Source organism: Halichondria panicea, chromosome 1 (assembly GCF_963675165.1).
Source record: "Halichondria panicea chromosome 1, odHalPani1.1, whole genome shotgun sequence".
Taxonomy (NCBI): Eukaryota; Metazoa; Porifera; class Demospongiae; order Suberitida; family Halichondriidae; genus Halichondria; species Halichondria panicea.
Window position 1 is genome coordinate 11,037,038 of NC_087377.1, and position 141,132 is coordinate 11,178,169.

At 40.2% G+C, this 141,132-nt stretch overlaps 14 protein-coding genes and 2 long non-coding RNA genes across 25 annotated transcripts in view; 10 read left to right on the forward strand and 6 right to left on the reverse strand.

The window, feature by feature from the left end:
• The first annotated feature begins 431 nt into the window (after positions 1-431).
• Positions 432-2,995, forward strand: LOC135346770 (uncharacterized protein K02A2.6-like). The gene has a single exon (XM_064544507.1). The coding sequence runs from the start codon at positions 1,013-1,015 to the stop codon at positions 1,661-1,663; it is 651 nt and encodes a 216-aa protein (XP_064400577.1). The 5' UTR covers positions 432-1,012; the 3' UTR covers positions 1,664-2,995.
• A 1,824-nt stretch (positions 2,996-4,819) lies between these two features.
• On the reverse strand, positions 4,820-5,482 carry LOC135345486 (uncharacterized). The gene is made up of 3 exons (XM_064543220.1): positions 5,344-5,482; positions 5,014-5,279; positions 4,820-4,912 (listed from the first exon to the last, which is right to left on the reverse strand). The coding sequence occupies exons 1-3, from the start codon at positions 5,441-5,443 to the stop codon at positions 4,820-4,822; spliced, it is 459 nt and encodes a 152-aa protein (XP_064399290.1). The 5' UTR covers positions 5,444-5,482.
• Positions 5,483-17,152: 11,670 nt separating this feature from the next.
• On the forward strand, positions 17,153-23,173 carry LOC135346649 (uncharacterized). 3 transcript variants are annotated; one of them, XM_064544346.1, is made up of 9 exons: positions 17,153-17,290; positions 17,387-17,671; positions 19,218-19,319; positions 19,429-19,701; positions 19,759-19,859; positions 19,979-20,068; positions 20,126-20,191; positions 21,219-21,309; positions 22,881-23,173. In XM_064544346.1, exons 1-8 carry the CDS (start codon positions 17,209-17,211, stop codon positions 21,303-21,305), a joined length of 1,086 nt encoding a protein of 361 aa, XP_064400416.1. In that variant the 5' UTR covers positions 17,153-17,208; the 3' UTR covers positions 21,306-21,309; positions 22,881-23,173. The 3 variants fall into 3 exon arrangements, with proteins under 3 accessions (XP_064400416.1, XP_064400431.1, XP_064400424.1); XM_064544361.1 differs by having other exon boundaries at positions 19,218-19,274; XM_064544354.1 differs by lacking the exon at positions 22,881-23,173 and adding an exon at positions 22,648-22,829.
• Positions 23,174-26,453: 3,280 nt separating this feature from the next.
• Positions 26,454-28,886, forward strand: LOC135346182 (uncharacterized). Its single transcript, XM_064543734.1, has 7 exons — positions 26,454-26,591; positions 26,668-27,288; positions 27,349-27,431; positions 27,507-27,717; positions 27,816-28,202; positions 28,254-28,298; positions 28,447-28,886. The coding sequence occupies exons 1-7, from the start codon at positions 26,516-26,518 to the stop codon at positions 28,752-28,754; spliced, it is 1,731 nt and encodes a 576-aa protein (XP_064399804.1). The 5' UTR covers positions 26,454-26,515; the 3' UTR covers positions 28,755-28,886.
• A 4,067-nt stretch (positions 28,887-32,953) lies between these two features.
• On the forward strand, positions 32,954-54,051 carry LOC135345946 (fibronectin-like). Its single transcript, XM_064543406.1, has 18 exons — positions 32,954-33,752; positions 33,836-33,927; positions 35,295-35,517; positions 36,721-37,041; positions 37,183-37,455; positions 37,530-37,621; positions 38,512-38,734; positions 42,023-42,346; positions 42,457-42,738; positions 42,842-42,933; positions 44,079-44,301; positions 48,157-48,477; positions 48,615-48,893; positions 48,952-49,043; positions 51,948-52,170; positions 53,150-53,515; positions 53,620-53,658; positions 53,725-54,051. Exons 1-18 carry the CDS (start codon positions 33,098-33,100, stop codon positions 53,886-53,888), a joined length of 4,284 nt encoding a protein of 1,427 aa, XP_064399476.1. The 5' UTR covers positions 32,954-33,097; the 3' UTR covers positions 53,889-54,051.
• Positions 54,052-56,048: 1,997 nt separating this feature from the next.
• LOC135346114 (uncharacterized) lies at positions 56,049-82,282 on the forward strand. 2 transcript variants are annotated; one of them, XM_064543639.1, is made up of 13 exons: positions 56,049-56,794; positions 56,876-56,967; positions 57,052-57,274; positions 57,751-58,113; positions 58,288-58,335; positions 58,799-58,903; positions 59,279-59,396; positions 59,875-60,004; positions 60,715-60,858; positions 61,502-61,603; positions 61,792-61,884; positions 62,353-62,404; positions 82,113-82,282. In XM_064543639.1, exons 1-13 carry the CDS (start codon positions 56,125-56,127, stop codon positions 82,154-82,156), a joined length of 2,184 nt encoding a protein of 727 aa, XP_064399709.1. In that variant the 5' UTR covers positions 56,049-56,124; the 3' UTR covers positions 82,157-82,282. The 2 variants fall into 2 exon arrangements, with proteins under 2 accessions (XP_064399709.1, XP_064399701.1); XM_064543631.1 differs by lacking the exon at positions 82,113-82,282 and adding an exon at positions 63,342-63,593 and having other exon boundaries at positions 56,050-56,794.
• On the reverse strand, positions 68,937-69,425 carry LOC135346995 (uncharacterized). Its single transcript, XR_010398176.1, has 3 exons — positions 69,349-69,425; positions 69,133-69,265; positions 68,937-69,077 (listed from the first exon to the last, which is right to left on the reverse strand). It is a non-coding gene; the product is annotated as an uncharacterized LOC135346995 (long non-coding RNA).
• On the forward strand, positions 69,464-72,954 carry LOC135346697 (E-selectin-like). 3 transcript variants are annotated; one of them, XM_064544420.1, is made up of 8 exons: positions 69,464-69,599; positions 69,772-69,890; positions 71,534-71,695; positions 71,749-71,931; positions 71,977-72,159; positions 72,213-72,388; positions 72,459-72,629; positions 72,732-72,954. In XM_064544420.1, the coding sequence occupies exons 1-7, from the start codon at positions 69,517-69,519 to the stop codon at positions 72,474-72,476; spliced, it is 924 nt and encodes a 307-aa protein (XP_064400490.1). In that variant the 5' UTR covers positions 69,464-69,516; the 3' UTR covers positions 72,477-72,629; positions 72,732-72,954. The 3 variants fall into 3 exon arrangements, with proteins under 3 accessions (XP_064400490.1, XP_064400481.1, XP_064400499.1); XM_064544411.1 differs by having other exon boundaries at positions 71,749-72,159; XM_064544429.1 differs by lacking the exon at positions 71,749-71,931.
• Positions 74,617-76,121, reverse strand: LOC135346590 (uncharacterized). Its single transcript, XM_064544274.1, has one exon. The coding sequence runs from the start codon at positions 75,921-75,923 to the stop codon at positions 74,760-74,762; it is 1,164 nt and encodes a 387-aa protein (XP_064400344.1). The 5' UTR covers positions 75,924-76,121; the 3' UTR covers positions 74,617-74,759.
• Positions 82,283-85,119: 2,837 nt separating the features above from the next.
• Positions 85,120-86,454, reverse strand: LOC135346641 (uncharacterized). The gene has a single exon (XM_064544335.1). The coding sequence runs from the start codon at positions 86,311-86,313 to the stop codon at positions 85,219-85,221; it is 1,095 nt and encodes a 364-aa protein (XP_064400405.1). The 5' UTR covers positions 86,314-86,454; the 3' UTR covers positions 85,120-85,218.
• Positions 86,455-89,441: 2,987 nt separating this feature from the next.
• Positions 89,442-90,702, reverse strand: LOC135346678 (uncharacterized). Its single transcript, XM_064544377.1, has one exon. It carries the CDS (start codon positions 90,656-90,658, stop codon positions 89,591-89,593), a length of 1,068 nt encoding a protein of 355 aa, XP_064400447.1. The 5' UTR covers positions 90,659-90,702; the 3' UTR covers positions 89,442-89,590.
• A 3,051-nt stretch (positions 90,703-93,753) lies between these two features.
• Positions 93,754-103,115, forward strand: LOC135346131 (neural cell adhesion molecule L1.1-like). Of its 2 annotated transcripts, XM_064543651.1 has the most exons (14): positions 93,754-93,967; positions 94,090-94,289; positions 95,059-95,319; positions 95,643-95,966; positions 96,254-96,402; positions 96,787-96,919; positions 97,055-97,288; positions 98,133-98,420; positions 98,992-99,147; positions 100,448-100,490; positions 101,321-101,570; positions 101,822-102,169; positions 102,454-102,505; positions 102,935-103,115. In XM_064543651.1, the coding sequence occupies exons 2-12, from the start codon at positions 94,100-94,102 to the stop codon at positions 101,912-101,914; spliced, it is 2,121 nt and encodes a 706-aa protein (XP_064399721.1). In that variant the 5' UTR covers positions 93,754-93,967; positions 94,090-94,099; the 3' UTR covers positions 101,915-102,169; positions 102,454-102,505; positions 102,935-103,115. The 2 variants fall into 2 exon arrangements, with proteins under 2 accessions (XP_064399721.1, XP_064399728.1); XM_064543658.1 differs by lacking the exons at positions 93,754-93,967; positions 94,090-94,289 and adding an exon at positions 95,487-95,538 and having other exon boundaries at positions 95,182-95,319.
• Positions 103,116-104,358: 1,243 nt separating this feature from the next.
• LOC135346909 (uncharacterized) lies at positions 104,359-105,182 on the reverse strand. Its single transcript, XR_010398132.1, has 2 exons — positions 104,902-105,182; positions 104,359-104,541 (listed from the first exon to the last, which is right to left on the reverse strand). It is a non-coding gene; the product is annotated as an uncharacterized LOC135346909 (long non-coding RNA).
• A 3,870-nt stretch (positions 105,183-109,052) lies between these two features.
• LOC135346599 (sushi, von Willebrand factor type A, EGF and pentraxin domain-containing protein 1-like) lies at positions 109,053-111,339 on the forward strand. Its single transcript, XM_064544286.1, has 8 exons — positions 109,053-109,176; positions 109,361-109,482; positions 110,035-110,196; positions 110,242-110,421; positions 110,470-110,652; positions 110,702-110,878; positions 110,929-111,099; positions 111,180-111,339. The coding sequence occupies exons 1-8, from the start codon at positions 109,088-109,090 to the stop codon at positions 111,239-111,241; spliced, it is 1,146 nt and encodes a 381-aa protein (XP_064400356.1). The 5' UTR covers positions 109,053-109,087; the 3' UTR covers positions 111,242-111,339.
• Positions 111,340-118,031: 6,692 nt separating this feature from the next.
• On the forward strand, positions 118,032-126,786 carry LOC135345936 (CUB and sushi domain-containing protein 3-like). 2 transcript variants are annotated; one of them, XM_064543387.1, is made up of 23 exons: positions 118,032-118,157; positions 118,299-118,451; positions 118,516-118,616; positions 120,152-120,322; positions 120,383-120,553; positions 120,604-120,777; positions 120,837-121,007; positions 121,067-121,237; positions 121,299-121,469; positions 121,529-121,699; positions 121,761-121,931; positions 121,991-122,161; positions 122,223-122,393; positions 122,453-122,623; positions 122,685-122,855; positions 122,914-123,084; positions 123,138-123,308; positions 123,360-123,530; positions 123,663-124,442; positions 124,642-125,403; positions 125,651-126,201; positions 126,285-126,423; positions 126,606-126,786. In XM_064543387.1, the coding sequence occupies exons 1-22, from the start codon at positions 118,084-118,086 to the stop codon at positions 126,420-126,422; spliced, it is 5,127 nt and encodes a 1,708-aa protein (XP_064399457.1). In that variant the 5' UTR covers positions 118,032-118,083; the 3' UTR covers position 126,423; positions 126,606-126,786. The 2 variants fall into 2 exon arrangements, with proteins under 2 accessions (XP_064399457.1, XP_064399465.1); XM_064543395.1 differs by lacking the exon at positions 122,453-122,623.
• A 368-nt stretch (positions 126,787-127,154) lies between these two features.
• The window catches only part of LOC135346147 (uncharacterized), an 18,480-nt gene continuing 4,502 nt past the window's right edge, over positions 127,155-141,132 (forward strand). Inside the window, exons 1-10 of one of the 3 annotated variants that reach the window (XM_064543669.1) lie at positions 127,155-127,374; positions 131,836-131,914; positions 134,064-134,266; positions 134,550-134,810; positions 135,054-135,377; positions 135,671-135,819; positions 137,297-137,429; positions 137,498-137,785; positions 139,442-139,729; positions 140,689-141,132. The exon at positions 140,689-141,132 is cut by the window's right edge and continues 112 nt beyond it. In XM_064543669.1, the coding sequence (XP_064399739.1) occupies positions 127,290-127,374; positions 131,836-131,914; positions 134,064-134,266; positions 134,550-134,810; positions 135,054-135,377; positions 135,671-135,819; positions 137,297-137,429; positions 137,498-137,785; positions 139,442-139,729; positions 140,689-140,738 (1,860 nt within the window). In that variant the 5' untranslated portion in view covers positions 127,155-127,289 and the 3' untranslated portion in view covers positions 140,739-141,132. Of the gene's footprint in view, positions 127,375-131,835; positions 131,915-134,063; positions 134,267-134,549; positions 134,811-135,053; positions 135,378-135,670; positions 135,820-137,296; positions 137,430-137,497; positions 137,861-139,441; positions 139,730-140,688 lie in introns of those variants that run through there. The other 2 variants (XM_064543678.1, XM_064543686.1) reach the window with 2 other exon arrangements.

Sequence of the window (141,132 nt, forward strand, 5' to 3'; positions counted from 1 at the left end):
GACAGTGAAAAACCATTTTCAACCGAAACCATCGCCTATCATCAAACGCTTCGAGTTTAACACAAGGTGTCAAAATGAAGGAAAATCTGTGGTTAGCTTTGTGACGGCTTTGCGAAAATTTGCCGAGTATTGTGATTATGGTGCCGTATTGAATGATATGCTTCGAGATAGAATTGTGTGTGGCATACGCAGCAAACGAGTGCAACAAAGGCTACTGCAGGAGGCTGGGTTGACCTTCGAAAGAGCTTTGGAGATTGCCCAAGCTACAGAGACAGCAGAGAATGACTCCAAGCGGCTACAAGTAAAGGATAAACCTATTTCAGAAGGAGACGAGAAGCCAGTCTACAAGGTACAGCAGCATCCTCGACAAGGCCGGAGACCACAAGAAAGGGGAAGACAAGTATTCGAGAAGACTTGTTACTGATGTGGAGGCAAGCACTCAGCAGCTCAGTGCAAGTTCAAAGAATATGAGTGCCATTTCTGTCACAAGAAGGGGCACCTTGCCTCAGTTTGTCGAAAAAGAAAAGACAATGTATCTGAAGAAAGCGCAAAAACAGTTTTAATTGACAGTGAGGACAGTGGTGACAAATATTATTTACACAGTGTTGGTGGAGGAAGTACAGACCCAATATTAGTGGAGATTTCATTGAATGGGACTGATGTCCAGAGGGAAGTCGATACAGGAGCATCTGTCTCGCTCATTAGCGAAGAAACTTTGAGCTTAATAAAGAATGAAAACACGTGTATCACTAAGGTGAAAGACAAACTTCTCACCTATACGGGGGAACGAATTGCCGTACTGGGTACCGTCAATGTTGAAGTCCAACACAGAGGTGAAACGCACACCCTGCCCCTTTATGTCACAAAGGGAGCGCACCAACCTTTGCTAGGAAGGAACTGGCTGTCAAAAGTGCAACTTGAGTGGCAACACATTCTAACGATTCGAACTGAACGTAGACTCCAAGACATTCTAGACGAGCATCAAGATGTATTCAGGCCAGGACTGGGGAAGATGAAGGGTGTCAAAGCCAAGATCCATAATATGGAGGCAGAAGAAACGCCCAAGTTCTTTAAGGCCAGAACTGTGCCGTATTCAATGCGGGCTAAACTGGAAAAGGAGTTGGACCAGCTACAGTCTCTGGGAGTGATCAAACCAGTCCAATTTTCAGAGTGGGCAACGCCCGTAGTTCCCGTCAACAAGGACGATGGACGAGTACGACTATGTGGAGACTACAAAGTCACACTAAATCGAAGCTGCAAGGTGGATAAGTATCCCCTACCGAGAATTGAGGATCTTTTTGCTTCTCTTTCTGGCAGAAAGAAGTTCACAAAGCTAGACCTGAAACATGCGTACCAGCAGATTGAACTGGACGAGGAGTCGAAACCGTTAACAACCATTAACACGCACAAAGGTCTATTTCAGTACGATTGCTTACCTTTTGGAGTTTCGTCCGCACCATCAATTTTTCAACGAGTGATGGAAAACCTATTGCAAGGGATACCTGGAGTGTGTATCTACATAGACGACATATTGATCACAGGTCACACGGAAGAGGAGCACTTGGAGCACCTGACAGAAGTCCTTACCAGATTGTCGAAAGCTGGGCTCACCCTCAAGAAGGTAAAATGCTCATTCTTTTTGGATTCGGTGGAGTACCTCTGACACATAATCAGCAAGGATGGACTGCACACATCGGAGTCGAAGGTCAAGGCTGTTCTAGAGGCACCCTCTCCGAAGAATGTGCCAGAGCTGAGGTCGTTTTTAGGTCTTATGAACTATTACGGCAAGTTTCTGCCCGACCTGGCCTCTGTTCTGGCTCCACTGTATACCCTACTCCAGAAGAAGAAGAAGTGGAAATGGGGTTTAAAACAACAACAAGCCTTTGACCATGTGAAGAACCTCCTGAATTCTTCAAGAGTACGAGTTCATTTCGATGACAAGCTACCGTTGGTTCTGTCGTGCGACGCCTCACCATATGGAGTAGGGGCTGTCTTGTCACATGTAATGGCCAATGGAGACGAGCGACCAATCTGCTATGCCTCGAGAACACTATCAGAAACTGAAAAGAAATATTCACAGCTTGACAAGGAGGCTTTGGCCATAGTGTTTGGTGTAAAGAAGTACCATCAGTATCTCTATGGGAGACAGTTTGAACTTAAAACTGACCACAAACCTCTAACTTACATTTTCAGTGAAACAAAAGCCACCCCAACAATGGCTTCAGGACGGATTCAGAGATGGGCACTTATCCTAGGTGCTTACTCCTATACCATCAGCTACAAGCCTGGGAAGGAGAACGCAAATGCGAATGCCTTGAGTCGTCTGCCGCTCCCAAACACCAGGAAGGAAATACCCGAAGTTCCAGAAGTGGTCCATCTCATGGAGTTTCTAGACTCTACACCAGTGACCAGCACACAAATTGGAGAGTGGACTCGTCGTGATCCGGTGCTGGCTAAAGTGAAAGATTGGATCTTAACGGGTTGGCCAGCTGAATGCCCCGAACAGGAAGAGACATGACCTTATTGGAGAAGAAGGTATGAACTAAGTGTTGGACAAAACTGTGTGTTGTGGGGTAGTCGAGTAGTTGTACCCCCTAAATGTCGAAGCCGAGTAAAAACGATGTTGCATGAGGCCCACCCAGGCATTGTACGAATGAAATCCTTGGCTAGAGGATATGTGTGGTGGCCGAAAATTGATGCAGAATTAGAGGGAGTATGCAAATCTTGTGTGATATGCCAGACTCAACAGAAAACACCCCCTGTTGTACCCTTGCATCCATGGGCATGGCCAAACAAACTATGGTCACGAGTCCATGTGGACTATGCCGGTCCTTTTATGGGCAAAATGTTTTTGATTATGTCTGACGCACATTTGAAATGGCTGGAAGTACACATGACTACCACTACGACGAGTGCTGTTACGATCGAACTCATGAGGAAGTCATTTGCCTCACTGGGATTACCAGAAGTGATTGTCTCAGACAATGCTACAACGTTCACAAGCAGTGAATTTGCCGAGTTTCTCAAGAGCAACGGAGTGAGACACGTTAGGACTCCGCCATACCACCCAGCTTCGAATGGGTTGGCTGAGAGATCGGTACAAACGTTTAAGGCTGGAATGAAGAAGTTACAAGAAGGTTCTTTGGAAACAAAAATCTCACGATTCCTATTCCGTTATCGTTTGACTCCACACAGCAGTACTGGAGTTTCTCCTGCTGAGCTGATGTTTGGGAGGAAGTTACGATCGCTCCTGGACTGCCTTCAACCTCATCTACAGACCAAAGCTGATACATGCAGAGATAATCAGACGAGAGGACATGACAGTCATGCCAAGCTACGGAATTTCAGTGTTGGTGATTTCATATATGCTAAGAACTATGTGAAGGGCTACCTGGAACAATCACCGAGCGACTAGGATCGGTAATGTATGGGTTGCTCCTGGAGAGAATGGCCAGAGAGTTAGGAAACATGCTGATCAATTGAAACTACGAATAGAAACTAACAATGATGCTCATCCAACAGAAGATAGTAATCCGCTCGATTCTGGAATGGAACCAGATGGAAACGAGACAGACTTGCCAACTGAACAACCAGAACAACCGGAACAACCTGAACAACCGGAACAACCTGACCAACCGGAACCACCTGAACCACCGTTGATTCCTACTCGAACATCATCCCGAATTCGAAAGGAACCTGATAGGTACGGATATAGAACTGATTGACGTTTATTTTATGTTCCTCATTAAGGAGGGAGAATTGTAATGTTTTGGACTTATTCCTAACCTGGTATTTACGTTATTGATTTTTGTAGTCATATCCGGTTGGGCATTGCGCTCTGCGCAGCCGGCTGTATTGTTCAACTTATTAGGCATTGTTTTGTAATCACCTGAGTCTCGATAATATATGATCTTTTAACCAAGATAATAAAGATAGCCGTGTGCACAGCAATAGTGTAGCAGTAATTCTAGCTACTACATAACAGGTTATAACCCTTAATTGTTCTGTTTGAAGTAATAGTCTTGAAAATCAATGCAGTCCAAGACTCCAAACCATTGATTTGGACTGAGTATTAAGCTAACACATTCACTTGACGAATTTTTATTTTGGCGACCCTCATCTTGATAGCTAAAATTAATCCGTCGCCATGCAAGTTTACCCGCTATAATTATGGTATATATAATTATACCAAGCCAATAATTATTTATGCCAAGAAGAAATCATCGATGCACCAATCAATAAAAAATTTACCTATATAATTATACTACATGTAGTAACTTATATATACATGTGCACTTATATTGTCCGCAGTAAAGTAGTGGGTACATGCATGGCTAGCTCATATGGCATGATAATTACTTGCAATTTAACCATGCGTGCATGGAGGGAATTATTTAAAGGGCATAATTGGTTGATGTGATTATTATACATGGTGCATGCATATAATATTATAAATTATATAAGTCCCTATAGCCTGCAATGCAAAATTAATTATGTAATGTATTATTATCAAGATACAGTATGGGTAATTTTCGAGGGGGGCGAATATTTTCATGGATTTCGTGCTTCATGTTCAAACATACAACTCAGCTGCTATCTTAGAAAATAATAATTATTAGCAAGCACAATCCACAAAAATGACCAATTCATAGATTCTCGAAAACTACAATTGAGGAGCATGCATGCAGTTGTATAATTTTTATATATGAAATAAAATAAGCAATGGCTGTATAATGCTGTGCTAAACTGATGGCTAATCCTATAATTATAGTCATGATTTTTGTACAATTATATTATGTCCTGTCGGCAGTTCCATGAGCTATAGTGTAGTGGACTGAGTCAGCAAATCACGGATGTCAACCGTGACCAGATCGAACTCTAATTCTTGCCTGAGGAAAGGATTGTGCTGGGCCTGTATAAAATAGAAATTAAAACGAATCATCGGTATATAGCTATTCTTCATAAATGCACATGCAGAGACTATAATAATATATAATGATATAGATGGTTTACATTATCGACGTAGGTCTGACAGACGAGCTCAACATTGCTGCTCTGAGCTATGTTGACCCTCAGGTAGTATCTGTTTTCACTGTCGTCCTTCACAAACAGTTTCACACCCACACTAGAATTAGGGGTTACATGAACCATGGATCCACTGGGGTTCGTGGTCAGGCTTTGGGAACAGCCTCCAGCTGGAACGTGAGATATCTTCTTGTTGCTGTCACTGAACACTTGCAGTCTGCGAAGAGGTCCATCGTCATAGAGATGGAAGTTGTCTGCAGTAAAATACACAATTAACACAAGATAAACACAAAACTATTTGCAATCAATGTATCTTACTTGGATGGTTCTTCAAATGATGAACTGCCACAGAGCTTCCGTTATGAGTAAGGTACTGTCCGGTCAGTACATTTCTGATGAGATTTACAGTGGTGGCCATTTCAATAAGCTTGGAGTTCTTTTGCTTGAAGATTTGAAAAAGAAGATTTGGTTGATGAACTAAACCCAGACACCTCATTAATTTATAGTCTGCAGTAACTTATAATTATATATTGATGTTTTCAGCTGAATTATTTGTTACACTTTCTATAAGGAGGGGGGGGGGGTAATTGAAAGGAAATTAAACAATAATATTATTGATGAAAAGGATTCTATAATTATGCATGCACCTAACAACATGTCATTGAAGTTCCCGTTTACTTATTCATGTTATTCCTGTTTACCTATTCATAGGAGTTCATAACATGTCATAACAGGATTTATATAATTATATTGATTTGGATAAACAACTGCAAATATTATATATCACAATAGGGTGCATTGAAAATCCCACAAGCACCCCGGTGTCACAGAGCCTCCGGGCAATTATTATTTCCTCCCCGCAGAGCCTGCGGTCTTAGAACAACTCATGCCTCGATCCCCGTCATTTAATCCTGCCCCGAAGCATATTTTGCGTCCATAAAATGTTGAGCTTAAGAAGTCTAATGGCTAGTTCAAGCTGCATGTTTGCCTCCCATTTTTATAAGGGAACAAAGAGTAGAGGGGTATTCGCTGTTTGTTGTTTGGATCTGCAATGAAGTCTGAGTTTGCAATGCGGGCTGCTTGGTATATGGTACAGGACCAAACACCAAGTTCTATCTCATCCCTACAACAACTTGGTGGCATTTTCTCCAGTCTGGCACCTTCGCAAGCACAACCTATGCATGCACTTGTCAGCTTCATCACAATTCTTACAATCATCTCTGCCGACTGGAGCCTCTAATCCAAACACACCACTCTTAAGCTCACTCGTACAAACTCTATCCTCCGTCGCTGGTATACGACCACTTCTCCGTCCACTCCTGTACCGAAATCCTCCATGCTGTCACAAGCCAACAACAATGGCGGCGGTGGTGGTGGTGGTCTCTCTGCCGCGGCTGCTGCTAGTCTGTTCAATACTCTGATTCTGGCTCAGAATGTGCTCACAAGCAACTATTATGCAAACTGATAGACATGCATGTGTATAGGGTCTAAAAAAACCCCAGTTAACTTTTTTTTGGAAGTTCTACATGTAGAACTGCCACTATAATTATACTCAGAGTACATGCACTATTAAACTATCATGCACTCTGAGTATAATAAGTCCTCCATTTATATCATGCGAGTTTATGATAAATACATGCATATAGATCTCTATTGCTTCAAAATTCTGGTTAGAATGCTTTGCAGTATATTTACTGGGCCTTTTTGTTTGAGGAGGTCTTCTGAGTTACTCATTAGCCTCGAGACCAGCCGTTCGACCTATGACATCAGGTATTTGTTTTGAGGCTAAGGGAGTCTAGGCGGAGGCCCGCGCTTCCACCCAACTAGCTAGAGATCAAGCTAGACTAGCTATTCTATCATTATCACATTAGAAATTCTCCAAGCAGCTAAATGCTTTAAAACTCTCTGTTCATCCGATGGATATGGAATACATGTATCAATGGAGCAAGAAATCGCTATATCTTATCACAACTTGCAATTGTAAAGAGCAACTCTGAGGCTAGAAACCTAGCCTCGAATCCAGGCCGATTAAAATACGTTTTAATCTGCCTGGTCTTAGGACCGATTATTCCAGCAACTGCAACTAGTCTAATGCAAACGGAATTTATGCTCAGTGCATGGCAATTCTATTCCTATCAGCCTGAGCCACTGCATTCGTGGTTAGCAACGAATCCAAAGATACTCTGGCTGGACACTTTAAAGTATACCAGGTTAGTTAAATCAACACAGATTCATAATTATGCATTGCGTAATGATTAGCTACTTTGATTTTAATGTAGGATGTTAATTGTTGAGCAGGTTCAGTCCGCGATGTGTCAAGTCTACAGAATCTTTACTCTGGATATCACCAATATTGAACCGGAATTTACATCCTTCGCTGCTCGATTTCAGTGAAAATGTGAGAATACTGTTATCACTGAAAATATTCTGTAAGCATTTTTGAATTGATTTGCATGATGTCTGGAAATGTGGGAATCCATTATGTCATTTTTTCTTTGAACTGTCTGAAACAGTGTCTTTATTCTTTGATGAGTTTTCGTTTAAGTTTTCGTTCATTGATTCTGGGTTGTTCCGCAAAATGTCTGAAAATGTGTCATTTTCATTTCTTTGAACTGTCTGAAACAGTGTCTTTGTTTTCTGATAAACTGTTTGAGTTTGAGTTTGAGTTCAGTTCAGATACTGGATTAGAATTTTTGTACAAAAATGTCTGAAATGATGTCATTTTCACCGCTAGGATTCTTGGTGTAGCCGCATATCTTGGGGTGTAAAAAATATGTGCTGGTCAATACTTTACAGTCTTCCAGACCTCATTAACGCTCACGGCAAACAGAAATAGACAAACAAAAAACTGTACAGTTGCTGCGATTTAATAGGTCACATTTTAGTCACTATTTATTTATGAGGTCACCTGTTGTACATGCATGGCAATTGAATTTAGTCACTACTAAATGTGTGATTGGAACTGATACCATTGTGTAGGTTGTGTGTAGGTGAATGAATAAGCTGAAACATATCCAAAAATGTTTTCATGACAACTGGTGGGTTGTATAGTGATTACGGGACTTGCTTTTTGCCTCGGCTGCGCATGCGCAGGGTTTTAACTTGTTCATGGGGCAACTATGTCTGGAAATGGTAGAAAGATACCAGCATGCTCATGCACCTAATTGAACTGAGTTCGCAACTTATTCTGCATGGTCGATATGGCATTAACAAAGTATATAGGAGTATCTAAATGCATGCTTGATTGAAGATTATGTGAGTTTGATCTGAGGTTATAACCCTTAATTGTTCTGTTTGAAGTAATAGTCTTGAAAATCAATGCAGTCCAAGACTCCAAACCATTGATTTGGACTGAGTATTAAGCTAACACATTCACTTGACGAATTTTTATTTTGGCGACCCTCATCTTGATAGCTAAAATTAATCCGTCGCCATGAAAGTTTACCCGCTTATAATTATGGTATATATAATTATACCAAGCCAATAATTATTTTTGCCAAGAAGAAATCATCGATGCACCAATCAATAAAAAATTTACCTATATAATTATACTGCATGTACCGTATAGCGGGTATATTTCGAGGGTATAAATGTTCGCGGTTTTCGCGGATTGAGCCTGTACCGCGAACATTTATACCCACGAAAATTTATAATAGTAGGCGTGTTCAGTATTATGGATTCGAGGCTAACGGTGTGGAGGTACAGCTGCATGTTGATGTGCGCATGCGCCAAAAGGCTGGAACTCAGACCACGAAAATAAAATCCGCGAAATCCTTTGCAATGGTCCATCCGCGAAATTTATACCCTTGAAATATACCCGCTATATACGGTAGTTATATACATGTGCACTTATATTGTCCGCAGTAAAGTAGTGGGTACATGCATGGCTAGCTCATATGGCATGATATTTGCAATTTAACCATGCGTGCATGGAGGGAATTATTGAAAGGACATAATTGGTTGATGTGATTTTTATACATGGTGCATGCATATATATTATAAGTCCCTATAGCCTGCAATGCAAAATTAATTATGTAATGCATTATACAATAATTATATTATATTATTATCAAGATACAGTATGGGTAATTTTCGAGGGCTAATATTTTCACGGATTTCGTGGTTCATGTTCAAACATACAACTCAGCTGCTATCTTAGAAAATAATAATTAATAGCAAGCACAATCCACAAAAATGACTAATTCATAGATTCTCGAAAACTACAATTGAGGAGCATGCACGCATTGCAGTTGTATAATTTTTATATATGAAATAAAATAAGCAATGTGGCTGTATAATGCTGTGCTAAACTGATGGCTAATCATATAATTATAGTCATGATTTTTGTACAATTATATTATGTCCTGTCGGCAGTTCCATGCATGCGCTATAGTGTAGTGGACTGAGTCTGCAATTCACGGATGTCAACCGTGACCAGATCAAACTCTAATTCTTGCCTGAGGAAAGGATTGTGCTGGACCTGTATAAAATAGAAATTAAAATGAATCATCGGTATATAGCTATACTTCATAAATGCACATGCAGAGACTATAATAATATATAATGATATAGATGGTTTACATTATCGACGTAGCTCTGACAGACGAGCTCAACATTGCTGCTCTGAGCTATGTTGACCCTCAGGTAGTATCTGTTTTCACTGTCGTCCATCACAAACAGTTTCACACCCACACTAGAATTAGGGGTTACATGAACCATGGATCCACTGGGGTTTGTGGTCAGGCTTTGGGAACAGCCTCCAGCTGGAACGTGAGATATCTTCTTGTTGCTGTCACTGAACACTTGCAGTCTGCGAAGAGGTCCATCGTCATAGAGATGGAAGTTGTCTGCAGTAAAAACACAAAACTATTTGCAATCAATGTATCTTACTTGGATGCTTCTTCAAACGATGAACTGCCACAGAGCTTTCGTTATGAGTAAGGTACTGGCTGGTCAGTACATTCCTGATGAGATTTACAGTGGTGACCATTTCAATAAGCTTGGAGTTCTTTTGCTTGAAGATTTGAAAAAGAAGATTTGGTTGATGAACTAAACCCGTGCATGCAGACACCTCATTAATTTATAGTCTGCAGTAACTTATAATTATTTATTGATGTTTTCAGCTGAATTACTTGTTACACTTTCTATAAGGGGGGGGGGGTAATTGAAAGGAAATTAAACAATAATATTATTGATGAAAAGGATTCTATAATTATACGTGCACCTAACAACATGTCATTGAAGTTCCCGTTTACTTATTCATGTTATATTCCTGTTTACTTATTCATAGGAGGTCATAACAGAACTTTATACATTGATTTGGATAAACAACTGCAAATAATTTACAATAGGGGTGCATTAAAAATCCCGCAAGTACCCCGGTGTCATAGAGCCTCCGGGCAATAATTATAAATAAACAACTGAAAATATTAATATCACAATAAAAATTCCACAAGCACCCCAGTGTCACAGAGCCTCCGGGCAATAATTATTTCCTCCCCAGAGCCTGCATAATTATGCGGTCTTAAAGCGGTCTTATACAACAGTGCCTCGATCTCGACCCCTCACTTAATCCGTAATACCCCGAAGCATGTTTTGCGTCTATGAAACTGACTTGGTTTACTTCCGGTTGAAAGATCTTTCTACTGTAGGGGTGTGTGATTTGAACCACTATCCTTAAAAATATAATCCGCAAAATGTTTAGTTAGCAATCTGCGAAAATTTAGCGCTTCGAAAGTAATCCACTATATACGGTATAAGCAGTCTCATGAATCAGCCTAGTGATATATATGATTCACTTTATATCTAACGCTTTACTGCATGGCATCCAAAAAACAACCGGAAGACATCTGAACTGCTGTGCAGGTATTTGGAGACTACATTCTTGAGCACTCCAGTACATAAATCTGTGGAGAATCCTGTTTGAAGCCAAATTGGAGATCTGATCGGCTAGACCTTGTTGATTTTCTCAGTTATAATTATATCGAACACATGGCCAACTGACCTTTGCACAAATCAGGCTATTTATATACAGCATACATATAGATACAAAAAAATATATAGTTAGTGACATAACATAATAATTATTAGTCTGAATGACAAAACCACAGTCTAATAATAATAATAGTAAGAAATCACAGTCTAATTACTTTCAACAGAGTGACCTGCATGTATAGTTGATGAAAATGCAACGTTCCACGGCATTACTGAGATTTGTAGCTAGGGCAATGGGCCTACATATGTCCGAGTTCGAGGGGTCTTTAAGAGGCTTTGGAATCAGTACAAGTACGCAATCTCTCACCGCAGCAGGTATATGCCCATGACGGAGGACAGCAGAAAATAAATCTGCAAGGAATGGCGCAATGACCGATGATGCAAGCACAAAATGGTTAGATATTAAATTGGTATCGTCAGACTTATTATGCATGTATGACCCAAGCAGTGTTCCAAACTCCACAGAAATATATATCTACATCGTCAATGTCAGCAACTGTGATGAACACATCCAGAAGAACATTTCTAAGAGTAGTATCACTGGAATTCAAGAGGCTAAAGAGCTTCAAACGGAAACAGTTGCTGATCTCTTTATCATCACTATATGGGGATCGAGGTACTCTGCTTCACATCAGATTCTTTTGACTTCTTTTCAGAACACAGAGTTGTTTATAGACAAAAGTGCCTCACTAAGTTTATCCCTAACAATGTGTTTATGTCTCCTTTTGATGCGCCTGACAGCATACTTGTATGCAGCTTTATAGACTTCTTTCGCAGGTCAAACAAAACACCCGTCAAAGGACAGTCAGCCTCAACCCAAATCTTAGTATGGCAGAGTCTCTAACAGGACGAACATGGTCCTTCCAGCCAGGCATTTCTTTTGGTCTATTGCGTTTAACGAGAAAACAGAGCAGAGCATGCAGCATTTGAAAGACAAGCAAGAAACTGCATGCATGAGTACAGAACATATCGATTTCCTTGTTGTGCGATACACAACTTGGTGAACGACAATTTACTAAGGAGGTCCTGCGACAAAGAAGGCAGACTGGAAGCAATTGTTAGCTTGTACTTCTCAACATCACTTACAGTAAGTAACGACCAATCAAATGTGTTGATGATGACAATTTTGTGAGGATACTAGCTACTTTGCAAGGTCCAACATCTACAAATGTGCATGGTCAGAGTAGTTGCAAGGAGAGTGCAAGCTATGCATATACGTCACAAATAGTATCACAGTGATGCTGTAGCGTGAGGATGTGATCCGGCCACGATCTGACTGATCCACCGTCCCTCTCATAGGTGAATTTGACAGTAAATTGAAACTCATCATGCGAATGTCAGTACTCATGAGTTCAAATGAATACTTTGTCAGGATATTTTCGTAAAAAAGAAGACATTTTGCGGGGTAAAAACATCCAATAATTTCGCACATGCGCAAGCAGTCAGAATGTAGCGGCGGTGTTTCACTGTTTAGTTGGTGGCGGCTATTATGATCTATATGAGCAAAGGAGATCAGAGCACCATTAATCTCTCTAGCCCTTACTGGGCCATTAATACTGGCATAGCCTCGATCCCAGGCCGAGATCGAGGCTAATACTGGCACTGATACGCTTTTACATTCTCACCTTTGACCTCAAAAGAATTCTATAAAGGTCTGTAATTATCACATGACTGAACGCGTCATGATGATGCATGTCCAACCTCTTCTGCCTCCCCCCCAGAGGAGGTCCGCAGGCGCAGAAATCGGAAAAGGTGGAAGTGAAAGGTAAATGAGTGGGCGTAGCTTCACTTCCGCTTTTTTCGATTTGTCATTTTTCGGCCTCGGACCATGGGCTATATCCGATTTCTGGCTTTCTGGTCCTACACACGCGTGTTAGGCCACGTGAGGCTAATTGCCTCTGCAATAACCTTGAGCGTGGGCTGCCCAATAGCTGTATATAGAAATTTCAGCACCACTATACGATTATACAGTATACTGGTAGTTAGTATACTGGTAGTTAGGCCACGTGGTAGTTAGGCCACGTGAGGCTAATTGCCTCTGCAATAACCTTAAGCGTGGGGCTGCCCATGCTCAACGTTATTGCAGAGGCAATTAGCCTAATCGAGGCCTCTGCCCATGCCCATGCAGAGGAGGTTGTATAGCTGTATATAGAAATTTCAACACCACTATACAACTAGAGCACTAAAGTGCAAACCCTCGGCTGATGACATGAGTATAAAGAACTAGAATATAAAGAAACCAGAAATATAATGCAGTGCATATAGTGATGTTGTTATCACGTATGACTTGCACAGCAACTAAGGAACAATAAAACTAAACCAGACTGGAGGCATGCTGAAACATTTGACAACAGGTAGTGGTACTATATGCACTGTGGATTAGGATCACAGCAAAGAAGCCTGGAGTCTCAGAGAAGTATGACTCCAGGTCCTTGTAGATATATCCTAGCCTCTAGCCTCTACACAGGCTCTCCTTTTTCTGTTCTTTATCACAATCGTTCAATAAGATAAAATACTGTATTAATCGTTCAATGAGATAAAATACGGTGTTAATTGGAGGAATAAAGAAAAAAATTGATGTAGAGTTAGGAAAAAGGAGAGCCTGTATCGGGAAGTCGTGGTAGAAGGGTGAAAATGAGCGTGGGCATGCTGAGCTAGAGATGTTGGACTGCCCACGCAGAAATCTATTACTAATAAAGCAGCAAGCTGGACATGGACTTGGAACTGGAAGTTTGCAAGCACTATAGCTAGCTATACCTTAGGCTTAGCTAGATGATCTACTAGTCTAGATTGAATTTGCAATTGTGTGTTCAGATTCTATCAGACTATCACCTTTTCTTGTGTCTTTCTACATGCTATAGTCTATAGTATAGATCAAGAATAGCTTAGTCATCATTATCATATAGCAGGTAGCTACTGCCACCAGAGCTGGCCACGCTGGTTCTCTGATCTGACTTGCAGCACAGCTTGGTGGTTGTCTCAGTACAGTCTTATTAAAACTTTGAATGCGTGGGAGAATACCTTACGTCACGATTGTGGGCTACATATCGCCCACGTTCATAAAAATCATTGTGGATCACGCGATTTCCCAAACCAGGCCTTACTTTTTCTTAACTGTACGCCCATTTCTTTCTTTGCTGCCTCACTATGTCTTTCTTATGATTTGTGGATGAACAGTGACAACAGCAAGAAAAAGTAAGGCCTGGGAACGAGGCTAGATATATCCCAGTCAGCTCAAAGCAGGAGCTGTAATTCAAGCTTTCTGCTTTAGTGACCCTGTTCCATTGTTCCTGGTATATACAGCTTTCTACTTTAGTGACCCTGTTCCATCGTTCTTGGTAAAGGATCACTTCAGTTATAAGTAACGCATGTGCAAGTTCTGTTCAAGCTACATTTTGCTCGCTTTTATTAGACAAAGAAGCTTTAACACCGAAAGCTGCCACTATCCAAAGTACTAACTTGTTGTGTGAAGGCTACTCATGCTGTAAACGCAGTGCTAGAACATCCAGGTAAGCAGACCTAGTCACAAGCTTGTTCAAGCTTCTTAGCTTTTGCTCGACAAAGAAGCTTTAACATCAAAATCTGCCACTATTTAAATCAAGTATTGTTGTGTAAAGGCTATCCATGCTGTAAACGCAGTGCTGTGGCATCCAGGTGAGTAGAAAAGCCAATCACAAACAAACAAACTAGAGCACTAAAGTGCAAACCCTCGGCTGGTGACGTGATAATAAAGAAACCAGAAGAGTGAAGGGTGATAATGCAGTGCATGTAGCATGTATGACTAAGCATGCGCTAGCACAGCAACTCAAGAGCAATAAAACTAAACTAACTAGAGCACTAAAGTGCAAACCCCTCGGCTGGTGACATGATTAAAAAGAAACCAGAAATATAATGCAGTGCATATAGTGATGTTGTTATCATGTATGACTTACACAGCAACTCAGGAGCAATAAAACTAAACCAGACTGGAGGAATGCTGAAACATTTGAGAACAGGTAGTGGTACTATATCTAAGATTGATATATGCACTGTGGATTAGGATCACAGTAAAGAAGCCTGGAGTCTCAGAGAAGTATGGCTCCAGGTTCTGCATGTGGAGTAGCCTCGATCCCAGGCCGAGTTTTCGCTTTTATAACGGTTAGGCGAAGGTACTAGTTGTCTGCGCATGTGTCAGTCGTTTGTCAGATTCTGACGAATGGATATTCTCGTTCACTTTCGTGACATTTATATTCGTGTACTATCGTGTACTAGAAGTCAGTTCCCGTTTTATCATTATTTCTTAGCTAAAGCTTCTCTCTTCTCTGAAGCTTATTCTGAAGACTGAACAACAAGGGAAGAGGTATAAAGCTTTGTCAAGGTCAGATATTTTTGTGTGGGCCCTATGGCTATGCTATTCATGTTTGGCAAGATCTACCGGTATGTAGGTAGACTACAGTTTCATCACTAATATGGTGGATCAAGTGAAGAGTGTGAGCTAGAAAACTTGGTGCTGCCATTATCAGCTCGTCGACAATGACACTAACCTGTTTAATACGAGAAATTTAATATGTATAGATCTACACGTATATAAAATGTCTACTTCTCTGTACAGGAGCAATGGCTAATATCCAGCTATCCCAACAGTGCTCCTCTTGGCTATACTAACGGACGAGACTGGACAGTTTGAGGTAAGGGTTTAACCGTCTTTGGTTTCTTTTAATATTGTCCTATACTCACAGGACTGGAGTATGACCTGCTCATTCGAGTGTTGCTGGGTAGCTCAGAGACATCAAGAGAATCTACGTTTTCTCAAGCAAAATTTAACTGAGTTACGAGTTGGGGCCTAGAATCAGAGAAGTCTAGCAGCCTGCTAAATCTTTTTGAAACGTAATTTGAAGGCATTCAATCATCCTGAGTTGCCCTGGGTCACTGTAATTGTGCTGCAGCACAACTGGCAACTCCCAAGGCCTTTGTGAAGCAGCTCCCTATGTGCATCTTTTGTGTACTCACTCTGTGCATTTTCTGTGTACAAATTTCTATTATTGATTTATTAAATATTTTTGCCGACCACAAATATACAATGAAAATTTGACGCATGCGCAGACAACTAGTACCAGGCCCAGTTGTTCGCCTAACCGTTATAAAAGCGAAAACTCGGCCTGGGATCGAGGCTAATTGGTCACCTGAGATGTTTCCAATCCCTTCCCTCTACTATCTATGACCAGCCCATGCTATTGACCTAGCGTTCAAATAGAAAACATCCGGGGCTGGCTGTGCGAGACCAGAGGAGGAATGCCAGTGTCAAAAGGTCACTAATTAAAACACCACGTGGCCCTATGTTTTACATGTAAAACTGAGTTTACCCTCGCGCCCCTGAGTTTATACACCATCAATAGATTGATCCTCTTTATAATCACAACAGAAATCGGTTGAGCTATCGTGCCCCAGAGGAATCAGCTTGAGAGAGGAGATCCTGGATTTAATTGCAACCTTTGACCTTTTATTGCATTCTTCAAACCCACAATATATGGAAATTAGCTTTCCGTGGCTAGGGTATAAATTTTGATGTACTGGCTTGCTGCACTGGATAGATCTAGGTATAGTAAGCTTTCCAAGCAGGCAAATAAAGAACAGAAGCGCTAAGCTGCTATATGCAGCAAAGGTCAAGAACCCAGAACAAGAAGGTTTAATCCTTCATTAAACGTGACCCTATTGACCCTGGCGTTCCTCCTCTGGTGCGAGACTAGTTCGATGGTGCATGGGGGTTAAACACCCTGACATCTGTCACATCTATGAAGGTCTCTCCAGTCTTCCTCCCTAGAAACCATTTGCCTCAATGTCTAGTCTGGTGTTATTTATAGTGGTAATGGCAGTGTGTCTTGACATGGTCTCGGAGGAGAGTGCTTGAAGATCCGGTTCCAATTGATTCCACACACACATCGTTGCAGACACTGTCGTCAGGGTGGCAGTTAGCCTCGAGACTAGGCCGATTAAAATACGTATTTTAATCGGCCTGGTCTCGAGGATAGGTGGCAGTTACTAGTCTTGTGAGCAGACTTGTCTCCAGGAGCGCTATAATAGGAAATATATGGAGTGTTACCGCCCACTAAAGATTGGCACACTTGCCGGCTTGGTTTCGAGGCTAGGGCCAGACTTTAGGACAAGTGAGTGGGTCATGTGACTTTCCTTCAGCGAATCAGTCATCAAGCAATGAAGTTCTGTGTGTATCTAGCTGTATTTATTCTAGGCCTTCCTGTGACCTATCACATGCCCATGCTAGCATCGGTTACTGGTAAGAGATTGTATTGCATACTGCGCTTGTGTAGTCTGGTCATAATTATTTATACTATACTGATACTGATATGTATTAAATCTCTTGCCGCTACAGTTGATGTGAATGAAAATGAAGTCACTTGCACCTATCTTAACAGAGACGATAATTCTCGATTGAGTTATTTGATAATTAAATTTGACAACATGACTTGTGACGTCCTCAACTCAGCCAATGATTGCCTAGAAACACTTAAAGCTAAAGGAGTTATTCAAATCACAGATAGTTATCCCTGTACAAGAGTTTCTGGTAGTGATCAGGTACATTGCTTGATTGATCTCGCTCGTGTTAAAAAAGTCTGCTGCCGACTGGATTCTCAAATAATATGCTCCCCTACCCCTAGTGAGTTGACTGAGTCTCTTAAGCAAGTAAGACTCATTCGAGTTACGGCTAATTTTGCTTACGTGGATGGCGTCTTTAGATTTGTGTGTAGCAACATTTGTTGCTATTCTACAAGTTGTCTCTGCAGAGAGCGCAGCTATTTTTATTTGCCATGAGTACTGTAAAAAGTTCCATTGTCACCGCAGCATCAATGAGCAGCGATTGTATCAACTAGGTATACGCACACGCATGAACAGCCTTCCGCAGAGTTGTATTCAAGTACAATTTTAGGAGAAAGAAGGAGAGTAGACTTGCTAGAGAGTATAGAGAATGAGATTGGCTAATAAAGAATGCGTATAAAATAGCAATTACGTTATATGTGTATAGAACTATGTCTAGAACTCTGCTTTTTCTTTCCATGAGTAGTAGTGTCATTGTTGGCTTCGTTCATGTGAGACTCACTCTTATATAGCTACATCCAAGGGCATATGAGAGAAGAGGGCACGCAACTCACTATTAGTCCAACGTTTAAGCAAAAACTTTATTCGATCTATTTATAGCTATTTACTACATGTATTTTACAAAATCAGACAAGCCTACAATCTATTTTTAGATGTTAAACGTAGTTAACGAGAAAGTACCCTAACCGCGGCGTTACCTCGGGTACACTCTATGATAACTAAGGCTTGGCCCTCTGGCCTTACTGCGCGTGCGCAGTATCTGCCACACACGTGTCAGTAGCCAGAGTTTTGCAAAAGACTCGTCAAACTCTTTGCCTCCCACCCTCCCATTCAATACTCCATATCGGTTAGAGCCCTAACCACCTTTTCCATCCGACGATGTTGATTTACCGGTTTGGGGGGCTGAATGAGGACCCCAACACTTACGTGCTTAAGGCTAATCGCGGGGGCCCCTCTCTCAGTACTCCCCCAAAAACCTAACCGCAGTCACGTGACCTCCAACCTCTAGCGAAACAGAGACATGGGGGCACGTGACATACGCTTAGACCCGGTACTGCCAAAATATGCTCGCGCCGGATATGACGCCTTTGCTATATACCACAATCTGTACAACCATAGTTACCTGTCAGTAAATTCCACCGCCCACTTACAGTTTTTTCTCGCAAGCTGTTGCATGCCCTCTTCTCTCATACGCCCTTGCTACAGCATAGATCAGGAACTATGGCTACAGCCAGCCTATAATAATTATATAGTTAGCTCTTCCAGCTAGTACGTAGCTTTATTCTTTGCGTATCTAATGCATATTAATTATGCCAATAGTAGATCAGTTTGGAGGTATTAAAAGATTAACGAACGTAGCCACACCCAATTCTAAAGCGTAACATACCTGCATACATGCATAGGTTTTCTGAGATATAATGCAGTATTAGTTCCTCGCGCTAAGGCGCTCGGCAATTATTGCACACCCTTCTTTAGTCTACCACGTTATTTTGAACTTTTGGCATCCTTTTTAGTAACAATCATGGTCAATATTTCTTACTTTTTGGCATCATTCCTTCTATCAGCACTCGTGGTGCTTTCATTTTATTTGTTATTCCCCATAACAGTGTTGTCACCAGCAACTACGCTATTACCAGCTGGCTCAACCTCAACAACAGACACAGGCGAAACAATCACTAAATCTACTAATGAATGGTCTTCTGGGAAAGGTGTATTAATTGCATTTATTTATGTTCTTGTATCAGCGTGAAATGTCTCTCTCTACCCCATTACTTTGTACAGTACACATCATATCCTATGCAATTTTCCTAAATACAGTGGCTGGCGTAGTGATTGCCCTGGTTGTCCCAGGGCTAGTTCTGATCCTGATTACTGTCGTTTGCTGCTGGCAAAGATTTAGGAACAGTTGTACAGCAGCCTGCCAGACAGTTTGCCGGCGAAGATTTGGAAACAGTCGTACAGCAGCAGTTGTAGTGAACCAAGACGGACAAGTACCCACCCCTGTAGCGAACCAAGATGAACAAGTACCCCCCCAACCTAATGATGGCACCATTACTGAGCAAGGCACCGAGGAAACTCCTTCACGCATAGGTGAGTTGATTGATTGTGTGTTGTTTGAACATTGCTTTGTTTTGTGTCTGTTTATAGGTCCGCCATCGACAGCAATTTATCGTGAATTAAACGAAGGCAATAGTGACGAAGGCAATAGTGAAACCATACAACAAACAGTACCCTTTCATGAAAATACGGTATTTTAGAGCTATTGTAACCAAACAGAGAGATCATGATATATGTAATACTCACTCAATTTTAAACAGTAAACTTCCATGTTTTGCAGCCATAATTGATAATTATTACATTCTCTCAGTCTGCAGTCAGTCAGTCAGTCATGTTTGAGCCTGAAGGGAATGACAGTAAGCCCGAAATACGCAAGGAAGAAAACAACGCGTTGACGGAGGTAAATTACTGTCAATGTACATGCAGCATGCTATTATGCAAGTCTATACCACTAAAGGATATACAAGAAACCAATGCTGCTGCACCCGACCAATTGTTTATTTACAACCAACCACATAAGAAGGTACATTGTATGTAATAGTTATACCATAATTATATCAAGGGTGTATTGGATTTGTACTATGAGGGCAGTTCTATGTAGTCCCCAAGAGAGTACATACACAGCAGACAGATATCCACATACAGGTATCTTGTACTATGAACACATAATTATTGCAATTAGAAGCTGTTATCCAACCCATTTACAACTGAGTATAGTAGTAAACACTCTTTGATCTCTGCTGTGCATGCACTGTGCACATTTTGTGTGGTGTGCTTGCACTTGACAAACCACATTTACAACTTCAAATAACCCAGTTCCAATGTGGTCAGGTAGTTTTGATCTTCACAATGTGGCCAAGTGTGTCACAGTAGTGTTCTATAAAAGAGAGGCTCCTTTGGATGGAGGGTGGGCTTTAGGCTGACCACAGCCAACGTACCCTAGGGTATGTGGGATTTGTACCCTAGAGTATCCTGAGAGTTTCAATGGATATTCCTTAGTGTCAGAGCACATCATGGTACAAGTGCATTTACATGTTGATACAAATACAGTACTGTCCTTTTGATGCTAATTAAATGGCTTTATAACTAACATACAGTACTTTATAGCCTCCGGGCTACGCCCTCGGCATTAGTTGGTTATAAGCAGGGTTTCATACAGAGGGGGGGCGCCCTAGGATTTCCCACCCCCAGCCAAAATCCCCCCCCCTAGAAATCTGAACATTAATGATGTCATAATAAAATTGTATGACTTTTCTCCTATATAGACTAGTAAAATGTATGGTTTAAAGCACCTCAGATAACCGTTCCTCAAAAAATTTTCCGGGAGAGGACCCCCAGACCCCCCTCAATTAAACGGATCCCCCTCCCAGCTAAAAATCCTGTATGAAACCCTGATACGCCATAATTACTAGTCAATACAGGTTCTTTTGTTGATTATTTCATAAGAATGGTACTCATAATTATATACTGGCGGGCCTAATATTTCGTTTAGTGTCTGGTAATTAAACACCCATTTACTTTACCCTGCACTGGTTGATTTTTATCCACAGGAAGAGGAAGAGAGCATATTAATTAATAGTTCATGCCTGGTACTTTTGAAAGAACCAGAACAATGTGAACAAGAATCAGAAGCTTAAGGATGTGAGTGTACACGTACATGCATGTGCATAATTATTATCTATACATGCATGTACCGTATTTACTTGATTAAACGCCCTCCTTGATTAAACGCCCATCTCGTTTAAACGCTCATGGTAAAAGCACTGTCTTTGTCAATAAACGCCCATCTTAAATGAACACACCGCAGGTGCTGATGACTCGGTGGAGATGCCAAAGCTACATAACATAAAGCTACTAATAGCTTAATTTTATACACATGATGAACTTTTTTTTTATTTGCATGCTGCATGCAACTCAAATAGTGGGTAATGATCGACCATGATTGTTGTTAAAAACGATCGATGCCAAAGTTCAAGTCTAAAATTAATGGCTGCCATCAGCAAAGCCTTGCAGCTCTCTTCTCACTCTTGCAGCTACCAATAGCTAGCGTTCTAGTGCAGAGCTAACTACTAGCAACACTCGGTAAACAAGTTTGGCTACGTGCTCTTCTGAAAAGGCTGCAATGGCATTCCAAGTAGGCATAACTCGTGAACGAAGCATTATTTTGCAAATCCACAAATTAAAATCGAAACATGACTAGAAGCCTGTAGAAACTCTTACTTGCATTTCATTGATCCTTGAGCAGCTGTAGCAGTCTACACACACACATGCACACAAACACACTACCGTATATCTCGCTTGCGCATGCGTACCGAGGCATAATAATCGCCCATGTATGGGCGTGGCACTGTGGGTGGAGCTGAATTAGCACGTGTAACCAGTTGCAAGCATGGCAGTATAGAATAATAGACATTTTTATGATGGCAGAGAGAGAGATACCAACACAGAGGTAGAAACACCACTCCTATGACTTAAGATTTAAGCTGAGAGCTGTGGCAGCAGCCAAAAAGAGCATAATAACTGCTGCTGTGCAAGAGTTCAGAGTAGACATAACAATAAACGCCTATTTCGAATAAGCGCCCATCTCATTTAACGCCCCCTTTACAGACTTTGATATAAAATAAACGCCCAGGCGTTTAGTCAAGTAAATACGGTACTTGAATTTACCACTAATGTAATTATATAGCTGCTATATAGGTAAACCGGCCATGGCATATACCACAGTGGTCACAGTAATATTCATGGGGTAGCTATAGAAACAGCGACATTATGCCGCCCACTGCATGTATCCTATATCTATTAGAACTGCATGAGCATACTTTTTTCGATTACTTTACGTGCAAGTTTTTACGAGATCTAGAGCCCCATCCTCTACAAAAACTAGGAGATTTTTTTGTTACTTTGGGATCGTAGCAGCTAGGCACGTAGTAATTTAAAAGCAACCTTTCAATAATTGTTACTATTGGCATCCTCATATAGATAACAGGATACAGTGGGCGGTTATGCGTTGCTCAAGATCATTGTACAATACTCTCTGGAATGCCAGTTGTGACTATCACAACGACGCGGCTGCATTCCAGCTTCGAACGTTTTGATCCCCGGAAATTATATACAGTATTAGTTGTATAGGACTATTATTGTACAATGCATGCATGCCTATACCAGTCATGACTCTGTGATTTCAGATATTGCATTTTCATGTATCCTTACAGGAGACTGCAATTGGAATGGAATCAATTAATATCTGTCGACTATAGCATCCATTATTTGTATTTAGTTACTAGTAGCCCAGAATCAAGCAATCTGATTGGTCAGTACAGGGTTTATATTTCCCATATTAACCTGTAAATTCTCATATAAACCTGTAATTTTCATGTTCACAACAACCATTCATTATTAATTTTTGTGTTTTTCAAACATGTTTTTTGTAGATTGTATTATAAAAAACAATGAGAAGTAACTGTTCTGTTTTTGGTAATGACAAAAAATTATAATGTTCAGTCGCTGTTAATACGTTGGTTGTTGGATGTAGGCATAGAGAGATTGATGGTATAACGTTGCAGGCACTAAAGTTAAAGTTTGGAGGCATAAATTGACAGCAGTTGGTTTGTGAGTTCTGTTGCACTGCCATCTGTGAGTGATCAGTGTGTGCCAGTATGTTAATTGGCTTTACGTTGAGGATGTCTGAAACTGACTTCTTTTGACACTCAGAAGTTCTCTTGTAGCTGCGAACTCCTTCCAAGCTTCGGTGTCCAGTTGTTTCCATTATCATTTGTTCGTCCACTCCAGCGTTGTAGAGTCTAGTAGCAGCAGTTGCACGGAGTATGTATTAGAGGTTCAGCTTTCTTTTGTGACCCTAGTCCAGCTCTCTGCAAGCGCTTCATTTCGGAGTCTAGGCACACTCGAAAGTCAGCAAAACAAGCATCCTTGAACAGGTCAATCCCGGGATTTCCATTCTAATTATTCACCTTATGCAGATATCACTATCCAAACTGTACACTGCACCTGCCGTGATAAGAGGCCTGCAGACACTTTGCTTCATTCGCTTTGAGTTAGGTAGAGAAGATTGTGCAGGTTCTGTTGGCTTGTCCAGCTCCTCCTCCTTTCTTTGTTCTGAGTAGCCAGCTCCGCCTCCACATTTATGTCGTAGAGGGAGGGGTCTATGGGCTTGGTCATTATTATGCCGAGTACTTCTTCAGAAAAGAGCTTGTCTAGGCCTAGGTCTTTGTCAGCGTCCATTCTTTCGGTTAGTTTTTGAAATGAACCTAGCAACTAAACTCGTTAGATACTGTTTAGTCGGTATCTATGGGAATTATAAGCCCGCAGGCACTCGTAGTACCCTCGCTTTGCTCGGGATACTACAGCAGGCCTTTGGGCTTATAATTCCCATAGATACCTCCTAAACAGTATCTAACTATTATACATGACATTCTAATAAAGAACTCAACTGTAGTTAGCCCAGAGCTTATTATTTATTCAACATTGCCTAGAATTATTTAACTGCACATTTTTTTTATTATTCATTCCCAACTATACCAGTGCTATAATAATTAGTCCAAAAAGTAGAAGAATGGATTGAAGAATGGATTGAATATGCGTGGGAGTTGGATACTGAATTCCTATAGCTATAGTATAATGAAAGCACTGCGTGCATGCATGTGCTGATGCCTCGATGCCAGTCGGTGGAGGTGTCAAAGCTACATAACATAAAGCTACTAGTTATTATGGTAACTCCATAAAACGGATACCATTGGGGAACAGCCTTTTGGCCGTTATAGAGAGGTGGTCTTACTTGGGAGGTTCCGATTCCCAGCTATGTATGGTCTATGAGGTCATTTCTTGCTGAAAATGAATCTTGGAGCTTTGCTAACTGCTTCTTTAGCTCATACAAGCTTTGAAAAAGCTGTAGAGACAAGCTTACAGCTAGGTTTTCACGATTGTGCAAAATAATGCTATCTCAGCAATAATTTTCTGCTAATTCTGGGTGTGGCTGTCCGTTCTGGGAGGTTATTTTCCATTGCTAAAGCTGGTTGGGGACTAGAAAGCTGCTCAGGTGGTCGCTCCTGAGAGGTTGCTTTACATTGAAGTCATTGTAGTTTCAATCCGGACCTGAGCTCTTGGCCGTTATATAGCGTGTGGTTGCTCTTCGGAGGTGCTCGTTAATGGAGTTTCCACTGTATATAGCATTATATCATTATTCTCGCGCACCAGCCCTGAATGTTTTCTATTTGAACGCTAGGTCGATAGCATGGGTCTGGGGAACTTCCTATCAACGAGTTGTGTTCACACGTGGGGATTTCTTGGCATGTTAACTACTGCGGTCAATTGGAGGCAAAAAGAAGGAAACCAAAGCAGCCTCTTGTTGCGCAACTTGCTACAGTTTCCATGCGGCTAGATGCAACCATAATATAAAGTAGAGAGGGATTGGAAATAGAAGTATACCCTCGATAGGCCTGACAGTGTGCCAATATTTCAAATTTATTTACCTATTATTTATTTATTTATGTATTTATTTCAAATTTTTATTCGCACTGGATCCGCCTATTATTAAACTTCATCAGCCTATATATATTATTCAAATTGATGACACCTATTATTCATACACAGCAGCGAAATAAAACACCTAAAAATTATGTAGCACAAAAAAGGGATTAAGTCATTTCAGCAGCAAAATAACAAACTTTAGCATACAAAATGTGGTTTCAACATTGATTGATGCCACGTAAATGTGGGTGTGTTCCGAGCTACTGCGCATGTGCAACTCAATTAAACTATTTTCACACCTATTACTCAAATTGTATATCCAAAAAATTATTCCGGAATATTTGGCACAGGTCTAACCTTCGAAGTACTATCCGTGTATCTGCATGCACGGTTTTAATCTCACTTTTTAACACAAGGGCTATAAAAACATGATGAATAATTCATGAGAATTGTTTTGCTCTCTGCATGTAAGAAGTCCACAAGCAGTTCTGCTGCTAAACATCTCATACTTGAGGCCATTTGGGACACAAAACACTATTTAGTTACACAGCAGCCTTAGCTATTATCGTATTATATACTATAATAGGAACACAAGCATGAAAAAGCGCTCTGTGGACTGACCTCTATATATAGCTACTTCATGACTGTATTTTCTTAGTTTCCAATTGATATCTACCATCAGGGAGCATGTGGTTCAGTAATGGGGGTAGCTTTGAGATGTATGCATTGGACACAATATGTTTCCTGGCTTTTTGTGGGAGATATACAAGAATGCATGGTCCCAGCTAGCCTCGATCCCAGGCCGAGTTTTCTTCATTTTGTAAAACATCACGTGAATCACTTCCGTTTCCATGCAATCCCTCTCTACTTTATAATTATTATATCTATGATGCAACTGATATAATTTTATTTATGCTGTAAGACTATCACAGAAAGAGAGGCCATGGGTAGTAGCACAAACGTGTTGTAGATATTTAGCTTCAATGATGTCTCCTGCTTCTCTCTACAGATCTATATAATTATACCTAATTCAAGTGGCAGCGCAGTATTTATTAAGTCTTTCTGGAAGCTCTTGTTTGAGATCTTCGCTTCTAAACACCTGCATTTATTATTGACGCAGTACTGCTGTGTGCAGTACACTCTGTATTTTTAGCCAACTGACCAGTTCCGGTCACGCCCAGTACCTAGAGTTCAATTGGAGACGGATCGGCCTGGGATCGAGCCTAGTGCGAGACTAACATCTTGCAGAGCATCCTCAATTGGCATGCGCATGCGCAAACAGGACATAATTATAGCCTTGATTCCCAGACCCCACAAGAAAGACTAAAAGGGGCTGGAGTCGACTGCTACAGTATAAACCAAAATGGTTTTCAGACTCTTTTTCATTTTACTGTTCAGTGAAAATTGCAGCAAATTTTCTTCAGCACAACTTCAAGCAAGTGAGTAGATCTATTGTTGTATCATGTTTATGTATGCAACTATAAATTATTATTATTATATCTGTTGTCTGTACAGCTGTTTTGCCACCCTTGATATATAATGCATACCAAGATTCTACTGAGTTCGGATCATTTACATGTGTCACCAGAAACAGTGATGACATTCGCTGGATAGTAGACGGCTATGCTCATAACGATCCTTCTCTTAGAGACAAGATATTCGTGTACACTGAATCCTATGCTAACAGGTCCCAACATTCAGTCATAAGGATACCAGCTATTCCAGCTAACAATCGTATTGCTGAAATTGAGTGCAGGGCATATAGCGATGAACCATGGGAGGTGGCCTATTCTGCTCATACGGCTCAATTCAACATCCAAGGGTTACTCGATATGCCACCCAACGCAACATACAGCAGCTACAATGCAACGCATTACTTAGTAGAATGGATGCAGCCACAAACTTTAGACATTTCTAATGTGGAGCCAGACATAGAAAATTACACAGTGTGCACCTACAAAAATAACGTTGACCCCGAGTGTGCTAATGCAACAACAGCTCGACTTTTTCTCCCAAAGTATTTCTTTGACCAGTTTGTATTCATAACTGTCTGGAATATTGTTGGAGAGAGCAACAGCTCAGCTCAACTTGTGATTGAAAGGTGTAACATTAACGACGAATTCTCAATGGCAGGCAGTATGTCCGCTTCAAACTAGTTGAATTTATGATCAGATGCATGGTTACCTTTCTTATTAGGTGAAAGACGACCACTAAGTCTCGAATTTGACAATGACAACACAACGGTTATCAAAATCTCCTTCACAGAATATGATAACAAGGTATTATTATAATTATGTAAAACATGCATTTAATCAGAATCATGCTGTTAATTTCTCACATGCATTTAAATGCAGTCCAATGTATCAACGATTGACGATTGTCTATACCTATATGAAATGAATGTAACCCAACGACTCTCAATGGAAGTACTCGCAACTGTAAAGCAATATGGTTACAACCATTCCATTGTATTGAAGCTGCCACTTCCGAAGAATGAAGCTTATACACTCAACATCATTCGCACTACACATTCTAGGCAGTTACTACTGAACCCCATCAATTTCAGTAATTTATTTTATATACTGTATATATAATTATTGTCTATAATACATGGCTGCATGCACGCATGCATAATTATAATTGTTTATTATACTCACATGCAGGTACTTATGATCTTCAGGATGTGAGCGTATCAAAAGTAGGAAACTTGTTAAAGGTGACCTGCCGTTTTGCCAGAGGAGCAACTGCTCACCGTTGTATGTTGGTTCTGGAATCTGAAAACGGAGTTGTATCACTGGAACAACATTTAAGCCTCTCTAATAACACTGGATGCAGAACTACACAATGTTCCGTACACACTACTTTCAACCTGTCGACACTTTTCATCGTTGGAAACGTATCTCTTATCGTTTCTGGTTTTGAAGAAAGTGTTTTGAATAATGTGCACATCCGAGAGTTTAGGATAGAATTATCTGATCTCAGAACAGAGGTTATGAATAGCACACCATCAAACAACACAACAGAGAATCTGATAACACTGACAACACCAGGCAAGTGCATGCATAAAGGATGCTTCTAAGCTCAAAATGTTTTCATCACAGGAAACAGCACAGACACAAGAATAACGCTTGTGATGATGCTGTCAGGTAATAAGGTGCCATGCACTCAACACAATTAAGAAGTTTGGATAGCAAGCTGAAGTTTACTTGGCACTTGCAATGCTCTATAATAACTTTTAGTCACGTATACGTTATGTCTTATACTCTTAATTATGTATTGTACTCTGCTGCACAGCTGGAGTTTTTGGAGGAGCCATAGGTGCTGTTTGCCTTGTCGGCATATCCATAGTGACTATCAGGGTTCTTCTAAGAAGATTATCTACCAAAACAAGCGCGGAAGAAGTGTATAATGACAATAAACATTTAAGACTTCATGCCAATGAAGCCTATTCTTTTGTAATTCAGTTAAGAAGAAATGAAGCATATGAGACGACAGGAAAACCTTCTGTATCTCAAGAGGACACTGGCCCTCATCTGTATGATGAGATCCCCCTGCCAGCACAGGCAAAGGAGCCAGTGTATGCTGAAATAGGAGGAAATTGATCAACAATTATGTGTACAGTAATATATTTAGCTTACATGCATGCACTTATTATCTTTTGTGTGAATGGTGTTCACATGCACTGTGTGTACATGCATGTTTAATATTAACACCCCAGGTGGCTGTCCTGTCAGTCGTGTTACTGTATCTAATGGAGCACCCCCTGGCCTCCCAGATAATCATGTCGCGCATGCATGCGGCCCCATGAATTTCCAGTATTTGAGTATACCCCCTATAGCTGCTTCAATTTTTAGAAACACCCTTGACCCATGTTTCCAAAGCCTGCCTATTATTCTCTTAATATAGGTGCCCATTATGCCTGTGATGTCTTAAACGTCTATACCTTCAAATTAGCAACAGCACATCTACAAAGACGCGCCCTGCTGTCAATATAATTATTATTACGTTCAAGCCTACCGAATCTCACAGCAATGCAGTTGGACTCTCAAGATTTTCACTAGCAGTTCTCGAGTCAGAGGAGAAGCTGTCAGTCTTTCTAATTAATGTGTCTCTGCATGGTGCAGTCTCATCCTGTAACGTTTGAGATGTGTGAGGGAAGGCTGGCCAATTCCAGATAAGTACAATGCATGAAATCACGATAGACACGGATGCCTATATGCCTGTGGGAGTCAGAGTGACTCTCCAAGTCTGCGACAGCAACTGCAGGAGCTCTTCTTGAGGGTATTCGTGGGGGTCATTATGCATTGTGTCATGTGGATGAAGGTTGTTGCCATGCAGAAACTGTATTATATACTGTATGCATGCATGGTGGTGGAGGATGTTGAAAACCAAGCCTTATAAAAAAAGTCGAATCCTCCACTGGAGTGTGTGAGTGACCTCTTCAGTGAGTCTTCACATTGCCAACAACTTCATGGAAAATAATCCGTAACCATGGAAATGCCAGTCCCTTAGCTTCCTTGGAACAATGTTGATGCCCATGCATGGCCAGAAGTTTAATATCATGATGTCAACTACTGCATACACCTCGACAAAAACCATTGAAGCACTTAAAGCAATAATTATTTGCAAGATATGACCACGGAACAGTTGGTGTCTGATATAATGGACCGCAATTTTCACATCTCAAGAATTCGAGCAATTTGTACAACAGAGTGGAACCAAGCAATGCACCATGCATATATACCACCCATCAACTAACAGATTGGCGAAACAGTTTCACAAGAAGAGTATCAATGAGAACGATGCACAAAGTTTAAGCTTCCTATATAGTGTCGCACCAAAATAATTTTTTCTCCAGAGGAAAGTCCGTACCAAATTCGACATGCTTAAGCCTGACGTTTAGAAGACACATAAATGGATAATATAATTATGTACGCCATACTTATACATTAGTAGCCCTATATCAAGGGGGTATATCGACCGCTGAACACATGTATACAACAAATTTGTAATCAATGAAACTTAATGATACTGACACTGTCTGTCTGAATTATTCGTTACCTTCAGAATGATCTTCACAATGTTTTTGGGTGGATCACATCTTCTTCTATACTCAACCCTAGCAATCGAAACTGTTTTTTCAACAAAGAGTATAAAGCCTTTTGATTGCACAAGATGAACACCACAATTACCTTCGCTTTACGTGATCGATGATCACACTGAATGCATGAGAGTTTTGTATGGTCTCCAAGAGTGAAAATAACTGCACAAGATTTTCTAAGCATGCCCATAAAAATAATCAAGATTATACTTACCATCACCAATTACAGTGGAATCCCTCTATAACGGACACCTTTGGGGAACAATGTTTTAATTGGCCTTTATACAGAGGTGGTCTTTGTTGAGAGGTTGTTTTGTACAAAAACTGTTCATTTGGGACCTGAGTGCCTGGCCGTTATATAGCAACTGGCCTTTATTCGGGGGTGGTTGTTAACAGAGGTTCCACTGTACCATTTTGAGGCGAGCCTGAGCTGCTTGAGTAAGACATTCGCAAGGTATTGCGCAGCTTTAGGTTTTATGTCGAGTGGGCACCTTTTCTCAGCTACGAAATTCTGAAGTGGGTGTTAACCAATTTTACCTTTTTGCTTTGACACTGACCAAGTCAAAAATACTGTGATCTGATTGGGCTGAGCCAGATGTTATCCTTTTGATATAGGGAGTTGTCCAAGCATCTGGGGTTTTAAATAACTCCTGACTTACCGTACAGAGGATAATTTTTGTTAGTGCAACATTTTCATATGAACTGCCCATTAAATATTTTGTATTTTAAATATTCGTACAGCTCAGGATAGTTACGGTGAATGTGTTGCGGTAGAAAAATTTCGTCATTAGGTCTACAGGATATCTTAGGAAGCATCCCGGGTGCAAGCGTGCTCCCCTGATGCAGCGAATTGATGATCTCAACAAGGAGAAAGTGAGGCGACATCTCAGCCAGGATAATTTTTATGGTTCAATTATATGGATCATTTCTCTTGGAAGCCAGGAGACAGGCGAGGCGCTTTTAAAAGGTAATTGTCTCAGTTCCGAGTCCATCTGTTGCCGAGAAAACCAGTTAACGAGGCATGCTCTACCTCCCTGACTCTTTGTTCGTAGGCGTTCTTCTTCAGTCTTTCGTGTTTCCGATAGCAAGAGGTGAGATTAGTGTTTCTGTTTGAGCGAGCATGTGCATGGGTTGAACACTCTCACGTCACAAAAGGTTCTTTCTGCCTACCTCCCCAGAATCCGCTCATGGCGACGTCTAGTCTTGCCCCATCTTGTGTGATGGCAGAGGCTCCCTGAAACGTTTCTCCTGTGACCGGTTGCAAATCTGGCTCGATGCTGACTTCATGGCACACTTCTGTTAGTAAATTTGCCGTAAGGTCCCTGTCTGGTCCCTGTCTGCATTATGATTTAGCAAACACCGGAGTGCATGATGCTAGGATTTGTGCAAGATGAATTGTTAGTTTTAGAATAGTGGCATTCCGATTGTTTCATTTCGAAAATAAAGATGGTGTTGTCTTTTTCACTAGTCTCATGAATCATAGATAAACGAAAGAAAGGGATAGGCAACGCCCAGCACTTCCGTTGGATGAGGCGAGTTGCTAAAAAGGGGCGTGTAATGAGCAAAAGGGGTGTGTGCACTCAAAATGTCAGTAAAGATTTTATAGTTTGTAGTATTATAGCAAGCTGTGCTCTTGAGGAGACACCAGATACACTTAGACATAAGCTATTAATCTTTTAGAGGTGCTAATGCAAAGTGATGAGGAAGTGAGCTCCAAAGGGGGTGTCAGTACTCTCTACAAACCATAACAGGTCTGTTCCCAAGTCCTTCAAATACCATCTCTTCGATCACACAATACAGATAAAGATACTTGTGTTCCACTTTCTAATACCTAAACTGTGTCTTAGAGCACTTCAAACTAGATTTCCATGTACAGTAAGAGCAGGAGAGGTACGCAAACTTTCTGGACTTTGGACAAACGTTTCATGGTGCTGCCACTACTTCACTGCATTGAGAGCTGAAAAATATGCTTTGTTCCATGCAGATAAACACACTTTAATTTAATTTGTGAAACGTACATGTTATAAAATTATTTCATATTGGAGATAGAGGTACACAAACTGACAATTCGGTGTTTTTTCACACAAATCAAGCTGAATAAAAGAAAGCTCGGCACTAACATAGCAGCTGTAGCTATCAGTAGTGCTGGGTGTGTGTGTGCATGATGCCTGATTGCTTTGAATTTCTCTTTTAGGCCCCCAACGAGAAAAATAAGCAGATATAGGGATCATCATGTACTCTCTTGAGCGCAACTCGCCTACAACCAGAGGGTGTGACGTCACACACTGCATTTACCTAGCATCACGTGGGGCGTTGCCTATCCCTTTCTTATGAAAGTGCTTCCAAGTGCGGCTGATTCATGAGACTAGTCTTTCACATGCACACTGAAATTATCGGATGGTAGGGATCGTCGATCGTGAATATTTTTGTTGGAAGTTGGGCGGAGTCTTGCCCACACAGTTGGTTGGACTCCGCCCAACTAGATTGGAACTAAGCGGATTTTCTTTATAGAATGAATTTCATAACGTTATTTTAGAGACAAATCGGCCTGGGAACGCCAACTGTTTTCAAACAAAAGACACTGCTGGAAATGTTCAGTTGCTAGGACAGTGGTTGACTGTTGCTAAGTACTGTTAAAGTTGCTGGGAGCCTGGGGCAAGTGCATTGTAATAGCCAATAAGGTTTTGGGATCTAAAATCAGTGACGGCAAAAAAATTAATAAGCAATTCATCAAGTTCTTTGTTGGCTTCCTGTAATGCGGTTTAGCACAGCCACATGTAGAGCTGACAGAAAGCGGTGTCTATCGGTGTAGAGAGTCTAGCAACTATCAGGCGTTCAAACACAATGAAGTTAAGACTTCTTCTCCTATGGACTGTGCTTTCCTTCTCTGGAAATAGTGCACTAGCACAGACAGTTCCTACTGCTGTCCTCAGCCCAGAAGGCTTCAATGCAAGTCTAGGATCCACTGTCACCTTCACTTGCATCATTAATGGCACAGAGGATGTTCTGTGGATAGTAGACGGAATCTCAGATCCCACAGTGCAACGTCAGAGGGGGATTACTCAAAACAGTACAGTTGGACAACCTGACGGAAGTTTTATCTCTCGCATTCATATTTCATCCACAATGGAGAATAATGGTATTGAGATTTTATGCCGTGCAATAGGGATGTTCAATGGACAAAGCGAAACAGTCACTCTATTGATCCAAGGACCGCTGAGCTCACCAACACCTCTCAATATTTTGGACTCAGGGGGATCTACGCAGAGATTGAGCTGGACACCACAACCAACAATAGACCTCACCGATATCCATCCAGACGTCAGCTACAATGTTTGCTCTTCAATCTTGAATGAGGTGTCTTGCAATGATTTCCAAGGAACAGAATTGTTATTTGTAAACGTCAGAATTGGGATTGAGTTTTCTGTTGCCGCAGTTAATGTGCTTGGTGAAAGCAATGCTAGCACTATCAATCATGAGCCTTGTGACTCTACAACAGGTGAGTGCGTGTATGTGCAAACAGTTCATCTTCTATAATTATATAATTATGATGAATGTTCGTTGACCTCTCAATGTGTATAGCACCTACTCAAGTTGATGGAGATGTTGTTACAAGTGATACGTCTCTGCAATCTAGTGGGACTACTCCTTCTGTTACTTTCTCCTTTGAAAAAGTGAGTCATTACTATTTACTACCGTATATACCCCTTTACTGGTCAAATTGTTACAACAACAAGCTGGGAGGGAGCGTGCTATCAACTTGTGTCACTGAATGTTGCATGATATTGGATTCTGTGGTAGATTGGATAGTATCATGAATGCGATTATTTTAAAGTTTTGCTGAGCTGTTCAATTAGGTTTAAAACCAGCTATACAGCATGTATATAGGACTGAGTAGTATCCATTGGTAAGACCCTCGGAATATCTTGGTAGCCATAGAATATTTTCAAAGAGGAAGGCACTTCGCAAGTGGACACAAGCACTACAATAGTTTATACATGCTTGCTAAGCAGCTTAGTTGACCAGAGTGCAGCTTTTAAAGTTAAAGGCCACATATGCTTCCATCGAGGCAGCAGCAAGGCATAAAATCGTTAGTTTGTGCTAAGCCATAGCCACTTCATTGGGGGCGGCGATAAAATCAAGCTAATTATTTTGGTGGGTTGGGCTCAGATGCAAACTAAAGTGATGGAACTGTTTCATATTGTGCAATTGACCTGGAAAAGGGATACCCTCACGAAAACACACCCACCATTTTCTGCAGGCTTAATAGGGAACTGCATGGGCGTATAATTATGAACGGCAAGTTTCACTCGAATATACGCCCACCCGTGGCCTCAAATCGAGACTTACACTTTTGGCTATGATAATTGCTTATTGTGTTACATACCATGTGACACTGCACAGAGGAGGTACGACAGGCACGGTGCATGCAGCTCTAGTAATTATATATTCTCTGATTGTAGTGGCGGATCCAGTGGGGGCTTGAGCACCCCCTGGCTTTGATGACAAGCCTGGAATCTAGAGCTATATATAGCTATTTACTCACTGCAACACGGTTACATTATATCACGACCCATGGAGGAGGTACGATAGGCGCTGTGCAGCTCAAGCAATTAACCTTTGATTGAGCAATAATTGTCCACCCACGTCGTATTTTTTTGCTGAGAGTAATCAAAGGCTAATTACTTGAGCTGCACCGCACCTGTCGGACCTCCTCTGATCACGATCCAATTATTGATGAGTCAACAAAATTAATTACCTTTTTAGCTCCCCCCCTTTCAAGATTCCTGGATCTGCAATAATTATCCGCATTTAAATACTTAGTACATGATTGTAGATCTGCAGTTGCTTCTATCCTTGAAGATCATTATTCATCAAGCCATCAGATAAGGCGTCTGTTTCTATTAAGCTCCTTTGTAACATTATAATACTAATAGTTTTGAGCGAAAGCAAAACATGCATGGCGAGAGGCATTAGCACAGCGCAGCTTGCAGCACTCGCTATAGATAATTATAGTGAAATTATGATAATGTGTGTGCAGGGAAGTGGAGATTCCAACTGTTATAACCTGTATCGGATTGAAGCATCACCGTCCAATCAAGGCACTCCCCTCACCCAGGGACCAATGTTCCCAACAGTGAGTGGAGGGGGGGACATTTCTGTTAGTGTGACTTCTGGCCTTGTGAGAAACACGGTCTACAGCGTCAACATTGTATCAGTGAACGTCAATGGAGAAAATTCCTCAATGGGAGACATACAATTCAGTAAGTCAAGTCAGAGTCATCTGCTCACGCTATATAAGTGAATTATTTATTGACACAATTGGTGTACCGTATTTACTTGATTAAACACCCTCCTTGAATAAACGCCCATCTCGTTTAAACGCCTAGGGTAAAAGCTCTGTCTTTGTCAATAAACGCCCATCTTAAATAATCGCCCATATATGGGGCGTGGCACTGTGGGTGGAGCTGAAATAGCACATGGAACCCAGTTGCAAGCATGGCAGCATAGAATAATAATACTTTTTATGATGCATCGATGGCAGAGAGGGAGATACCGACACAGAGGGCACTCCTATGACTTAATTTTTAAGCTGAGAAATAGATTTAAGCTGAGACAGCAACCCAAGAAGAGCACAATAACTGCTGCTGTGCAAGAGTTTTGGAGTAGACATAACAATAAACGCCCTCCTCGTTTAAACGCCCCCTCTAAAGACTTTGATCTGAAATAAACGCCCGGGCGTTTAATCAAGTAAATACAGTATATATAGATTACTGCATGCATGTAAATGTACATTTGTCACATGTGCATGTATATAATCAGTACTTGAACAACAGCTATAGGAAGCATGCATGCATGCATGGTTGCACGTGTACCTTTCAAAATCATTGCATGACACTACAGTCTATATTGTCCACTACATCAGAATTTATGGCAGTAAATCTCTGAGGACGAGGACGAAGCCCCGAGGCCAAGGATGCATGGTTTTTACGTTTGCCATAAATTCGACGATAAGTGTAATACTATATATATACACTTCAATGAAAAGTACTTGCTACCTAAGCTACCTCATGTACCTTGGATACAATTAACTAGCTAACAGTCTCAAAAACTGAACAAAGTTTGTCTGTACAGCTTGTAGCCAGTGCTAAGTTTCTAGCTCTACAATGTCCAAGCAGTGAGCTCCCTTCCTCCAGCCTTTCTGGTGTTTAGCGAGCCCCACCCATCTGTCCTGCCCTTGTCAACAAGTGTCTAACTTCTTTTTGGCTGTGTATATCTAGTATATATAAAATCAGCGCGCCCTCAAGGCAAGGGAGTTATGAGGAATGCAGGAGTTTACGGTAGTTAAACCCCACCCAGTTGCTATGATACAGACCCCATGCAAGTGGGGAATATATATATATATAAAGTATACCGTGTGCATGCGAATGCCATTTCATACTAGCCTCAATGATTTTACTACACAGGTGCCTATGATGTCCAGTCTATTCAGGGTTCTACTCGCCCTGGGGCGATAGCCGTCACATGTAGTTTCACAATTGGCTCAGTAGCAAGTAGTTGTATTGTGAGGATATGTGAGGTTGTCAATGGAAACGTATCACCGATGTGTCAAAATCTCTCTGTTCCGAGAAATCTTTCCGCTCCTGAAACAACTCAAGAGCTTAATAATATACAGCCAGGTATCTATGCGATTATAGGTGTCACAGTGAATAGTGGTGGAGAAATGATTCCTTTCACTAGTGGAGATTTGAGGTTCCTTCAGCTTCAGAACATAAACATTACAGTTGGTAAGTTGTACTTGCATGCATGCATGTTCACTTTAATTGTGAGTGTTAGTTGTGTGCGCTATATACAATACGTGAGGGGGCATCGTGAATAAGATAATTGCTATGTACATGTAAGTGAAATGGTCATTCTATTTATTCAAGGACTGCTGAGTTCTCCAACACCTCTCAATATTTCCGACTCAGAGGGACCTACTCGGAGATTGAGCTGGACACCACCACCAACACTAGAAGTCATCAGCCACTACAATGTTTGCTCTTCAATCTTGAATGAGGTGTCTTGCAATGATGTCCAAGGAACAGAATTATCATTTTTAAACATCAGAATGGAGATTGAGTTTTCTGTTGCCGCAGTTAATGTGGTTGGTGAAGGCAATGCTAGCACTATCAATCATGAGCCTTGTGACTCTACAACAGGTGAGTTCAAGACATGATTATTTCATTCATCTTCTATGGACTTTTGATGAATGTTCGTTAACCTCTCAATGTAGCACCTACTCAAGTTGATGGAGATTTTGTTACAAGTGAAATCTCTCTGCAATCTAATGGGACTACTCCCTCTGTTACTTTCTCCTTTAGAAAAGTAAGTCGTTACTATTTTACTGCACGAAAAAAACGCCCACAGAACTTTAGGCTTAATAGGGGACTGCATGGGTGCATGTATAATCGTAAATGGCGAGTACACCCATCCGCGGCCTCATATACATTCGAGAGCATTGTGGGCAAACAGATCCACATAGAGAAGCTTACATATCTGATCTTGGTCCAGCAAAGGGCCGGGTATAATTATACTTTTTTTATGTATAAGTGTGAACGTGCATGTATGTGACATTTAGCTATACTGCGCATAATATGCAGCAAACTATAATGGTCACTTTGTGGGTGTGGAAAGGTTGTGAGTGTGGACAATTCTGTGGGTGTATTATAGATCTCGTCTGTATATATTAACATAACTATATAATTATACATGTATATGCTCCTCACTCCTCAGAGACCAGTTAAATTACAGTATAGACTCTCGTTAATTCCACCCTTGGGACAGAATTAAGCTTAGCCGGAATAGCCGGAAGAGTGAGTTGGCCGCATTTCAGGAAATAACCGCGGCTATAAAAAGCGGTCCTACCTCGAATCTAATGACTAATTTTGCGGTTCTGTCTCAAGGATAAATGAATCATTTTGCTTTTGCTTTTTATTTAAGTGGTAATTATTTTATCTGCCAAAACACACCCAAAACGTATATCCGGCCGTACAATCTTACAGTTTGAGGGAGCCATACAGTACTAGCCAGTATACGGAATAGCAAGTGGCCGCATTTCAGGGCGAGTTGTGTACAGAAAACATCTATAGCTAGCAATCCGCTCCAAACCAAATGGCCGATATATTGAGGTGGCTGTATTTTAGAGAACCGGAATAGCGAGAGTCTATACTGTATAGTCTATAATGTTACTATATATACTTTACTTGTATATGCAGGGAGATGTAGATTCCAACTGTTTTAACCTGTATCGGATTGAAGCATCACCATCCAATCAAGGCACTCCCCTAACCCAGGGAACAATGATCCCAACAGTGAGTGGAGGGGAGGACATTTCTGTTAGTGTGACTTCTGGCCTTGTGAGAAACACGGTCTACAGTGTCAACATTGTATCAGTGAACGTCAATGGAGAGAATTCCTCAATGAGAGACATACAATTCAGTAAGTCAAGTCAAAGTCAGTCAGAATAAAGATATTGCCACAGTATAATATTAACGAGCGATATGCAAGCTGCGCTGAATGCTAATGCCTCTCGCTATATTTTGCTTTTGCTCAAAAAGTATTGGAGTGTTATATAAAAGAGGTAATGTGTAATTTTATGTTGTTTGCAATGAACGCACGCAGTGGAAACAGAAGTCTATTGCTATCTGATGGCTTGACGAATGATCGGAGAAGCTTTTCCTCCTTGTACAAGCATCCTCGTGATATTCTGCAATCAGTTTCCAAACAACTTCAGTCTTGGCCATGGGCATTTTTCTCAGATTCGTGATCGCGAGTACAAACGTAGACATAAACTGAGCTTATGCTCAGCTACTCCATCCTCCAAGCTATTGTCTTCCCGATTCTCATTAAGTATGTTGCAATCAGGCCTGTGTTCCAAGTTATTATCGATAATCATGCAGAAAGACTTTCTGATTCTCATAATTATGTCACACTCTCTGTCCACTTCCAATTGCAAATTATTGTCTTCCAAGATTCTCCTAGCTGATCCTCTAGCTGTTGCTCTCAGTTCTCAGTTACTCGGTCTTCATCTGTTATTATTATGCAAATTATACTAGTGTTTAAATTCATATAGAAGTATATAGCTAGCTAACACTGCAGCAATATCTAGTGCTCAACTGGATAATCAGATACATTTCTCTGTACTTGACTCAGACTAGATAGGAGTGCTCGAGCCCCCCCCCCCTCAGTATGCCATACGCTCCTGCGAAACCACAGTTTACTCAAGAACACTTAACAGTTTACTCAACATGCAGCACTCATTAATCGAATAGTGACGACAGTGATGACACATTACTTTTAGGCAAATGCAGTTCCACGTTTACCACAGCAGTGTTTTAGCCTCTACACAGGCTCTCCTTTTTCTATTCTTTATCATAATCGTTTAATCATGAAATACGGTATTAATTGTAGGAATAAAGAAATAAATAGAGGAGTTATACAGTGGTGGATCTAAGATTTTTGAAAGGGGGGTTCCAGTGGCATAGCCAGGATTTTGTTGAGCGGGACAAGCACTCTGAATTTACGTAAAAAAAGGTCGTCACAAGAAACAGTCAGCATGCGCATCAGGACATTAAAAAGGTCAGTGCTTTTTCAAACGGTCAGCATGAGAGTTTTTAGCCTTTTAGTTCATAAAACTGCACAAACAAAGCTTCGCAGGACTTACAAGAACTATGATAAGTGAATGTGAAAGCTAGTAATAAAGGAAAACCTTGTTGCTTAAGCCTCCCACTCACTTATACTCAGAGGAGGGTTCAATTGAACCCAAAGAACCCGAGCCTGTATCGAGAAGTTGCGTGTGGATAGAAGGGTGAAAATGAGCGTGGGCATGCAGAGCTAGAGATGTTAGACTGCCCATGTATGGAGATCTGTGATTAATAAAAAAAATTTGCCTGCAGCCTAGCCTGCATGCATTGCCCATATACAAGCTAGCTATATAGCTATAGCTATATATACCTTAGCTAGTCTATAGATTGTGTCACTGCATGCATGTGTATATACCATATAGGATATCTTGTGTCTTTCTAGCTATAGATCTGCTAAACCATAATATTATAGGTAGTAGAGGAAGAGGGATTGCAAACGCCTACGAATACGTCAAACAACCGCATTGCGCTTGCTCCGTAAATTATCGTATAATACTACTAAGCAGTTAGAGCAGCCGTATATAGCCAACTATTCTGGAGGACGAGGAATTCCTATTGTCTTCCTATTGGACACTTTAACGTTGTGAAAGATCGAAAGAAACTGAGGAGAAGATGAAGAAAACGATATAGATACTATAGTTTACTAATAGCTGTTTATATTCATACAATGTTTCAATCATCTAGTTCATCATTCAGTTCATATTTCACATGCATGTAAAGGCCAACAGATATATAAACTGAAAATAAAGCTATCTATAGTGTCTTGGGTGAGATCAATTAAGAAAGGGTTTTCTGTCTTCGTCTTTCTTACTCTTCCCAGTCGAAACTTTCGCGGTATATACATATGTACAAAGAGGAGGTTGAGATGAAGGAAAGTAGTTCAAGACACAATATAAACCCTAAGTAATGAGTACCACAAACAATTAAATGCACATATTCATCCAATACCATGAAATAATTACACAAAATGTGCGCATCAAACGTAAAAAAAGATAAATGTTCCAGCCATTCAGATGAATGAGTATAGGCCTATAACTTGGTCTGAGGACAAGGATTCATGATAGCCTGGAAATTACTCTACAAAGTGATATTTTACCAATAGTTGTACAAAAAACTGTTTATTCCTTACTTTACTGCATCTTCACACCAGTAAGTATATATCACCTCTTACATTGTACTTACTATGACTTTGATGTGGCTACTGTGTCGACTAAGCAGAGTTTCACTAAGAAGTGTACTGTTTATTTCCTTTGTTTATCAACAATTAGCAGTACGCATGCATGGTCAGCAGAAGTGACATTTTCACTAGTAGCAGTCATGTATAAGCGTTTCCAATCCCTCCAGTCCTCCTCTACTATCTATGGCTAAACTTATAGTCATCTTTATCCTCTAGCAGGTAGCTATTATATACTGCCACCGGCCATTCCCTGACTTGCAGTAGTTGTATCTTGGCAGTGTCTTAGTCTGAATGCGTTGGAGAATACCTTATACATCATGGATTGTGGGCTACATATCACCCACGACGTTCATGAAAATCCTAACGCGATTTCCCAAACCAGGCCTTCCTTTTCTTAACTATATGCGCCCATTTCTTTCTCTGCTGCCTCATTTGTCTATTCGTTTTTGCTACCTTCTATTTATGTTGAGATTATAGACTACCGTATAGCGAGTAATTTCGGGGGGCAAAATATTCACGGTTGAGCAATATATTTAGTCATTTCGTGGTTGCTGCTTGCACTGCAGATAAAGGTAGGCAAGGTCGCTTCAGTTGTGGGTAAAATATTCGTGGTCAGACCTTCAACCACGAAAACCACGAAAATTACCCGCTATATACGGTAATACAGCTTCTATAATTATTAGATGTATATTATTGACAACAGCAAGGAAGGCCTTGGAACGAGGCAGCAGTTCACCACCCTTACTCTTATCTACTCTATTATGGTCTTAAAGCAGCAGGAGTATATAATTATAGGATGCATGGTTGTATCAATCACAAAGCCATGCATGCACTGACACTATAACGTGTGCATGAATGCCATTTCATACTTAGGGCCGGTTACTCAGTGATTCTATTATCATGCAGGTACCTATGATATTCAGTCTATTCAGAGTTCTACTCGCCCTGGGACAATAGCCGTCACATGCAGTTTCACAACTGGCTCAGTAGAAAGTAGCTGTATTGTGAGGATATGTGAGGTCATCAATGGAAACATATCGATGATGTGCCAAGATCTCTCTGTTCCAAGAAGCCCTTCCGTTTCTGAAACAACTCAAGAGCTCAATAATCTACAGCCAGGTGTCTATGCGATTGTAGGTGTCACAGTGAATAGTAGTGGTGGGGAAATGATTCCTTTCACTAGTGGAGATTTGAGGTTCCTTCAACTTCAGAACATTGAAATTGCAATTGGTAAGTTATATACATTTTGTGGGAGTGTATTGTAGGTGTGCATGCATGTGTATGAGGAGAATGAGATAATTATTATGCTAAGTGAAACAGTCCCTCTGTATTTATTTAAGGACTACTGAGCTCTCCAACAACTCTCAATATTTCTAACTCTGAGGAATCTACTCAGAGATTGAGCTGGACACCACCGCCAACGCTATACCTCACCGATGTCATCAGCCACTACAATGTTTGCTCCTCAATTTTGAATGAGGTGTCTTGCAATGATGTCCAAGGAACAGAATTATCATTTTTAAACATCAGAATTAGGATTGAGTTTTCTGTTGCCGCAGTTAATGTGGCTGGTGAAGGCAATGCTAACACTATCAATCATGAGCCTTGTGACTCTACAACAGGTGAGTTCATGTGTGTGTGCAAACAGTACATGTATATGCATGTATTTTCTGCATCCTTCTATACATGAACTTTTGATGAATGTTCGTTGACCTCTCAATGTAGCACCTATTCAAGTTGATGGAGATCTTGTTACAAGTGATATCTCTCTGCAATCTAGTGGGACTACTCCCTCTGTTACTTTCTCCTTTGGCAAAGTGAGTCGCTATTATTAATTTTTACTACCATAATTATACCCTCACAAAAATACGCGAACTTTTTTGCAAGAACTTTATGCTTAATAGGAGACTCGGCGTATACAATACCCTCGCGAAAATAAGCCCATCTTGAATCAACGCCCATCCCCTCTTTTGCTTTGAAGTTCTTGCACAAGGGTATTTTAACTCGATCATACGCCCACAAGCATACGCAATAGCTAAATGCCACGTGTTCACAATTAATTTTAGTGAAGAAAGTACGTTTAGGTGTATAATTATAGCTAGTTTTAGAATCTACTCCTTGCTGGACCAAGATCAGACATATAAGTTTATCTGCGTGGATCTGTTTTGATGTATAGGCAGGGCATAATAATTAAGGCATAACAACTATAGTCAAAGGGAACAATTAATACCGGATGTCTCTGTGATGAGAGCTGAGAGCTGAAAGTTTCACTAATATCCTTCACATAATTGGAAAAACGCTTCAATTCGAGTACAAAAAACCTGCAGTTGAGCATGCGCTTAAAATAAAGATACGCTTATAATTGAGAGCGCTAATAATCCAGTTTCTACGGTATAGTAAAATTAATACACACGATCCTTGCCAGTTAGATCGCAAAGGGTCAATTTTTCTGATGATTTGGCTCATTCGCAAAGGTTTAACGCTATAGTAATACCATAATTACAAAAACAGCACTACTCCTCACTCCTCATGCAGAAACCGGTTATAATTATACATAATTATTACATACATATTACCGTATTATCTGGTTAGTAAGCGCATGCGCCTATAGGGAAAAGAGCAGACCTCTTATGGGCCTATTATTCGGGTGCGCTTATAGAAATTAACCACGCCCATGACATTTCAATGAAGCAAATCTCCATTGGCTAGCTCGATCGTTTGGTCTATATAGTCGTATCTGACAGCAGTAACATGTACAACTACAGGTAGTGAAAGAGAGACTTAACATCTATAAAGAAGTGTGGAGACCAGTTGTTGAGTGTGCAAAAAACCATGCTCCTTCTATCACGGCTCTTGGTCTGCTAACCAGTATGCGCCTACTAGTTGATGTGCGCTTATTAACCAAGTGCGCTTATTTACCAGTATAATTATGTAGATATGATTATAGTCTACTTGTATGCAGGGAGGTGGAGATTCCAACTGTTTTAACCTGTATCGGATTGAAGCATCACCCTCCAATCAAGGCACCCCCCTAATCCAGGGACCAATGATCCCAACAGTGAGTGAAGGGGAGAATATTTCTGTTAGTGTGACTTCTGGCCTTATGAGAAACACGGTCTACAGCGTCAACATTGTATCATTGAACGTCAATGGAGAGAATTCCTCGATGGGAAACATACAATTCAGTAAGTCAATTCAGAGTCAAGTATAAACAGTATAACTCAGTAGACTCTCGCTATTCCAGCTCTCTGAAGTACGGCCACCTCGATAGCTATACCGGCCATTAATTTTGGTTTGGCACGGATTGCTAGCTAAATATATTTATTACAAAACTCACCCTGAATGCGGCCACTCGCTATTCCGTATATACTGGCCATGCATGCTTGCTGCCCCAAACTAGGTTTTAAATTTACATTTATATGTCGGTGGATATGACGTTTTAGGTGTGGTTTGGTGGATTACTAGAGAGCAGAATGATACATTATTATTCATTATCCTCGAGACAATTAAGAACCGCAAAATTAGTCATTAGATTTGAGGTAAGGTCGTTTTATGCATGCCGTGGCTATTCTCTGAAATACAGCCACATCGCTATTCCGGCCAAGCTGCACTGTCCCAAGGGTGACTGGATTAACGAGAGTCTAGTATATATGTAATTTACATGTAGATCAATAATAAATTCTAGACGTGTGGGCAGCCACGGGTTATAATTATATACGCTGTGTCTATATATATAGAGTGGTCAGTTGGTTGGTTTGTTTGTCTGTTTGTGGTTATTGAGTCTATACTTATACCTACATGTAGATGCAATAGCAGGAGGGGATGAAGCTTTATTAGCGTTGGTCAAGCAAAAATAGGGGGAGGGAAGGCCAGAGGGTGGATCCAGAAAAATTAACCTTTGAATTTTGCCATTATCATAAGTACAATCACAATACCTCTGTGCACAAAATTTACAAAAGTCTCACAAAAAATAATACTGTAACAAAATTAGAAGTTTCAAAAACTGGTTCACTTTCTCTGACAATTTCATTTGCAACAGCAGTAAGATCAAGTCTATATTGATTAGCTCTTTGTCGATGTTTGAACCATGAGGTAATTTAATCTCGCCAGGCCCATTGTGCTCCGCAGGTATAAGCTCTTGATCCTCCTCATTGTCGAGGAGGATCAAGTTAGTTGCAGGCATCACAAGGATCAGCCGAGCAACAAATCATATTATTTTGCTTTAAGAAAGCATGCTCACCCAGTTAATGTCCGAATCACCTCCTGCAGTGTGATTCTGTTGCTGCATGGGGTCTGTTGTAAAATTGATACCACAGATTTTCAAATGCTTACAGAGTTTATTCATGTAAAAATTAAAAATCGTCTCCATTAACTTCTTGAAATTCTGCAGCTGCCTTCAGTATAGCTGAGAGACTATGTACAGCAAACCCAGGCTGATCAAAACAGTCTAGGATGCCTTTTGAGGCCCTCATTCTGAATCGTATCACTATCATAGAGTTACCCGGCAAAAATGAAGGGCGAAAAGTGCATGGATAGTTTTCCAGGCTAGACATGTACTTTTCAATGTCAGTGCAATCAATGCCTTGAAGGTGTAAGATTTGTGTTATTCTGTCATTGTCTCCATCACCACTCCTTAGCGCTCTACCTTTATGAGCCAGAAACCTGATATTCTGGAATGATCCTTTAAAGGCCTGTCCACACTAAACACTCAATGGGCATTGAATGCGCATTGAAACTGAGAATTGAGTGTGTCCACGGCGGCCCAATACGTATTGCGCATATGCGAATTGCAACTTGTTTGACCCAATCTACCTCTGGAGGCTTAGGAGTTGACTGTTTACCAATGTTATACCTAATTGCTATGAGAGCGAGAGCCTCATAGCTTCATAAGCCTCATGATGGTAATTACTACTTTGGTGTTTTGAAAAGGCAGAAGTGGCTTCTTCCAGTAAGTATATCCTCTGCTTCTGAAGGCTGTATGGGTCCTGCTTTGTGGGGATTAGCAATTTTTTTCAATGCAGTACATTGTCAATGACGACGTGCAATTACTGGACCAGATACGGGATTATTAGCTGTTACGATTATAAGGCAAGCAATAGTCCTCCAAATGATCCTCTAGATACCAGTACAGTTTCACCCTCCAAAATCTTTCCAAGTTTCCAAAGCGGAAATGTGTGACAAAAGGAGAGGTTATTATACCATAATTATAAGCTCTATTTAAGGCGCCACATTAAAATATAATTACGCTGGTAAAGGTGGCTGTATTCAGAGGTGGAAAATTAGTTTTGAGGCTGGATGGCGTTTCTTTAGAGGGCCGCCTTCTAATTGGAGGTAAAAAAAACAGCTTCTTAATACGGCCATTTTTACCAGCGTAATTATTTTAATGTGGCGCCTTAAATAGAGCTTATACAGTAATAATAATTATTAAGTCCTTCTAAATCCCATGGACACCGACAAAACAGTGTCTAACTCATTTAGATATATTAGTGCGCATGCGCAAACCTTGCCTAGAAGCTTGACAACGGGATACTAAGTAAGCTGCAGGTATACTAAGTCCCTATCTCCTCTAAGGCACTTTTCCCATTAATTACAGTGTGTATAGGTATTATTTAGAACACACCTAGCCAGGATTAAGTGTTTTAATCTGCGTGCCGAGCATAGTCTCGAGGTTAACGTGGTGCTCGAGGCGCAGCCAAGTGCATTACGTAACCGAGAGGCCATCCGAGTGCACCAGCATTAAAACACGTGACTTGGTTAGATGTGTTCTAAGGATTTAGTGCTGTAACGTGAGCTCTATAGCCTCGTGGCAGCTACATTTTAAATCAGTTGCTGGTGGTTAGCTAGCTGTAGCTGTAGCTAGACGTAATAGCAAGTTTTAGTAGGTTTGTAGATCCAGTAACTGATGCAAAGGAGAAGGAGATACGATCTAAAGCTATATCTGGACTGACTGGGCATGTTCTCGCCTGATTTCTTCTGCTGACCAACAGTCCCACTACTGGATATGCCTCCAAGTGATCTGGCTTACTGGATGGGAAACTTTGTGCGCAAACTAAATGGCAATGAGTATCTGGTTTGCTCTTTTGGAACGCTATGATATTCGAAGCACCTTTGATGAAACGATTACATGGATCTGGCTTAGGTACAGGTACTTCTTCAAAGCAAGCTGCGTCTATTTCTCCAGACGAAAAAGCGATGCTATGGTCAAGTCAGCATTACACTTACTACACATTACACTTACTACACATGAAACAAGTCGAAACAATAACATTCAACTTTCTAGCTTTGCTTGTGTACATATTCAATCTGCTTGTATAATTATTATAATTATGATGACATTCAGATTCAATCTGCTTGTATTATGATTGTTTGATAAAAAGTGTGCATTAGTAAACCAACTTAACGCACACTTAATGTGATCAGCACTAAGTATGTACAGTAGACTCTCGCTATTCCGGCTCCCTGAAGTACGACCACCTCGATATACCGGCCATTTGGCTTGGCACGGAATGCTAGCTATATGTTTACTGCACAAAACTCACCCTGAAGTACGGCCACTCGCTATTCCGTTTACCGGCCAGTGCTGGCTGTCCCAAACAGGGTTTTCAATGTAATTTTATATGTGTATTACGGCCGGATATGACGTTTTGGGTGTGGTTTAGCAAATAAAATTGAATTACACTTAAATATATAGAGAACAAAATGATTCATTATCCTACATTATCCTCGAGACAAGAACCGCAAAAGTAGTCATTAGATTCGAGGTAAGGTCGTTTTTAAGCCGCGGCTATTTCCTGAGCTGCAGCCACCTCGCTATTCCGGCCAAGCTGCATGGTCCCAAGGGTGACCAGATTAACGAGAGTCTACTGTATAGTATGTCAGCAGCTACAGGATCATCCATGCATGGTTGTGTCATTCAAAGCCACTGACACTATAAATTATACCGTGTGCATGCATGAATGCCATTTCATATGCCATTTCATACTTAAAGCTGGTCATTTCATACTTAAAGCTGGTTATTACTCAGTAATTCTACTATACAGGTGCCTATGATGTTCAGTCTATTCAGAGTTCTATTCGCTCTGGGACTATAGCCGTCACATGCAGTTTCACAATTGGGTCAGTGGCAAGTAGTTGTATTGTAAGGATATGTGAGGTTATCAATGGAAACGTATCGATGATGTGCCAAGATCTCCCTGTTCCGAGAAATCTTTCCGCTTCTGAAACAACTCAAGAGCTCAATGGTGTACAGCCAGGTGTCTATGCGATTGTAGGTGTCACAGTGAATAGTGGTGGGGAAATGATTCCTTTCACTAGTGGAGATTTGAGGTTCCTTCAACTTCAGAGCATTGACTTCACAGGTGGTAAGTTAATTATACTTGCATGCATATTAACTTTGTGGGAATGTATTAGTTGTGCTTGCATGCATGTGACTGTATGAGGGGGGAATTATCGTGAATGATTATGCTAAGTGAACACTCATTCTATTTATTTTTTCAAGAACTGCTGAGCTCTCCAACACGTCTCAATATTTCCGACTCCGAGGAATCTATTCGAAGATTGAGCTGGACACCACCACCAACACTATACCTGATCGGTATCATCAGCTACAATGTTTGCTCTTCAATCTTGAATGAGGTGTCTTGCAATGATGTCCAAGGAACAGAATTATCATTTTTAAACATCAGAATTGGGATTGAGTTTTCTGTTGCCGCAGTTAATGTGGTTGGTGAAGGCAATGCTAGCACTATCAATCATGAGCCTTGTGACTCTACAACAGGTGAGTTCATTCATTTTCTACAGTCATGTATAGACTTTTGATTGACCTCTCAATGTAGCACCTACTCAAGTTGATGGAGATTTTGTTACAAGTGATATCTCTCTGCAATCTAGTGGGACTACTCCCTCTGTTACTTTCTCCTTTGGAAAAGTGAGTCATTATTATTTTACTAAAGATCTTGTCTATAATTATACAAAAACGTACTATATTTGTTGCCTTTTGACCTCTGAGATCAAAGGAATAGCAGTGCCTGTATATGCCATAAATTATTGCACTGTGGTCAGCCTGTATATGGCATACAGAAAATTGACCTTTCGGTGAAGTGCCCCACCCAATCATTGCTTTTATAGTGCACACTGAATGAGACACTTGTGGTTCCTGTGGGAAATTTACCAGACAGCATATGCATGGTTTCGATCCAGTTACTATTTCAATATTGTGATTCCATGCAGTCACCAAAAACGACCAAATTATCATCCGTATCTACGCATTCTATGCAGGTTTCTATAAGCAAAAAATGGTTTTCAAATTAGTTATTACATGTATGGCAATTCGTGCCACAACTTGCTGTTTATTTGGCCCGGTAGTAGATTGTGGTCAAGGGCCTTTACATAGCCATGTAATAACTATTACGTACTCCTCACTCCTCAGAGACCGGTTATAAAAAAATTTGCAATAATTGTGCTAGGATTGGCCAGGGAAAACACCAAAAAGCGTCAAAACAAAAATTCGGCGAGAGCATAACTCCAATCAGTTACGGCGTCATTCACATGTACATTTTTCGCAAATGCTTTTATTAATTTTTTTGCTGGTACAGTAGAACCTAGATTATCCGGACACCTTGGTTCCAGAAGCAGGCGGGATAAGTGAATATGCCGGATAATCGAATAGATAAACCACGCCTTGATCCACCCACTTTATTGATAATTAGCAGTGCCACATGGTTGTCTGGGCATGCGCAGAAGATAAGCAAGCATGTCTCCATGGAAACAGCTGTAACGCGCATGTGCATTTGAGGGACACGCCCATTTTTTAATCTGATTTAAAAAAATGCCAAGCCGGATAATCGAGGTTCTGGATAATGGAGGGCCGGATAATCGAGGTTCTACTGTAGTTTTTTATATGGCCAGTCCTACAGTAGAGTACAGATTAAAGTTTCTGTTTTGAAAGCTAAATAGATTGCACTCAAAAATCCGTTTCCGCCTACGCACGTACTACGCTGCGGCTTCATGGTTACATTGATTACAATCACAGCATGCATGCATGTATAGCAATTGCCTTGATTCCAAATGGTGGCCAATCCTAGCAACCTTTCACATGGCGAATTTTTTTCATCACAGAAGTACAATAATGAAATTCGTAAGAAGAACTTCAAAAAGTAGTAGAAGAGAAGACAGGGCTGTAATAAACATGATGTAGATCAGTGGCGTAAGAAGGGCTGCTAGAGCCCCCCCCCCACATGTCTAGGCTATTATAATTATAGAGATGACTATCAAGCTGCAATATGTAGATAGCCGTACTTTTTTCCATTAAAAAAACTATAGAGCCCCCCATTGAGAAATTGCTTCCTATGCCACTGTTATTATTCAAGCTTTATACATGTATACAGTCACTGTGTGAGGGGATGATATAAAAAGAAAGAAGGGCGTAGCTTGACGAGTTGTGAGCCACGCCCTTCTTTCTTATTATGTAGTGAGATACATTGTGTACAAGCTTGTTGGAAGTTATCGAACGAGTTTTTTTACTCGAAGCATTCTGGGTAGCAACTATAGATTTACTGCATGGGTTATGTCAAAGTTGTCATGTATGCATTTCACGAAGAACATACGTAATTCGAGCCAGTACGTACGATAAGTCTATATCTTTGTAGTTCATATCCCGTGGTTTTACGTTGGGTTTTTTCGAGGCGAGTTACGTCTTGTAGACAAGTATAGGTTTGGATGCCACACTTGAGAACAGTATATGTGAAGTGTTAACGTTAAGTAGAGAAGTCTTTTGGGACACTCCAGGTGTAAGTGCTGAAATAGCACGTCTATAGAGAATAGTATACTATAATTATATATGCATGCTTTGGAACAGATTGCGTTGTAGGTGTTGATCCATGAAAGTTTACTTGTATAGTTGTCAAAACAAAAACAAATGTGGAACGCTTCACGAATTTGCATGTCATCCTTGCGCACATGCATGCAGTGTATAAGAATTATAGTTATGATAACACAGTCATGCACGTTAACGTATAGAAGTACTTTGAAGTGCTGTTTTGCAATAGCATGGCTCTATATATACATGTACGCTTATATTCGAGAATGCGCCTATAATGCAGTCATTTTCGAGCCCCATCGGATGTCTCTGTGATGAGAGCTGACTCGTAAGCTAGCTAGAAAACAAGCAAGCAAGGCAAGCAGGCAACCCTAAACTGGATCTATATCATACTATTATGTTACAGTTCATTTTACAGTTTATTTTACAACATACAAAAACGTTTTTAAGAAAATATCAAGGCGGATAATCGAGGTTCCTGATATAAGTGGTTTTTCACCCATGCACCTATTATGCTACTATACTATAATTATTATTTCTCAAACTGATTTTTAGGAGTCTAAAATTGAGTGTGAGTCACAGAATAAATTAGGATCTCAGGAACAACGAACACAACTGACTTTCGTATATTAGTAACCATTCTATTGCAGGTTGTATAGTCGCTTGGAAACCCTGTGCAAAATTAAACATCCTATAGAGATGGCTGTACGTGGAGATAGTGCTTGTCAAAAAATTACTCATTTACTTATATAGTCATGCAGCCAGACAGAGTGCGGTGAAATGTGGAAATAGTGCAATATTTATTTTTAAAATGACAAGTACAAACATGACTAAAGGCTAAATAATTAAACTATCTGAGCCAAGTGTCTTGATATGTGCATGGCTTTTTCTTACAGAGATGAGTCAAATATTGCGAAACACATGCAAACGTGCAAATGCAAACACATGCAAATTCCTATGTAAACTATTCTGCCTATTGAATGTGTACTTGTTATAAGTCTTACTTATATGCAGGGAGGTGGAGAGTCCAATTGTTTTAACCTGTATCGGATTGAAGCATCACCGTCCAATCAAGGCACTCCCCTAATCCAGAAACCAAGGATCCCAACAGTGAGTGGAGGGGAGGACATTTCTGTCAGTGTGACTTCTGGCCTTGTGAGAAACACAGTCTACAGCGTCAACATTGTATCAGTGAACGTCAATGGAGAGAATTCTTCAGTGAAAGACATACAATTCAGTAAGTCAAGTCAGAGTCAGTATAAAATTAGTAAAGTGCTGAGTCAGCAACCCATCACAGCTTTTCTGGTTGGGTGGGGCTCATTGCTGACTCAGCACTTTACTTTTGTCAGGCACAAACAACTCTATATAGCTCAGCTTTGCAAGGTTTACTGGCACCGCATCATGTACTGTACTCTATCTAGATTGAGCCCATAGCAGTATGTGTATAGTTAACTCTAGCTATGTAGTTTTGGAAATAGATTACACTCGCCGAAAATCGAATTATTGGTTTTTTTCTAGTGATCATAGCTCCGACTGGAAGCGACTCAAATTTTCGCTGACTTATTGGTGTGTGCAGTTAGTCTTCACTAAAATTAATAGTCAACATGTGGCATTTAGTTACTGCTCATGCTCAAACTCTTCATTCTGGGTGGGCGTATAATCGAGTCAAAATACCCTTGTGCGAAAGAACTTCAAAGCAAAAGAGGGGATGGGCATTTATTCAAGATGGGTTTATTTTCGCAAGGGTACGGTATACGCACTTTTAGCTGACGATTATTGACGTCTGACGAAATTCGGTAGTCTATATACTCTAGTACTAAACACTGAGTCTTGTTTTTTGCACAGCTATTTAATACTGCACAGTGAAAATCTTGTGCATCATGTTGACCTTTGACCCAATTATACGCATGCCAATATATAGTGGGCGCTTCTACGACAGGCAAAAGTAGGGGATGGGTGATTATTCGATATGGGGCGGTTCGACGGTTTACTACGGTACTACTGCATTATTGTATATCACACTCCTCTCGGTTCTATCTTTATTATCATGTCATCAGCCAACAGTTGATATATAGTTAGACACCATTGGTGTATATAGATAACTGTGTTCTTAAAGTAACAGCAGCTAGGTTATAATATCTTTGAAAGTCAGTCTATATACCGTGTGCATGAATGCATTTAATATTTTAGCCGGTTACTCAGTGATTCTACTACAGGTGCCTATGATGTTCAGTCTATTCAAGGTAATTCTCCTCGCCCTGGGGCAATAGCCATCACATGTAGTTTCACAATTGGATCAGTAGCAAGTAGTTGTATTGTGAGGATATGTGAGGTCGTCAATGGAAACGTATCAATGATGTGTCAAGATCTGTCTGTTCCGAGAAATCCTTCCTCTTCTGAAGCAACTCAAGAGCTTAATAATCTACAGCCAGGTGTCTATGCGATTGTAGGTGTCACAGTGAATAGTAGTGTGGAATTGATTCCTTTCACTAGTGGAGATTTAATGTTCCTTCAGCTTCAGAACATTAACGTTACAGAAGAATCACCAACCACCCCCACAATGGCTACTGAAGTCACATCAGGTAGTTGCATGTTAACTTTATGAGAGTGTATTGTGTAACTATATCCAAAGAGGGGGGCATCGTGAATGTGATATAATTGTTTACATAAACCTGTCACTGTGCAGATTCCATTGGGGACTCTTCAGCCAATGCGGGTATAGCAGGTGAGCAGTTGGTGCTACAATTATAATTCCATTAGCATGCAAGTATAATTAAATCTTGTTACACAGCTGGAGTTGTTGGAGGAATCATAGGTTTTGTTTGTATTGGCTGCATATCCACAATGGCTGTTGGAGCTATCCTCAAAATGATATCTTCTAAAAGAAGAGTGAAAAAACCAGTTGACGAAAATATAAATCCTCAACTTCATCCCAATGAAGTGCACTTCAGTTAAGAAATGAAGCGTAGGATACAACAGGCAAACACACCCCCATTTGTATGACACTGCCAGCACATATACACAATGTGTGCTGAAATGAACATTATAATCAAGCATTGCAAAGTTCTTTCAGATATGTACGTCATGTAGATATAATTATATTTTACATTGTAATCTATGGTCAACATCCTGTGTGCAAGCATGCAGGGCTGGTTATTATTATATAGGCTAGCTGGTATATATAAAATTATATACAGTATGGGAGGAAAGCTTATAATACTAGACTCAAACAACATGCAGTCCACCCGTCACGCCAGCATAATTATCAACTCATTGCCCTGACTGCATGATAATCACATGACACATGCATCCACTGTTTGTAATGTATATAATTATCTCTATCTAATCGTACCTTTCTTTGAGAGAATGCTCAATAATTTATTGTTTAGTTAGTTTAGTTCACTCTTGGCCAGTCAATACTGTATTGCATGCCTAAAAGTGTCAGGCAGTCCGTACAGTTTCCATTTTGGTGTGTCCGTACAATCCCAGTCACCCTGCAATCTATCCGGTGTGTTCGGAGGATCCCAGATCACCCTGCTATATATCTATCCGTTGTGTTCTGAGGAATACAGGTCACCCTACTAGCAATATTCGTTGCGTTCGGAGGATCCCCAGGTCCCAGGTCACCCTGCGATTTACATCCATTGTGTTTGGAGGATCCCCAGTTCATGTCATCTTGCTATTTATATCCGGTGTGTTCAGAGGATCCCAGGTCACCTTGCTAGGAGACAACGATCATGAAAGGTATTTTGGGACATACGGTGGAACCCCTCTATAACGGACACCTTTGAGGAAAAATTTTTTTGACTTTATACGGAGGTGGCCTTTGTTGAGAGGTTGTTTTGTACACAAACTGTTCATTTGGGACCTGGCCGTTATATAGCAGCAGGCCTTTATTCGGAGGTGGTACGTTGTTAACAGAGGTTCCGATCCATGCAATAAAAGTTAATTGACTACTCCTGAAAAATAAGGTAAAATAAGTGGTCTGCAAGACAAGTTTGGAGAAATCCAATTAGTGACTTACATTCAAGGTAGTGTATATATACAGGAATTTCTATGTAAAAAGACAAAGCAAATAAAAGGTAAAGGGTACAAAAATAAAATGAAAGTGTATAATACACTTATTTTGGACTTTACCTTTCATTTCAGCTTTAAACTGAACCATGCATTGTATACATTCAATCAGGAGTGCATGAATAATGCATAGTTCAGTTTATTGCATTGTGGAGGTGGGCCTGGATCCGACATCACCAGGTCTATAGCCCCAGATCTAAAGGGGTGTCCACATGACAATCTAAACCCCCGGCCTAATGGCTTGAATGGATGAGCGAAGGAGGGTCGGCAATGGAGTCAGCATATAGTGTACTGCTGTAAGATTGGTCCCATTTTATGATCGTAGCATAGAGGCAAGTCTCTTAATTGTAGAAGGTTGTTGCTTCGTAAGCTAAGCCTCCTGTTGCAGATAGTAAATAGTGGGGAGAAGGATGCCTGTTCATAGGCCCCTTTTTTATTATTAATTCATGTTTGCGGTTGACTGTTTGAGGGTCGGCGTGTCTGTTGGATGCGCATGCATGCATGTGATGTGGGTAAAATACCCTAACATTGAAATAGGTTCTTTCAAAGGAGCCTCCCCATATACTCCATTGGCTGCAATGTCTATAGGCGTGCACCCGGTTGTGTGTTGGCACTTGCTCCTGCGAGGTTCTCCTCGGTAACCGGTAATAGTTCAGGTTCAATGCACACGTTTCGGACCTCACTAAGAAGATATCTAGTTAAGTCTCAGATCGGATCTCATTATACCGAATGGACGGAAGCCACCCTTCGCACATGAGAGAGCGTGTTCTATACTGCATGTGAAAGAAGAACCACAGGCACATATTTCTTTGGGGTGACCGGTCCAACCATAGCGCAGGGATAGGGCATCTCTAAAGGCTTGTTTATGGAGGGTGAAGCTGTGGGCTTTGAGCGGTAGGGTGGTTAGCCATGATGATGCACCCTGAGTGACACTTTAACATCTTTGCATGTTGGTGGAAAGTTTGATGCCGTAATTTTAGCGCATGCACAAATAAGGTTAATCTATTACTAATCAATTTTTGTTAGCTTCCTGTGATGTGGTTTAATTGCATAGCCACATGGAACGCTTACAGAAAGCAGTGTGTCTATCAGTGTAGCAACTAGCAAGAGAGTGAACATGATGAAAATAAGACTTATTCTTCTCCTATGGACTGTGCTTTCCTTCTCTGGAAATAGTGCACTAGCACAGACAGCTCCTACTGCTGTCCTCAACCCAGCAGAAGGTGTCAATGCAAGTCTAGGATCCACTGTTACCTTCACTTGCATCATTGATGGCACAGATGATGTTCTGTGGATAGTAGACGGAAACTCAGATCCCACAGTACAACGTGAGATGGGGATAACTCAAAACAGAACAGTCGGACAACCTGACGAAACTTTTATCTCTCGCATTCATGTTTCATCCACGATGGAGAATAATGGTATTGAGATTGTATGCCGTGCAATAGGGACCTTATCGAATGGACAAAGTGAAACAGTCACTCTATTTGTCCAAGGACTGCTGAGCTCTCCAACAGCGCTTGGTATTTCCGACTCAGAGGGACCTACTCGGAGATTGAGCTGGACACCACCACCAACACTAGACCTCACCGATGTCCATCCAGACATTAGCCACTACAATGTATGCTCTTCAATCTTGAATGAGGTGTCTTGCAGAAATGTCGAAGGAACAGAGTTATCATTTTTAAACATCAGAATGGGGATTGAGTTTTCTGTTTTCGCAGTTAATGTGGTTGGTGAAGGCAATGCTAGCACTATCAATCATGAGCCTTGTGACTCTACAACAGGTGAGTTCATGTGTATATGTGTGAAAAGTACATTCACTTCTATATGGACTTTGATGAATGTTCGTTGACCTCTCAATGTAGCACCTACTCAAGTTGATGGAGATCTTGTTACAAGTGATATCTCTCTGCAATCTAGTGGGACTACTCCCTCTGTTACTTTCTCTTTTGGAAAAGTGAGTCATTACTAATACATGCCAAAATGTAGAGGTTCCAATCCTCAAAGACAAGATACAAAATTGTATTTTTCTCATGTGCAGGGAGGTGGAGATGCCAATTGTTTTAACCTGTATCGGATTGAAGCATCGCCGTCCAATCAAGGCACTCCCCTAATCCAGGGACCAATGTTCCCAACAGTGAGTGGAGGGGAGGACAATTCTGTTAGTGTGACTTCTGGCCTTGTGAGAAACACGGTCTACAGCGTCAGCATTGTATCAGTGAACGTCAATGGAGAGAACCCCTCAAAGGGAGACATACAATTCAGTGAGTATAAGATGATATCGCTACAGTATTACAGCAGTACGTATATTGATGCAGTATTGATCAGTAACTGTATAGAGATATTCTATTACGCTGGAGTATTGTACAGCCTGTGGGTCTATAGTGGAATGTTGTTTGGAATTCTATTCCTTTTATGTTTATATGCGGAATGTGTGTGTTAATAGAAACCATGGTGCATGGCTGTGTTTATTTAATGCTCAATTGGGTGAGGTGCTAGCAAATGTCATGCATGGGGCATGGCTTATATACAATGAGTATACAGATTCTTTGACTTTGTGTAGTCTTAAAGTAACACCAGGAGAATTGTTGTGGTTGGCTACACGACACACTTTTGACTCACAATACATAATAGGGTATTTTCATTAGCTGAGATAATAATTATGAAAGTGCTAACAAAACTTAATAGCGTTAAATTGCCACACCATCCATGCGAAAATACCATTCCTCGCCTTCACTAGGTACCTATGATGTCCAGTCTATTCAGAGTTCTACTCGCCCTGGGGCAATAGCCGTCACATGCAGTTTCACAATTGGCTCAGTAGCAAGTAGTTGTATTGTGAGGATATGTGAAGTTGTCAACGGAAACATATCGACGATGTGCCAAGATCTCCCTGTTCCGAGAAATCCTTCCGCTTCTGAAACAACTCGAGAGCTTAATAATCTACAGCCAGGTGTCTATGCGATTGTAGGTGTCACAGTGAATAGTGGTGGAGAAATGATTCCTTTCACTAGTGGAGACATGACATTCCTTCAACTTCAGAACATGGAAGTTATCGTAGGACCACCAACCACCCCCACAATGGTCATTGATTTCACAGTTGGTAAGTCATATTCAAAGTGCCTGTGTACATGTGTGTAAATGTACCGATTTGATGTGTATGAAATTTGCGTGTCAATGTGCTGGTTGTTATGTAGGTATAGTGAATGATTTGATGTACATGTATATTACATTTGCTTGACCTATAAAATTATGTATTATAAATATGTATTTGCAGGTCCCACTGGCCAAGTAAATCCCGAATCCAATACTGGTGTCATTGCAGGTGAGCAGTCGTTGATTATCTGTTGATAGTACAGAAAACCCTCGCTAATCCGAATAGAGCGGGATCTGAAACCATGAAATTTCCGGATTAACAGATGTCATTAGATGACATTAACAAAGACACTTGTGTACATGTATTATGCTATAATTGCCCGAAAGGGAAGCTGCTATAATTAGAATAGTCTCAACTTTCTCTCCATAAAGTGAGTCTTGTGAGCTCTTTGTTTTCCTTGCAGTGGCCATTGTACTGAGCGAGGTATTTAGGACGCGTTATAATAAAATTATTGCTGATTCAGCAAAGCAAGTTTGAGTGCGCATGCGCAATAGTATATTCTACTGACAGACCCTCTTCTTTCATTTTCGCCATTTTGTCCAGATTAGCGAGAGTTTCACTGTGTATCTATCATTTCTGGGGGATTTAATAATTGTCTTTTGATGATCTAACACTGATTGATTGCTTTCAGGCAGTGTGATCGGAGCTATTGCAGTGATCATAATTGTGCTCATCGTGATTGTGGTTGTGTTAATTGTCCTTCAACGTCAATCGGACTCGGGCAACAAAACAGAGGGTGAGTACTATCCCATATCTGTTCCTATTAGCCTCAGTCATCGAGCACCATTACCTTTATCTACTTTTTTAGGTTGATTCAATTAATACCACATGCAAACAAACAGAAACCTTATCAATTTCATTCCTTTCCATGTGAAGAACTCACTAAACGATATTAATTTAATCTCCAACACTAGCTAGTATAGTGATTATGATTAAACCTTCTCCAGTGTCCAATAATGCATAACACTTTATACATGCATGCATGTTGATCATACCTGTTTTGTTAGTTGTGCATAGCAGTCGTAGATCGAGTTACGAATAGCTTCCAGTAAGAAATTTAAATACACATAATTCACTCACACACCCTCTTGCCCACCCATGCTCTCCACAGCTGTCAGTCTCACGACAACAGAGATGTGGTTGGAGGACAGTACGGACAGTGGTACTGGTACTCGGAGACTAACTCAGTCGGGAAAAGATTCACTCCCACTTGAAATGTCTGCCATAGAGTGCGTTGCATGCTCACCACAATCAATGGAGCATTTAATAACTGTCCATACTAGTACATTGTTAGGCGTGTTGTGAACTCATTCGATAATAAATTCAGAGGGTGTTGTAGATCGGTGGCCATTTTGTAAGTGCCTGTGCATGGTTCGTTGCATGGACATTTAATGTCTCAATGTCGTTTTAGAAGCTAGGACACGATTCCCATTATGATGTTGGTAACACGGTTGGTATGTCTGAAATGCTGTTGCACCCACACAGTATATTGTTGACATACATGTAGGTGTATGTATAGGTCACACTAACAGCTCTGGTGTACTGGGTACTCATGTTTGGCGTGAGAGTATGTAGAAAATTAAACTGTTTCATTGCAAACTTTGATGATAGAATGGATGAGCAATGTGTACTTCTCATGCATGACAGCAGTTCACAGATACGTCTTTAATTGAATGAAATAACATCAACGATATCGATTTCCTGCAGGAATACTACCTCAAGTCCGTTGTCAGAAATGGCTGTCATACAAGGCAAAAATGGTTGCCATGTGGAGATTGATCTCTCTGATAGCAACATACTTGAAGAACTACAGTTGGACTCGGTGGAACTAACAGAGGTAAATACTGTGTGTAAATTGTTGGCATAATTATGTTTGTGTAGTATAATTATTATAGGTAAGAAGAATACCAACAGTCTATAGAGTCAGTGTGTGTATATTATCCTGCGAAAGTAATTACAAGGCTGCTCATGAATGATGAGCAATGTGTTGATAGTAGCTACTTAGTGGGCATTTGGTAAATCCCTGAATTCACTATTAAGCCCTGTGAATGTAGGATAGCTTAGTTACCGTGGCATCTATTTGTTGACAAATTTGTAAACAAACTGAATCATATCGTGCCCAAACATCCCTCTCATTCGTAACATGACTCTCCACTGTGGTGATGTTTGCTGCCCTTAATTGTTGACGTGGGGTGAATTTCATGACAACAGTCTGATTGAGATAGATTGGATTAAGTGGTCTGCACAAAATGCCACAATGTTTGGAATGTATGGCTATTTTAAGTTTGCATATTAGTGATCTTTACCCATTTTTCAAAGCTGTCAAATAAACTATTGTCCTCATGAGCCTTGCCACCAAAGAACTCCTGGAGGGTGAATATATTATGACTAATTACACGCTATCTACATGTACATAACATTGTACATTAATATTGATTTAGGTCATTTCTTACTGTAATGTGTGTAGATATTACAGTAATGTACGTACATGTACACGCATGTTATGTATGTGTATAACACACGTATCCTACTTCGCCTCCCTCATAGGACTACCCTCCTCCGGCCTACGAGGTTCTGAGTGCGTCACAGCCGGACGTCCTCCTGCGTGGAGCACCAGTGGTTGGCTTGGTAACTGACAGTGGGACTCGTGGCAGACTCTCGGCTGATGACATACATGAAGTCAAGCTAACGGTATTAAAACTTATTTCGATGTGTGCATAGATACAAGAAAGAGAGGGATTGGCAATAGATCACGTGTGCACATAAGCTGCACATAAAATCACAAACACCATATTGAATACAGAGCTTGTTTCATCCGTGTTTCTCCTGCCAAACAATTAGGGAAAACAACTTCTATTAAATGGCTGTTATACAGCAAATACAGACTGTTTTCAAGCCCCCCAAAACTTCTATTCGATGGCCCTTGCTAGTAGGCATCGTTAATTTTAGAGATGACAAAAAATAGTTTCGATAGTTGTGATTACATAGCATGTATAGCAACTATATTATACATAATGCACTTCTTACACTGACAGTCGTTTCTTTTTTGTCTTTGGCCATTTTTCCCGATGTTAAAGTATAGGCGGCCTCGATGAAAAACACGGATGGCTATTCGAGGCGCTTTTGTTGCCAAAATCCCTCTCTTCCTGTACCTATCTATGATCATTGTGTAACTTGGGTGTGTGTGTCTAATATGCATTAATTAAATGCAGTGCATGTATGTAAGCTTGTTTCTTTACTATCAGACGCGACACATCGATCCCTTTTTTTTACTAATATACAAGTACAGTAGATAGAAATTTATGCCCGTTTTATGCCATCTTTCTTTGTGCAGTCATCTCTGGACGATCTATCCAAGGGCCCCCGGCACATGAGGACTCCTAGCAACGATTTTATCTACTCACAATCCATCGAATCTATCAACTCACAAGGACAGGTGAGCATACGCTGTTAGTATGTTCTGTGCATGTTCGTTTTACTATATCGCAGTTTAACAGTGGATAAAATTATTAACAAGAGAAATCGTTTCTGTATTGCGAAATTTTTAATTAGCCTTGCGTTACCGTATTACAACGCAAGGTCCTGGCTCTAGGATAAATTAACCATTGCTTTTTTTCACTACAGTATGCAGAGATCGATCATCGCGTTGGCAAGAAACCCAAGAAGACGCCTAAAGACAACGATCTTGTTCTGTACAGTGAGATCAAGGTGGATGAGGTGAGCTAGCTCATACATATATTATATTTACGTGTACAAGTGCACTATCTACGCATGCTTGAAATGGTAGTCCAAGTATGCGTGGTTACACAATTAACTGTCCAAGGAGTCTGTGCATGTCGGTGCTGTATACCGCGAAATTTTCGAAGCACTTAACTTTCTTGGAATTACCTCTATTTCGTGAGCTATACAGTATGTCATGATCAATGTGCGTTGTGTCCGCCGTTAGCTATGTTTTTCTCGGAGGGAAATAATAGTACAGGTTCTCGATCTGTTTTCAATGTGTCAAAGTAACTACAATAATTATTACCCGTTTTTCCAGAGCTACACAATGTACTTTTATCTCGATCATAGAATCAATCCATATAGAAGATGTTGAATTGATAGTCTACTTCCTTTCCGCTGCATGGCAGTTGACGATAAACTATTCCCAATAATATTAACTAGCTTGACCTTCTCTCCCTGTAGCTCCGACCTGTTGTGCCTCAGAAGAGAAGACACAAGCCAGTCCAGTCCACTGGTGAGTAATTGAAGTTAACACTGCAATTCCTCGTCGTAACTTACAGCTATACCATATTCCTGTGTACACTATAATTATAGTCATGGCATTGTCTATCTTATGATTGGGGCAGGCGCAGTGAGTCGATCTCTACCTAGTGCTCATAAACCGCCGGACTTCTTTTGTCAACGCACAATATTTGTCCCAACTACGTCAGTCATTGCGCATGAGCCAGACGGGACTCCTGCATGAGGCCGTAGATCTACATGTACATGCACGTATATGGCACACCTGCAGAATGCCATATAGCTATAGTCATTAGAGTGTTGTTTTTCGTCAACAGTTGTTCACTGCTTGTACGTCGGTACAGCCAGCAAGAGCCGTAATTATTGTCTTCTGATAACCCTGCTCCTCTGTGCACCCATGCAGTTCTTTGGCATAATTATACCGTATAGCGGGAAATTTTCGTGGGACAAAATATTCGTGGTTCAGCAATATTAAGACATTTCGGAGGTAAATTTTGTGGTAGCTGCTTGCACTGCAGGTAAAGGTAGGCAAGGTCGCTTCATTCGTGGGTAAAATATTCGTGGTCAGACCTCCAACCACGAAAACCACGAATATTTTGCCCCACGAAAATTACCCGCTCTACGGTAGTTAGATCTAGATCTACTGCTGTGCATTATTTTTGACCACAATCATAGTTAAAATGCTGACATTTTTCTGTTTCACTCTATAATTATACTCTATATAATTATTATAGAATACTTGCAGCTTCACTACACGCTGGTGTTAAACATGAGAATTTCACTCTGTCTCTGTACGCTTCAGACAGATTATTAGTTGTGTGTGTGTGTGTGTGTGTGTGTGTGTGTGTGTGTGTGTGTGTGTGTGCGTGTGTGTGTGCGTGCGTGCGTGCGTGTGTGGTGGCTCCAATTTAATAAATGTATATTCCCTACAGATTCTCTACCAGATGAGCTACATATGGAAAGCTTTCATGTCTAAAGTGGCTTATCTGATGTTTTACATGTAAGAACTGTATAGCGAGAGTACGTTTCATCCAGTATAATTATTGGATACCATTTCAATTCAGCCACACATAATTTTTGTACATTACCAATAATTATATCAGCATGCATTTCTGACTGTGAACGATGTTGTCGTGTTTATGTCACACAAACAATTTGACGGTTATAATTATAATTATGAGTCACTCCGTCCTTCAAAAACAATATTAGTGAGGTTAGTGCTATACAAGCATGAAACTACCACAGGAAGTAGTAGTTGTAATGACTAAATAAAAGGACTTCCTCACAATGTATGTATATCGATTGAAGTAAGTTGGTATAAACACTGCGCCAGAGAAAACCGCCAATTAAAAGTAGGGGTAAGAGCCTCATAATATTACAGTATCAGTAGCAGGCTAGAAGCATTTTGTATAGAAGTGCAATGCCCATAATACCCCCTGCATGACTTATAATGCTGGCATAATTATGCCTCGAGGCATAGCCGCACGAGGGATACGGTAAAGCTGACCGTGTGTTGTGTGTGTCTGTGTGTCTGTTCCAGTTGTAACTGCTCAACGGTTGCAATGCGACGAAAACTAACAGCTTCTATAGGCTTCTAGCCACGTTCTCTTGGATTTTGATTCGTGGATTAGCAAACTAAAGCTTCTTTCTCGAGTTATGGCTAGTTTGACCATAGATAAAAGAGAGAGATCTCGTTTATCTATGGTTTGACTCACATTGAAGGCTGTTGCAGTCTCTTCAGAATCTTTCATAGCATCATCTGTTCGCACAAACTTTCTATTCAACACATGAGTTAGCCTTGCACTAAAGCGCTAGCTTTTTGTTAGCTACAAGAGTCAGAAAAGATCTGTTAAAACAGCTAGCTAGCTATAGTAGCCATTGTGCATGGACTTGATCTTTGGACACACCCTTCTTTAATTATTCCTGTGGAAATGTGCATGCGCGCTCATCCCCACATGTTAGAGAATCCAGTGGCAGAATCAACTTTCTTGAGGTTCTGGTATACAGGTAAGCCACAAAACAAATGATACCATATAGACTAGATAATAATAGATTCATGTACACAAGTCTGGTAACAATAGATACATGTACACAAGTCTTTTCTTCTCAGTATTAATATAGATAGATGCACACTTTTTGCTTGTTTATATACTATACTGTCTGTGCTTAAATTCTCAGTGCCTTTGACAAAGGTTTGCTCCCACTGTTTGGCTACAGGCCATTTAAATAACATGCAGTTGCTTCGGTATCGTTGATTTAATTCTGTGATTGAATTGTACTTATCTCACAGGCTATAATAATACTGACTATTATGCCTTTGACAAAGGTTTGCTCCCACTGTTTGGCTACAGGCCATTTAAACCCCACATCCTAACAGAATCAATCTTCTTCTTTCTTGCTTCCTTCAGGTCCTGGTAAGCACTATACGTATTAAATAATGATACCATATACAATAGTCTAAGATAACATGTATATAACAGTTATAGATATTATGCAACTTTTTTATCAGCAGATTTTATTCAATTTGTTGTTGCAAAATGATTATAAACTTTTTTGAATTATGCAAACAAACTTTTCCCTCTTCTATAACACTCTATTACTTTTGAGCGAAAGTAAATCATGGCGAGAGGCATTTGCAAGCGCCAGCTTGAGCACTAGTTATAGAGGTGTCATGCATTGCTGCATTTCAGAATAAAATATAGCGGTCCTGCCTCGAATCTAGTAACTGATTTTGCGGTTCTGCTCAAGGATAATGAATCATCTGCCAAACCACACCCAAAACGTCATATCCGGCTGCACTAATATATGTAGCTTGGGGCAGTCATGCAGAACTAATCAGTAATATAATTATGGTCTCATTTCATGCATGGCTTGCATGCTGTGAAAACATTCGAGATCACGTTAGCTAATAAATACCGTATAATTATTTCGAGGGTATAACATGTTTGCCGTTTTCGCTGATTAAGCATGCACCGCGAACATTTATACCCACGAATTTAATAACACATGCAGGCATGTTGCAGAGAGGCTGCATGCTATTTCGGAAAAATTAAATCCGTGAAAACCTTTCGAACGGACATTCCGCGAATGTTTATACCCTGGAAGTATACCCTCTATGCGTCTGATTGGCTAAAGGCATGTTTTATCCAACTTAGAAAATCATAAAGTCCAAGATCGACAATCATGTACTTCACTTAGACAATCATGCATGCAGCAAAGATTATAGATAAGAACATTCAATGGCTATAGCTAGCTAGCTACAGTGGAACCTCTGTTAACAACCACCTCCGAATAAAGGCCAGCTGCTATATAATGGCCAGGCACCCAGGCCCCAAATGAACAGTTTGTGTACAAAACAACCTCTCAACAAAGGCCACCTCTGTATAAAGGCCAAAACATTGTTCCCCAAAGGTATCCGTTATAGAGGGGTTCCACTAGCCTCCTTCGCAGCCTCTCCTTTTTCTGTTCTTTGTCACAGAAGAGTCCTTTTTCTTTGTCTCTTCCTTCTTTCTTTCTTTGTTCCTCCAATTAGTCCCGTATTTTATCTTATTGAACTATGACAAAGAACAGAAAAAGGAGAGGCTGCGAAGGAGGCTAGGGTTCCACTGTACATGGTTGAATACTATTTATCTGCCCACGCCCTGTGTTATTGCTGAATTTAAAGGGTAATTGCTTGAGCTGCACCGCGCCTATTGTACCTCCTCTGACAGTTCAACGTATGCAAGCAAGGGACTCTCCCATGCATGCAGCTTTGTTTAGATCATGCACTCAAGAGTCACTGGCTCAAAGAAAAGAGCTCGTATGATTATAAAAATTAATAGCAAGCCCTCATCATAATTATATTCAGCGACTATACCCTCTGGCTCATATTTAAAACACACCTTCATAAGATCAGCAATGATCACCCTCACTGGCATAAAAGACTCGTAACATTAATAGAAAGCACCCTCAATGAATGTATGAAAACACACCCTCATTGAAATGTTGCAGCCGCCCTAATTTTGACATTAATATCACACCATATTCTCCAAGCTGTACAACATTGATCACTGCGATTTAAAAATCTCTACTAAGGTTTCTCCTAATAAGCGTATATTAAGCGCATGCTCAACAGCAGGTTTTCTGTACTCAAATTGAAGCGCTTTTCCAATAATTATCCAAAGGATATTAGTAGAATTGACTCAGCTAATTTTGAGCTATATATATATAGCTAGCTAGTACAGTGCATGGTAGTTATATAGCTTGATATCCATCTGCATGCAGGACTCTCTGCATGGGCACGCTGTTATACCTTGTCTGATCATACTGAGAGAATGTGAGACATAGATGAGTCCTTTTGTTTCAGTTCCTGGTCAATATGAACGTTTTGAATTTGTATGTTGTACTGTAAAATGAACTTAGATATATACTCATCAGGGTGTCATACAGGATTTTGAAGTAGAGGGGGGAAATAAAAAAAGTAACCAAAAAATTTTGCTAAAAAAAAGGTCAACTGTTAGTTCATAGTATGTAAAATTGCCAGCTATGGACCCTCAGTCAGCAAAAAAGGGGGGGATATCCCCCCTTTCCCCCTGTATGACACCCTGCTCATAATAGGGTTGCCTGCTTGCCTTGCTTGCTTTCTATCTAGCTAGCATACGAGTCAGCTCTCATCACAGAGACCAGAGACATCCGGTTACTAGGTGGGGCTCGAAAATGACTGCATTATAGGCGCATTCTCAAATATAAGCGTAAAGAGCGCTGCTATATATTGACCCCATGAGCGCATGCGCTAATAATCCGGTTTCTATGGTATATGCATATAAATATCTTGTGAGAACTCATAAATTATATATATATATATATGCTCACAGCACATTATTTTGAGTTCTCAGCAAGATTCTCTATCAGAGCAAGTTGTATTATACAACTCTATATAATACGCGCGGATAGTCCAGATTAAAAGCTAAGCAGTATCTATATATATGGTCGCGTGGGGAAATGTATATAGGGAATGTCACATGAGCATATCTGACCTCCTCTGCCTGGGGAACCATGGTTGCATCAAAGATCAAAGGTACGATGGCAACCATATATAGTTGTACCAAAGATCACAGGTAAGATAGCAACTGTGCATGGGTGATCATCAAATGGTTGCACCAAAGGCAAGATGGCAGCCATAGTTGTACCAAAGATCAAAGGTACGATGGCAACCATATATAGTAGTACCAAAAATCAAAGAAAGATTGTTGCTCAAGTAAAATGGCAACCATACAATTGCATCAAAGATTGAAGGTACATTACGATGGCAACCATAGTTGCACCAAAATAATATCAAAGGTATATATAAGCCGTATGGCAACCATGCATGGGTGATCATAGTTTCCGCAAGTAAAATGGCAACCACGCATGGTTACACAGTGCACTATAACTGAGATCAAAGGTAAGATGGCAACCACGGTTTTTTACCACGATCAAAGGTATAATATGGTAACCATGGTTGCACCAAAGATCAGATAAACCAACTTGGCTGCACCTGTACAATTAACTGCTCTGCATGGATATCCATAGTGACGGCATAATTTCTCAAAGAATTGACCCCTACAATTGTAGGGGTTTTTTATTCATCAATAATAGTGAGTGGCTGAGTCGAGTACTGAGTGCCACTGATCATGCATGAGAAATGACACTTTCAGAATTCATATAAATTAATTTTGTCTTAATTTTGTGAGAGCTTGATTTGATACACTATTAAAGTTTTGTGGGCAGAAACATGCACTTTCCTTTTCTGAATTATGATTAAGTTCTCTGCAGTTTTAAATAACATATTCATTCGCGGACATTATTTGAACACAATACATCGTCATTGACAGCATGCAATCACTCGACAAGTATTTGCACGCTGTCAATGACGAATTGCAATTACTGGACTGGATGTGATACGGGATTAATTGCTTCCATGGTGCACTAATAGCACGTGCATCATACAATTAGCTTAAACCGTATAATTACAGTAAACTATATAATCAGACAGTGCATGTGCAAGAACATTTAAATGTCAGTGCATATAATCATGCATGCGCATATAAGCTTTTAGTGTCTCCTTACTGCCAGTCCCAGTTCCCACTGCACACATTTCAGTTTCTGGTTAGGTCCACCATTCAAGTTTTGATCACTATCTCTGCAGTTCTGACATAATTATTATATCTCTGATGTGTTGCTGACTCCATTTTGATAGTGACCGAAATTCATCATTATGTTGTCTTAACCATTTACCTGCTCAATTACCTCGCCCGATTCACGTGCATATTTCTGCAACAAAGTCACCCACTGACCCCTCAATCTTGACCCCTTTCCCCCATTGGTGGCTTTGCATTAACAATGTCTCATGTGGCAAAAAAATAGCTGAAGGTGTCTGATCAGTTCAAGTCCCAAGATTAACACTGAGGGTTAGTTAATTATAATTTGTCTTGTGTCAGTTGTGTGCAGTGCTTATGTCTAGTCTTCGTCTTAATTTTATTACATCAATTTAATCAGATTTTTTTTAGGCACAATTTATCATATCAGGGCCTACACACAATACCCCAGTGAAACCCTGTCCTTTTCCACATAATGGCCAGAATGTGTAGAAGATTCTTGATGTTTTTGGCAGCCTCAAAGTACTTTTGGAACTGCATACAGGACGACACCTATATATATCAGGACATGAAGAGGTTGGTACCAAACACCCTCAGCAATACTCACCATGCAAGTGATGTCTCAGGGTGCTGAAACCTTAAAATTTGACATTTCTGATAGACGCAAGTGCAGGGCACTACACTTCAAAGCGTCAACAGCAGGTAAAGGGTTGTGTGTCCTACACGTACATGTACATGTACTGCAGAGATTTTTTACTATAGTGATAAAATTCGCTATGTTTGATGCTCACAAAACATTATAGTAATCTCTATGGTAACTCACCTTGGCTGTGGCAATGTCCTCCAGTGGTTAATATGTAACAGCTTTTAGACATGCAACTATGCACTTTCTGTTTCCTGCGTGCATGGTTGGCTGTTTTTGCTTCCTGTGTGACTGTATATAAGCAGACACAATAAATCTCATGCCATTGATGTGCAATAGTACAAGCAGATGAATAGCATCATAATTATGGATTTGCTGAGAAAGATACTAATTTTTGCTGTGATTCTACTCTGTTCTCAAGGATCGGAATCGTGAGCTATATACAATTAATACCTGTATAGATCAGGCTTCTATACTATAGTGCATGCATGGATGCATAATTATATATACAGGATCTCTGCTTCATGCACTCAGCATGCATTTTTGAGCGTGATTTATACTATACTATATGCCTGATTGTTAATTGTATATACATGTATACAGCCTCGCTGTTGCGGGTGCGCCACCACCGTGCAGCAGATTTAAGCGTTCTGCACCAAGCGGCTCTGACAGTGTTCAACGCTATCCTGACGAACTCTGCTGCATCGACTGTGAACCGAACCGTAAATTGTTTCTCGTTATATAATATATAATATGGATGCATGGAACCTCTGTTTAACTTAATGATTCCTCCCAATAACATATAGACACTGTTTTGGAAGTTACATTGATTTAGTATCCCGAGCGTACCAAGGGCACTAAAGTGGCTGAGGGCTTCTAAATCACATGGACACCTCCGAAACAGTGTCTAGATTACTATAGTGCGCATGCATGCGCATTGTGCAAGTTTACTTTGCTTGACAACGGGATACTGCAGTTTTCGACACAATCCATAATTCCTGAATAATTATACGGAGAGGCGTATAAGAAGATTTTTCACAAGGGGGGCTCATAGTCATAGAACCCCAGGGTGGCGACTGCTGTCCATGCAGGGGGTGGCTGTTATATTATCAGAATTCTGTGAATTTGTTCAATTTCTATAGATATCACTTGTGCCAAGAGTTCACTAATGAACTCTTGCTTGCGTTCTTTGCTGAATGGGTGAATTCTCAAAAGCATTCTAATGACGTCATTAAAAGCTACCAGATACCGTACAGTGGGAAATTTTCGCGGGTGCAAATTTTCGCGATTTGGCTCCAGAGCCCTCAGCAGAAATGTTCGGGGGTTCTAATATTCACGTTTTAATGCAGGAAACCACATCCACCAATACTTTACATGTGAAAATACCGGTGCGTGGGAGTTTATCCCGGTTTAAATTTTCGCGTTACTGTTCTGCCCTCGAAAAGCGCGAAATTTTGCACCCCACGACATTTCCTGCTATACGGTATATGTTAGGCTAGCTGTGAGCTGTGGTGCATGCATGCATGGGTATAGATCTATCACTTCACATATTTAAACTTTTGAAACTTAGCCCATGATTGAAATAATCACGTATAATATAGATCAACACTTCAAGCGAAACAGTGCTCTCCAACAAGGGGGGGTGCTCCAGCCACCCCACTTCCTACGCCACTGATATAGCTGTACATGGAACTGTATCATTATGCCTTAATTAGTGCACGCTTTTGTCGGAGGCATGCATATATATACACAGTAGACTCTCGTTAATCCGGTCATCCTTGGGACAGTGCAGCTTGGCCGGAATAGCGAGGTGCATGGCTGTATTTCAGAAAAAGAATAGCCGTGGCTAAAAAACGACCTCACTTCGAATCTAATGACTAATTTGCGGTTCTGTATATATCGAGCTAGGATATGAATTATTCTGCTCTCTATATTTAAGCGTAATCTAGCTATAGCCAAACCACATGCACGTACCCCAAACATCATAATATCCGGCCGTAATAAACGTGCATTGAATACCTAGTTTGCATGGGGCAACCCTGCATGCAGTACTGGCCAGTATACGGAATAGCGAGTGGCCGCATTCAGGGCGAGTTTTGTGCAGTAAATATAGCTATAGCAATCCGTGCATGCCAACAAATGGTCGGTATTCAGAGAGCCGAAATAGCTCTAGATCTGTATATATATATTGGATAGTGCATGTGCATGTTCGTGTGTGTGACAGTGCATGCATGTGTATATACTATTGTAATTGCGTGCTTTATATACAGCTGCAATGCAGGTATCACGAGCCGGCTAATAAATTATTATACTAGCATAATTACATTAATTTAATAGTATGTCATTTCACAAAGTGTCAATTCAGGTCTGTGCCCATTACTGAGATCTCCGAACAATGGTGTTGTCAGAGTGAACGATGGCAGAGCTACCTACACTTGCAACAATGGGTATACACTTTTTGGCTCATATTCTCGTTTTTGCTTGTCCAGTGGTAGCTGGTCTGGATCTAATCCCTCCTGCCAATTAAGTAAGCTGCTGCATGCATGCTTGTATGAATTATCTTATGAACATTAATTTTAGTTTCAGGAGCTACATGCCCTGTACTGAATAACCCAAGCAATGGTCAAGTGTCTGTTAGCTCACATGCTATTGGAGGGACAGCTATTTACAGCTGCAACACTGGATATGGACTGACTGGTTCATCTTCTCGTACTTGCTTATCCAGTTGTAACTGGTCTGGATCTAACCCCTCCTGTCAATTAAGTAAGCTATATTATAGTTTTTGTGTGAATTATCATTTTATTTTAGTTTCAAGACTGACATGCCCTGTACTGATTATCCCAAGCAATGGTCAAGTGTCCGTTAGCTCCTATTTTATTGGAGGCATAGCTACTTATAGCTGCAAAACTGGGTATAGACTCTCCGGTTCCTCTTCTCGTACTTGCTTGCGCGGTTGCTACTGGTCTGGATCTGATCCCTCCTGCCAATTAAGTAAGCTATATATAGTGCTTGTGGGAATTATCATCTATAGAAAATATATATAGTTGCAGAAAATTGCCCTGTACTGAATAACCCAAGCAATGGTCGAGTGTCCGTTAGCTCTTATGTTATTGGAGGGAGAGCTATTTACAGCTGCAATATTGGGATAGACTATCTGGATCATCTTCTCGCACTTGCTCGTTCAGTGGCAGCTGGTCTGGATCCAATCCCTCCTGTCAAAGTAAGCTATATAATAGTGCTTTTGTGTGAATTATCATCCCTTATACTTTCGTACGAACATTGATTTGTAGGAAAGTGTCCCACACTGAATAACCCAAGAAATGGTCAAGTTTCCATTAGCTCTTATTATGGAGGAGGCAGAGCTACTTATTGCTGCAACACTGGGTATGAACTGTTTGGCTCATCTTATCGTACTTGCTCTTCTAGTGGCAGTTGGTCTGGATACAATTCCTCTTGTCGAAGTAAGCCGTATGCATGGTGTTTTGTGTGTGAAGTATCATCGCACCATTGTATATGATTTACGTACCTATAATTATATTTACCATGCAAATTTCCACATACAGCTGTAGGAGACGGGCCACAAAGATATCCGAGGCTACAGGAGGAGGACCACATATATGGGAGGGGATGCAACATCCCATACTGAAAGACAATATAATCTCTATGACTATATACATTATTTAACTTGTATTTATGGTTGCTGCTATAATATAGATCTAGTAAAAGAGTGTTCTAGTTAACTTGTTTGATTTCTGTGCTGACAAACATGTATAGTCACTATAAATTTTGTTCTCTGCGTTCAATCTTATTCTCTCAGGGTGCACTATACACAAGCGATCGCGAGTCAGTGATCAATTACAAATTAAGTTACTACAACAAGAAGGTGATAAGCCCATACTTATGTGTATGGTTGGTCATATACTCTGTATATTGGGTTGCTGCAGAGTTATTAAATTAATACTCTAGATCTAAAATAATGCTAACACAAAAGAAGGCTTGGCTTGGCACCATTGATTATCAATATATGTTTACAATGACTAAAAGTATATGGGGGGGGGGGGGGGGGAGCTGGAGGGAGCCTCATGCATGGAGGGGCAGGCTTCTGCAGAAGTAATAATTTTATGCCCCTGCATGCATGTGCATGTCTAAATATAGACACCAGTAAAACCATAGGCAAGGGTGTGTAATTTAAAAGCTGTGATCATTGTGACTTGGAGGTGCATTGCCATGGATACAATCATTTGTAAGAGAATGTTCCATGGATTAATGAAACTATAATTAGCCTCCTTCACTGCATGGCCTCCATTTCCCTGGTGAAGTGCAGCCTGGGATCGAGGCTATAGACACTCATGCACCTCCTTTGAGTGTTCAGAATTATTAGCTGCCCTGGAGAGTTTGCATACAGCGGTGAAAAAAGTTCCAACACTAGATAAAAACAGTTCAAGATTGACAAAAAAAGAGTAATCTACGCGCCAAACACTGCATCTAAATCTATATTATTACCATGCATCCAAATCTTTGTACTATATCATCGAGAGGAGCACAAGTATACACCCTGTATATATATATAATGTGTTGTGTGTGCATACATGCATCTGCAAAAGGTAATTCAAGTACGAAAGTACGCTATGCTCCCCTGCCATTATTATAGTATTATGTACTTCATATAAAATTAAAAACCGCTGCTGCTACTAATACAAAGGCAGCTACCATATAGCGGGTAATTTTCGTGGGGCAAAATATTCGTGGTTTTCGTGGTTGGAGGTCTGACCACAAATGAAGCGACCTTGCCTACCTTTACCTACAATCCAAGCAGCAACCACGAAAATATTACCCATGCACGAAATGTCTCAATATTGCTGAACCACGAATATTTTGTCCCCCAAAAATTACCCGCTATACGGTATATAGCATAACAGATACCAATGAATTTTACTATATCACACCCATGCATGCACTTTATCAATTAATCTCCAATTAGTGGTATATTTGTCAACAAAGCATACAACTTTTGGAAAAAATACTAAAAAGGTATAGTGCTATTATTACTATAATTAGCAGAACGAATAGCTGAAGGACTTAAAAGAGCTGTCTCATAATAGTACTCTCTTTTACTCTATACTCAGTCTGGGTAGCTATAGGACTAAGGCCCCTCCCATGTTTTGTCCGCCCTGAAATTTGGCTGGGGGAAGTTGACACTTCGATGTTGGTGTACTTCATATAAAGCAACGGACTATACATGCAAGCCAAATTAACCCAAGGACTTACTTAATAATTATAAAACACAGAAGACCCAAAAATAAACTCTATAGCATGACCCAGAGGAGGTACGACATCTGCATGTCAAAGGAAACGTTTTAGACACACATTCCTTAGGTCAAAGTTCGGAATGTATGTGTTAAAGACAAGCGGATGTCGTACCTCCTCTGAGCATGACCTCCACTCAAATAATTAATAATTCTCATGTTCATAAATAATATAGAAGTACACAAAGTAGTACGCGTGCAAAAGAATGTGACGCAAAAATAAAATGCACAGTATAATTATGATATAATTATGTATTGTTTTGGTATAATTATCAAGTTTATATTTTAAGTCAGATTCTCGTAAGGTCTATATGGATGTACAGAGAGATCACGTTTGCATGTTTGTTGACCCAACAGAAACTTTGAGGTAATATTTAGTGTTAACCATTGCTGTAAAATAGGCTCAACTGAATTTCGATACTTTTCTGGTTCTTCGGATCGAATGTCAGCGACAAAAAGATTGAAGGCATCCTGACCAGGATACTTTCGTACGTAACCGCGATGCTTATCGTTAGGTGTTCTAAAACGAGGGTCAGTAACTACTTGTCCATTAAACCGGATATTCAACCTGACGTTTGTATACTCTTGTGAGTACCACCAGCTCACTGAATCGTACTTTGATACGTATGGAAGTATGTAGTCTATCGCTTGATAGTGATAGGCAATAAAGAGGCCATCTATTCTATATATTTGTAAGTATCCTGTGACTTCACAATTCGATCGCTCGGAAATAATTTTTTTAGGGAATTTACATCGCCCGGAATAATCAAGGATGATAACTACAGCGGGTTGAAAGGTCTTGAGAGATTTCTCGTACATCCTAAATGGATTCTGTCTACTCTTTTTATCTACTGGTATTAGTTGAACATCGTCGTCCATGAAAATGTAGTGGATGTACTTTTCTTTCCTTTCTTTGGCTGTTTCGTAAAGTAAGTTTCTTCCGGTAGTCCAGGTTTTACTAGAATTGAATATGTATTGGACATGAGGCAATGACGTGTCAGCGCACTTCGTCTTGTAACTGAGGATGATGACATCACACTGACATGCTTCAGAGTCACCAATCACTTCAGGAGACTTTAGATAAGTTGGAATACAGCTTTCTGTTTGTGTTAGATAGATAAAGCGAGTTGGTGCAACCACCGTGGAGAGGTTTGTTTCAATAGCATTGACCTGTTCAGTCGGTACCTTCCTTGAGTGCTCAATATCATTAGTTGTGACCATCGTAGAGGGTTTTGTTTCAATAGCATCGACCTGCTCAGTCGGCACCTCCTTTGAGTGTTCAGTAATATTAGCTGTGACCACCGTGGAGAGTTTTGTCAAAGGCATATTATACGGCCTTGCCAATGCCGAGGTCGAGGTGAAGCGTATGCTTGGAAAATACGATAGCATTGCGATACTGCCAAGCAAAACAAACAATACCACCACCTTAAAAGTGCGTTGATTCACCATTCTTCACTTTTTCTGCTTATCAATATGCAATAGAGCTAGCTAGCTCATATAGAACACTTGTCCTTCCACACCACACCAGGATCAGAACAAGATCGGTCGATCGACAGAGCTAGAGGACTCCGAAAGGGATTGATCTGGCGCCTAGACTCGAACTCGCTGGCCAACTCCCAAAATCACTACTCCAAATACTGATGATGGGAGTGGCCAGCGAGTCTATAGCCTCGAGCCGATTTTAATCTGCCTGGATTCGAGGCTAGCGAGTCTATATACTTTTACTGGCAACAACAATCTGGGAGGGAGCGTGCTATCAACTTGTGAATGTTGCATGATATTGGATTCTGTGGCAGATTGGATAGTATCATGAATGTGATTATTCTTTGAAGTTCTGCTGAGCTGTTCAATTAGGACACTTGAAAAAAAAAAAGTTTAAAACCAGCTATACCGCATGTAGGACTGAGTAGTATCCATTGGTAGACCCTCTGGACTATCTTGCATGGTAGCCATAGAATATTTTCGAAGAGGAAGCAGCAAGCCATTTGTGTACACAGGCACTTCACAAGTGGACACAAGCACTACAATAGTCTACATGCTTGCTAAGCAGCTTAGTTGACCAGAGTGCAGCTTTTAAAGGCCACACATATTTCTATCGAGGCAGCAGCAAGGCATAAAATCGATGGGTTAGTTTGTGCACAGCCATTGACCCATTCCCATCTCTACTTAGCCTCGATCCCAGGCCGATCCGTCTCCAATTGAACGCTAGGTCGCCTAACATTCCAGGCCAAATTGCTTTTCGTTTTTGCTAGTGTTTTGAGCCTATTTTACAACAACAATGGTTAAAAAATCTTAACCCGAAGTGGATGTTGGGCCAACAAACATGCGAACGGGATTTGTCTGTACATCCACATAGACCTTACGAGAATCTGACTTAAAAATAAACATTCCTACACATGTACTACACGTCTATACAAGTATTAATTTTTGTGTATTTATTTTTAGTAGTGTAATAACTTTGCATTGAGTTTGTCCCTAGAAGTTATGTGGTCAATTATGGCTTCATTTATGGTTTATGTGGTTGACAAGTGTATATGCCAGGGACTTTTATAAAACCATTACTTTGACCATACATTCACCTTCATTGAGCCAAACACCACCATGTGCATGGATTCTGTCGAGGTGGGGGCAGAAGAATATATGAGACTGCATGCATGGTGTACATGCAAAAATGTACATTCTGCATGTACACTGTAACAAGATGCATGTATACAGTAACATTATACATAGCTGCAAACACAACCATATTTAAGATCAGATAGCTATAGCTATATATAGGGCATGCAATACCAAATGAAAGAGCTATGGAGAGTCAGAGACCGTGAGACATACCTATACCCTCCTATATATGAGGAGAATCATATTGCAAACTATACATACAACACAGTTTGTAACTTCTAGGAACTTCCTGTTAAAATCTGACCCATCACAATTATTATTCACCTTGTCCAAATGTAAAGTCATACTGTAAAGCATCGACTATTATTATAAAATAGTTGCATGCGGCTCTCTCACATGATCCATTGGTATTTGGTCCCCATGTTGGCTATTGAGAGGAGGGAGGGTTTCTCGTGGAACACCTCATCCTTGAACATACCACTGTAGAAGGACTCCTAGCTCATACACACCCGTTCCATTACCTGTGTGACATGAGGTGTGTGCATAGGTGTGTGGTGGTGTGCATGTATGGAGACAGGGGCGGATCTAGAAAAGAAGGTAGATATATAGGTGCTTATTTTTTCTGTGCTTTTTGGTGTTTCCTCCAATCCTGCAAATGTTCACATTGCAAATTTTTGAAGGTCTTGTAGTATACAGTGGCTTGAATGTGCGTTTGCACTCCCCTCTCTCCCGTACAAGCATTTAAGACAGTGTCGCACACAAGTACATACATGCACATTACAAGTATATATAATTATACACATTCACAATTTATTTGCTATAATTATGCTTCCTTGATTGCTATGTCAAAGAAACATTGTGAAAGAGAAGCAGGCACCATAATTATATGTATCGATCTCTATATTACCACATGTCTTTCGGCTATAGATGAGAGTTGCCGTCAACATGCATGGCTATACGTTTGGGATAGTTCGACACAGGTGTGTCCATTTGCTTGCATGATGGGCCTGGCCACGGATGAGAGCTGAGTGCTGGGTAGACTGCATGGGTTATATAGCTGTATTTATGGATGTGTACCACCATTCACCAGTGAGGTCCAACAAATCTCTTGACAAAATCTGTGGAGCCGATTGCCGCTCCTATATTATAGGTATGTTCTTCTGTCAGTTGAGATGTTCACTCCTGTCTTGGTAAACGCGTTGGTTCCAAGCGTGCATGTGTGATCTTCTCTTGTTACCATCCTGTTTTCTTAGCATTCGGTAGTCAGCGCTTTCTTGGGATAGTTAAGCGCCATGCAGGCATAGTCTTTTGGACGACCTGGCACTTCATGATCAGTGTGTTGGTGCGTCCGCGAAAAATAATGCCTCACTTTCATCCGACTCAAAGGCAGCCCAATAGCTGCGTGCACAGCGGCTTCGATGCCTGTCCTCAACACAATTGCTATGATGGCAGCCTGAAATTTTTTGGATAATAAATTGGTTTGACTATGATATGGCTAGCACGGCTTTGGATGATTTTTGGCGATGTGTCCCCCAAATCCGAATATATCATGCAGGGTTTTCATTGAAGCAAAATTGGCAACATCTCAATTTGAGAAAAGAGCTACAAGTGCATTATAGTTTCTTCACCTATATACACATTGATAGAGTCCATTGTTAGTTCCGTAACTATATATATACATCATTATACCGGACAAAAAACACTATTAATCTCAAGTACACCTCCTTCTCGATAAAAACAAACCAATCATGCACAGTAAATTCATCGCAGCATAAACCCCAATATATCCAAGCTTTGTCACCCTCTTAACAATTAAACAATTCACCAATTAATGCACTTATTTAATGTCATTTTATATAACATGCTCTTTTTATTTGTGTTTTGCCTGTGGTGCTAACTCTGGGACCCCTGCTTGGTTTGCTTTAGCCTCGATTCAAGGCCGATTAAAATACGGCCTGGTACCTATTGCAGAGGTGATAGTGTGCATGCACTTCAAATTACCCAGTATATGGGTAATCGTACTACGAACGTAAAACTTTAGTAAATTGTACCGGAAATTAGTCCGTATACTAATACTTTATCTCTATATGACTGAGTTCTGTGAAGCTGTGGCTTATGCCGCTAGTTTTAAGACAAAAGAGGCTCTCATCTACGTCTAGGATTCATTGGATGGTCCTATATATATATAGCCGGGTTGTCTTCGCGAGTAGCAGTTTGAGGCATCATACACTTCCCATATATAGCCTGTACAGATCCAAGGTAAGACATCCTGACCATACAACCTTCATTCTGGCTTAAGACTAGTGTGAAAGCCTTCTGGAACAATGCAATAGAGAGTTAAGCTGATGTACAAAGATAGAAAATAGATGAGAGAAAGAAAAAAGGGGATTCCTCATCCAGATTCCACGAAAATTAAATCCGCGAAAATTTATACTTTAGACTAGTGACAGTAGTGTGAAAGCCAATGATTATGATAATGATTATCCAAATGTGTTGAGCAAAGTACAGCTCTTTGCTGCCTCTAATTTCATCACCAGCTGACTGGACTTCTGCAATCTGATTGATCAAGACAGAATTCCGTCTTGGTAAATAAAACTATGACAAGAGTGCTCAGACGGTGTTCCCAAAGGAACAAAGGAAAGGTGGCTGATTCATGTGACTATAATATAGCATGCTGCTATTCCACGAAAATTAAATCCGCAAAAACCTTTCTATTAAAAGGCATATCTGCAAAAATGTATACCCTCGAAATAATTATATCCGCTACAGTAGATAGAAGCGCTATATACCGTATATATAGCTGGTAATTTTCGTGGTGCAAAATATTTGTGGTTTTCGTGGTTGAAGTTCTGACCACAAATATTTTACCCACGAATGAAGCGACCCTGCCTACCTTTACCTGCAGTTCAAGCTCCAACCACGAAAATATTACCCACGAAATGTCTCAAAATTGTTGAACCATAAATGTTTTGTCCCCCGAAAATTACCCCGCTATATGGTAGCTTCATCATCCTCAATCCATGCAGCGATTCCAGGCCGCTGAGAACTATTCAAGGGGCTGGAGTCAAGGCTACCCGGCCTATATACTTGTAACCATAAAGAACCATGTAGCCTCCTTCGCAGGCCCTCCTTTTTCTGTTTTTTGTCACAATAAGAATTAAGAGGAAAATTGGAGGAACAAAGAAAGAAAGAGGAAGTGACAAAGAAAAAAGGAGAGCCTGCCCTTGCTCCTTTTCTTTGTCTCTTCCTTCTTTCTTTCTTTGTTCCTCCAATTTTGTCCCGTATCAGTTTAAACTTTGTACTTTGTAGCAAAGAAGAAAAAGGAGAGGCTGCAAAGGAGGCTAAGAACCATGCACATTCCACTGTTGCCATACCTTATCCATTATAATTATGTTGTTTACTAGGTGTAACCACACATAATAGAACCACATTCCACTAGCTGTTGTCCATAATTCCTTTTTGCATATAATTATGCAATAAAAGCTGGTTATAGGTGTAAACATTGAACCATAATTATGCATTCCGATGTTGTCAGTAGGGATAATTACATGCTAATATAATAATAATATTTAACTATATAGGTATCAAAGTCATTCCACTAAAAAGGGATATATAATAGATGAATGTTTTGTATCACGTCAGATTCTCGTAAGGTCTATATGGATGTACAGACAAATCCCGTTCGCATGTTTGTTGGCCCAACATCCACTTCGGGTTAAGATTTTTTAACCATTGTTGTAAATAGGCTCAAATGATTTTCGATACTTTACTGGTTCTTCTGATCGAATGTCAGCGACAAAATGATTGAAGGCATCCTGAAAACCAGCTTTCTTTTGGTAGTCGCAATGCTTTGGGTTAGGTGTTCTAAAACGAGGGTCAGTAACTACTTGTCCATTAAACCGGATATTCAACCTGACGTTTGTATACTCTTGTGAGTACCACCAGCTCACTGAATCGTACTTCGGTATGTATGGCATGGAAGTATGTAGTCTATCGCTTGATAGTGATAGGCAATAAAGAGGCCGTCTATTCTGTATATTTGTATGTATCTTGTGAGTTCACAATCCAATCGCTCGGGAAGAATTTTTTTAGGGAAATAGTTTCGATTGGAATCACCGAGGATGACAACTACAGCAGGTTGAAACATCTTAAGAGATTCCTCATACTTCCTAAATGGATTCGTTGTATTTTTATCCACCGGTATCAGTTGAACATCGTCGTCCGTGAAAATGTAGTAGATGTACTTTTCTTTCCTTTTCTTGGCTGCTTCGTAAAGCAAGTTTCTTCCAGTAGTCCAGGTTACAGACTTACTAGAATTGAATATGTATTGGACATGAGGCAATGATGTGTCAGCGCACTTCGTTCTGTAACTGAGGATGATGACATCACACTGACATGCTTCAGAGTCACCAATCACTTCAGCAGTTCTTTGGCATAATTATACCGTATAGCGGGTAATTTTCGTGGGACAAAATATTCGTGGTTCAGCAATATTGAGACATTTCGGAGGTAACATTTTGTGGTAGCTGCTTGCACTGCAGGATTCGTGGGTAAAATATTCGTGGTCAGACCTCCAACCACGAAAACCACGAATATTTTGCCCCACGAAAATTACCTGCTCTACGGTAGTTAGATCTAGATCTACTGCTGTGCATTATTGACCACAATCATAGTTAAAATGCTGACATTTTTCTGTTTCACTCTATAATTATACTCTATATAATTATTATAGAATACTTGCAGCTTCACTACACGCTGGTGTTAAACATGAGAATTTCACTCTGTCTCTGTACACTTCAGACAGATTATTAGTTTTGTGTGTACATGGTGTGTGTGTGTGTGTGTGTGTGTGCGTGCGTGCGTGCGTGTGTGTGCGTGTGTGCGTGTGTGTGTGTGTGTGTGTGCGTGTGTGTGTGTGTGTGTGTGTGTGCGCGCGCACGCGCGGGTGTGTGTGTGTGCAGGTGTGCGTGCGTGCGTGTGTGTGGTGGCTCCAATGTAATAAATGTATACTCCCTACAGATTCTCTACCAGATGAGCTACATATGGAAAGTTTTCATGTCTAAAGTGGCTTATCTGATGTTTTACATGTAAGAACTGTATAACGAGAGTACGTTTCATCCAGTATAATTATTGGATACCTTTTCAATTCAGCCACACATAATTTTTGTACATTACCAATAATTATATCAGCATGCATTTCTGACTGTGAACGATGTGGTCGTGTTTGTGTCACACAAACAATTATTTTGACGGTTATATAAGTATATTATGTGTCACTCCGTCCTTCAAAAACAATAGTGAGGTTATAGTGCTACAAGCATGAAACTACCATAGGAAGTAGTAGTTGTAATGACTAAATAAAAGAACTTCCTCACGTATATCGATTGAAGCGAGTATAGAGGTATAAACACTGCACCAGAGAAAACCGCCATTGGGGTAAGCAAGTGCCTCATAATTTCAGTATCAGTAGCAGGCTAGAAGCATTTTGTAGAAGTGCAATGACCATAATACATGAGCATGACTCATAATGCTGGCATAATTATAGAGGTGCCATGGCTGCATTTCAGAAATAAAATAGCGGTCCTGCCTCGAATGTAGTAACTGATTTTGTGGTTCTGCTCAAGGATAATGAATCATCTGCCAAACCACACCCAAAACGTCATATGCATGCTGCAGAGAGGCTGCTATTTTGGAAAAATTAAATCCGCGAAAACCTTTCGAACGGGTATTCCGCGAATGTTTATACCCTCGAAGTATACCCGCTATGCGTCTGATTGGCTAAAGGTGTGTTTTATCCAACTTTAGTTAGAAAATCATGGAGTCCAAGATCGACAATCATGTACTTCACTTAGACAATCATGCACGTAGCAAAGATTGATAAGAACATTCAATGGCTAGCTAATAGACTCATGGGTGCATGCTATGATCTATATTGCTTCAACACTGTTCAGGAAGTTTCCACGTGATTTAGAAGGGTTTAATAGTAGAACTCTCACTACGTTCGGGATACTACAGCCAGCCCTTTGATTTGGGAATCTAAATCATGTAGAAACTTCCTAAACAGTGTCTAACGATTATGTATAGGGTTACCCAATAATCTTGTACCTACCATTGACGCCTTACGGCGTCATAAATAGATGCCCAGTACTGCGTTCATCAGAAATGTCACTGAGTGACAGAGAACACGCAAAATTTCTAAAGGTGTGTTTTGTCAAGGCATATCCTAAATCGAGGCATGTCGTAAAGCGTAAGTTTTTGTGCCCCCTTGCTAAATGTGCCCTTCTTAAGGGGCCGTGCCGCCTCACCTTGTTTTCTAGTTTGAGTATACTGTACTGTGCTGCCTACCTTGTTTTCTAGTTTGAGTATACTGTACTGTACCTCTGAGACGTTATACTTAAACTTCAAGGCTGTCGAAAACATTAAGGATCCCCTGCACGCTTCGACCATTATTTGCATTTGCAAAAGGAGAGGGGTTTCACAAGAGTATTGGGAGTGGTTGGGTTTACCAACAGGGGAAAAATGGGCCGAAATTGAGGTCAAAGATCATAGGGTGAGAGCTTGTTGCAAAAATCTGCACGTGAATCGGGCGAGGTATATATATAGCAGAGACTTAATAATTTGTCTTTTGGCTGAAAGATTAAAATACTAAAATTATCATAGGACAAAGGTCAATTTCTAGTGACGGAGGCAGGAAAGGAAGAAATTTAACCGTGACACGCATGGGCCGGGCATTTACGTATGCGTTTCCAATCCCTCTCCTCTACTATCTATGAGCTAGCCATAGATTGAAAAGGAAGGGGATTGGAAACGAAAATTTTTGCGTGAAACACTCCGCGTTATAGGGCGTGGCTAAAACTACAAAGGGATTATTTTATAGTCAGCATGCTCATTACCTGTCTTGGCTGCCATACAATGTGCTGTACATAGAAATGGTGAAATTGATCACTTTTAATGTTGAATATTCTAAAAAGTAAAGAGAATATAGCTCTAAAAGGTCGACTAAGCAACGCAACCACTATCACTAAACAAATACATGCTATAAAAGAAGGAATAGCCCTTACTATGAAGTCGTGAGAGGTCAAGGCCCGTGGTGTGTCTAAAAGTATACTAAAGCAGTTTGAAGGACTATACTGCAAACGTTTATGAACAGTAAAGCTTATCCATGGCATGAAACCATTCTATATAGCACTTAGATACATAATAACCAAGTCAAGCAATGTCTTTTGCTGTTTTAGGCTTCGCAGCAGGGAAAGAGAAAAGTTGACATGGAGTAATTCAAGCTATACTCAACAAAAATTAAAAACAGAGTAAAGACAGCGGGCTTAGACAAGTTAGAGCTTGTCAGTGGTGTAAATTTACTTCTCTAGAGTAACCTCCCAGCCTCTGAGTGATTGCTAGTGGATAGGAGAGCTAGAAACAGTTGAAATACAACCAGAGTACGGTCAAAACAAAAATAATCGCGATCGCGAAATCATAACGCGGAGTGTTTCAACCATTTACACAGGGGAGGCCTGGTCGTTTCCAATCCCCTTCCTTTTCAATCTATGAGCTAGCTAAGCAAGTACCTTGACTTCTTCTTGACACGTGACATCAATTGCAATGAATAACATTAATATTGATCACGAATACTACATAATCTACATCATCTACATTACATGTTGGTAATGAATAAAATTAATGTTATCAGTGCCTGACCCAGGCCTTAACTACACAGAGTATATATAGCTCCTTTTAAAAGAGCTGTGTCTCATAATAGTACTCTCTTTTACTCTACTTCTGGGTAGCTATAGGACTAATGTCCCTCCCATGTTTTGTCCGCCCTGAAATTTGGCTGGGGGAAGTTATACGTTGACACTTATCTCTATTATGTTAATTGATGTACTTCATATAAAGCAAACGACTATACATGCAAGCCAAATTAACCCGAAGACTTATACTTATATAAACACAGAAGACCCAAAAATAACTCTATAGTATGACCTCCACTCCAACAAAGTTGCATATAATTCTCATGTTTATAATAATATAAAGTACACGAAATAGTGCATGCGAAAGAATGTGACGCAAAAATAAAATGCACAGTATATAATTATGATATAATTATGTGGTATATAAAGTTTATATTTTAAGTCAGATTCTCGTAAGGTCTATATGGATGTACAGAGAGATCACGTTTGCATGTTTGTTGGCCCAACAGAAACTTCGAGTTAATATTCAGTGTTAACCATTGTTGTAAAATAGGCTCAACTGAATTTCGATACTTTTCTGGTTCTTCTGATCGAATGTCAGCGACAAATTGATTGAAGGCATCCTGACCAGGATACTTTTGTACGTAACTGCGATGCTTTGGGTTAGGTGTTATAAAACGAGGGTCAGTAACTACTTGTCCATTAAGTCGGATATTCAACACGACGTTTGTATACTCTTGTGAGTACCACCAGCTCACTGAATCATACCTCGGTTCGTACGGAAGTATGAAGTCTATCACTTGATAGTGATAGGCAATAAAGAGGCCATCTATTCTATATATTTGTAAGTATCCTGTGACTTCACAATTTGATCGCTCGGAAATAATTTTTTTAGGGAATTTACATCGCCCGGAATCGTCAAGGATGATAACTACAGCGGGTTGAAAGGTTTTGAGAGATTTCTCGTACATCCTAAATGGATTCTGTGTACTCCTTTTATCTACTGGTATTAGTCGAACATCGTCATCCATGAAAATGTAGTGGATGTACTTTTCTTTCCTTTCTTTAGCTGTTTTGTAAAGCAAGTTTCTTCCGGTAGTCCAGGTTTTACTAGAGTTGAATATGTATTGGACATGAGGCAATGACGTGTCAGCGCACTTCGTCTTGTAACTGAGGATAATGACATCACACTGACATGCTTCAGAGTCACCAATCACTTTGGGAGACTTTAGATAAGTTGGAATACAGTTTTCTGTTTGTGTTAGATAGATGAAGCGAGTTGGTGCAACCACAGTGGAGAGTTTTGTTTGAATAGCTTTGACCTGTTCAGTCGGTACCTTCTTTGAGTGTTCAATATCGTTAGTTGGGACCACAGAGGTGAGTTTTTTTTCAATAGCATTGACCTGTTCAGTCGTGGCCTGCTCATTCATGTCCGCCTTGGAGTGTAAGTATTGGAAATACCATATATACACTGTGATTACAAGCAAAACAAATAATACTACTAACTTATTAAAATTGATTGGATTCACCATTCTTAACTTAGACTTAAAACTAACTTAGTTTCCAGTTTTCGATAACCGTAATACTAGAAAACTAACTGACAACAGCATAGCTAGCTAGATTCCACGAAAGAAAGGGATAGGCAACGCCCCAGAGGAGGTAGACTCGCAAGCCACTCCCTTTTCTCTGATTGGACAGGGGCGGGAGAAAAGGGACTGGTGACTCTGGGCTACAGCTTGTGTAAATCAGGAATGCTATTAAATATTAATGTCACGTGCAAATTATCCAATTTATTCTGATGCGTCAAAAGCTAAAGACACACAGAAGACAAGTATACAGATCTATCTAGCCAGCCTTTTGATTTTATAGATCCTTGTACCAGTGTCTGTTGTGCCACAACTTGTGGATTAGCATGGAACAGCTGATGAACGTAGAAATCTTGGCAGTCCTTCTTTGAACCGAGGAGTGGCAGCGATTTAAGACAGCTTGTACAAGTCTGACTACTCTCAATTCAACTGCTGCCGTCTGCCATTATCTGTCTTGTATTGTACAGGTTATTAAAAGCTTTAGGCAACCAATGACTTTCGGCTGCCAGTTCTCATCACGTAAAACTAAAACAAGCTAATCTCTGCTGGTGTCTTAGATGACTATATCCTAGCTGAATGCCTGATGATGTTATTACTCCATCATCTTCTCTTTTCTAGCACTAGCATCCATTCTTAAACTGTAGCTAAGAAGCCCGCGATCACTTTTGCGGCTACGCAATTCTACTTAACCTCACGCAATTTTTGGATCACGTGGAAAAATCAATGAATAATCTCTACCCAAATTCTGGTAGAGACACAAAATGTGTCCCAGAGTCATTTTCTCCCGCCCCCGTCCAATCAGAGAAAAGGGAGTGGCTTGCGAGTCTACAGAGGAGGGAGTAGTTGGGCGGAGCCCGACCGTCCCTGACGGGAGGTCGGGTTGCAAGCCTATCTGGAATTTGTTCTGCGCATTATGTAGTACTGCTATGAATATTATTATTCTCAAGTGGGTGTTAACCGACTTGATGACGTGTAAACCACAGGATGGCACAGCAATACTGCATGTGGTTTTGCAGCTAGATGCAAGCGGAAGTGTAACCAAGCCACGTGAAAAATGCTGCAATCTGATAGGGCGCCACTATAATGGCGCTAGAACAAATCCCAGATAGGCTTGCAACCCGACCTCCCGTCAGGGACGGTCGGGCTCCGCCCAACTAAGGAGGGAGGACACGATTAACCTTAGCTCTAATTAGCTAATTATCGCGACCTTTTAATTACATTCTTTGAACGATTCATCTTTTCTTTCTTTATAACCTCTACATATTGGACACAAGAGCTAGAGCCTTTTCTCCTACTGGAGGTACCCCTATGGCCAAGTTGTCAGGACCTGAAGGTAATAGGACCTATAAGAAGCACCTCAAGTACTCCTATCTCTAAGATCCCTGTGAGAAGCATCCCAGGCACTCTGATCTTGTCTCTGTGAGAAGCACTCTTGATCCTGGAGACAGGATCCCTATGAGGAGCACCCCAGGCACTCCTGTCTCCAAGATCCCTGTGAGAAGCACCCCAGGCACTCCTGTCTCTGTGATAAAGCTGCAACATGGAATTGTTTAGTTCAGAGTGTCTCCAACATGAAGAACATCAATGACACTAACAGTCTCAGCTTCTAGCACCCCTTTATTTGTATGGTTTGCTCTGTGCCTGCAAGAATTGCCTGTCACTCATACTACAGTACTGTTCTGTGTGTCCCAATATGTAGAGGTTATAAAGAAAGAAAAGATGAATCGTTCAAAGAATGTAATTAAAAGGTCGCGATAATTAGCTAATTACTGCTATCAACATGTTCACATTTTAAAGTGCTATATAGGAGTAGGATTTACTGCATATAATTATAGCTGCTAGATTTATAGTACACAGTCAGCACTGGGCCAATTTTTGATTTGATACTGCAAGTAAAGAAACCACTCAAGTAGTCCAGTTTACATTGTGGGTTAACATTGTGGTTTACCATTTGTGTGCGTGTGCATGTGTGTTGCAAAGGTGCTTAAACTGCTGTACTTGCTATGGCCTGCAAAATGCAAACTGTAACTGGTTTTAATTTGGCAATTTCAAAACTGCCAAATTAGTGGACCTAATTGCTGTAGTTGAATTGAATTCAATAATCGATTATCAAAAATTGAATTTCAATATTAATCGATTATCAAAAATCGAATTTCAATAATCGATTATCAGATCGATTGTCAAAGATCGTTCACCTGTAAATCGAAAATCAACTGTAAAAAATCAACTGTAAAAAATCGATTATTAAAAATCAATCTTCAAAAATCGATTTTATATTGGATGCACGCCTATCAGATTCTGCCTGAATTTTGTCACAAACGGCGTTCCATAGAAAGCAGATGGACTTGCTCTGGGACTTGCCATAGCCGGTCTGTACGGTACCCACATAAACACCAGCGTACAGACACTTCAACGCCTCCAGCTGCTTGTCTTTCAAGACTAGACCTGGTTTTCCAACACAGGATAAAGCGTACGCGAGAGCAGAAGAGAAGGTAGCAGCCATTACATACACAACTTGGATCCTGGACTAGAGTTCTTTTTTCAATGACATCATTATAAATGAAACGGATATCAATGTTTTACAACTAAATGCGGAATAAGAATACTGATAAATATACTACAATTTACGATTACCAAGATTCTTGGTAATTCTGGCGCATGCGTAAACAGTGTATACCAGGCCGCCTTTCTCAGGGGCCTGGAATCGAGGCTACTAGTCAACCACATAAACCACATTTTTTCGAACTTCATTTCACGTGCTTTAGCATCTAAATCCACCCTCACTAGATCAGTTTTCTCATGGGCGTCTAGCCATGCATTCACAGCAGTCGGGGCTAACAACCTGATCAAAAGGAATTTTATTAAAGTTTATAGCAGTGACGACATGGTTTGTGCGGACTTTGTTTGGGATGTCAGGCTTGGCCACATTTCTTTCAACTCGCGTGAAGATACCTCAACTCTATCTGCTGCGATTAACTTTAAGTTGGACTAAATATTCTTGCACTATAGTTCTATACTATTACTATATACATGTAATATAATATGTACACCTATTCCTGGTGTGTTCAATGATAATTATTATTATTATTATTGAAGCCATAATTGACCACATAACTTCTAGGGACAAACTCAATGCGAAGTTATTACACTACTAAAAATAAATACACAAAAATGAATACTTGTATACTGTAGTAAATGTGTAGTCAATTTTAGGATTTTATTTTTAAGTCAGATTCTCGTACGGTCTATATGGATGTACAGACAAATCACGTTTGCATGTTTGTTGGCCCAACATCCATTTTGGGTTAAGATTTGTTAACCATTGCTGTAAAATAGGCTCAAATGATTTTCGATACTTTTCTGGTTCTTCTGACCGAACATCAGCGACAAAAGAATCGAAGGCATCCTGATAAGGCGGTCTCTTTTGGTAGTCACGATGCTTTGGGTTAGGTGCTCTAAAACGAGGGTCAGTAACTACCTGTCCATTAAACCGGATATTCATTCTGACGTTCGTATACTCTTGTGAGTACCACCAGCTCACTGAATCGTACTTCGGTATGTATGGAAGTATGTAGTCTATCGCTTGATAGTGATAGGCAATAAAGAGGCCGTCTATTCTATATATTTGTATGTATACCGTGAGTTCACAATCCAATCGCTCGGGAAAAATTTGTTTAGGGAAATAGTTTCGATTGGAATTATCAAGGATGACAACTACAGCGGGTTGATAGATCTTGAGAGATTCCTCATACTTCCTAAATGGACTCATTGTACTTATATCCACTGGTGATAGTTTAACATCATCGTCCATGAAAATGTAATAGATGTACTTTTCTTTTCTTTCTTTGGCTGCTTCATAAAGCAAGTTTCTTCCAGTAGTCCAGGTTATAGACTTACTAGAGTTGAATATGTATTGGACATGAGGCAATGACGTGTCAGTGCACTTCGTTTTGTAACTGAGGATGATGACATCACACTGACACGCTTTAGAGTCACCAATCACTTTAGGAGACTTTAGATAGGTTGGAATACAGTTTTCTGTTTGTGTTAGATAGATAAAGCGAGTTGGTGCAACCACCGTGGAGAGGTTTGTTTCAATAGCTTTGACCTGTTGAGTCGTTACCTCCTTTGAGTGTTCAGCTTGCTCGGTCATGACTTCCAATTCCGTGAAGCGTAATTGAAATCCGCGTACGTTTGGAAAATACCATACCACTGTGCATGTGACGCTGACAACAAGCAAAACAAATAGTAGTATCATGGTCACCTTTGTAGATTTGAGCTGATTCACCATTCTTAGCCTAGTTTCCAGGTTTTCTTTTCGCTGTGACTATTCTTACGGGTACGGCACTGTATAAAGGCTACTTACACTTATGGCAAGGTGAACTTTCACTTTCACCTCTGACCGTAATAATAATTTATGCGCATGCGCTATAATAGATGAGTTAATAATCAATACACAACAATGACAGGATCTACAAAACCAGTGCTTGCTTTTAGGAGCGTTCTTCAATCCAACACACTTCAAGTGCATGAAACCATCCAAGACAACTATCACAGCCAATGCTTTCACTTGTAGATAAATCAATGCAGCATATTGAGCAAGTCCAATTCCCATGAACAAGCAAAGTATCTATGCTATTATGAAGTAAACTCCAGCCGTCAAAAGTGAAGTATTTTTTGATTTGAGTAATGCAAACATTGTCATCCAAGCACTTTTGTTCGCTATATTCCCAGTTCAACAGAGCACCTACTTTGTGTTGATGATGCATTTCCTAGTCCACTCTCCGACTAGGTAATTGGGTTACTCCCACCCTGATCTCTCAGATAAAGCAAACACTAGCTATCTACAAATATGCTTTGTTTTCTGTTAATAGGAAAATTGCTAGTCAATTGGGACTAAAGCACTTGCCTTTAATTTTTGTTTCCTGTATGGGTATATACATATCGCTGTGTTCGAAAGAATTGCTGTATTTAGTGTGTAGGAGAGTTGATAATTATAATGGATCGTAAAACACAAAAACACAATAGCTGTCTGGACTTGACGAATAGTCAACTACTTATGAGGTATATAGACAAAATTAGCTGCGAAGGAAGTTATGGGCCAAGTGCTCCTGTGTTTTTATAGCAGACTAATTGTTGTGTTCAGCTGTTGGTAATGTAAGTGATGATTTCTCAAGTGTAGTTAGTGTGTGGCATATTGGCTACCAGAGTTCTGTGTTGTTACTGTCTCGAGTGTGTTGAAGTATGAATGAATGAATGTGCATTTTTGTATTTCAAAGTTCTTTGGTGCAATTCGGAGTGTCTTCAAAACCAACTGCTTATTGCTCCTTTGATGTTTTCATTCTTCTGTATCAATGTACATGCATGCAGCTTTCCCAGGTATAATTATATTAATTTGTACTTCCCTCTTTAGTAGGTATGTCTGGACTTTTGTTAAATGTATCCCCAATTTACATTTCAACAAGTGTGGGGTTGTGGTGGTATTGATGATTGGGTTTAGCTAGTGGCGCACCTACTCTGCTCTGTGATCACTAAGCCGTATAAATACAACGTATGGCGTTGTTGGAAGTATAGCATGCAATATGACCCTCCAACAGTGAGCGAATAGCTCCAGGAAGTCCCACACAAGAGGTCATATGTTAGCAGCATTGAAGCATGTAATATGCCGGCATTTGTGTGTGGTTGTGATTGGTGTGTGAGGTAACATTTCACTGAGTGTAATTCGATCCCTTAATTCACTTTCTAATACTGGAGGACATGATCCCATATACTAGCTAGTCAGGGGCGTAGGGAGGGGGAGGGCTTTGGGGGCTGGAGCCCCCCCTTTCTCTGCAAAAACTGCACTAAGAGCCCCACCTTCTCTGATGAGTCTTCAGCCTGGGAATTAGGTATAGATTAGTGGCAGACAAACAGCATGTCCAAGAGCTAGCTATACTATACTAGTAACTTTGATTCTTTAGTGCAACTAAGCTAGCTAGCTACGGCTAGCTAGCTAGCTTTAGCAATATTATTAATTGAAGCAAGGTGTGGCTATTTCTTGCACATGCGCAATGAGTCATTAATTAGGGGGTGTGGCTTCCGGTAACCGGAATTTTCGGCGCTCCGCGCCAAGTACTTTCTGGCACGAACAGCTCAGCCCCCCCTTCCTCAAATTCCTGCCTACGCCCCTGCTAGTCCCTCAATAGTAGTGCACGGGTTGACCCATCTTAAGTCAGAACACTCTATGTATTACTTCCATCAGCTAGCTTACAGTAATAGCTAAACACATTACGGTACATAAGACTTACATGTACCACGGGTACGCACCAGTCTTTAGAGACAATTGAACAAACTTTCATTTCCTTGCAGGTAGTATAAGTATAAGTATATGTGAGAATCCTAAAACTGACCAGGTCACCACATGCATATATACTGCACACATAGAAACCTTTTTGCACCTTCTGTATACTTGCTATAACCGCTCCCATTAATGCATTTTTGCGACACTGTATTGTTTTACGATCAATTACCTGCAGCTATATAGCACTAGCTGGTCCATCCTCTAGTCTATCTGTTATGTGCTCCATTGTAAAGTGTATTGATTACTCCTAAATTCTTTCTCAGTGGTGGTATGATATGTATCCATGAATATCATTATGTAAAGCCAGTGTCAGTGTTTGGGTCACTTACTTATCCCACAAACAGTGTCTGGTTGATTAATCTAAAGGAATTCATTCTTCTTTGTAGCCAGGCCTACAGTTTAATGTGCCAGTCACATTCCCAGAGTGTAGTACGGTACACTTTACTCTCTCTTCCTGACAGCCACAGGCCCTAAAATATGCATGCACAGTGAATTTTCCCACAGTGTTACCGTAGCATTACTTGTATTGTGGTTTAGTAGTAGCCAATGCTTTGAACTCTACTTCCTGGTACGAAACAAATGTATACACATGCATGCAGCTGAGAACTGTAATAATTATCTTTGATGGTAGAGTTTCTATCCTGCATGCTCATAGAAGCTAGAAGCTTTATTATAATTATGTCTTGATCATTGTTGCATGCTCTCCTGAAATTGTATCTGTTTTGTGCACAATCGTTTGTACCCGGCAAAGCTTGATATCAACAATATATTGTATTACCTCAACACAATGGTCTAGATGGCTCCAGAGATCCTCTGACACTCTCTATAGTTCATTTGTGAGGTGGTCGCTCATTCATTTGACGATGTACATGTACACGTGTTTTCATACCAACTATAGCTTGCATTATGTCACCCATGGCCAAAGAGTCGCAGCAATTATCACGATCAACGTAATAATTGGTTACTTGTCTGATCACTCACGAGGGAAATTGGTGAACAAATCAGATTTTCGTAGAAAGTCCTTCACTATTAGTTAAGGAATTTTAGTCCTAACCATGCAGGTTTTCTTGAAGAAATTTCTTGAATTCAATAGATGAGGTTTCTACGACAAATGGGTTCTGGGCAGTTCAAGTGAATGCCTTGAATATTCTAGCAATTACGTATACTGTTTTATTGTGCAGGAATACAATTAAACCGTGAAAACAAGACGCTTTTCTCCAATGAAGGAGCTGATTTTAATCGACTGTGCCGATACAAGAGGTCAGTATTGCAGCACTTGGATGTGTATGCGCTATGGGTATAGCTTCATAGCTAGGCAAAATAATATAATGTCATGTTCTCAGAAATAATAGTGTTGTTCATGCTGGATACCATTTCCGTAGTGATACAAACATGCTTAACGAGCTGCAATGGATTCACAATGGTGACTTAAGTCAGCCAGTACGCAGTACATTGTCATCAGCTCTGCCACTGGCTATAGAGAATGTCCAGCTCTTGCATGCCGGGGAGTACAGCTGTAGGGCGATGCTTAACAATGGTAGTGTTGTTGGTCCTGTGTCGGCAGGATTCCTCAATGTTGCAGGTGAGTACTCTACTAGCTTTTTTTTTTTTATGAAAGATTTAGCAATTAATTGCAAGGATACACAAATAGCTACAAAGCTAGGGTGAAGTGAGTCCTATAACATACGTTTTAATAGTTACAACATGTCAACTAGATGTGAATACAGATGAGACTTAAATGAACTTATACTAGTACAGTCTACTAAAGTAAAGTCCTTGTGGCTAACCAGCCTATTCCATATTGTGATTGCATGCGGAAAAAATGAGAATTTGTAAAAGGATGTTCTACATTGGTAGGGGACCAGAGTAAAACAGTTAACAGTTCTACTACTGTACGTCATATTTCTCTTGGTTGCTGGGTTGTTTGGGAAGTCAGTTAGATTGTGTAGTATTTTGAAAAGCTGGGCGGTAGCTGGTGTAACTGGTGTAACTGGTGTATCTGGTGTAGCTGGGGTAGCTGGTGTATCTGGGGTAGCTGGTGTATCTGGTGTATCTGAGGTAGCTGGTGTAGCTGGTGTATCTGAGGTAGCTGGTGTATCTGGTGTAGCTGGGGTAGCTGGTGTCTATACCATCTAGTGGGAATAATTATGTTATGATAATAATAAATGTGGTTTTGTTGCAATCACATTTGGTTAGTTTGAAATATTTTGTTTACAATTTATTGTGCATGATCAGCTGTCAACAAGTCACAACACACACTGTGTATGTACAGTACACGTAGTCACTTCGTAGTCTGCATGGATACGAATGTAGACTCATGATGATATATTTATAATCGCTCCCATCTTCAGATTCGTCCCAGCTGATTGTCCCACCAAAACAGTACGTACTGAAGGGTGGTGATATTACACTTGAGTACTCGACAACGCTAACGGACAATGTGTTGGGGGTGTGGCAAACTGCCTCGTCAAACGCACCTGCCGATCCCGTGATAACAAATGCCCAGGTGGAGAATGAGTTGGCTGGAGAGTATCAATACAATATCTTGTTTTATTTGACGGACACTGCTGACCAAGTGAACACTCAGCGACAATCGGAAGCTATTGTAGTAGGTGAGAGCTACAGAGCATGAGGTTATCTTACAAGTAACTCTTGTGTGCGTATGTTATGAAAACTGTTTGAACAATTTTAATTTATGTGTACAGAGCTATGGGAATTCATAGTTAGGTTTGAATACTTGCCATAGCTCTGAGCAACTCCCTTCATGCACTTGCTGTAGGTACGACGTGTAGGGCTAATCTATTTCAAGTTTGGATCAAAGAAAATTAATTGTATGACCCCCATTTGAAATAGTTATCGACAAGCACACACACGCACACACACACACACACACACATACGCACACACACACACACACACACACACACACACACAGTTCCTCCACGGATCACTGCCTACTCTCAGTCCCCAATACAAGTCATCGGAGGATCCACACAATCCCTGAGGGTCTCTTTTGTGAGCAGGACAATGAACAGTACTACTGTCAGCTGGACCAGACTCAGTGGGAACATGCCCTCGGGGGCACAGGTGGAAACAGTTTGGTTGGACGATAGTACCGGTAATGCAACGACTTCTCTCAACTTCAACTCTCTAACTAGAAGTGACAGTAGTCAGTATCGAGTGAGTATCACTAACTCTCATGAAGTGGTTCCAGTAGACCAGAGAACAGTCAGCAAAATGTTTGAGTTGACTGTGAAAGGTGAGTTTATCAATTCAATTTTTCGTGAAATCTATTCTAACACCTTCACTAATGTTTCCCTTGTCTAGTTGTTTGTTTAACAATTATCGATTACTTGATCGTAGATAAGTAATTTCAGTGTGCGTTTTGCCAATCCAGTAGTACATGATGAAAATAAACACCTCTCTAGACAATGTATACTGTATGCGGTAGTTTGCATGCCCTCATGCCCTGGTCTATAGCGCATACGAATGTAGCATTTAGACAGCGATGTAATGATGATTCACTTTCTCCACCTCCTCCGATAGTACCTCCTGCTCTACCGGCTTCACTGTCAGCCGCTAGTATCAACAACACACGTTACAACATCACATGGACTCTCACTCACACCACACCCGATCAACAAGCCTCCACCCTGCTCATTAACGTCTCCAAACCGTCCCCTACCATCATTCAGGTAATTATAGTGTGGCGCATCGAGTAATATCTGTGTGGGCACACATGCATGTACAGTGCATGGAACCTATTTCAATGGGGAAAGGCCAACTGATGGCCAGGTCCTAGTAATAGCTATAGTGCTAGAGCAGTGTTTTAATTGATATGAACTTCACCCAGCTGGAGCTAGGCGCAGGCTTTGGGAACAGCATACTTGCAGTTTTAGCACTAAAGACTATAAAAATCACAGCAGATTCAGCAAAGAAAAAAGCTTTCCTAACTGGAGCCCTATTTAGAATCAGACACACGAACACACTGACTGACTACTATAACCTGGGGCCGCCTACAAGCCTCGAGTTAATTTATATATTCGCTGTCAAAAATATTGTTTCCCTGGTCACTACAGGTGCCCTCCTCAGTCAGTGAGATCTTTGTATTTGAAGTGGAGCCTGGTAATGATTACACTCTCTCTCTGACAGCTGCCAATGTGGACGGGAGTGTCAGCACTGATCCTGTAGTGTTCACTACTCCTGCAGCAGGTTAGTGCATTTGGATGTGATGACCCTTTACCAGCTAATCCTTCCAGTGAAATTGTAGCCTTTTAAAACGCGGCCTTTACCATACACCATGTGTTTCAATTATGGTGAGCTTGTCTCCACTGCAGTACTGTACAGCTCCCCTCATCATCTCTGCTGATGTTCAACGTCTCAACTCGACTGCTTTGAGCCTCACCTTTGACCTGCACTACACTGGTGGAGGTGACATCACTACCATCTCAGAACACATGACGGGAATGGTGGTCAGTGACGAGGTCAAGAGTTTGGAGTATTCGACTGACTTGGAGTTCTCTGTGTCTCTCACAAACCAGCGATCTCTGACAATGGTGGCCAGCACTAGACAGAGCTTCAGTAAGTCAGTACTGGTATACCGTACCATATAGCGGCCGGGTAATTTTCGTTGGTGCACATTTTTGTATATGTGACAGGCTCTGGGAAAACCAGACTATTGGAGCAGACTAAAATTTTGTTGATTAATGTACCAAGTGATAGAGCAGAGCATTGCCTACACAATGATATGCTTAGTGTTCATATACCTAGTTTCATACCCGAGTTATGCGCGTTGGAAACTTGAAGCCGTAAAATGTAGTATCGAGAAAAACGGCTCTCAAAGATTGCTTAATTAGGAAAAATAAGGTAATAGCGAAAGTTTGGACGAAGCGTTTCGATGGAAAGAGTTGGATTTAGAGCGTCAGATTTTACAGAGAGGTAGTAGAAGGACTGCAGATACTTATACACCAATAACATTTTATTTGAGATTTTATACTGTAGGCATAAATTTAGCTGTAGCTCAATACTAAATTCTGCTCCAATAGTCTGGTTTTCCCAGAGCCTGTCACATATGACTACCATTAAATATTTCGTATTATAAGTATAACTTTCGTACAGCACAAAGTTTTTGAATCACTCTTTTTACATCTCAGAATAGCACCTATTGCGCATAACAATTTCGCAGTTTTAATTTTCGGATTAATACTCTTGTGCAAAAAGTACAAACAGTTTGAAAATAATCCGCTATACGGTTATATGAGGCCTATGTACACACTTTAGAGACATAACAATATACATGTAATTACATCGGTGACATTGTATTTTTGCGCGACTAGTCTGTGTGACATTGTATATACAGTATGAGCAAAAATCACGGTAGATCTTATACTCTTGGTTGTAATTCCATGCTCTCTTTCTCTCCCAGTTCCCCCTGGGGCCCCGACTGTGCAAATGTCCGTCACAGAGACCTCCATCATTCTGCAAGTGACGCTGTCAGGAACAGCCACGGAGCCGATAGAATCTATCGTCGCAGAGGTACATGATAGTACCCAACTAGTTGCTATGACTAATCGTACTGGAGCGTTCTCACGAGGGGAGGTGGTTGAAGTGACTGTTGGCGGGTTGAGCCCGGGAACACAGTACACAGCTGTGGCTTACGGGGTCAACGCTGGTGGTGCGGGGGAACAAAGCAGTCCGTTTACATTCAGCACGGGTGAGTAGCTAAGATAGAGTGATGGCAATTATAAAGTACCGGTGCTTTTATATGAGGATTGAGTTGCTTTCGAGAATGTGCACTCTTAAAGGGCTTTCCCGTTGACTTTCAAAGAATGTGATTTATGACCTGGGTCAAATTGCTCTTTTCATACCAATTTATGAGCCGTGAACAGTTTTGTTTAATAACCTTGGTAATGTGTTATGGTCCTAGTATAGATTACAAATGACATGGATAGTTTGCGTGCATATCGTATTCAAATTTGAATTCACTCACAATGATATAATCGTAAGCGTAACCTGTACGAGTGTTGCTATGATACAGACCCACAGACAATTCTCAGCTAGGCTTACAATATTGTGACCGTCTATTTCTTACAACGTGATTTATTTATTATTTTGTTTATTCTCTAAATCCTCATTATATAGGCAGCCACTGCCAGCTGCAGCCACACATTTTTGCTCAGGGTATAATTATCAGTAAATGCCATGAACCCGTTTACATAATTATACGTGGTTAAATTAGTGAAACTGAAGTAGCAAGTGACTCACATCGTATCCCCCATGCACAGCTGGCTCCAGCACGATGCTGTCCCAGGAGGCCGTGATAGGTATTTCCATTGTGGGCTCAGTGGTGGGTACCGTTGCCTTGGTGTTGGCCATCATTGGCTGTTTCTACTGCATCAGGCGATGCAAGACCGGAGGAGGAGAGAAATACTGTACTGCAGGTGAGATATTGCCATATAGCGCAACATTTTAGAAGGGCTTTAATTTTTGCTATTTTCGTCAATCCTCCAAGAAAATTACCACGAAATGCTTAGCTAATTACGGAAGACACAACGTCATTTGACCAAATAGCGCGAAACTTATTCACCGAAATGCTTTTAGAGGCCATTCCACGAAATTTAAGTGCCTCGAAAATTACACGCTATGCGTATATATAGGAAGATGCTTCTCATGTTGATAAGAATCAGGGTCACTGCTATGAGTGCTATCTCCACAGAACAGTGAAACCTGTTTATAGAGGTCACCTTTGTATACTGGCTGTACTAAAGAAATGGCCTGCTAACATAATTTGGACGCAGGCTCTAGGACCAATTTATAGAGGGGTGACCACAATAGACTGTACTATGGCTACCTGCATATCCTCCAGATTATACTCTTAGAGAGAAGGCCGGACACTTACGCATGTAAGCCAAGGCCGTTTACTGATAATAGGGTTGAGTTCTTTTTCTGTATATATATATCTACCTTGGTCGTATGACTACCATCTGATAATTCAACATGATTGTGTGTACTAAGCGTTCTCTATTACCGAACAAGAGGTTGTGGAACCAGAGTCTTTGATAAGCTATCTAGGTGCCCATAGTTATGGTTTGTGGTTAGAACTCAAAGACAATTTGTGGCGTGTACTCTACCACAGCAATGGACAGCAATAGGTCTGCCAGAGACAGTGTGGCATTCACTGTCCAGTGTCCACACACAAGCTAGCCTATCAGATGATTATTCTATATACAGGTTTCATATACTGCACAACTAGCATACTAACCTAAAAGTTGTCTGCTACCTTGCAATTTGCAGCTTTTTCTCTCAATAATTGTTATTTAGTAGTGGCGTGATTGTAGAGACTTTCATTTCATGCAGTACCATAGGTGCAGCTAAATCAGTCAATTTGTGCTGATCTAGCTGCTATAGATTATCTAGTTGGCTTGTAAAGTGGCTGTTTTGGTAGCATCCTTTTGAGAGGCCGTAACTTGAGCCAATGGTTTTCACTTTGACTTCCAATGACAGGTGGTTCCCTTGTAAATTTCAGTAAAACTGATCATGCATGTGAATTAGATGCTGTTACGATCATAGAATTTTGTTGTAGAAGCGACCTTGACTATACCTTTACCAGCAGTGCAAGCAGCAACCACGAAAATAAGATCCAATGAACTGACTAAAATTAATATTGCTCTTGAAATAAACATGTCTTCTCCCACTGTCAATGTATTTACAAATATCCTCTCTCCCCTTTTCTCCGGTTAGATTACAAGGAGGAGCCAAGATACGTGCAAAGATCGGATCAAGTGTAAGTCATGCGCATGCAATTAATATTGTTTAGTTGTTAGGCCAGGCAAAGTCAATTTGTAGTTTCTCAGGCTATTATTCCTAAAATAGCAAGCGGATTGAGGCATTTGATAAATATTAATGATAATGATATTCATAGAATTTTAATTGAAAACACACCCCTAACTTCCTCAATAAGCGGAAATGCATAATTTTTTCCTATTAATTTTAGTCGTAATTATATTCATGACCAAAAAACCATACAAATTTATCCTTTTCTTTTCTTTTAGTGCCTTTAATTTGAGGTCACGTGATATTTAACTTTTTTGTAAAGCTGCCAATTTCCAAGCGCGATGGCCTGAGAAACTACAAATTGACTTTGCATGGCCTTAAGTTTAATGGTGTAACGGATACATGGTTTGATCGCATGATTATGTACCTCAGCAATCTGTCTCGCACTCCATTTCCGAGCATCTCCCCATAACTCATTCTCATATCAGATGTTTGGAAGGCATCGATATCTTGATCTTTAGCCCTCCTACTATCCAATTAGCTCCAAACCATCGATATTATAATGTTACTTATGACAATTATCACTTTCAATGTAGCATATCCATTCCCAGTTGATTTAAATCACTTTCAACTGAACTGGAAAGTTATATTTCACCAATTAACTCGATCCGAAGTGTTTATAGTTACTTGTGACAGTTTAGTACTACTGTAGCATTTCTCATTTATGTTTGTCGAATCACTTGCAACTTAAACATAAACAGGCAAAATGATACACAATGTTGTCGTTTGAACTACGTATAACGATAATATAATTATATCTTCCTCTCTCTCTCTCTGCAGACCGACCAAGAATGGCAGTTTCATCTACCATTCCAGAGGGGAGGGCACGTACACTCCTCGCAGTCCCGTCATCTCCTCCCGTGCCAGTTCCAGCGTACCCCCTCTGGGCACAGACTACTCGTACGAGGACTCCGAAGTCGACATTGTGTTCCCCTCCAACGAACTGCACAAGAGACAAAACGACTTACTTGACAACCACTCCCACTTCCAGTATCGACATTCTCCTGCACCTCTCAAAATATCCCCAAAGGTGCGTTCTCTAGTTCAATGATCATTAGTGTCGTGTGTGTGTGTCTGCATGTTAATTGGGTGTGAAGAGTGTGAAGAGTGTGGCTTATCACAGACAGCTCTTCCATCCCCTTATGACAAGTGATAATTGAGTGACAGAATCTGATTATAAGTATGCAGCCAATCTCCTACGGCTATACTTACGGCCTGAATAATTATTATGTGCATAGCGCCCGATGCCTACATGATTGAAATTGTCCCTCCCCTTTGCAGCACCTCCTCTCCAACTCCTCGTCAATGCTCAGCCCTGACCCTGATATCGGCTCCCCGCCACTCACTGCTCTCTCTTACGCTACAGACGTCTAACTGTTGTCATAACTAATGTAATAAATAATGCAGCTGTCAGGAATAACACGGAACCAATAGAATCTATCGTCGCAGAGGTACATGATAGTACCCAACTAGCTGCTATGACTAATCGTACTGGAGCGTTCTCACGAGGGGGGGTGGTTGAAGTGACTGTTGGCAGGTTGAGCCCGGGAACACAGTACACAGCTGTGGCTTACGGGGTCAACGCTGGTGGTGCGGGGGAACAAAGCAGTCCGTTTACATTCAGTACGGGTGAGTAGCTAAGAGAGAGTGATGAGAAGTACTGATGCTTTACGATGAATGAGTTGGTAGAATGTGCACTTAAAGGGCTTTCCTGTAAAATAATAATCTATAATCTCGGCATAGTAATTTCACTAGGTTGTGGAGAGGGAATCGTTTTTTTGGTTTAAACTGTCAATACCTTGACATTTCTGTTTTGTCAGAGCTACTTCTATCTTTACTACACACCGCCTTTGTGCTGTAATTCATTCCCTGTTAAATTATGCTGTCCAACTTGACTTTCTCTCACTATATAGCTCCGACCTGTTGTGCCTCAGAAGAGAAGACACAAGCCAGTCCAGTCTACTGGTAAGTAATGAAGTTAATTCCTCGTCCCTAACCTTCAGCTATGTACCATTCCCAGTTCTCATGTACACTATAATTATAGTCAAATCGACAATCATGAATCATGGCAATGTCTATCTGATGAAAAAGCTTGCTTTAGCATACTCTCAAAAGCACATTTTCATTCTCTTTTTTTTTATGAGATTCATAATTTTTTAATGCCAGCTAGCATAATTATCATTTTTTCTCAATATCAGTCAAAATGTACCGTTAAATTCTTACGAAAATCTTTTAACCCAGGTATACACAGTTTGCTCACTCTCTCCCCAAACATGCGCTGCAATGCTCCTACTATAATTATTGTAACGCTCGTGTTTTCACTCGTCTTTGTCCACTTTAGTCACACAGTGTGTGTGTGTGTGTGGTGGCTCTAATTAAATATATTCCCTACAGATTCTCTACCAGATGAGCTACATATGGAAAGCTTTCATGTCTAAAGTGGCTTATCTGATGTTTTACATGTAAGAACTGTATAGCGAGAGTACGTTTCATCCAGTATAATTATTGGATACCTTTTCAATTCAGCCACACATAATTTTTGTACATTACCAATAATTATATCAGCATGCATTTCTGACTGTGATCGTGTCTATATATCACACAAACAATTTGCCAAGTAAAAAGGTCACTCTGTCCTTCAAAAACAAACAAAAAGGTGTAGACTGAGGCAAGTGTTACAAGTATAGAAAGTAGTAATTAGTGGCTATATAAAAGAACTTTCTCACTTATACGTATCAATTGAAGCGATTAAGTGTGTATAAACACTGGGCCAGAGAAGACCGCCAATTAAAAGTAGGGGCGATCAATTAAGTGTCATAATTACATTATCAGTAGCAGGCTAGAAGCATAATACTGGCATAATAATACAGTAGCCTCTCGCTATTCCGGCTCTCTAAAGTACGGTCACCTCGATATACCGGCCAATTGGTTTGGCACAGATTGCTTACTGCACAAAACTCACCCTGAAGTACGGCCACTCGCTATTCCGTATATATACTGGCCAGTGCTGGCTAGGTTTTCAATGTAATTTTATACTTTTATTACGGTCAGATATGACGTTTTGGGTGTGGTTTGGCAGATAAAATTGGATTACACTTAAATAGAGAGCAGAATGACTCATTATCTTTCATTATCCTCGAGACAAGAACCGCAAAAGTAGTCATTAGATTCGAGGTAAGGTCATTTTAAGCCGCGGCTATGTCCTGAAATACAGCCACCTCGCTATTCTGGCTGAGCTGCACTGTCCCAAGGCAGGGTGACTGGATTAACGAGAGTCTACTGTACTTTGGCCGCAATAGCGAAGTAGCTGCATTTCAGAAAATAGCCCCAGCTATAAATAGTAGGCCTAAATACTCAGGTAGGCCCTGATAAATTATGCTTGAAATAATTTTAGCATAATAGGTAGGTGTGTGTCTAAAGAATAATAAATTTATTGGGCAACAATGTCCATTTTTGGTATAACCATAGATTAAGGAGGGAGAGGGATTGGAAACGCAATAGAACCGGATGAAACCATCCGTGTTACGGCCTCGAAAAACCAGGTCACCCGGCTTGAATCGAGGCTATACCAAAGGTGGCTGGCTATGAGTAGCAAAAAGACAGAAGACAGGGCTGATGAGCAGCAAATGTGATCGTTCCTGCATACATGCTGTAGGGGAGAGCTTGTAGCATCAGCCACATTGAGCAAAACTCTCCTCTGGATCTCACCTAAGACACTATAGGCTCTATAAAGACAAAATTATATATTATTATGCCTGTTGGCCATTTGGAAATAACAACTGTCTATTGGCCATTATTATTGTGATATTTATGACATCTTTGTGAAATATAAACTGAAATGAAGCTTGTATGGAAAAGTTACAAAAACAAAAAAACTACGAAAAAAACTTTCTTATTCTTTTATGACTTTTTAACTTATATAGGGATCCCATAATCTTTCTGAAGTTATTTCTTTCTTGTATTTGCCTGATGATGTTGGAATTTGGGTCTTCAAGGCATATCTGCATACACAAACGGTCGACATGTTAAACGTTTACCTACTAAATTGAGCAAGGTGTAACTTCTCACAAGAATGCATTCAGGTCATAGAAATAAGCCATTACGATGAACCTATTCCTATGCTTGGCCTATAACTAAAAATTGTGAAATTATAACCTCTTCACCTCTGCATAGAGGTACAAATAAACACATAAATTAATTAGCGTAGTTGATACTTGAAATCAGCAACAGATGTTTTTCAATCAACACCATTGTGGCTCATTACAATCACTAATGGAATACTTTGAAACACTATATACTTTTTCTAGGTTAAAGATTATTTAAACTCTGGTTCTAGGGAGAAAAAGCATATAAAAACTCACAAAAGTGTTGTAGGGTCGTCTTGAAACTCAAACTTGGACAAATTTACAACTAATGTGGTTCCAAATGATGAACACTAGAGATTTATAGGCTGGGTTGTACTCAGCCTAACTTTAGAAGCTGGAGAAGAGGAGTTTTAGCATGGTTTTAGTTGCTGCTGGAGGTTAACGCCCACCACTGCCTATTGCACTCTGAACCGTAACACGGATGGTTTCGAGAGGCAACGTTGGAGTCATTGTCGCACGTGATCCCGTTTCCAATCCCTGTTAACTACTCAATCTATGGTATAATGATCATTATATTAATGACGTTCTTATGGCAAAAAAATGGCAAGTCGGCAAGATAACACTGTGAATCATGATAACATTATTTAGGTCTTGTGCCAGTTGAGTGCTAGCCTCGAGACCAGGCCGATTAATACATCTTAATTTGTCTCTAATTATTTTGTCACATTTTGGGGGAATGTAATTAGAATTTTTATGAGAATTAGAGAATAATTATTAGATCATGTTTGCCATAAATACTGCAATCTAATTGGTTAGAGGTAGTGTTCTATCCGACTTAGACGATCATGTAGCAAAGATTAGCAGATTGGCTAGAGCATACCTGCCAACTATATCCCGGTAAGATATCCCTCAAAATTGTCTCTGATCGAATGTCGAGACAAAATCATTGAAGGCATCCTGACCAGGATATTTCCGTACGTACTTGCAATGCTTATCGTTAGGTATTCTAAAACGAGGGTCAGTATAACTACCTGTCCATTAAAATCCGAACGTTTGTATACTCTTGTGAGTACCACCAGCTCACTGCATGAATCGTACTTTGGTATGTATGGAAGTATGTAGTCTATTGCTTGATAGTGATAAGCAATAAAGAGGCCTATATATTTGTATGTATACGTATCCTGTGACTTCACAATTCGATCGCGCTCGGAAAGAATTTCTTTTGGGAATTTACTTCACTTAGAATAATCAATGATGATAAGTACAGCTTGAAAGATTTTAAGAGATTCCTCGTATATCCTAAATGGATTCTGTGTACTTTTTATATCTACCGGTATTGGTTGTACATATCGTCGTCCATGAAAATGTAGTGGATGTACTTTTCTTTCCTTTCCTTGGCTGCTTTGTAAAGCAAGTTTCTTCCAGTAGTCCAGATTATAGACTTACTATAAAGTTGAATATGTATTGGACATGAGGCAATGACGTGTCAGCGCACTTTGTTTTGTAACTGAGGAGGATGACAGCACACTGACATGCTTCAGAGTCACTAATCACTTTTGGAATCTTTTGTGTTAGATAGATAAGCGAGTTGGTGCAATCACCGTGGAGAGGTTTGTTTTTCAACAGCATTGGTCAAGGCATAACTATATATATACTGCTACCTTATAGGATAATCAACTACTCTGTTCATAGTATATTTACTGACTGCACACACACACAGTTCCTACGAATCACTGCCTACTCTTCGTCCTCAATGTACAAGTCAGTGGATGGAGGGTCCTACACACAATCAATATCCCTACATGAATGTCTTATAAGATCTAGATGGTATGCTAAACTCTAACAAAAGTTATCCATTCGATGTAACTGATGAGTTATTTAGCTGGAAAGCGCTCCCATATGCAGAAGTGCATGGCGATAGAAGAATCTCTAGTATATATGTTGAGTTCCTCCTGCCCCAGACTATATAGTTAGCATTGAAAGAGTTTTAGTATATCCAACCCTCCCGCACCCATTTGGACTCCAACCTGAGCTGTTTGTTTAGGCCACTCCAAGTGATACTCTGGTTTCTGGTCCACCGCCCGCATCAGATTTTATTCTTGGATTTCTATCTCATTATTGGATTTCTATCCCATTATTTCTACTACGCATGCGCATAATGGTCCATGTGGTACAAAATAGTGTGATAATGATATTCATTTGCAAAATAATGAGATTCATAAGGTGAAATTGATAATGACATAATGAGAAAAGCCGCCCGCCCGCATGCAATTAGAAAAACTTCAGGACCAGAAACCAGAGTGTCACTTGGAGTGGCCTTATGTGAAATTATGGAAGTTTATGCATCATTCGGTGAACCCCGACTAATGCCGAGGGTTCTGCATGCATTTTAGTGAGCTAGTCAAATAAGGCATTGTGACAGATAACATTTATATCTTAGTGGGTGAAATCAGCTGCATATTTCACAGCTACCATATATGGAGATATTTGGTCAAACCACTTATGTAACAGCTCTTTTTTTACACTTTCTATGTGCTCCTGCTTGATGAAATGTGTATCCTTATATAGCTATTATGGTGCCCTTGTACAGTGACGCTGATCTGCTCTAATTAATGTACGTTGACTGTTGTAACTCTCCAATAGCGAATACACACTGTATCTTATAAGAACTCAAAATTAATATGCTCACTATATAATTATAGTGAGCATACGTATATTATTTTGAGTTCTCAGCAAGATTCTCCATAACATAAAAACAGTCAGAGCAAGTTGTATATAATACAACTGACTATACGCGCGGATAGTCCGGTATTAAAAGCTAAAGTAAAGGCTGTGCGGTATCTATATAATTATGGTTTCTAGTCGGATCTATATATGGTCGCGTGGGGAAATTTGGAGGGAATGTCACATGAGCATATCTAACCTCCTCTGCCAGGGGAACCATGGTTGCATCAAAGATCAAAGGTACGATGGCAACCATACTTGCACCAAGGATCACAGGTAAGATAGCAACCGTGCATGAGTGATCATCAAATTTAATGGCTGCACCAAAGATTAAAGGTAAGATGGCAACCATAGTTGCACCAATCAAATTAAGGTACGATGCCATATATAGTTGCACCAAAAATCAAAAGAAAGATTGTTGCGCAAGTAAAATGGCAACCATGGTTGCACCACAGATTAAAGAAGATGGCAACCATACAATTGCATCAAAAATCAAAGGTATAAGCTAGATGGCAACCATGCCTGGGTGATCATAGTTTCCGCAAGTAAAATGGCAACCATGGGGTTGCACTATAACTGAGATCAAAGGTAAGATGGCAACCATGGTTTTACCACAATCGAAGGTATAAGATGGTAACTATGGTTGCACCAACGATCAAACTAATAGATAAACCAACTTGCATTGGCTGCACCTTACAATTAAACTTTAACTAAACTGCTCTTCCACCTGCAGCCTTTGATATCCATAGGCCCTTCACACTTGTGACATGCGCAGATAAAAGATAATTTCTTAAACAAGATGACCCCTATAATTATTAGAAAAAGTCTCTGCATGTTAAACATGCAGTATTATACTGCGCCATCAAGTGAGTGCCACTGAGTGGTAGGGGTTAGTATAGTTATGCTGGCATAATTTTAAATAGGCTCATTTTTTGGTGAGAATTATGCTGGCATAATAGCCGATTTGACTGAAAAAATAATAGGCAATTTGAAAAGAATAATAGGCTGTTAACTTGAGCATAAAAGAATATATAGCATAATAAGTAGTATCTTGAGCATAATCTTATACGGAGTGGTTGATATCTGGTTGATATCTGGTTGATATCTGGTTGATATCTGCCTTGAAAATTGTGGCCTGTCACACCTCCAAATTATGAAATGACACATTGAGAATACATAATTAAATTTTATAAAGAGCTTGATTTGAAGTTTTGCGAACAGAAACACATGCACTTTCATTTATGTACAGCTAGGCCCTATAGCTTATCAATTAAGGTTCCATTTTTGCACAATAATAACTATATTAATCCCTTATTGCATGCAGTAACCATTGCAATCATCCTATATCAGGACATAATGAGGTTGGCAAACTGTAGTGTATGCACCCTCCCTGAGCTACTTGCCAAATGACGTCTCAGGGGTGTTCAGTGAAATCTTTAAAGTGCCCCTTAGGATCCCCTATACATCTTTGGGCGAGAAACACGGGTGAAAAATGGCATACATGCGTCAATTAGCAACTTGTGCACACTCTGTGACATTTCTGATAGACGCAGTGCAGGGCACTACGCTTTAAAGCGTCAACAGCAGGTAAAGGGTTAATATGTAACAGCTGGCTTTTAGGTTGCACATGCAACTATGCACTTTCTGTTTCCTGTGTGGTTGGCTGTTCACTGTTATATTATTATTTACTTCCTGCGTGACTATAATAGTGTATATAAGCAGACACTCATGCTCATTGATGTGCAATAGTAAGCAGATGAGCACCATAATTATGGATTTGCTGAAAAAGATACTCATTTTTGCTGTGATTCTACTTTATTCCGAATCGTGAGCTATAATTATAATTATAATACCAGTAATTATTATATGCTATAATTATATAGTGCATGCATGGATGCACAATGCATAATTATATATACAGGATCTCTGCTTTATGCATTCAGCATGCATTCTTTGGCGTGATTTATACTTGTGTATAATTATTATTATGCCTGATTGTTGCATTATACAGCCTCGTTGTTGCGCGTGTGCCACCACCGTGCAGCAGATTTCCGCGTTCTGCACCAAGCTCTGACAGTGTTCAAAGCTATCCTGATGACGAACTCTGCTGCATTGACTGTGAACAGCCGAACCGTAAGTTTTATATAATAATTATATGGGTGGAACCTCCCTCTATATAATGCCCAATAACTTACTATAATATTATTATAATTATACACTGTTTTGGAGGTGTCAATATAATTATGGGATTTAGAAGCCCAAAGGTACTGATTTATAGTATCCCGAGCGTAGTGAGGGTACTAGAAGTGGCTGAGGGCTTCTAAATCACATAGACACCTCCAAAACAGTAACTATATAACTCATTTAGATACTATAGTGCGCATGCGCATCGTCCCAACTTTGGGCTTAACAACGAGATACACTAAGGTATAAGCATGCAAGGGCGTATACGCCCTTGGTATAAGTTGCAGTTTTCGAGTATAATCCATATAATTGACTATGATTATAATAGCTGTACATTGATGCTTTAATTGGTGCACGCTTTTGCCAAAGGCATATTGTTCGTGTGTGTGTATTTATTATTCATGTGTGCGTACACAGCATAATTTATATACGAGCTAATAATATATAATTATACTAGCATAAGTTCATCATAGTATGTCATTTCACGAAGTGTCAATTCAGGTCTGTGCCTTTTACTGAGATCTCCGAACAATGGTGTTGTCAGAGTGAACAATGGCAGAGCTACCTACACTTGCAACAATGGGTATAGACTTTTTGGCTCATATTCTCGTTTTTGCTTGTCCAGTGGTAGCTGGTCTGGATCTAATCCCTCCTGCCAATTAAGTAAGCTGCTGCTTGTGTGAATTATCTTATAAACATTAGTTTTAGTTTCAAGAGTTTGCCCTGTACTGAATAACCCAAGCAATGGTCAAGTGTCCGTTAGCTCACATGTGATTGGAGGGACAGCTACGTACAGCTGCAACACTGGGTATGGACTGTCTGGTTCATCTTCTCGTACTTGCTTGTCCAGTTGCAACTGGTCTGGATCTAATCCCTCCTGTCAATTAAGTAAGCTATTATAGTTTTTGTGTGAATTATCATATTTTTTATCTTTAGTTTCAATATGGACATGCCCTGTACCGATTATCCCAAGCAATGGTCAAGTGTCCGTTAACTCTTATCTTATTGGAGGCATAGCTACTTACAGCTGCAACATTGGGTATAGACTTTCTGGTTCCTTTTCTCGTACTTGCTTGCGCGGTTGCAAATGGTCTGGATCTGATCCCTCCTGCCAATTAAGTAAGCTATAGTGCTTGTGGGAATTATCATCTATAGAAAATGTATATAGTTGCAGAAAATTGCCCTGTACTGAATAACCCAAGCAATGGTCGAGTGTCCGTTAGCTCTTATGTTATTGGAGGGAGAGCTATTTACAGCTGCAACATTGGGTATAGACTATCTGGATCATCTTCTCGCACTTGCTCATCCAGTGGCAGCTGGTCTGGATCCAATCCCTCCTGTCAAAGTAAGCTATAGTGATTTTGTGTGAATTATCATCCCTTACTTTATTCGTAGGAATGTGTCCCACACTGAATAACCCAAGTAATGGTCGAGTGTCCGTTAGCTCTTATTTTGAAGAAGGCATTGCTATTTACAGCTGCAACACTGGGTATGGACTGTCTGGTTCATCTTTTCGTACTTGCTCGTTCAGTGGCAGCTGGTCTGGATCTAATCCCTCTTGCCTAGGTAAGCTAATGCTTGTGTGTGTGTGTGTGAATAACTTCCATAAATTATATACTACCACACAAATTCACACATATATACAGGAAGGGGAGGAGGAGGAGGGGGAGGAAATAGTATCGAAGAACAATTCCAGAAAATTATATAATTATGCTGAACGACAGATAAAATTCTATGAACACTAACATGATTGCTACTATAATAATACTTATTCTATACTAGCTGGTAGATCTTATGTTGATTTCTGTGCTGACAAAAATGTATTGAATAATGATCCAAATAATTATGTGTCCTCTGGGTTCAACGTACTGTATCTCACCAATAGTTTATACTCTCAGGATTACAGTACCCCATGCAACGATAACACTTACAACAAGAAGGCGATAAGCCCATACATGCATCAATATCGTCAAACCAATTCAAATTGTCACCAAATTATAGATCTATAGTACTGTTAAATAGTGAACCATGCAGTCTATAGCTAGTCTCACTCTGTCTTGGGTTGCTGTAGACTCTAGATATTATAAGCTGACGTAAAAAAGCCTTGGTTGATGATTGTTATCTCTACAAGCAATGTCAGGTATTGGGGAGGGAGGGGTTTCTCTGCTATCCTGTGGTTAAACCGTGAAAACTGTGAATTACATAAGAGAGTCGCCAAACTCCGTCGGACATCAAATTGCGAGATGAAAAGTGCACAAACAAGATTGATTGCACACTCTAACAAAATAATGGCCATGCATATAGGACTAGATTTCTACTATATCCAGCAAAAACTCAAGTCGCTTCCAGTCCTGACTTAGCCTCGATCCCAGGCCGCACTCTTCTGAGAGGCCAGTGAAGGAGGCTAGTCCTGACTGTGATCACTTGAAAAAAAACTACTTTTGATTTTCGCCAGAATGTATTATCCGTTTTTGCCAAACTATAAGCTAGAGCTAACTGTTGAGGTGCGTACAAACTGGTAGTCAGCACAGCTGAAAAAAGAGCTCCGTGGCCTGCTGAGCATTGAGAATTAATGCTGGGAAAAACAGGTACATTTCCAAGAATAATAGTACGAACAAGTAAGTTTGGAAGCCTCCATACGTAGCTCCTTCCACTTATATACATGGTTGCCCTATATATAGCTTGTGTTTGCAGCTATAATTTATAAATGAATGTACATATTGTATACAGTGTACAGAATGTACATTTTTCTCATAATAATATTTATCTGCCCCCCCCCCACGAGAATCCACGTGGTGTTTGGTCATGTGATAAGTGGAAAACAGTTTGAGAAGTATACACCAACCATCGAACTTACAATGTATATAATTGTATGCTGACGTGAGGAATGTCATCTCACGGAATCGAGCTTGTACGGGTCTCAAGGTGAGAGGGCATATCCTCAATGCATAGTTATATGATGGTCCGAAAAGGTCTTAATTAAAATATGCTACCTTTAATTGAATTCCGATTGTCCATACCTCCAATTCGTTATGTAGTTGATAGAGTTTTGGCAGTACCAATTTGAACGATTTTATGACAACTTAGAATGATATAAAATTTTAAACATGCCAACATTTCTCATTTTCATAAAATACAGTGGTATTTTGTCAGGCTAAATTTGATTACACTATCTTAATGAGCTCATTGTAAGCATCCAAAAAATCATAAACTTAACGTTATTAGCTAGACCAACAAAACTAAAAGTATCTATGGCTGTTTAAAGATGCTTCATTTAACGCTGCATGGGTGACGTCGATCTATTATACCTGATTATAGGTATGGTGCTCAATTGACCCACTGTGATCAGCAATTAATTATTATGTCTACACTATGTAGGTGCACGTAAATGTTAGCATAATAATTATACTACACAACACAGTTATCTAACATGTACTCACTGTTATTTCCATACAGTTAAGAAGTTAAGATCGAAGAGGACAATGGTAGAGTTGTCAGCTCAGCCTGCTGGGTACAGCCTATATGAGCAAGAGACGAGAGAAACAAAATTAAGAGGAGGAAATTTGTAAAGAAGGAGAAACAAAAATATAAATATATATAGCAAGTAAAGAAAAAGAAGCCTCCCCACAGTTAGTTAATCCTGAAAATATGTTGTAATAGCTTAAGTATATGACCCTCGATCTTTTAACATGTGAGCTGTGTATAGTTATATATGCGCATGCATAACTATACAAATTATGTGATGACCTTTTGTCCCTGCAGACAGGATCACGGTAGGACACCTAGCCCTGAGAAGAGAGCAAACTCAGCAAAATAATACTAACCACCTGGATGTAACAGAACGCTGGACAGGGACAGCCTCTATCATAATTGTGGTCATCCACCCTTCGCTATACAGATCCCCAGATCCCAGATCCAGATGCACGAGGTGTAGCCAAGTGCTATTAACCTTGCCAGTGCTTGTTATGATATATATTAATCCCTTATTGCATGCACTCTTAACCATAAATGCATGGGCCAATCTAAATAATATTTACATATACATAAGAACTTTTATGTAGCATCGAAGTCAGAGGAGGTACGACACAGTCACATGACCAGCCAAAAAGATTATGAATCTCATTAACTTGTGCATGAATATCATTCAAGACTGTGTACTTTGATGGTGCATGGATTTGGTTTGGCGTGTATCTTTCGATGATGTTTCTAAGATCACGATGGTTGACTGCTGGGCTTATACTGATATGAAATAGCTTTTCAACCAGTTTCAACCACCACTTAGATTTTGAGATATTATTGTTTTTAGTGTAATTTTGTTTTAATAAGTATTCTGTGCCTGCATTCAGGATAGGATCACTGCCAACATCTGAGCCTTGGTTCTTACAACAAATCTAATCTCTACTTGTAAAACTCTAGCTACTAGCCAGCAACAAATTCACTAAGTTTTACGCTCTCAACTTGTTTCTTTATGGCGCTTACTTGCCACCAGTTGAATGTCGTCATTGGAATGCATTTTTAACGACTTCTTTGTCTTTCTTGCCTTCAATCAAGAAATAACAGCCACATGAGCTTAACCGCATGTCGTACCTCTTCTGCATCGAAGTAGACCTATAACTATATTGGTTTCTTTGCAATTGTGTGATAGATAAAAAATTATAATTTTGTTGTTGGAATGATGATTAAATTATGCTGAATTTGCACTGTCAAAGTTCACCACAAAGTTTGTGATTAGATGTGCTGTATAAATATACACACGTACCCTAGGAGTCATTACCAGCAGGTGCATGGGTATGAGGTTTGTACTCTGGCTTGTGATTGTCGTTGTACACATGTGTACACATGTGTACACATGTTTTGATCATCATCTGTGCTAATAGTGATGTTCAATTCACAGTTATGTATATTTAGATCATGTTTGCCATAAATACTGCAATTTGATTGGCTAAAGGAAGTGTTCTATCCAACTTAGTACTTATTTAGAAAATCATGTAATTACTTAGCATTTACAGTCATTTTAGCAATATTTTGTGTAACTTGGCTGCAACCACAGTAGTAACCACAGAAAAAAACTATCTATGGTACAGCCTCAGAAAACAGCTCCAATATATGCCAATGAAACTCAGTTGAGAATGGTTATTTAATTTTGGCAGATTTGCAGCAAATTCATTAGCACAATATTTCTCAAATATATGTATAATTATTAAGTATATGAGCTTTAGGAAGGTTTGGAAGTCAGATATAAATGAAAAAGCTTGCTTATACTCTCAAAAGCACATTTTCATTCTCTTTAATGAGATTCAATGCCAGCTAGCATAATTATCATTTTTTCTCAATATCAGTCAAAATGTACCGTTAAACTGTATACTTTTCTTACGCAAATCTTTTAACCCAGGTATACACAGTTTGCTCACTCTCTCCCCAAACATGCTCTGCAATGCTCCTAATGTAATTATTGGAACGCTCGTGTTTTCACTCGTCTTTGTCCACTTCAGACAGATTATTGGTATTGTGTCACACAGTGTGTGTGCATGTGTGTGTGTGTGGTGGCTCCAATTAACTAAATATAATTTCCTACAGATTCTTTACCAGATGAGCTACATATGGAAAGCTTTCATGTCTAAAGTGGCTTATCTGATGTTTTACATGTAAGAACTGTATAGCGAGAGTACGTTTCATCAAGAGTTTATGATAGAGAGAGAGTATCGAACGTAGGCATACTGTGTATCAGATGTATGCGGAGAGTAACGTGACTTCCTGTATCTGTCACAAGCTTGGAATTTGCACACTGACCAATCCAAGCGTGGTGATGTAATCTACCAAGTGTGGGTGATGTAATCTACTTTCTTGATAGATTACATCACCCACACTTGGATTGGTCAGTGTGCAAATTCCAAGCTTGTGACAGATACAGGAAGTCACGTTACTCTCCGCATACATCTGATGTACAGTATGCCTACGTTCGATACTCTCTCTCTATCATAAACTCTTGGTTTCATCCAGTATAATTATTGGATACCTTTTCAGCTCAGCCACACATCATTTTTGTACAATACCAGTAGTGTGCATTTTTGAGTGTGATCGTGTCTATATATATATATCACATTCTGGTCATTATTAAAAATGTGTGTGTGTGAATGCATGGTGTATATAATAGTTAGACACGGAAGTTTCTACGTGATTTAAAAGCCAAAGGGCTAGTTGTAGTGTCCCGGACATACGTAGTGAGAGTTCTACGTACTAAACCCTTTAAATCACGTAGAACAAAATTAATGTCTAAGCATTTATCATAGCAACGTGAGTATCATCAGCCAATCAGAATCTTTGCTGCTTCTAAGTATAAGTCTTCAACCCAAGGCGCCTGTGAAGGAGGCTAAGTAAGTACATGATTTTAAGTTGGATAGAGCCAATGAATGAATCAGATTGCAGGATTTATGGCTGCTAAAGCACATGCGATGTTCCGGACACTCTTCTATAATTTGTAGCCACATGCACTGGCTTAAATTGATTCATAGAAGTGCAAATGCACAGCTTTTTCCACTTGGGATGTTTTAATGCAGATGAATTATAAATTGGTCATTAGTCTTCTAATTATAACAATCATTGGAATGTTTGCCACTAATGGAGACGAAAACTTATTGAGGATTTCAGTGTTCAATTCACCAATATCTTTGACTAATTTTTGTGAAGATCACAGGAGATAGGTGATTGATGCCATACAATACACATACACACACTAAATAACAAAAATAGATCATACTGTACATTTATAGGCTGTTAATTTGCAGCAGGTTCAACCCCATCGTATAAAATGCTATCAGTATGTTGTTGGTTGGTCTTACTCATGCAGTCTTTGGAGGAAGACCTTCTTGATCTTGGGAGCCCGATCAATACCTAGGTACTTTATTACAACATGTCATGTTACATGTTACATGAACCTGAAATTACAGACTGAAACCAATTTGCTACGCAATTGCATGGTAGAGTCTAGCTGCTGTTAGCTAGCTCAAATTAATATAGTTTAGCAATATAATTATGTCCCAGCCAGTTCCAGTACCTGTAAAGTTCCACAATGCTGAACAATATTCCCAGCGTCATTGTTGTGTTTGGTAGCTTGCTTGAACAATCTATCAACAGATTAAGGATAGATTGAGCAGATAAAAGTCTGCATGTTTGACCTGTTCTTCTTAAAGGCGGCAGATCGAGGCAGATTTCTATATAGCTGTCACAGTATAGCCCCTAGTAATCGTGCTTGTGCATGTGTTCTCAATAGAGAGCAAATAATTGTAAAAACATTCTCGGACGCTGAAAATGCTTTCTGGAATTGAGCTTAACATAATGTGTGAATAGAAAAGTTAACACATGTTTTATGTAATCTGTGTTACTTGCAGTACTCTCCCTGTGATGAACCACATGCATGATATAGAATGACTGCATGCATGTAAGAACTGTGCATGTAGCTGACATGCATAGATTTCCATAATGTCCACAAAGTGTGATTGGTGGATATAAATGTTGTTGTTGGAATGTGTACAACAGTGACTTTATGCTAAATTGCACTCTGTCCACAACGTTTGTACCTGAGGGCACTGATTTTGCTATGAAAGCCACTAATGAAATTCATTTCTAACTGTTCACATGGACCCTAGAGTCATTACCAGCCAGTGCATGGGTATGAGGTTTGTACTCTGGCTTGTGATTGTCGGTGTACACATGTGTACACATGTTTTGATCATCATCTGTGCTAATTAATTGTGATGTACCACATGGAAATCTTACAGTCGCATGACATATGCATGTAAGCATAAGATGTCTATATAATCATGTCACACAATCCTAATTTTGATATGGCTCAACTTCATAGTGATGTATATTTGTGTGTGTGCATGTGACCGCTGTATCTGCTCAATGCATTGGTCCATATATAAAAATCTGCTTTTCCACACATGTGTTGAAGACCTTGTCAGTATAGTCTCTTCTGAATAATAATAATTCTAAGCAACATCATTCATAAACCGTTTATTTGCTTATCTCGCTACATGCAGATATGTTATACTTGAATGAATTCAGGCATGTGCAATAGACCAAAGATGGCTATCTATAGAAACTTTGTACTCCAGCATACATGTTAATTACAGTTATATGGGTTCAACATTTATAAGCATAGGGTATGCAGTTGTATGTATTTCCGAGGGCACGGGTGCAGTGAGATAGAATACAGATGCAACTATTTGAGAGTTCAAGGCCATAACAACACCCTATAGATATAGCCATATGGTATACATGCCTTGTACTATGAGAATTATAACAAGTACTATACACCACAATTAATTTTAATGTAATTATTATTTTGACAGATGTTGAAATAGAATTACTACACCTCTTTTTGATAACAAATTTGTTTTTAGAATCCAATTAAGAGAATTCTGCTTGTCAGCAAGGCCTGGGGTGCATGTCTATATAAGACCTTATAGGGTCTATGGTATATAGGTGTATATCATTAATTTTTTGTACAGTGCAATTCTACTATAGCTACCTGCAGATGATAGCATCATGGATTTGCTGAGAAAGCTAGTAATTTTTGCTGTGATCCTACTTTGTTCTCAAATATCCAAATCGAGTGAAAAGTGAGCTATAATTATATATACGTCAATTCGTGCATGTGTCACTGTGCATGCATGCATGCTGCACAGGATCCCAGTTTCACACTGCATTGTATGAATGTGATGCAGATTTTTGTATATAATTTATACATGCCATGCATGCAGCCTTGCTGTTGTTGTTGGGGTGTGCAGCAGAACTGCGAGGCGTTCTGTATCAAGATCAGAGTCGTACTTAATATATAGTAGACAGAGTTACAGGTACTACTCTTCTTGTGGCACCTGGTTATGGCCCAGTAGGTGTTCGAGGACTGGGTACAGGTAATTTTATATACTGCTTCATACATGCATGCGCCTCATCTGTGCTGATTATAATTACATATAGGAAAGTAGGAAGCATAGCGTATAAAACGAAGTACAGCAATCAATACTATCGTGACGAATTCTGCTGCTTGGGTTATGCTGGACGACCACCTAGCTGTCAACGTAAGTTGCTTTCTATTTATTGTATCACACGAATGTTTTGCGAGTGAAAAAACTTGAGTCAAATAAGCAAGAAATTTGACTCAAGTTTGAGATTCCAAAAGCGTTCGCATGCAGAGATAAAATATAGACATTTGATATCTCATTTCACTGCATTTTATTCTAGTAAGTGATTAAGTAAATAAGTAAGAAGTAAGTATCTTGACAAGCAGTTTCTCACACTATATCTTTCTACCTATATTCAGGCATGCGCAGTAACGTTAACATACCGTATAGCAGATATACTTTAAGGCGCAGTTTTCGTTGATTACCGCGAACATTTGTTAATATCGCACATGCATGCATGCTGCATGCTGCAAAAGGCTGCTATTCTGCGAAAATTACCGCGAAAACCTTTCAAATATACCCGTTACACGGTACTTTGTGGCAATTATGAGATAGGCGTGGATGTGAGAATGACATGATGCTCTTTAAATACCACTGAGTATACCATAATATCATACAGGGAATGCTGTAATATATATGGAGCGCCAAATCTGCCAAAAGTGTTACATGTTGAGCAAAAATTCTATGATTCGCAATTCAATTTGCTGAAATCAAATAACTGCACCCATGCACATCATCATGTCTACCACGGAAATCAAAGCCAATACTAGGAGGCAAGAAAGGCAAAAAAGTCGTTAATAATACATTCCAATGACGACATTCAGCTGGTGGCAAGCCAGCGCCATAAAGAGACAAGTCTAGAGTAAAACTCAGTGAAGTTGTTGCTGGCTAGTAGATATAGAGTTTTACAGATAGATGAAAGAATCAGGGCTCAGATATTGGCAGTGATCCTATCCTGAGAATGCACAAAGAATAGTTATTAAACCCATAGATATAAGAATTAGGGGATTGGAAACGGAGTACGTGCGCACACTGAATCACTTCTGCCAGAAGTTGATCCGTGTTTTGCCTCCAGACACCTATACCCCGCCAACCCAGTGGGAAATGTTATTACTATCATTCATAGCTCCCCTGCCCCATCAGAGGAGGTTGGATATGCGTCATCATTCATGTGACATTCCTTTTTCTCACGTTACCATATAGACACTGAACAACTGTAACGAAAAGTTATTGCTATGTCCGACTGTACTGAGCCTATATAACTAGTTGTATGTATTGCCCGGTTGGAGCAACTGATATAGCTAGGGTAGAGTGTAGTTCAGCGGTGCTGTATAATTATAACCTGATTCAGTGTACTGGCTGGCAGGAATCTGCACTGATAACTGCTCAGAACGAAGAGGATATTTGGATATGTTGGAGTAGCTATACACCTAAAGGAGCCAGGAAGTCCGCTCTCAGTCTCTGATACACTAATAGAATTTTACATTGAAATCATTGCTAGCTAGGCCCCCCCATTAGCCTCGTTTCCAAATTGGCCTGGGAACGAGGCTAGGTCCCCATATTCATACATAATTATACATACTACTAAAATAACTTTTATCATTAAGCATTCATTCCCTGTGTCACTGCTAGCACATTTTATGTTAATCCAGGTATCTGCCCTTCAGTAAGATCTCCAAACAATGGTGTTGTCAGAGTGACCACCTACAATGTTAATGGCAGAGCTACCTACACTTGCAACACTGGGTATAGACTTTCTGGCTTATCTTCTCGTACTTGCTCGTCCAGTGGCAGTTGGTCTGGATCCAATCCCTCCTGTCAAAGTAACCAATAGTACTTGTTTGAATTATCTTTCAGTTCGTTAACATGAGCATTTTTTGCAGGAAGTTGCCCCATACTTAATAACCCAAGCAATGGTCGAGTGTCCGTTAGCTCTTATTTTGGAGGAGGCAGATGTACTTACAGCTGCAACACTGGGTATAGACTGTCTGGCTCATCTTCTCGTACTTGCTCATCCAGTGGTAGCTGGTCTGGATCCAATCCCTCTTGTCGAAGTAAGCAGGTCCTTTTAATCTGTGCATGTGAAGTATCAACCAGTTTTTAGGAATCAGTTGCCCTACACTGAATAACCCAAGCAATGGTCGGGTGTCCGTTAGCTCTTATTTTTTCGGAAGCAGAGGTACTTACAGCTGCAATACTGGGTATGGACTGTCTGGCTCATCTTCTCGTACTTGCTTGTCCAGTGGCAGCTGGTCTGGATCCAATCCCTCCTGTCAAAGTAAGCTAGTTATGTGAAGTATCATGCATCCGATTTTTAATATGAATGTTTATTTGCAGGAATTTGCCCTACACTGAATAATCCGAGCAATGGTCGGGTGTCTGTTAGCTCTTATTTTAGAAGAGGCACAGGTACTTACAGCTGCAACACTGGATATGGACTGTCTGGTTCATCTTATCGTACTTGCTCGTCCAGTGGCAGCTGGTCTGGATCCAATCCCTCCTGTCAAAGTAAGCTAGTTATGTGAAGTATCATGCATCCGATTTTTAATATGAATGTTTATTTGCAGGAATTTGCCCTACACTGAATCACCCGAGCAATGGTCGGGTGTCCGTTAGCTCTTATTTTGGAAGAGGCAGAGGTACTTACAGCTGCAACACTGGGTATGGACTGTCTGGCTCATCTTCTCGTACTTGCTCATCCAGTGGCAGCTGGTCTGGATCTAATCCTTCCTGTCTAAGTAAGCCATACAGTGTTTGTGTGAATTGCCTGAGTTCGATAGCATGAGCATTTCTTTGTAGGAATTTGCCCAACACTGAATAACCCAAGCAATGGTCGAGTGTCCGTTAGCTCTTATTTTATCGGAAGCAGAGGTACTTACAGCTGCAACACTGGGTATGGACTGTCTGGATCATCTTCTCGTACTTGCTCGTCCAGTGGCAGCTGGTCTGGATCCAATCCCTCCTGTCAAAGTAAGCTAGTTATGTGAAGTATCATGCATCCGATGTTTAATATGAATGTTTATTTGCAGGAATTTGCCCTACACTGAATAACCCGAGCAATGGTCGGGTGTCTGTTAGCTCTTATTTTGGAAGAGGCAGAGGTACTTACAGCTGCAACACTGGGTATAGACTGTCTGGATCATCTTCTCGTACTTGCTCATCCAGTGGCAGCTGGTCTGGATCCAATCCCTCCTGTCAAAGTAAGCCATACAGTGTTTGTGTGAATTGCCTGAGTTCGATAGCATGAGCATTTCTTTGTAGGAATTTGCCCAACATTGAATAACCCAAGCAATGGTCGAGTGTCCGTTAGCTCTTATTTTATCGGAAGCAGAGGTACTTACAGCTGCAACACTGGGTATGGACTGTCTGGATCATCTTCTCGTACTTGCTCGTCCAGTGGCAGCTGGTCTGGATCCAATCCCTCCTGTCAAAGTAAGCTAGTTATGTGAAGTATCATGCATCCGATGTTTAATATGAATGTTTATTTGCAGGAATTTGCCCTACACTGAATAACCCGAGCAATGGTCGGGTGTCTGTTAGCTCTTATTTTGGAAGAGGCAGAGGTACTTACAGCTGCAACACTGGGTATAGACTGTCTGGATCATCTTCTCGTACTTGCTCATCCAGTGGCAGCTGGTCTGGATCCAATCCCTCCTGTCAAAGTAAGCCATACAGTGTTTGTGTGAATTGCCTGAGTTCGATAGCATGAGCATTTCTTTGTAGGAATTTGCCCAACATTGAATAACCCAAGCAATGGTCGAGTGTCCGTTAGCTCTTATTTTATCGGAAGCAGAGGTACTTACAGCTGCAACACTGGGTATGGACTGTCTGGATCATCTTCTCGTACTTGCTCGTCCAGTGGCAGCTGGTCTGGATCTAATCCCTCCTGTCAAAGTAAGCTAGTTATGTGAAGTATCATGCATCCGATGTTTAATATGAATGTTTATTTGCAGGAATTTGCCCTACACTGAATAACCCGAGCAATGGTCGGGTGTCTGTTAGCTCTTATTTTGGAAGAGGCACAGGTACTTACAGCTGCAACACTGGGTATAGACTGTCTGGATCATCTTCTCGTACTTGCTCATCCAGTGGCAGCTGGTCTGGATCCAATCCCTCCTGTCAAAGTAAGCCATACAGTGTTTGTGTGAATTGCCTGAGTTCGATAGCATGGGCATTTCTTTGTAGGAATTTGCCCAACATTGAATAACCCAAGCAATGGTCGTGTGTCCGTTAGCTCTTATTTTATCGGAAGCAGAGGTACTTACAGCTGCAACACTGGGTATGGACTATCTGGTTCCTCTTCTCGTACTTGCTCGTCCAGTGGCAGCTGGTCTGGATCCAATCCCTCCTGTCAAAGTAAGCTAGTTATGTGAAGTATCATGCATCCGATGTTAATATGAATGTTTATTTGCAGGAATTTGCCCTACACTGAATAACCCGAGCAATGGTCGGGTGTCTGTTAGCTCTTATTTTGGAAGAGGCAGAGGTACTTACAGCTGCAACACTGGGTATAGACTGTCTGGATCATCTTCTCGTACTTGCTCATCCAGCGGCAGCTGGTCTGGATCCAATCCCTCCTGTCGAAGTAAGCCATACAGTAAATTATCTGAGTTTTATAGCATGAGCATTTCTTTGTAGGAATTTGCCCAACACTGAATAACCCAAGCAATGGTCGAGTGTCCGTTAGCTCTTATTTTATCGGAAGCAGAGGTACTTACAGCTGCAACACTGGATATGGACTGTCTGGATTATCTTCTCGTACTTGCTCGTCCAGTGGCAGTTGGTCTGGATCCAATCCCTCCTGTCGAAGTAAGTTAGTGGTTTTGTGTGGATTATTTTATTGTGAATGTTTATTTGCAGGAGTTTGCCCTCTGCTGAACAACCCAAGCAATGGTCGGGTGTCCGTTAGCTCATGTTTTATAGAAGGCAAAGCTACTTACAGCTGCAATACTGGGTATAGACTATCTGGCTCATATTCTCGTACTTGCTCTTCCAGCGGCAGCTGGTCTGGATCCAATTCCTCCTGTCAAAGTGAGCTCTGAGTGATATTTTTGGTCAGATAAGCTTTTTTCAGGTCTGCTATGTACATACTGTGTACATACTGTGCTTAATTGTGACTACTACATGTAGCTGCTGTCTTAACTTTTACCTTTTATCCTTTAGGAGAGAATGAAATTTGTGATTCTAAACTTGCTAGTTTTGCGAAAGAACAAAATCTAAAGCGGGAAAGAGTTGTTCAATCCATTGTTACCATAGTTGGCTTTGCACCAGAACTAGTGACTGAAATGTTTAATACATCATCACACAATGAGTCTAATTCAAGTGGCTTGATCTTCAAACACGTTTATACATCTCTGTCTGAGACGTTCAATGTTGCACCATCTGAAGCAAAATTCAACAAATTTGTTGAAGCCGTAACCGAAATATCTATAGCCGAAGATGAAGCCTGCAGTGGATCAGATAGTCCAAGTGCAGCTGATATTCCAGGAATCGTAATTAAATTCAATCAACTTTTCTCTGCTGGTAAAAGTGGAGATATAACTGAAATCAGGAGTTTGTATGGGCAGATTCTTTGCATTAAACGTCATGAGCAGGCACCAGATACCAATAGAAGTAAAAGATCAACACATTGTCCTGAAGTATCGAATTGTGGTTGTCCAGAAGGGGACCTTGATGAGCCTGACAATATAATTTGTGCTTGCCATTTCTTTGGGTGTCTAGATCCTGACCAGCACATGAAGCCCATGCTTGGTTTTGATGATCGGATACAATGTTTAGCCTTTGTGATTGATACCACAGGTAGCATGTCTAGCGAAATAGCAGGTGCCAAAAAAATATTAACCGATTTTATCCGGGCTGAAGAAAATCTTAATATTCTTGGATGCTATCTACTTGTGCCATTCAATGATGTTGGTCCTGACAATGCTCATGTACCAGATGCAAGTAAGTATCTGTTTAGACTTACACATGTGTTGAGTGGTGTAGTATACCTGTACGAACGTGTTTGTATCCATTCTAATTTGGTAACTTCATGTATGCTATCTGTGAACCAGACCAGCTTTGCATGCAGGTATACACAGACATAATGAGTGGCTTCATTTGTTAGTTCAACAATTAGCTTCTCTGTTTTGCCATTATATAGGTGTTGGCAATATCTCAGTTGCTTATACGGATGAAGTGGATGAATTGTTGACCTTTTATAGTAATCTGAATGGCTTGCAGGCTAAAGGAGGTGGTGATGGTCCTGAATATTCTCTTGATGCCATGCTTAAAGCTCTTAAGTTGAAACATTATGATGATTCTGATAGGTTAGTACCGTGGATGATGGACGGCTCACAAATGATAGTGATAACAGATGCGCCATCAAAACACCAAGAAATAGAGCTCAACGTTTCTAGGATGGCGTATGATATGGGAGTTTGCATTCATTTCTTTGTCTCTGATAGTTATGGAACTGAAGATGGACTCTATAAACGTGTAGCTGATGAAACTAATGGTCAACTTATTTTTCCGTTCTCGAATTGGGATATTGCCAAATTTGCTTCATCGTATATGAATTCACCTTGTGCATTTGAAGTTTCACGAAGAAAACGTGCAGCTATTGCTTCTCGTTGTCAAAGTTTCCATATTTCTGAGTTGTCAATATTGTTTCGATTCTCTGGCAACACTGATTCAAGTGTCATTCTTACACGTCCGTCCGGAACAACAATTGAGGTATTGGGAGGTGCAGGAGTTGCAGTTCACTCGGAGGGTCATCCTGAAGCGGGAGAATGGTTGGCCTGTTTGAGCTCAGGAGACTTGGAATTCTCTGTAGACCAAGATTATTCATTGGATGCTACACTTGGATATTTGAAGAAGACTAATACTGGAACAATTGTTGCATCAATTGTTCCACCAACAGAGTGTAAGTTAATTTAGTTGTGCATGGTTTTATAGGTATGTTGTAGCCTCGATTCCAGGCCGCTCTCAATTGAGAAAGACCTCTAGTGAGAGGGGCTGGGATCGAGGCTAGGTATATGTTGGTGCTTATCAAGGAGCATTTATAATACTATATAGTATTGAACTTCAAGAGAATTATAGAACCATTAATTATGTAATAGGAACTAAGTTAAATTATGTTACGAGCAAAAATTTTTCCATTATAAACATAGGTTCCACTGGTCAGGTCATGCTGTCAACTTCCAAAAATGCCTTGATAGTTCAGTCTCGGTTGTCTATGTTGGGCAGTGATCAAAATGTCATTCAAACAGCGCACTTGGCAAAATGCAGTGACGCTTTTGTAGCAAACATGTCATTCCCACGAGGAGAGTACACTTTCTTGCTAGAAGGAGTTGATACAAGTGGTGTTTGGATTTCTTACCGTGTTGGCAAAAAGGTGGTATTTAGACCTGGAGAGTATGAACTTGTTGCAAATGGCAAGAAGACTATTGAAATTGAGCTGTCTGATACATTCGGTATCAGTTTTTCAATCAGTAATCTCAATTCCTATGCTTCAACGTTTGATTTCTCTACCACTTCTCCTGGATTCATTGCAACATTGCAGAAAAAGAGTGTATCACTTTCTCCGGGAGAGATTAGAAATGTTGTTGTAGTTTTCTCTGTATCAAGTTCCTCCGTTCGAAAAGGATCCACTCACACAATTGAATTCCGAGCCTCAAACGGCTGTGTAACCCTCTCAGATACCAAAATTGTGATGATTAAGGTAAGAGAATTAATGATCCTTATTTGCTTTTTTGTCAATAAATATAATGTCAAGTAATTAACTGTAATATTAATTTTGTGCAGGCCGCTGGTACTCCTCCTCCAGCAGAAGTGTGTGGGTGTCAGAATGGTGGTACCTGTGTGGTGCAGACACGACGTGGGCGGGAGTTTAAGAGTTGCTTGTGTCCCTCTGGATACCGGGGACGCACTTGTGAAACATAGAGTGAGTTCGATTGGCCAACTTTCTTAGCTACAAACCAATAATTATTTACATGCACATTATTCATTTGACGATGCTATGCACACATCAAGCTCTAGCTCTAGCCATCATGCATTATAGACATAGTTTACCGTGACACAAATACACACACACACACACACACACACACACACACACACACACAGGGGTCTTATTCCCATGCTGAGCTGTGAAAGATAAAACTCTATGATCTAGTTTATTAACTTGACTGAAATTGAATTTATGAGTGCTGCTATAATACTACGTATAGAAAATTCTTAATTATACGTTGTGACTTTTTGTGCTGGAAAAATGTATTATAGTGTTCTGTGCTTTGTTTAGTATCAATAGTAGCTATCTAAATTATGAATCTCACTAAAACCTGGCAGCTAGGATGCAGTACACTAGTAACCACAGTTACAACAAGGTGATAAACCCAACATTCCACTTACATTGTCCAACCATATTATTGTAATTCAAATCGTCAGCAAAATAATTTATTCAAGCATTGGGGAACATGTTTAGATCTATACCCTGTAGATATAGTCTCACCATAAATAGAAGAGGTCTTACTTTTGTCTGGGTTGCTGTGATTAGACTCCAGATCTAAAAGCTGACTAAAAGCTGAGCTTTGTAGCCTTAGAAGTGAGGAGGGAGGGGCTGCTTCTGCAGAAAAGTAATGCCGTGCAGTAATGATTTCATGTCATGTGGTTAAATTGTTTCAAACATAAACCCACATCACATTAAACATGTGTGCTTGATGAATATATTAGAGTTAGAGGAGCTAGCTAGCTAGCTATATATCAAGTCAGCAGAAGAATTACCTCTCCAAGTGGAGTTGAAGCCGCAACATGAAGTCTGTAGTTATACTTGTTGCGTGGCTAGTGATTTGGGGGCTCTCTAATGAAGTGCTGTCTGAACCAGTCATGGAGGATGGTATGCTGAAGTCTAATTACACGCAGCTAGTTTTTGCACTTGTATGTAAGGTTCATAATTATACTGCATGTCTAGCTTGCTGGATATGTAATTGCTCAAGCTGTAAGGTTTCTTAATTAACTGTAAAAGTACGTTATTGTTCCAGTGTAAATTCTCTGGTACTTTTTGCTGCATAAATTAATAGTCGCTGTTCTCTCAATTAATAGCTGTAGAAAATTTGTCCGAGTATAGGTAAAGATACAAAATTTCCAAATTACCCGACCTTATACTGTTATTAATTACGTAAATTGGTTTAGTTTGTTGTTTAACAAGGTGTATCCTATCTGTTCGATCTCTACCTAAAAGCAGGCGTGTAGAGTTGAGTTGAGTTCAGTAGCTCCTCATCGTACTTTCTGTATTTTATTCGTGAGCAAAATTCTTTTAGTTGGAATTCTGAGTGTACATTAATTTATACAGTGACATGAACAGATATGCGTACTATTAGGTATAATTGTTGTCCTGTGTGTTATCCGTTTCCTAGCTTTTTAGTGCTTTATTGTTAGTGTGTGTGTGTTTTGATAGACTCCTATAAACTTGTCACCTTCTCTCACTCCATTAGACACCGACTGTAGGAGAGTGGGGACGCACTAATGGGCCGCATAGAATAATTATATTGTACACCATAGAATAGTGTTTGTTTTGGGTGCCTGTATCCCATAGCTACGGAGTTGTTGACCAATTTTCTATCAAAGCACTGTGGAATGATACAAACACACTAACCGACTTGTTGTTGATTTCACAGCATCATGTGTGCGTGAGAATGTATGTATATTGATTTATTGCCTGAATGTGAACATCTTTAATTAATGTCAAATATCGTACTGGGAAGAGTTCTATGTGCAATGGAAGAAATGCTAATTCAAAGTTGCGCAAGTCTTTGAATTCCTTGGTCAAGATAAACATTCCAGCTGGCCTTACTCTCAACAGACACCTGTTAGCAACCTTGCTCTTCTTGAATAGATCTTAAGTACTGACCCTTTACAGAAGCCAATTCACAACACAGCCCAGAGCTTCACCTGTCATGAGTAGTAGTAGTCATGCAAGCATTCATTTACTAGCTAGCCCCTGGGGGTATTTTGTCTATTGACACCTGTGGAAGTGTGGAAGTTTATTGTGTTTTAGGGGATTAGATTAGCATCTTGTCAATTCACCTTGTGACCAGGTCTGTTTCATCCGATAGCTTTATTTGCCTTCACCATAGTATTAACATTGCTAGAGGGGCAGGACACCAGTTTAGGCACTTGATGACAATAAGTTAGGTGTTGTCCCACTAACTGAATTTATGTTGGTTATGCAAAACGTACTAAATTTTACATAATTATGTGTATTATTGGTGTACGTATGATTGGTTACAGAAATATTACTAACTAACTTTAATATTAATCAGACTGATGGCCTAGCTCTATTTATAGCTTCATGTACAAACATGTTGTTTTAATTTAGATCTGTAATTGACTGAGCTTGAAGTTGTTAGGTCATGCATGGACACACACACAAATGGCTTTTATCTTGTTCGCTATATTCCCAGTTCAACAGAGCACCTACTTTGTGTTGATGATGCATTTCCTAGTCCACTCTCAGACTAGGTAATCGGGTTACTCCCACCCTGATCTCTCAGATAAAGCAAACACTAGCTGTCTACAACTATGCTTTGTTTTCTGATCAATAGGAAAATTGCTAGTCAATTGTGACTAAAGCAGTTGCGTTTAATTTTTGTTTCCTGTATGGGTATATACATATCGCTGTGTTCAATTAAAGAAAGAATTGCTGTATTTAGTGTGTAGGAGAGCTGATCATTATAATGGATCGTAAAACACAAAAACACAATAGCTGTCTGGACTTGAATCATTTCGAATAGTCAACTACTTATGAGGTATATAGACAAAATTAGCTGCGAAGGAAGTTATGGGCCAAGTGCTCCTGTGTTTCTATAGTAGACTAATTGTTGTGTTTAGCTGTTGGTAATGTAAGTGATGATTTCTCAAGTGTAGTTAGTGTGTGGCATATTGGCTACCAGAGTTCTGTGTTGTTACTGTCTCGAGTGTGTTGAAGAATGAATGTGTGTGCATTTTTGTATTTCAAAGTTCTTTGGTGCAATTAAGGGTGTCTTCAAAACCAACTGCTTTAATGCTCCTTTGATTTTTTCATTCTTCTGTATCAATGTACATGCAGCTGTCCCAGATATAATTATATTAATTTGTACTTCCCTCTTTAGTAGGTATGTCTGGACTTTTGTTAAATGTATCCCCAATTTACATTTCAACAAGTGTGGGTTGTGGTGGTATTGATGATTGGGTTTAGCTAGTGGCGCACCTACTCTGCTCTGTGATCACTAAGCCGTATAAATACAACGTATGGCATTGTTGGAAGTATAGCATGCAATATGACCCTCCAACAGTGAGCGAATAGCTCCAGGCAGTCCCACACAAGAGGTCATGTTAGCCAGCATTGAAGCGTGTATAATATGCCGGCGTTTGTGTGTGGTTGTGATTGGTGTGTGAGGTAACATTTCACTGAGTGTAATTGGATCCCTTAATTCACTTATTATGTCAATCTAATACTCGATCCCATATACTAGCTAGTCCCTCAATAGTATTGCATGGGTTGACCCATCTTAAGTCAGAACACTCTATGTATTACTTCCATCAGCTAGCTTACAGTAATAGCTAAACACATTACGGTACATAAGACTTACATGTACCACGGGTACGCACCAGTCTTTAGAGACAATTAAAACATCTATTTAATTTCATTTGCAGGTAGTATACGTATGAGAATTCTAAAACTGACGACACACTTGCACCAAGTCACCACATGCATATAATAATATTGCATTTTTGCGACACTGTATTGTTTTACGATCAATTACCTGCAGCTATATAGCACTAGCTGGTCCATCCTCTAGTCTATCTGTTATGTGCTCCATTGTAAAGTGTATTGATTACTCCTAAATTCTTTCTCAGTGGTGGTATGATATGTATCCATGAATATCATTATGTAAAGCCAGTGTCAGTGTTTGGGTCACTTACTTATCCCACGAACAGTGTCTGGTTGATTAATCTAAAGGAATTCATTTTTTGTAGCCAGGCCTACAGTTTAATGTGCCAGTCACATTCCCAGAGTGTAGTATGGCACTCCCTCCCTGACAGCCATGGCCCTAAAATATGCACAGTGAATTTTCCCACAGTGTTACCACATAGCATTACTTGTATTGTGGTTTAGTAGTAGCCAATGCTTTGAACTCTATTTCCTGGTACGAAACAAATGTATACACATGCATGCAGCTGAGAACTGTAATAATTATCTTTGATGGTAGAGTTTCTATCCTGCATGCTCATAGAAGCTAGAAGCTTTATTATAATTATGTCTTGATCATTGTTACATGCCCTGAAATTGTATCTGTTTTGTGCACAATCGTTTGTACCCGGCAAAGCTTGATATCAACAATATATTGTATTACCTCAACACAATGGTCTAGATGGCTCCAGAGATCCTCTAGTTAATTTGTGTGGTGGTCGCTCATTCATTTGACGATGTACTAGCCTCGATTCCAGGCCGCTAAGAGAGGGCCTGGTATCGACTGTTTGCGCATGCGCCACCTATTACCCAGAAAGTGGGTAATTCGGATACCATTGTATTTTGCTCAGTAAAACAATGACGTCACAACGAACGGAAGTGGATTGAAGAAAGTGGATAGAAGTGTGATTGTAGCCCGTGTGATATCATTCTAATAGCTACCCTTAGCCTACTATGTTAACAAAGGACTCACAGCCTGCAACCGTGTGGATAACAATCCTCTGAACGGAGGGGAAGGCTGACAATAGCCTATATGGATAGGCCACGCCCATCTGACACTAACCTTGGTTAAAGTCGACTCTATCAGAAAGAAATTGCTGCTGTAACCAATACAGCTCTGTCTCTAGCTAGCTAGCTATATAGCTCTGTGTCTGACTTTATGAAGAGTATTCTTTGTCTGTATATGTTATTCAGGATATAATTCGGGTAAAAATTCAGTTTAATGGAAACATTACGGGAATATTATCCAATAATTTGACGCATGCGCAAGCAGTCAGTAGCAGGCCTAATTGTTTAGGCCTTGAGAAGGAGGCTAACGATGTACATGCATGTACACGTGTTTTCATACCAACTATAGTATATGTCACCCATGGCCAAAGAGTCGCAGCAATTATCACGATCAACGTAGTAATTGGTTACTTGTCTGATCACTCACGAGTGAAATTGGTGAACAAATCAGATTTTCGTAGAAAGTCCTTCACTATTAGTTAAGGAATTTTAGTCCTAACCATGCAGGTTTTCTTGAAGAAATGTCATGTATTCAATAGATGAGGTTTCTAGGACAGATGGGTTCTGGGCAGTTCAAGTGAATATTCTAGCAATTACGTATACTGTTTTATTTTGCAGGAATACAATTAAACCGTGAGAACAAGACGCTTTTCTCCAATGAAAGAGCTGTATTTAATCGACTGTGCCAATACATGAGGTCAGTATTGCAGCACTTGGATGTGTATGCGCTATGGGTATAGCTTCATAGCAGGCAAAATAATATAATGTCATGTTCTCAGAAATAATAGTGTTGTTCATGCTGGATACCATTTCTGTAGTGATACAAACATGCTTAACGAGCTGCAATGGATTCACAATGGTGACTTAAGTCTTACAATAATTGTACGCCCGCTCTTAATAAAGCTTGTGGTTGATTAAAGCATCATTGGGAAGCCACGCCTTTAAATCTTTGCATGTTATAGCAGGTAATTCTATTAAAGATATACAATTTTCGTGGACTTAATTTTCATGTAAGATTCTAACCCACAAAATCAGCAAAAATTAAGCCCCTCGAAAATTTAGCACTATACGGTAGTACAATAATTATGTAGTTTTCAGTTATATCTCAGCAATGGATAGAGTGTTATTGGTTTTAAAATGTAGCCCATTTATCTGTAAACTTACTACAGAAATTTGAAAGCTAATTTTTCAGAAGTTATTACTCTAACCAAAAGTGTACCTAAAAACCAGTAAATCATGAATTATAGACACTGTGAACATATGTAAGACCCATGCATAAAGGATGGTCAGGAAACCTAAATCATTGAACAATTATGTGATGAAGTCTAGGACCTTACCTGTACAAGATTACTGTTTTATTTACTCTAACCGATTACTCACTATAATAATTTGCTATTGTTCTATTAATCATCACAAACCCACCACCTTATGTTTCCATTGGATATGTTGTAACTAGTCATTGACCTACACATTGGTATCAACACTATTTCTTAGAAATGTTCCAATCGAAAGATATTTACATTTAAGTACAACTACTCACAAATTTGTGGTATAAATCTACTCTCTAAGCTTGATGCACTGTATAAAAATCAGAAAACTTGTTGAGGAATTTTAGTCCTAATCAGAAATGTCATGAATTCAATAGATAAGGTTTCTAGGAGACAGATCTGATGGGTGGTGGGCACTTTAAGTGAATGCCTTGAACATTCTAGCAATTACGTATACTGCAGGAATACAATTAAACCGTGAGAACAAGACGCTTTTCTCCAATGAAGGAGCTGTATTTAATCGACTGTGCCAATACATGAGGTCAGTATATTGCAGCACTTGGATGTGTATGTATTAATTTGTGTACGCTATGGGTATAGCTTCATAGCTAGGCAAAATAATATAATATCATGGTAAAGCTTCATAGCTACGCGAAATAATGTCATGTTCCCAGAATTGTAATATTATATAATTAGTGAGTGTTTTTGCTTATTGTTGCTATAATTATGTGCTCTATTTCTAATAGAGCACTTGGCAACTTGCTCTATTAAATACTTCAGGCTATGTACATTGTACATAGGGGAGGAATTGTATGTAGGGAAGTGCAGGGATTCTAGCTTTGGCTTCTTTCTTTCGCTTTGTTCGAGAGTAGTATAGGAGATGCTCATTTGCTGGGCTTGTTCGCTGCAAATTCTAACTTAGGTTTCTTCCTTTCGCTTTGTTCGAGAGTAGTACGAGCCTGTGGCATACTACCAAAAGTATGCTAGGCTATAGGCTTGCTTAAATAGAGATTATTTTAGTAGAGGCACTGAGATGCCAACTTCATATTAATTTTCAAAAGAAATGATACAGTTGCTAGGTTGACTGGTTAACTGTTGCTAAGCTAGTGCATTTCTAGTGGCCAATAGGTTTTGGGATCTAAATGGGTTAGATCATGTGCATTCGGTATCTATGGTTTTAGTGTCCCTTATCCCTCGAGCTTTGGGACACTATAACACGTGACATAGATACCTCATGCACATGATTTATATCAAGAGTAGATAAGAGTAAGAGTGTTGAACTGCTAGTAACAGCAATTTCCTGCTTCTGCGGCATCACTTGATAGTAATCAGTACTGATTAGTTATGTTAGCAACACTTCCCAGAAACCGCATATGCTGTGATATTGCACAGTTCAATGCTACAAACCACAGACCACAGTTTACTTAACAGCACTCATTAATTGAATAGTGCCGACAGTGATGATGCATGTCAAGGCAAATGCAGTTCCAGGATTACTACAGCAGTTCAACACTCTTACTCTTATCTACTCTTGTTTATATATAACCATTACTTAGATACTGTATACCATTTCCGTAGTGATACAATCATGCTTGACGAGCTGCAATGGATTCACAATGGTGACTTAAGTCGGCCAGTACGCAGTACATCGTCGTCATCAGCTGTGCCGCTGGCTATAGAGAGTGTCCAGCTCTCGCATGCTGGGGAGTACAGCTGTAGGGCGGTGCTTAACAATGGTAGCGTGGTTGGTCCTGTGTCGGCAGGGTTCCTCAATGTTGCAGGTGAGTACTCGATCTTCTGACTGAGGAGGGTAGCTGGTGTGTATCCATAACATGTGTAGTGGAAATATTTTGGCTGTTTTATGATACGTGATTTTGCAAATCACATTCTGTTAGATTTTTGATTCCAAACTAATTTATTTTGTTTACAATTTATTGTGCATGATCAGCTGTCAACAAGTCACAACACACACTGTGTATGTACAGTACATGTAGTCACTCTGTAGTCTGCATGGATACCAATGTAGACTCATGATGATATATTTATAATCGCTCCCATCTTCAGATTCGTCCCAGCTGATTGTCCCACCAAAACAGTACGTACTGAAGGGTGGTGATATTACACTTGAGTACTCAACAACGCTAACGGACAATGTGTTGGGGGTGTGGCAAACTGCCTCGTCAAACACACCTGCCGATCCCGTGATAACAAATGCCCAGGTGGAGAATGAGTTGGCTGGAGAGTATCAATACAATATCTTGTTTTATTTGACGGACACTGCTGATCAAGTGAACACTCAGCGACAATCAGAAGCTATTGTAGTAGGTGAGAGCTACAGAGCATGAGGTTATCTTACGAGTAATTTCTCTTGTGTGCGTATAATGTTACTGTGTGCTTTACATTTGTACATGCACTTGCTCTCGCTCTGAGTAACTCTACTCCATTTCAAATTTCAAATCTATAATGGATCAAACTTATACTACTGCTATACCAGTCAATGACACGTCTGTAATAGTTACTGACAAGGACACACATACATCCCCCCCCCACATACACACACACACACAGTTCCTCCACGGATCATCGCCTACTCTCAGTCCCCGATACAAGTGAGCGGAGGATCCACACAATCCCTGAGGGTCTCTTTTGTGAGCAGGACAATGAGCAGTACTACTGTCAGCTGGACCAGACTCAGTGGGAACATGCCCTTGGGGGCACAGGTGGAAACAGTTTGGTTGGACGATGGTTCTGGTAATGCAACGACTTCTCTCAACTTCAACTCTCTAACTAGAAGTGACAGTGGTCAGTATCGAGTGAGTATCACTAACTTTCATAATGTGGTTCCAGTAGACCAGAGAACAGACAGCAACATGTTTGAGTTGACTGTTAAAGGTGAGTTTTGTCAATTCAATTTGTGAAATCTATTCTAACACCTTCGCTAATGTTTCCCTTGTCTAGTTGTCTGTTTAACAGTTGATTATCTTGATTGTAGATAAGTTATAGAAGTGTGCGTTTTGCAAATCAGTAGTACATGTATGTAAAAATGAACACCTCTCTAGACTGTGTATACTGTATGTGGTAGTTTGCATGCCCTCATGCCCTGGCCTATAGTGCATACAAACTGTAGCATTCAGACAGCGATGTAGTGATAAACTCAAATTCACTCTCTCCACCTCCTCCAATAGTACCTCCTGCTCTACCGGCTTCACTAACAGCTGCAAGTATCAACACAATACATTACAACATCACATGGACTCTCACTCACACCACACCCGATCAACAAGCCTCCACCCTGCTCATTAACGTCTCCAAACCGTCCCCTACCATCATTCAGGTAATAATATTTACTGTGGTACAGTGAACCTCGCTAAGTTGGACCCCTTTAGTCCAAAACCTCGCAAATCCAGACAAACCGGCAAACTGAAAAAGAGGAGGGGCTGTCAGTAGAATAGACTACTGCGCATGCGCACTCTAATTATTTTGATAAATCAGCAATAATTATATTAATAAACGTGCTCAATACCTAGTTGGGCGTGGCTTGACCTTCCGTTAGGACGGGAGGTCGGGTTTCAAGCTAATGTCAGAGTTTGTCTTGCTGCATTATGTAACGCGATTATAACAGCTATGAATATTATTTAAGTGGGTGTTAACCAATTTTACCTTGCTTGCGGTTGCGCAACCGGACGTGACACCGACCACATTAATTAGTGATCTGATTGGGTTGCAACTATAGTTGCAGCAAATTAAGACAAATCCTGACATTTGTTTAAAACCCGACCTCCCGTCCTAACGGAATGCCACGACCAACTACTGAATACCTCACTCAATACAATGGCCACTGCAAAGAAAACGAAGAGTCTGAGAGCTCACAAGACTGGAGAAAAAGTTGCTATTCTAGCTAGCACAGCTTCCCTTCTGACCACAGTATACAATAGAATAATTATTATTCATAATACATGCATACAAGTGTCTGCGTTAATGATATTCATAATCACTTAATGACATCTGTTAATCCGGAAATTTTGAATGGTGTCTGGTCCCACTCGATTAGCGAGGTTCTACTGTACTAATATCTCTGTGGCACACAATGACATGTACAGTGCATGGAACCTATTTCAAATGGCAAAAAGCCAACTGTAAATTAATAGCCAGGGTTATAAAGGCTATAATAATTATACTAATAAAGCTAGGATGGTGTTGATACGAACTTCGCCCACAAGGGCGGATCTAGCAGATAGCAGAGGGTGCTTAAGTCTTACAGTGGTTGATCCATAAACATGATTAAGTGGGAGGCTTAAGCAGCTAGCTAGCAAGTTTTTCCTTTATTACAAGCTTTCATAATTATGCACTTATCACTAGTTCTCCTAAGTCCTGTGAAGCTCTGTTTGTGCAGTTCTATTCACTAAAAGGCTCTAAACCTCCAGCGCATGCTGACTGTCTCTGAGGAGTGCTGACCTTTTTTTAGGGCAAAATCTAATGTTCTAATACACATGCTGACTGACCTTTTTTTAGGTGAAATGCAGAGTCCGTTCCACTTGAGCCCTGTCTTACCACTAGAACCCCCATGACAAGAATCCTAGATCTGCCACTAACCCAGCTATACAGCTGAAGCTAGTCTTTGGGAACAGTATTGCAGTTTAGCTCTTGCACTATAGAGACTAATATCACAGCAGATTCAAAGAAGCATTTAAAACTGGAGCCCCATTTGTTTAGAATCAGACACACGAACACACTGACCGACTACTATAACCTGGGGCCGCCTACGAGCCTCGATTTAAAATAAATAATTATTGTTTCCCTGGTCACTACAGGTGCCCTCCTCAGTCAGTGAGATCTTTGTATTTGAGGTGGAGCCTGGTAATGATTACACTCTCTCTCTGACAGCTGCCAATGTGGACAGGAGTGTCAGCACTGATCCTGTAGTGTTCACCACTCCAGCAGCAGGTTAGTGCATTTGGATGTGATGACTCTTTTTACCAGATGGTGAATTTATAGCTTTTTTAACTGTTCAGCTCCCCTCATCATCTCTGCTGATGTGCAACGTCTCAACTCGACTGCGTTGAGCCTCACCTTTGACTTGCACTACACTGGAGGAGGTGATATCACTACCATCTCTTTATCGGTTAATGGACGTATTTTCCCAGTCAGTGACGTGCGATCAACGTCCCGGAACACATGGACGGGAATGGTGGTCAGTGACGAGGTCAAGAGTTTGGAGTATTCGACTGACTTGGAGTTCTCTGTGTCTCTGACGAACCAGCGATCTCTAACAATGGTGGCCAGCACTAGACAGAGCTTTAGTAAGTTATGGAGATGCTTACGAGCAGCCGTCTAAAGGGGGAAGGACGTCTCGTCAAAGTGGCCGCTTTTCTGTGGTATACTCAGGAATGTGACATGTGTATGAAATCATTACGCCTCAGTGCTCATGCGCAAGCGAGGTATACGATAGTGTGTTTGTATGTCTGTGTGTCTGTGTCTGTGTGTGAAGACTGCTGTAGCTGCTCAAGGATCAATGAAGTGTATGTAAGAGTTTCTATAGGTTTTTAGTCATGTTTTCTTGCATTTTAATTCGTGGATTTGCAAAATAATGCTTTGTTCTCGAGTTATGCCTAGTTTTGCTTACTTGGAATGCCATTGCAGCCTTTTCAGAAGAACGCGTAGTAAAGCTTGTTCATCGAGTGTTGCTACTCTACTTAGTAGTTAGCTCTGCACTAGAACACTAGCTATTGGTAGCTGCAAGAGTGAGAAGAGAGCTGCAAAGCTCTACTGCTGCAGCCATTAATTTTTAGACTCGAACTCTCGGCATCAATCGTTTTTAATAACAATCATGGTAGATCATTACCCACTCTTTGTGTTTGCATGCAGCAAAACAATGTTCATCTCATGATAATAATATTAAATGTGTGTATAAAAAGGATGCAACCATGCGTGCGAGAAGACTATAGGTGAGGTGACAGGGCTCGTGACAATTTCCTCCTCGGTAAGGGTTCAATCTCATGACAATCATCTGACGTGCATGTGAAAAAAGCTATTAGTAGCTTTATAATTACATGTTATGTAGCTTTGGCACCTCCACCGAGACATCAGCACCCGCGGTGCTTTCATTTATTGTGCAGAGTAATCTAGCTTCTATATGTAGCTGCTTATATTTATAGCGCACACTTCCTTTCTACAGGTTCGTAAAACCTCAGAATAGTAATTATAATAATTATTATCTGAATATTAATTATTAGAAATCTGGCAATATGATTGGTGCAACAACATTAATTCCGAAATAGGCCCATGGAAAAGCGGCCGCTTCGATCAGACGTCCTTTCCCCCTTAGGCGGCTGTTCGCGAGTGCTTTAACCGTAATAACTACCAAGTTAAATATTTCGTATTCTAAATAATTATTCGACGTAGAACCTTTTGTGCAGATAATTTCGTAGTTTTAATTCGAATTTAATGTTCGAACATTTCCGCCATACAAACAATCCGCTATAATTTTTATATGCGGTATTAATTTATAACAAGAGTAGCTTATCTACTCTTGTTAGAGAATATATTGAAGCAACTGAGCCAGGGGCGTAGCCAGGGGTGATGCTCGAGCACCCCCATCCAACCTGAAACAAAGAAATGTATCTAGCTGAGCATTCCAGATCTTGGATCTTGCTGCAGTTAGCTAGCTATAGTAGGCAAGCAAAACGATTCAGTCTCTCAACTATGGCTTATAGTTCTCTTTTGTAGCTGAATAGGCTTCTCTATGTAAATAGAAGATTGGGCCACGCCCAGATACATGTAAGTTAATTATGATGCCACTATTAGTCCTATCAACAAAATTTCGGCGCTTTGCACCCTCTTTCATCCTGGCTACGCCTTGTTCATGTGGTAGAAATTTTGTTACATGTGAATTCAAATTCAGTATTGATGCTATCACTACTGTAACAGTAGGTTATAATGCTTTCTTTCTCTCCTAGTTCTTCCTAGGGCCCCGGCTGTGCAAATTTCCGTCTCAGAGACCTCTATCATTCTGCAAGTGACACTATCAGGAATAGCAACGGAGCCGATAGAATCTATCGTCGTAGAGATACGTGATAATACCCAAGTAGCTGCTATGACTAATCGTACTGGAGCGTTCTCACGAGGGGAGGTGGTTGAAGTGACTGTTGGCGGGTTGAGCCCGGGAACACAGTACACAGCTGTGGCTTACGGGGTCAACGCTGGCGGTACAGGGGAACAAAGCAGACCGCTTACATTCAGCACAGGTTAGTGGTTAAAAGAGAGTGATCGATAAGAATTAAGTACTGGTGCTTTATTGAGTTGCTGTCTAGAATGTGCACTTTTAAAGGGCTTTGTCCCGTTAATTAGCTTTCAAACCAAGAATGTGATTTATTGCTTATGGCAAATTGCTCTTTTTGTAGATTATATTTCCATTGAAGCCTTAGTAACAAACTCTTGCGCAAAAGCGCTCAAAACCCATTCACTAAACACTATGAACACTTGAAATTTAAAATATACACAAAAGGAAAGGAAATACATTCCTGGTAGTTTTCCTTTTTTTACCAGAAGCAGAAACAAAGATAAAATGGCTGACAACTAAATAAGGCTCCATGTATAGGTACAGTTAAAGGCTATGCACAACAAGGGAATCTTTTCAGCTCCAGGTCAGAATATACTCCAGTGAACTTTGTGGAAGAGTTAGGACGCTTGCTTTCTTGCATAATGAATGGCATTGAGACTACACCATTGTGGAAATCACCAAAGGTGATTCTGAAAACGAATTATTTGAATGCCAGTAGATCTATATCAAGCAAAATTTTTACTACTATTTTAATAGGGTTGTCAAGTGGGGTGCATGGGACCAGACAGTGGGGCTGGGATGATGATTGCCTCGGGTGTAACGGTCTAGTATACAATAATTATTAATGGCTACTGAAAGTGTGTCAGCTCTGAGAGCGTCTCAGATGACTTTTGAAAATTTCTGACAGAGAATGATGATGATGATGATGGAGGCTTGACAATAACAAGGATGTACTTTACATGTGCATTCTGGGATTTAATATAGCACAAAATACGTAACAAAAACTATGTATCTATAGATAGCTAGATTGAACTTTATAAATGAATGAATGATGATAATGCTTGGCTAATAGCTGATGTAGAGTAGAGGCTTTGACATAGACATGTGGACATCACATTCTCGTGTTGTTCTTTCGCCATGCAGTCAATGAATGGTTCCTTCTTTCTTGTCGCGAGGCATTGTCTGAGGTGTAGTCTGGCTGCAATACATAAGCAAAGAGTCAAGTATGACATTGTAACTACTGTAATATACGAACGAATAATATGTAGCTATAATTATAATTGTTCAATAATCAAATAATAATTAATAATCAACAACAAATTCATTGCAAAGCGTGAATTTTTTGTGCATTTGAACTTGATTTTTAGCCAAACTAAGACATGTGCATCAATAAAACTTAGTGGACCCGATGAACATGCCCTTACTCTACGTAATAAAACTTAGTACGGTCATTTAATAAATGTGGTTCAAGAAATCAACTGACACGAAGAAGGACACTTGAAAACACCTTCAACTGTTTGTAACCAGATAGTTAAAGCGTACAAGGTCAGAAATATGTGAACCCAGTAACTATACCTACTGGGCACA

Bases quoted from the DNA above. Each gene is read 5' to 3' on its own strand.
- LOC135346697 (XM_064544411.1), top strand. From the start codon at position 69,517: ATGAATAGCATCATAATTATGGATTTGCTGAGAAAGATACTAATTTTT. The intron at 69,600-69,771 runs GTGAGCTATATA...ACATGTATACAG, and splicing joins TGTTCTCAAGGATCGGAATC to CCTCGCTGTTGCGGGTGCGC. The intron at 69,891-71,533 runs GTAAATTGTTTC...GTGTCAATTCAG, and splicing joins CATCGACTGTGAACCGAACC to GTCTGTGCCCATTACTGAGA.
- LOC135345486 (XM_064543220.1), bottom strand. From the start codon at position 5,443: ATGGCCACCACTGTAAATCTCATCAGAAATGTACTGACCGGACAGTAC. The intron at 5,280-5,343 runs GTAAGATACATT...ATTTTACTGCAG, and splicing joins TCATTTGAAGAACCATCCAA to ACAACTTCCATCTCTATGAC. The intron at 4,913-5,013 runs GTAAACCATCTA...TATTTTATACAG, and splicing joins GTCAGACCTACGTCGATAAT to GCCCAGCACAATCCTTTCCT.
- LOC135346590 (XM_064544274.1), bottom strand. From the start codon at position 75,923: ATGGTGAATCAACGCACTTTTAAGGTGGTGGTATTGTTTGTTTTGCTT.
- LOC135346182 (XM_064543734.1), top strand. From the start codon at position 26,516: ATGGTTTTCAGACTCTTTTTCATTTTACTGTTCAGTGAAAATTGCAGC. The intron at 26,592-26,667 runs GTGAGTAGATCT...TTGTCTGTACAG, and splicing joins TTCAGCACAACTTCAAGCAA to CTGTTTTGCCACCCTTGATA. The intron at 27,289-27,348 runs GTATGTCCGCTT...CTTTCTTATTAG, and splicing joins CGAATTCTCAATGGCAGGCA to GTGAAAGACGACCACTAAGT.
- LOC135346131 (XM_064543651.1), top strand. From the start codon at position 94,100: ATGCTTAACGAGCTGCAATGGATTCACAATGGTGACTTAAGTCAGCCA. The intron at 96,920-97,054 runs GTTAGTGCATTT...AGTACTGTACAG, and splicing joins GTTCACTACTCCTGCAGCAG to CTCCCCTCATCATCTCTGCT. The intron at 98,421-98,991 runs GTGAGTAGCTAA...CCCCATGCACAG, and splicing joins TCCGTTTACATTCAGCACGG to CTGGCTCCAGCACGATGCTG.
- LOC135345936 (XM_064543387.1), top strand. From the start codon at position 118,084: ATGGATTTGCTGAGAAAGCTAGTAATTTTTGCTGTGATCCTACTTTGT. The intron at 120,554-120,603 runs GTAAGCAGGTCC...ACCAGTTTTTAG, and splicing joins ATCCAATCCCTCTTGTCGAA to GAATCAGTTGCCCTACACTG. The intron at 122,624-122,684 runs GTAAGCCATACA...ATTTCTTTGTAG, and splicing joins ATCCAATCCCTCCTGTCAAA to GAATTTGCCCAACATTGAAT.
- LOC135345946 (XM_064543406.1), top strand. From the start codon at position 33,098: ATGAAGTTAAGACTTCTTCTCCTATGGACTGTGCTTTCCTTCTCTGGA. The intron at 37,456-37,529 runs GTGAGTTCAAGA...CTCTCAATGTAG, and splicing joins GCCTTGTGACTCTACAACAG to CACCTACTCAAGTTGATGGA. The intron at 42,739-42,841 runs GTGAGTTCATGT...CTCTCAATGTAG, and splicing joins GCCTTGTGACTCTACAACAG to CACCTATTCAAGTTGATGGA.
- LOC135346599 (XM_064544286.1), top strand. From the start codon at position 109,088: ATGTGCAATAGTAAGCAGATGAGCACCATAATTATGGATTTGCTGAAA. The intron at 110,422-110,469 runs GTAAGCTATTAT...TTTTATCTTTAG, and splicing joins TAATCCCTCCTGTCAATTAA to TTTCAATATGGACATGCCCT. The intron at 110,879-110,928 runs GTAAGCTATAGT...CTTTATTCGTAG, and splicing joins ATCCAATCCCTCCTGTCAAA to GAATGTGTCCCACACTGAAT.
- LOC135346678 (XM_064544377.1), bottom strand. From the start codon at position 90,658: ATGGTGAATCAGCTCAAATCTACAAAGGTGACCATGATACTACTATTT.
- LOC135346770 (XM_064544507.1), top strand. From the start codon at position 1,013: ATGAAGGGTGTCAAAGCCAAGATCCATAATATGGAGGCAGAAGAAACG.
- LOC135346641 (XM_064544335.1), bottom strand. From the start codon at position 86,313: ATGGTGAATCCAATCAATTTTAATAAGTTAGTAGTATTATTTGTTTTG.
- LOC135346649 (XM_064544346.1), top strand. From the start codon at position 17,209: ATGAAGTTCTGTGTGTATCTAGCTGTATTTATTCTAGGCCTTCCTGTG. The intron at 17,672-19,217 runs GTGAGTTGACTG...TCCCCATAACAG, and splicing joins AATATGCTCCCCTACCCCTA to TGTTGTCACCAGCAACTACG. The intron at 19,860-19,978 runs GTATTTTAGAGC...ACATTCTCTCAG, and splicing joins TACCCTTTCATGAAAATACG to TCTGCAGTCAGTCAGTCAGT.
- LOC135346114 (XM_064543639.1), top strand. From the start codon at position 56,125: ATGATGAAAATAAGACTTATTCTTCTCCTATGGACTGTGCTTTCCTTC. The intron at 56,795-56,875 runs GTGAGTTCATGT...CTCTCAATGTAG, and splicing joins GCCTTGTGACTCTACAACAG to CACCTACTCAAGTTGATGGA. The intron at 56,968-57,051 runs GTGAGTCATTAC...TCTCATGTGCAG, and splicing joins TTACTTTCTCTTTTGGAAAA to GGAGGTGGAGATGCCAATTG.